The sequence below is a fragment of the Glycine soja genome, chromosome 1 (assembly GCF_004193775.1).
Source record: "Glycine soja cultivar W05 chromosome 1, ASM419377v2, whole genome shotgun sequence".
Lineage (NCBI taxonomy): Eukaryota > Viridiplantae > Streptophyta > Magnoliopsida > Fabales > Fabaceae > Glycine > Glycine soja.
The window spans coordinates 1,491,140-1,614,652 of NC_041002.1; the positions used below are offsets into that span (position 1 = coordinate 1,491,140).

The window sequence follows — 123,513 nt, forward strand, 5'->3', positions numbered from 1 at the left end:
AGTAGTATAGTCTTCGATGTTAAACTGGTCTTTAATATACCTGTCCAAATTACTTAACCAATAATTTAAAAGAAACACAGTGAGGATCAGTCACTGTGTGTTTTAGACTTTTATAGGGACCCTTTATTCCTTTATATTCAATAAATATAGCTGTAAGCTAGGTGCAAGACTTTCTTAAATTCTCGGTGTATAAAAGTCGCTTCAAATGCTAAATTATAAATTGAATTAAACAGACTTCTTAGCTAAAAAGGAAAAACTTTTTTTTTTCAGGTACAAGACTTTCAATACATTATTTAAAGAAAATTAAACTCTAAACCATTTAAACCAACAAGAAATGTTTCGATAAATTAATAAGTGTCAATTAATAACAACTTTCTTAATTTTTTTCATTCATTTAAGAATATTACTAACAAATTAAGAAAAATAATTATTTTCTCATTTATATTAAAATTATTTATAATATAATAAGTCCTTTATCTTTTTGATTTATTATTTTTATAATTATATTTGATAAAACTAACTGAAAACTTAATTGCTAGCTGAAAACTGAAAACTATTTTATTAATCACAAGTGTTTGATGAAATTATCTGTTGAAATAACTGAAAAATATAAAGTTACATATATAAACATAAAATTTTACCTTAAATAAAAAAGATTATAAAAAAAACTAATAAATGTTCAAGTACAAAAAGAAAATAAATATAAAAAACTAAAAGTTAGAAACTAGTGTTTGATAAAATGTCAAGTAATGTTCAAAAATCGTTAAAAAGCTACTAAAAAAACATTAAAAACTAATAAAAAAACTCATTTTTCAAATAGTCAAATAAGTTTTTTAGTTAATAAAAAAAATTAAAAACTAACTAGAATATCTTGCCAAACACAATCTTATATCTCATATTATTTTTCTCTTTTTTCTAATTAATAAGGATATATTTGAGAAAATATTCATCAATACTCCTATCTTGAAATTTAAAAATGAGAAATAAATGCAAGACTACATACATTTTTTGTCCCTTTTGTTTTAATTATGTGCAATTTTGTTTTTTCAAGGTTTTTTAATTATTAAATATTTCTGTTTTTAAAAATTTAGCCGGTTTGATCTCCTTGTTAATTTTTTCTACCTAGAATTGAATAAATAAATTATCATTTTCTACTCAAAACATTTATAAATTACATCAATGAATTTTCCTTCTCAAAATTCATCAATCAGAACAACAAATTCTACAAAATAAAAAATAAAAAATATCAAAACTTTCGTAATTCAAACTCAAACCCAACGTTCCCAAACTGAAATGTATATTATTGATATAGGATATCTTTCAATTTTTACATCATATAAAATATTTTAAATTAATTTTATTAAGTTTCTATTTAATTTTTTATTTCTGAACTTTTGAATTATTTCACATTCCAATTTCATCAAAAACCTCAAATTTTTGTATTACGAATTTAAGTAAAAAAATGGACGAAAGATCAAATTTGGAAAATTTTTAAAATAGAGACTTGATTAGTAATTTCTAGATAACTTGGAATATATAGTAGAAATTTGATGGATTGCCAAAATAAAGAATAATTAACAAAAAAAATTGACTTAAAGCGAAATTATGCAGATGCGTCAGCAGCTTCACGTGTGGAGAAGGAATTTTTTTTCTTTACTTTTTACCGTAACGTGTGTTAAAGTTGCACCTTACCGAAAACCTTGTTAGCCCTACAAATGTAGCCCATGTCCCGTTTGGGCTTGAACGGCACCGAAAGATGGTTTTGTTTTGACCGTAAACTATGCATTGAAAATGAGGCTACGAACCTAACCAAGAATAATAGCAACAATATTTATTACCATGATACTTGCACAGAAAAACATAGGAAAAAAAAAGTGTTACAGGATATATACAGATAACTTTCTAAGAATAATTTCGTCAATCGAGGGATATTAAAAAATCGCAATTTTTTTTAATAAAAATCTATCTTTTTGGACTGTTTAAGGACTAACAATACTCGTAAATAATAATTATTATTATTTTCTAAGTGCGCAATATATATAAATATACTTTTGCAATATAAATTCATGCTAATTGTTCACCTACAAGATCAATTTTTTTATAAAATAAATTTAGTTTTAGTTTTCTTTTAATAATTTGATTACCAAATTTAACAAAGAAAGTTAAGTTCGATCCTTATTTAATTTTAAAGGAAGAAAAACATATATTACATGTAAAAGGAACTAATATAAATAATACAAATAAGTATTATTGATTAAACTTAATCTTATTTAAATATAATCTCTATTATTGATTTATTTAGGCTAAAATGAAATTTTGGATCCTCAGTTTTAAAAGAAACCACATTTTCTATAATCCATAATTTTGATTCCTCAATTTTAAATTTGAGACATTTAACCCTTAATTTTTTTTAAAGAATCAGTATTTTTTATCCCTTAGTCCAGATTAAAAAGTTGATTGTCAAGAGTTAACATTATTCTCGTTGTTTGGGACGCAAATTGCTCTTCAATCCTTTTATGCTAATCTTCACACGAAAATCATCTCAAACCCCAACTACGCAGCAAGCACGACTGAACTTGTTTGAGAAAGTCATTGCCATCATAGTTGTTGTCTCCAATGAAGACGTTTTCACCATTCTCAAACTACCTTCTTCCATAAAAATAACATGTCCACTCTCGACAGATCCACAATCATCAACCTCATCCTCCTCCTTCATTGTCAAATATCAGCACTCTCCAACGATCAACAATCATCATTTTAGAACCTCGATTTCACACCTTGGAGGCAAATTGTCAATTCTTGGCAAGAAATTGCAAATGAGATATTAGGGGTTTCATTTTTTGAAGGGTTGAACATCAAAATCAAATTTGGGTTTTATTTGCATGGCTTTATGTAGGGGTAGTCGAGATGTGATTTGGTTTGATTTTTAGAGAAGTCAATTGAACCAAACATAAAATAAAAATACAATTTGGTTTGGTTTAATTTAAATATAACATCAAATTCAAATAAAATCAAATCAAACTTTTGCAATTTTGTTCGAATCATTTTGCTAGTTTTTTTATTTTTTATTCTATTATCATAATTTAAAATCTATCAACTAAACTTACATAATTATAATGTTATATTATTTTAAAAATGAATTTTATTTTTTATTACATTTTGTTTAACACATTTTGGTTAAAAATTATTATTTTCACTTCTATTTAACATTAATATAAAATGATATTACCAAAAAAAAAATTGTAGCATAATAATAATTTGTGTTTTCACTTGGTATTTAACACTATTTTTTAACAATATTCATACATCCTTTTTTAATATGTGAAAGTAAAATATGCATCTTGGTTATAATGCAAATAAAAAATAAAAAATTATTTATCACTTATTATTAATTATCACAATGAAAATCAATATAATTATTTAGTTTGATTTAGTTTTTTATAACAAGAAGCAAAAATTAAACCGTTTTAGATTTTTGATTTAAGTAGTTTTAATTTTAATTTTTTTGAATTGATTTAACAATTTATGAATGATTTAATTTGATTTTGAATACCTTATGTGGTGTGAGGTGTGGTTCTAATTGGGCTTATATTATGCACGTCGTTGGGGAGAGGGAGTCTGTAAGTTTTTATTTATTTATTTATTTAACTTTTGACATTCGATATCTCTTTCCTGTGTAATCTTTTATGTGGCTCCTTTTCACAATCTTGTGTAGTAGTTAGAGTTCTAATAATATCTTGTTTTTTGCCTTTAAAAAACCGAGGATGAGGATTTTGATGTAGATGATGATAAAAGTGTTCCTATTTCCTAATCATAGACTTGGTATTGAGAAAGAGATTGGTGTGCGCTAGTTAAAGCTTCAAAATAGGATAAACCATAGTGCTAAGGATACTTCGGTAGCGTTATAAATTATTACTCGTGGAAATTTTGCATTTGGAATGAATAAGGGTGTCAATAAGAATGTGAATAAGGGAAATGAGGCATTGGTGTACTCTGATGAGAAGTCCGATAGGTCTAGTTGTTAGAAAGTCAAAGAGACAAGTGTGTAGAAGATTAATGGGAAAGGGTTAAAGAGAAATTTTTTCCCATGTAACTAGAGTCAACATTAACTCTTGACAATTAACCTTTTGATTTGGATTGATGGACTAAAATTATTATTTTTTAAAATTAAAAGATTAAATACTTTAATTTTAAAATTAAAAAAAAATCAAAATTATGGATTAAAAAAATAGAATAATCAAAATTACATTTTAACCATTTATTTATGATGAATGGTCAAAATTGCATGCTCTTCTAAATACTCAAGTTAATATTTTATAGGTTTTGAACATTGATTTAGTTTATGAGTTAATACTTTTTTTGAAAGAGTTTATAAATTAATACTTACTATTACAATAATAAAAAATTTAAATCAATATTTGAAATATTAAAAATCAATTTACATTTCTATTCTGTGTATATATATTATGAAGCAATTTAGATTTTGAAATGGCATTATTTTAACAAATGTAAAAGGTGCAAAGTGGGGGACCTATCGAGGCTTTATCCAAAAAAGAAGGTCATGTATAGGTATTAGTTGGGTCTTGAGTAATGACTTAAGGAAGGGATGTCTAAAGCAAAGTTACGTAGCAAAGGATAACGCATACCAATGCTCGTCGTCGTAGGCAAGGCTTAAAGGCATCATTAAAGCTTTTGCATCATCTTTCTATTTGCCCAACACAGTCTTAGTGATTCTACTTTTTTCATGAAAAGGGGGGGAAATAAAAGAAGAAAAATTAACTTTGTTTTCTCACAAGAATAAATAAATCTACATCTTTGTCACCGTTTCGCCACTTTTGTCCAAGAATAGCTCTTTTTTATTTGTAGGATAAATTCTTTAGAATAAAAACCCCCTCTCATTACATTAAAAAAAATAAAAATAAAAAGAAGAAAACATTGCAGCTCTATCGTCTCTACCTCCTCATCATTATGTGGCCATGCTTACAAAATAGTAATCTATTTTTTTTTCTTTAAGTATGCTGTCTTTGAGTTTTATAGAGGATATCCTTTTACATACTGTGCTTTCGTTACCATGACAAATCTCAGTAGGATAGGTTGAAGTTGAATCTTACCTTTTACTCTCTAGCTAAATTTGGAGGCTCATTACTCATATGAAAATGATTTGCGAGACAGATTACCGATTAATTATATATTAAGTATTATTTGTATTAAATTTAGGGTCAAAAGGTGATTTTAGCTTTAACTTAATGGGGAAAGCATGTTGGTCATTCAAGTAGTTTAGGACAGAATGGTAGCAGACCAGAACATCATTTACCAATTATTTACCAACAAAAAAGTAGTCAAGCCTATATATAGGAACTGCTATAGGGTCGCCCCTCCATCAAAAATCGAATGATCAAACTGCCAAAGTTATTTCAATTATTTTTATTGAAATTATTTCGTTTTTGACCAATGATTGCATTGCTTACTCAATGAAAGATCCAACACCACCCTACCAGTTCTTTTTTCATTCCATGCTAATTCACTTCAAACAAATAAACGCTTAGGTATAGCAGAATCTACATGACTTAGAGTAAATTAATGATCTTCTTCAAAATGATAATAGGCTAACATTGGTTATGATTAAATGCCAAAATGAAGGGTTTTTCTTTCTTTTTTCTTAAATGGTCTAAGGATCCGGGCACCCTCTATCTAATATATTTTTGCCTTTGTTGATAAATAAATAAAAAAAAGCCTTAGGCCATATGCCAGGTAATCTAATCTTGGGCACCCTATACATAACATTAACAGACTTAGATATGCATCTAATATATATTGTCACTATGTCAAAAGCACTACTATCTTAGTGTTGAAATGTCTTGCATGTACTTAATTCATCTCCACTATAGCTCATTTGCATCGGAAGAAAGAGTTGCCACCCATACAATTCAGACCTCGGTCAATGAGAGCCAAATCTGGATAAAGAAACAGATCTAGAGCCTGGTTAGAGTCAACCTTAAGCATCGATCTTACGCACTATGTTATAATCAAAGGTATTGATTATCTACAAAATCAATGATATGACGAAATATTTAGCTAAAAGAAAGTCGTTGTACATTTTTGGTTGCAACCTATCCATTAATTCTATTTTCAATAGCTAACAAACTTATATATGTGATGGATGTCATAAAATACTTTCCCTTTTTATGTAAGAAAAAAGATTCTTATATAAATTTAAGTACAGGGGAACGGTAACTCAACAAAGTGAGTAAACTAACTTTGTTCATTAGCACTTTGCATATCAAAACCTCATCAATACCCCCCCGCTGATTGAAATATTTGCATCCCCGGCCTATTCCTAGCAGAAATAGAAAGCTATGTCATGTGTTACATTATTGGACCCAAAATGAGCCAACCCTAATACTTTCCTCTACGACACAACTATAAATTGATTACTAAACTTAATTCCAATTAAGAGCGATTGGTCACTTTGACTAGTTGATTTTGCTATTTATATGCTTGTAATTCATTGTAGTTTAATATGATCAAGATACAGGCACACATATGATGTTGTGTGAACTTGATAGTGACACACATTGATTGGTAGACAGAGATTATTCATACGTCGTTTATCTATATAGAGTGTATTATAGTACCATCCTTTTTTCTTATGGAATGTTATTAGGACCATCCATTTGGATTCTAAAACTCGTAACCATAAAATTTAATTTTGATAGAGTCTCATGACCCACCGGTTGTTTTTTCTTTTTCCGTCAATGTTTCCATGTATCTGTAATTTGCCATGTTTTAGAAATATGCTTTCGTGTGCAAAATTGAAGTCAACGAGGCTAACATTTCTTGGCCCAAATTTTCTGAAGGACCAGGAATATTTGATTATTCCAAGAATTTAATTAATTTCTTGGTTTTTTCCTGATATAAGTTCCATTATAATTTCATTTTTTTCTCTAGTAGAAAACATAGAACATATTTTTTTTAAAAGAAAGAATTGTATTGATTTGATTTCTTTTGTAGGTCTATGCGTATGTGTATCCGAGAAAGAGTGGAATATATATAATTCACTAGTACGTTCCGATGGCTATTTGATGACTTAAGGACCGTATTGTTTAAAGACAAATTTACCCACGTTAGAAAGCTCCTCTTCAATCCGTCACGCAAATAAAATAGGGTAAATCTGAGTTTCCAGTTTGTCCTCATTTTGGGTACAACCCACAAATATACCTTTGATTTTCTTGGTTGATTATAAAAAGAATATGACAAGTATAGGATGGATGGGTCCAAATTTATATATGCTAAGAAGAAGAATGCATGATGTGATTTGCGGAGAATTAGGGTTCATCATGACCTCAATGAGTGGTTTATAATTGGGCTGTTAACAAAACAAAACAAATCCCCAAGATGTTGAAATTTGCGTGCAATCATGATACTGTAAATTTCAGAATTTTAATTTTTTTTTAAGGATTAGATCATGAAAAGAACCTAGCCCTAGGTTTCAGTTCAGTGAAAGGGGGGCTTCTGTGTAGTACGTGTGTGTGCTTGTTAGAAAGTTTAATTTGTAGAGGAAAACAATGCACACACACGTTAAAGGTCTTTGAGAAATGTCCTTCTTTTCCATTTTTAATCCAAAGAAAACAGAAGAGAAAAAAAGAGTATATTTGTAAAAAGGAATAAAAGTTACAAGTTATTTACCTTTTTCTTTTCTTTTTTCCCCTCCTTATCTTAATTTTTTCATTATTTCCTTTTTCCATTCTTTTTTCTCCCTTTCTCACTCTACCCTACCCCCACGTCCACAAAAGAAACAACCTTCTCTCTCTCTCTCTCTCTCTCTTGCCCACCACCCCCTATAGTATAGTCCCTTAAGTGTCATTTTCTCACATATACTTTACACTAAAGAAAACAGCCATTCACTTCACATACCTTGTCATTTCTTCCTTCTCTCTCTCTCTCTCTCTTTCTCTTTGCCCTCTTCCCTCAATCTCAAATCTCTGCTCTGCAACTACTCCAAATTGATTGAATGCTCCAAACTCCATCCACACACACACCTTCAAAAATCTTATTGATTAATTACCCTTACCTAGCAACCTCGTAGCTCCCCCCTCCCCTCCACAAAAACTCACCACACGCTCTCTTCAATCCTTGAAATTTTTCATACTATATATACACACACACACACACACACAATTGCACAAGAAAAGGAAACTTAAACTGAACAAGAGGGGAAAGGAAATCTACACGACTAAGTACTGTACAAGAGAGAAGAAGAAGAAGAAGGCAAAGCAGCAGAAAGAGATAAAGGCTTGTTTGTATGGAGCTATTCCCAGCACAACCAGACTTGTCCTTACAAATCAGCCCTCCAAACGCCAATCCCACATCAAGTTGGAGGAGAAGCACAGAAGAAGACATGGATTTGGGGTTTTGGAAGAGAGCCTTGGACTCAAGAAACTCCATTCAATCAACAATGGCCAAACAAGACTCTTGCTTCGACCTCTCCCTCTCCAATCCAAAAGCCTCAGATAACAACAACTCCAACCTCATTCATCACCACCACTTCCAAACAAGTAATGCCACCACCATCATCAACCCTTTCCAACTACCCTTTCAGCAAAACCACTTCTTCCACCAGCAGCAGCAGCCACTGTTCCAACCTCAGCACCAAAGCCTAAGCCAAGACCTTGGCTTTCTAAGACCCATTAGAGGAATCCCAGTGTACCAAAACCCTCCTCCTATACCATTCACCCAGCACCATCATCTCCCTCTTGAAGCTTCCACCACCACCCCTTCGATTATTTCCAACACCAACACTGGCTCCACCCCTTTCCACTCTCAGGCCCTTATGAGATCAAGATTCTTGTCACGCTTCCCTGCTAAGCGTAGCATGAGGGCTCCGAGGATGCGTTGGACTTCTACCCTCCATGCTCGCTTTGTTCATGCTGTTGAACTCTTGGGTGGCCACGAAAGTATTGTTCATTTTTCTTTTTCTTCTCTTCTGTTTTCTTGATCAATTTTCTTCTTACACCCTTGCTTTCCCTTATGGAATAAGTTAATTCAATTAATCTTTCTTTTTTAATTGGTTTCATTAGGGGCTACACCCAAATCAGTTCTTGAACTAATGGATGTCAAGGATCTCACTTTAGCTCATGTTAAGTCTCATTTACAGGTAATCTATTAAGTTCTTAATTAATTGCACTTGTTTATAATAATCAATTAAATAATATTTGAGGTGAGTGTTTTAATTTTATTAATAGTTTATTCCTTATGAATTTCTTGAGTCAGCTTGAAGCTGGAGGGTACGGTTCTGATTGGAGTTTTAAATGGTGCTTTGTAAGACGTACTATGCATATGCATATATAAATATACGTTTAAAATTCACAGCCTGCATTTACATTACAGGAAGCAGTTAAGTCATCAATATATATTTCAAATTCCAATGGTTTCCTTACAAAGGGTCTCTCAAATTCTTAGCGCTTCTTTTTCTATTAGATCTGCTGCCTCTGCTTCTGCTTCTGCAACCTAATAAACAGCTTTTTGCTTTGGAAGAATGAACCAGCCGAGTTAAAGGGGAAAAAGAGAAAAATAAAATGAGAGAGAGAGAGTGAGGTACTTATCGATTTCTGAAAACAAATAGGACAAACAAAGCCCTATGAATCCAAAATGAGTCGCAGCCAAGCCGAGATCAGACAAGCTCATAGTTCAGTCCATGCCATTAAAGAAATAACATTTGTGTAAATAGCATTTTAAAAGAAACTAAATAAAAATAAATGATAAGGAAGTACGTATATGCCCAACACCATCATTTCTCAATGATCCGTTCCTCAGATATGGGTTTCTTTACCATGCCAGCTTTAACCCTGGTTAGTCACATGCTTCCATGCATATGCATATTGCCTTAACCATAAATGCTTCTGTGTTTGAACTTGTACTGTACTTCCTATCAATTTAATACTCACAAGTTGCAACTTCGTATGCTTTTCTTTTTCTTAGGACAAACTTCTTGGATTTCTGCTAATCTTCCTTTTTGTTTGATGTGTTACATACTAGTAAACAATAATTATAATAATAAGTATTTACTAATATTATACATGGTTTTTATCAGCAGGGTTTTTTTTCGTGTTTTTTTTTAATGTACTATATAAAGTACTACTATATATGTTTATCTAATTAATGTTTATGATGCACAAATTTACTTCCAGATGTACCGGACGGTGAAAACTACAGATAGGGCGGCGGCTTCATCAGGTTAGTGTCTATTTTAGTTTTATATATCTAACATTATTTGAAGATTAAGCCATTGAAATCTAATATTGTTCTATCTAACTTTTTTTTCCTTTGATAATGAATTAGGGCAATCAGATGTGTATGATAATGGTTCATCTGGTGATACTTCTGATGACTTAATGTTTGACATAAAATCTTCAAGAAGGTCTGATCTATCAGTTAAGCAAGGAAGATCAAGTGTTAATCAAGATAAGAAATATCATGGTCTTTGGGGTAACTCTTCAAGGTAATGCAATGTTTCTTACAGTGGTTAAAAATATGAAGACTTGTTCATATTTTATTTTTATTTATAGATAATTAGGGGACTTTTTCCTTTTAATTTTTTGGTCTGATTAATACATGTATCACGTAGAATTATCTTGTTTGAAAGCTATTGAAGCAAATTTTCAGTTTTACTGAAGTCTCCATTTACATCATTAATGTATCACGCAACATGTGCAACATATTTGTTTTCGTAGCAAGTGATATTTTTAAAGTTATGATCATGTTGTAAGCAATTTTTTTCATGTTTCACTTATATATATATATATATATATATATATATATATATATATATATGTATTCCATTCTATGTTTCTCCGGCAGTCATGCTGCAAAAATACTGATAAAAATCGGAGCAATTCATGTATGTCTCATTCACATGAGCATTTCTCTCTCTTTGTTCTTTTCAATCTCCTTTCTCTCTCTCTCAACCTCACATGCAAACATGGTTAGGCGCAAAAAATCACAAAAAGAATAAATCATTTCAGTTTGCTTTGTTCTGTCTGTCCACAAACCATGAGCATCCAATCTCCATGATGGGGTAATAATATACTCTCTTCTAGTGGGTGAAAAGGGAGTAAAAAAGGAACCCACACACACTCCTACATACCATTCAAAGAGACAGGAGTTTGATATTTGCCAAAATCCACCTTAAAAATAGAGATATCTCTTTCCTAAGGATTTTGTGGGGCTCAGGCATTAGCCTATTATATGGGCCCTACAATTGGGAAACTTAGTGTCAAAGCTAAGCCTTTGGTAGACCCATAATTAGAAATCTGGTGCTAAAGCGATTTATGCCCTTTGAAACATCCTTGAATGGTCCTATATATATAGATGTATGCATACATAAATCTAATATAGCCACGGGCAATGAGCTATGAATTGGCTGGCTCCAACTTATTTTCAATCAGCACAATAATTAAGTAAAAGGGGGTTATAATAAATAATTAAGGCAGTAAAAGATGGCTTTCTTTTTCTTACTTTATTTTTTTTATTACATGGCTGGCTTTTAGTAATGGAAAATATTCTTTCCATGTGTTTGGTTGTAACAGGGAAGCTTGGTTGCATGGGAAGACAAAGGCTGATTCTGTTGGAAACGTGCCTTCTTATCTTGAGGTATGTAAAAAATGCTACTAATTACTGATAAATTTCCCCTTTATTGCCTAAAGTTGGCATTTTGTTTCAAAAGTTGTATTTATACACAAATACCAAACTGTGTTTGGAATGCATGAAAGGGAGTTGAGAGAGGGAAAGGAAATATGTTTGATCCTTTTCATCTTGCCATGCACATTATAAAGATGAGAAAAGGAAAAGGCTTTCCATAAAGCTGCTTTGTCCTTCACAAATTCAAATGGGGTAGACCAGTCCTTTTCGCATTTACACTAATTACAACGCTTAAAAAAAACAAAATTTGTGCCGTAAAAGACGTCCCTCTCTAGTTAAGATTTATTAATGACCATATTGAAAAGGACAATATAACCCTAAACCTACCCCGTTTGACTCAATGATCAATGGTCTAGACTATGAAATTATAGGTGACATACACGCACATAAGAATAATAAATGGTTATGGTATACTCAAAAATTAATAATTGGAAAGCTAGCTCATGAACATGCAAATTCTAGCACATAGCAGGCTTTTAGGTGTGCCTATATGAAGTTTCTTTTTCCTCTATTGGTATAAATATTCTGTAATTATTCTCCAAGTCAAATGTTCTTTAAATTGATTCTCAAAACCTGTTCATACACTTCTCTTATGCTACCTAGTTACATGTATCTCTAACTTTTTCCCCTATATCATATTCTCATCATTATACTAGAACTATTATATATTATATTTATTAATTCTTTAGAGTAGGCTCAAGAGTTTAAATAATATTCATAAGATCTTAAATTTAAATTTTATTGTCGTTTTTGTACACAAAAAAGGATAATTATATTATGATATTTGCTTCTTCATTATTAATTAATTATTTTATATTTGATTTTTCAGAAGGAAATGGATCCAAAGTGCCTAAGCTATGAGAGAATATCAGATGGAAGTTCATCCTCAAATCTTTCAGGATCAAGCCCAAAGAAGCCTAATTTGGATTTGGAATTCAGCTTGGGCCAGCCACTTTAATTTGAGATCTCGATCCCCCTCTGAATATATATTATTCATTAGCTACTATGAAGCTGAAAGAGGGTAGAGCGCTGGAATGAGAATCCGGAACCCGCTGAGAAAATCAGAGAAAGAGAAAGCTAAAAAGAAAACAAAAGAGAAAAAAGAAAAGTAAAAGGAGCTAAAGAACACAAGGAGACAAGAAAGACAGAATGCAACAAAAAGGAAGGGGCGAGGGAAAAAAGCATGGCCTTCCTATCAGAGCTCTTGTGATGAGATCCAAATCAACATATTATATTTTCTTGGTAAATATATGAAATCTAATTGATTTGTATGTTTTTGCAATCTGAGAGAAAGAGAGAGTTATGTTAAAAGTATGAAGTGATCCTTGGTAATTGTAATGGAGCACTTTACACTTATGAAATATTTAGATATTTCCACCAAAGAAGTTGGGTTCCTAATCCTATATTCAATTCTATGCATAGGCACATGCTTTACACTTTAGGAACAAAAGAAAGAATTGAGAATATGGACTTAGGAAAAGACTGAAAATTTTGAATAAAGTGTCAAAAAGAATACGAACTTAGTCAAGATACATATAAAGTGGCAATGAACTCACCAAAAAATAAAAAAATAAAGTGGCAACGATAACATATGATATTTTTTTAAAAAAAAAGGAAAACTCAAAAAGAAAAGAATCTGTGTTCCTTTCTTACGCCTAAATAATTTGGTTTCCCGAGGAAATTGCAAACCCATGCGAAATGAAGTGGGCTTTCCTTCTTATATCTCTTGTTTAAAATAAAGTCCTCTCGATTTTCTTCTCTTTTTCTCCTTTAATAATAGACAAAATTTAAGTTTCATATATTTTTGTCATTAAATTTTTCCAAATGTTACACCCTCCCTCTCAAAATAATTATCATTTTAACTTATTTTATATAAATCAAGAAAAAATAATAAATAAATAATAATAATTTTACAAAATTAATTTTCCGTCATCATTAATATTTTAACTTTAGATTTTTTTAGTTCATAATTAATATATAAGGGATATAAATGAAAAAATAATTAATAATATTTTAAAAGTTAAAATAATAATTATTTTATAACAATTTTTTTCTTACACGACTATAATTATAATGGGATGAAAAGAGTAAATAAAAATGAGTAGATGATTTCTTTTAATTATGTAAAATGTAATTAAAATATATTATTTAATATAAAAAATCATTCACGTGTCATTTAATTAGAGAATCTTATATTAAAAAAAATATATTTATTTAAATTTTGTACTTGCTTCTTATTGCTATAAGTTGAGTAGGTACTACAAGACTGATTAATTTGTTATATCACATTGATCCATATATATGTATTTATAATAATTACATTTCCAAATTATTCTGCAATATTTTAATTCAAATAAGCTTTGAGCTATCACAAACGTTTAAGAAATACGCTCGCAATTCATAGTTTGAAAGGACATATTGATCCATTTGTCCCGGACAGGAAACTTCACTAGAATACGGTTAGGAACTATACAGTTGTGGTGTCAAAATCCCTTCGGGTATTTGTAATTAGAGTATGGATAAATTTTGTAAACAAGAATGTCACAGTTTAATTATTTGTTTATATTAAAAATATTGACAAAATTAATAAACGATGATCGAAGATACATATGTTGATTCAACGTTGGTTGTCCAAGCTTACCATTGTCACTCTTTGGTTCCTTGCTGGCTTCGTATTCATTGGTCTGATTGTTGTGTGCGGCAACTTGATCTCTACACATTTTCCTATCTCATATTTATTGAGAAGGAAATATCTGGGATAGAGTAGAACTTCCTAGTTACAGATTTAATTAAAATTTATCTGCATTTTTGTAATATAATGGATTATTGACGACAGGTTTTTATTTTTTTAAATAAATTATTGGGATAAAAAAGGATTGGAAGGAGAATCCTAATCTCATCAAGTTCTTTGGAAAAAATTTATTATTAACAAAAACAATGAGTATTTCACACAAATAATAATCACTCTAAAAAAAACTACATTCTCTAAACAAAAATATCTTTAAGAGTTGCCTAATTTATTAAATTTGAAATTATTATGTTGTTACAACTACATTACATTTTTTATATGTTCTAAACTCTAATATTAATCTTTTTAATTTTACATAGTCTCCCAAGAAAATAACCCGTTTTCCAAAATTTTCCCTGTGGAACATGTGACTTTAATATAACTGGTATAGACTATAGAGAACTCGCAGGTCACGGCTAATTTCCCTTAAGAAGGCAATTAAGAACCTATCACAAACAAAAGACATTAAATCGAGGCACAAAAGAAGGAGATATAAGAAAGAAGAATAATGGCTTTGGATTTGAAAGTACTGATTGCTGGGTTGTTAGCTGAGGCTTTGATTAGTATGTCGGTGTAAAAAGAAGGGTTGATGAAAACAAACAAAAGGAGATGGTGTAAAAATTTAGGAGGAGAGAAAAGCAAAGAGGGTGCTTTAATTTAGCTTTTGTTTTTATTTCAGCTTTGTGCTTTCCTTTTGGTTTTGCACGAATGCATGGAGTCATCAGTCTTCAGATAACCCTGTGGGGTAGTATAATTTTCCCAGCAATAGAAAACAAAAAGAGATCTAGATCACATAGTACCAATATAATCAAACCATAATTGATCCACATTGCTAACAAACAAATAGCTGAGTCATAAGTTTTTTAGTTTATATTTCTACTTGGTAGTTCTTTAATCCCATTGTTTGCGTAAAGATTTCCTCAACACACCGGCCCCCTCCCAAACCACTATTAAATGTATAATAGAATTGGGCTTTATATAAAGTACTATAAGACATATTTTAGTTTTAAAATCATACATGACGAATCATTATCAATGCGAAAACTAAAGAGTAAAGAATATAAAATATAAATGAAATGATAAAATATGAATTTATAAGAAAAAAAAAACACTTCAACTTTCTACTTGCTTAAAATAGAAACAGCACACACATTATGCAAAAGAAAAAAAAAATACTAATAACATATTCTCTGATATACTGCTATTTTTTAAGCACTTTTTATTAGACATGAAATTTATTAAAATTTGTAAAATTACTTGAGTCATACTTCTCAATTGATAAGTCATACATCTACCGGTAATTTTATGTTTTTTAGTAATAAATATTTGATAATGAATAGTGTTAGCACTTAGCAACATATATTCTCGTATGAATGAGGTTTTATATCTTCCTATAAATCTTTCTAAGCAATACATTATAAAGAATATGGTGCTAGTAACAAATTATCTCTCTCAACAAATATTCTTCCATACACACTAACTTAAGAATTTTTTTTTTTTTTGACTATATATGCTGAAGGGACACATGAGATTAACTAAACATACCACACCATGTTGATAACTTGATATCACATAAATCTTTCTAATACGTTATTAAATAAATTATCGAGTAAAAATAATACATATATAATGTTTTAAAAATATAAAAATCATTCAATACTTATCATATAAAGCAAATAAAAAGATTAGTAAAAAGATATTGTAGTAAAATTTAAAATATTATTCTCTAAAAATTTTTCAACGCAATCTCTTATTAATTGAAATTTATGTGGATTTTACTAGTTTAGAAATGAAACCCACATTGCTTCGAAAAAAGAAATGTAATCCACATGAAAAAAAAAATGCATACATGCAAATATCCACATTGACAAGACGAGGGCAGATAGCAAGGTACTCATACATGTAGGAACCACAAATTGAAATTACTAGTATTTCTAATTATATGCAAATCGAGTTACTTTAATTTATTTTTAGTATAAATATATATGTATATATAAATTATATATTTATATTTTGTCTTAATTTCTTTACTTTTTTAAAAAAAAAGATATTAATGTTACCCATAAACATCCTCCCAAATATTTATAAAGTTTATAAATACTCTTTGGCCCATAATAAATGTCATGTAAAAAAAATCAAGCCATAATTCAGTGTCTTTTTTTAATTTTATAATAATATTAATTATTTTTTCATCTTATATTTCTAATAAGTGTTATTTTAATTTTTAATACAATATTAATAATAAAATTAGTTTTATAAAATTGTATTATCTTTTATTTATTTATTAGTTTTTCGTATGAAAAAATTAGAACCACATTTATTATAGAACTGAAAGAGTGCCTTTTTAACATATAATTGTGTGAGTAAAGAACAAAGTTTTTCATCTAAAAAGTTGCCCAAATTTACCCCATTTAATAATGTATTAATAACACTCCTCTTAGTAAATGTGTTACCAAAACAATAGGACTGTCAATTGTTGTCAGATCTGTAAGTATTGATCACTTACGTAAATGCATAAATTCAAAGTTCTTAGATTTGACAATCCATCGTTCTAACAACATCTTTGCAATTTTATATTGCTTTAATAACTTTTGCAGTTGCAGCAACAATATCTGTAATAAATTATTCCTTTATAAGTATATACATGTAAGCACGTGATTTTGTCACTATAATGCTTCTTCCCAATATCATAAAGTTTACTGTATATACACATGCATGTGACGATATATAGTATTGTTGCTTAATTGCTGAATGTCAAGGATGTCTTTTCTTTTGGCAATCATCTCGCCAATTTTGAAAAGTGGGAACAAATCACAAAACTGATTTATTTTTTGGAATTGGAATAGTGGAAGTTCTAATGTGACATGCAAGTACGTACTTTAACTTTTGGACCTTTTGCATTATTTGACTCAGCTTATGAATTTCTCCAACACATTGATTAAATTGGTGCTCATATTAAAATAAATTAAAGGATTAATCGCCGTCTTGTATATGGATAGTAAAAGTCTGTCCCTGAAGCACATTCTTCTTGCTCCTACTCATTAATTTCTCCTAGTTATTGTTCAAATTGGTCTCTTCCCAGAATAAAGAATAACCCACTTAAAAAAAAACATAAAGAATTAATCGTACACCTATGTCTTATATAAGGACGGTAAAATTATGTCCTTATTAAAAGCGCATTTCTTCTTGCTTAGGAAACAAGGGTTAATTTTAAGGACGCTTGTCCTAAATAGCTTAGACAAAAGCTAAGCCAGCTAAAAGCTTCCACCTAATTAAGCTTTAGTACTTATATATATATATATATATATATATATATATATATATATATATATATATATATATATATATATATATATATATATTTGAAGTAGCAATGATGCAGTAATTAACATATGAAATCTTATCGATTTTGGTAACTTAATTATGAGATTCCAAACTTTAATTTCTGCACGCAAGTCCCACAGCTCATGATTAAGGCCTCTATTATTGGACATTCATTAAATTTCAACGAATTTTTAGGTGAAATTTGACACATTTATTTACTTTAAAAAGAAAGTAAATTTCTAAATGTTCATCGACAGAGATGGACTCACTTTCATAATCAAGATATACGCTCTTTTCTTGTTTCCCCACTTCTTTACGACAAAGCTATCTCATCATTTGATTTTGGTACATTAGTACTTTAATAATTAATTTGTTAACGAGTTATCCATTATGTTCAAGTTTCTATATATGGTCTACATCCATTTCATTCGGAATTAAAAGGTTGGCCTAAGTAATAATGAGCAAAAAATTATTGACAAATTGAGCTAATCATAAAGTGGTACATACGCATCAATATATAAAAATAAACCTAACAACAGTGCAAAAGCATTATACATACATTTCATCCTAAAACCGAAAGGAAAAGGGGGGGAAAAAAGAAAGAAAAAGTAAGCAAGTAGGAAAAAAAAAAGTTGGGAACATTTTGTTTCATCTCTTTTTGACGTTGTCTCATTTTCATCAGTGTTACTTTTTTACTTTTGAAAAACTTGCCATGCAAGTGTTACAATTGGCAGCGTCACTTCTGTACTAGGACCCTCCCCTTTGGATCTGTACCTTCACTTATATTAATTAATCAATTTATAAAAAGTTAAAACGCAGCTTGAAGCTGAAGCTGAAAACACATTCATTATTAATCAATAAATAAACAAGATTTGAAAAAATAGGTACAGAAAGCAGGAACCCGTACACGGTCAATAGCAATAGCATAGGTATAGTGAGAATACGTATTTTACAGCAGATCGCAGAGGAGCTAGCCAAAATAACAGTAGTAATAACTGAAGGAGCCAGAGAACAAACAACCCTCTAAAGCCTTGAGCTACTCAACAGTCAACCTTAGTAGTTACTAGTTCGTGCTATTGTTCTCTTTTTTAAATCTGCCAAATATTAATTCAACATGGAAGCACAATAAATATATTCTTCGTATTTAACTTCTATTTATACGGATTTAATTGAATCCTTGAAATGATATTTCTTTTTTAAATAGGTCTGTGCTTTTAATTGTAGGAACCTAATTAAAAAAGAAATAAAAATTTAAATACCCAATTAAAAAAATGATTAGGGGCCTAATTGAAAATTTTGAAATAATTCAAGGACTTACTCACTCAAATTTTTCTCACGCTTTCAATATTCTTCTCAATACTTTGTAGAATGCTTGTGAATTCATTAATTTTAGGTTAAATTACTCATTTGGTCTTTATAATTTCACGATTCGTACTTTTTAATTCTTATAGTTTGAAAGTGATTTTTTTTAGTTCTTATAATTTACATTTTAATTCTCTTTTAGTTCCTATAGTTTAAAAGTGGTTTTTATAGTCCTTATATTTTATATTTTAATTTTTTTTAGTCCTTATAATTTAAAAGTGATTTTTTAGTTCCTATAATTTATATTTTAATTATCTTTTAGTCTTTACTACAAAAAAATATATAAAAATAATTAGCTATAAATTATCAATTATTTTTTATTATAAATTATTTTGCGATAAATTAGTTACGAATTACTTGTTAATATTTTTGTAATTAATTGTAATTAATAATATTACTCATATTTTGATGATAAAGACTAAAAGAAAATTAAAATATAAAGTATAGAGATTAAAAAGACCATTTTCAAACTATAGAGACTAAAAGAAAATTAAAATGCAAATTATAAGAACTTAAAAAATCACTTTTAAATTAGAGAGACTAACAGAGAATTAAAATGTAAATTATAAAGATTAAAAAAATTACTTTAAAATTATAAAAACTAAAAGATACAAATAATAAAACTATAGGGATCAAATGAGTAATTAAACCTTATTTTTATATATGCATATGTCTACATTAGGTATTCTCATCTCTTGAGCTTAGTATTATTATTTTTGCAAAGTTCTAAAGTTAGTATTCTTAAACTCTAAGTATCAGTCTTCCTCACTACTTCTAGTTTCTCCTTATAGGTTCTGTTTCAACACGAAAAATGATAAAATATAAAATAAGATTAATACTAATGTTATTAGTAACAGATTTTTTTTAAAACATATTGAATTTTACTAATCAGTATCGTTAAGATACGTTAAAGAATTAAAAAAAGCATTTATTTTGTAAAACTCATAAGAAATGTTAAAAAAAATTATAATAATATAATTTTTTATCTTTTAATAAAAATAATTTTATTTTAAATTATGGCAATGAGATTTTTTTACAAATACTATTATGGGGACAAAAGTAACAAATTATGCAGAGAATTGGGTTTTTTGACAGGCATAGTGTAGGTGTGGTAGTGTAGTGTAGTGTAGTGTATACTACAACACACGCATACTGAATAGTGAGTGATTCACTTCACATGCTACTAGATAGTTCAAATAATTTATTCATCATTAGGGTATGATTCAATCCTCGGTAGACGATCTGCACCCACGTGTCACGTCAATGTCGTGAATGAAGCCTTTCTCTGTCAGCCGTCAGATCTGCATGCCGTATGGAGAACGTCGAAAACGACCACTGAGGTGAAGCCCGTTTTGGAGCCCTTGTTTTCACCCATGCGTCGTCGTTTTATTCATTTTCTGTGAGGGCCCATCTCTAGCTGACACCTTGTGCCATCGAATTTTCATGCAATCAATTTAATGTTCAGTATTCATGTCAGACATCGTGCACCAAAATACTAATCAATTCAATATTTATAAATAAAAAGAACATTTCTTATATAGTTTTTTCATTTTATTTATCTTTTTGCTTTTGAGCAGAATGAATCAGATAGAGTTGCAGTTGATTTCACTTGGAACGTGCTCTGTAGTCCTAGCTTGCTGTGCATGAGAAAAGGCGAAAGACTTAGCATATTAATGGAAAGAAGCTAATTGGAAAGGCGATTTTTTAGGTTTAGGTATATTCGAGTAATTCTATATATCCATTCTCATATGGGTTAATTGGTGTGTATCATATGTGAATTAAATATGACGTACTATGGTATGACATGGATCTTTTCATCCATGGTCCCAAATTAATGACATGAATATATGATGGAGCTTCAACTCATAATACATTTTCCCCTTTTGTTTAAAAATAAATAAATATGATCTTCCTGACCAGAGTTAACATCTCGGTTTGATGTGAGACGTTACTGAATTGGGTTATGTATTTTCATAGCTATGTAGATTATCCAAATTACGCAATTGGTTAATTTAATGAATTATTATTATTATTATTATTATTATTATTATTATTATTATTTTGTTGTTGTTGTTGGCTTGAGTTTGAACTGACCAGTTTGAATTTGGCCAAATTAAACACATGAGTAACAGTAAGTGGCATGGACGTCTGTGTCACATCCCCTTCATTAGAAGTAAGAAAGAGGGTTTAAGAGTATAATATTTTATTTTATTTTTTGAAGAGAAGAACGCTGCTCAAGTAACCTTAAAAGAAGAGAATAAAAAGTACACGAAATATATTACAAAAATTGTATATTTACAATGGATATCTCTTAACTATAATTAACTGGCTTAAAGAGACAACATTTGATTTTTATAAAAGATTTAAAGATTAATTACTTCATATTCTTTTTGTTCACTAAAATTAATATCTGTCAAGTTCTTACCTGCTCCCACCATATTAACTGGAGCAATATACATGATTTTTCTGTCCACTTATAATATTAGAGAAAATCCTATATGATATGAATAAATCATATGAAAATAAATGCTTCGAAACTACTGTAGTATAGTATGTAGCTTTGGTTAAGTAATTTTTTATACAGTTACGATTTTTTTGTACAAACATTTAAAGCTTTATTAATTATTGCAGGAACAATTGCAAATAATTTTTTTAAAGGCAAAATGGGAACGATTGCAAATCATGGTTTAGAACTTTAACTAAGAGTGAAAATTTTAAATTTCTGGAATAATTTTTCTTTTTTATTTATTAAAAAGATAAAAAATACCATAATAATTTAAACAAAGTAATCATACATAAACTTGTATAAATTAAACGATTGAATCTAAAATTCACATTAACTTCAATTATAATTTTCTTTTCATTCAATAATCGTGATCTACAAAGAGTTAGGCATATATATAGGGTTTTTTGACAGTGTAAGAGAATAAGGAAGTGGAACAGCGATGTGTTGGTGCGAGCGACAACTAGAAGCAAGTTGATGTGGGAGAAAAGACAAAAGAGAGAAATTAACAAAAATTGAGGCTAGCGACGTGTTAGAATACAAGACGACGCATAATAAGGCGAAATTCTCGCGGGAGCCAAAGGCATCATTCTGTTGTTGCGTTTCAAGAGAGAGAGAGAGAATGTGGAAACATAACAAATAGCAACATAGTCATAGGTAGAGAACAAAGGGGATAAATAATATTAGAGAGAGAGAGAGTATGCATTTATGTCTTGAAGAAATCCTTCGCACGTGACAACGGAAGTGACATGTCAAAGAGTGAAAAAAGGAGTGGAAGTGGAATAATAATAACTTGTACAAATAAAAACAAGACATAGTAGTAGCTATTATAACTAGGGCATGGTCAAAGGCATGCATAAGAGAGGGGTGGGGTGAGTAACAATGAAGTAATGAATAATAAATAACTATTCGTTGAGTCAAGGAATTTAATATTTGAATTTTTTAATTAAAATATGAGATTTGATTTTCAATTTAAACCTGAAGAAGTTGTAACTAAGAATATCATTTTATTTTAAAATAGGTAAATCCAGTGGGAAAAGTTTAATCGCGTATACATTTGATAAAATAATAATAATAATAATAAATAAGCAAAGTGAGTAATAAAAGGGGCTATTGAAATGGAAGGTAGGAAACAGAATTCACAACACAAGGAACGAGGCAAAATCATTTAGCAATCCATTGCTTTATGATTGACGCTTCTCTCTCTCTCTCTCTCTCTGTGACCACATTTTAGCATTGTGTTATTTCACATCTACGGGCAGTGCGGGCAAGAGAGAGAGAGAATCTCTCAAATGCGATGGTGACCATTCTTTCTTTCGGTAGTCCCCTCTCCCGTTCTATTCAACCCCAGTCCAGTCTTTTTCTGCCCAGCATTCAAGCCGGGCTACTTTATTTTTTTCATTTTTTTTCTTCTTCTTCTTCCTCTTCAAGTACATGGGACACATCTTCTAGTTCATGGACCTTAATTTTTTTTTGGACTTACTATGATCATGGGTTGGGTCTTGTTAGCTTCAAATAAAAATAAAAATTAAACTAAGCAATTTTATTTTGATCGAGTTTGGTTGAAATTTATTAATAAAAATAGAATAAGCTTGATATTATGTGTTTATATTACGGCTGAAAGAATGCATGGAATTTAGTTTATTTAAAAGTAATAAATTTAATGTAACTTGATTTTTGTGTTTGTAGTTTTTTTACGTACAACAAAAAAGCAATAGAAGAGTAAATTTGAAATAAAATGATTTGTTGAACAAGCAAGAAGTCTAACTTTTCATGAGAAGTGAATCTCAATTTGGTATCCAGACGTCAAATCAAACACAACTAATAGTTATGGAAATGTTACATTTTGTTTCTTTTTTATTCAAAAAAATTACTCCATTCAAATAAAAATAAGGTTTAATTACCTAGCTCTTGATGTGCTACTAATACGATGCATGCCATATATTGAAAAATAACTATCTTTGACAAAGAAAATATAACCCGAGTCGTCTCTATAAAAATTGAGCCGGACTACTTAGCTATTGGATTTTCTTAATTATTCAGCTATTCTCTTGTCAAAAGAAAAGACCTCAAATCAAGTTTAGCCATAAAGTTTTGACAGCTTATTTTAAAACCCAAACTAAAAGAGCAATCATATATACTTTGCTACGCCATTTTGTGGCCCATTTTATGTTCCGATCCATTTGGTTCTTTATTTTTTCTTCGGAGGTTCATTACCATTAATTTGATTATTCATATATCTTCCTCAAACAACCCTTAAATCACTTCACTAGGCTCAAAAAACGTCTCTAGAAATCAGAGACACTGAAACAGTGGAACATTTGGAAGATTAATTTCATTTCAAATTCAGTCTCACTTCTACTTTAAATAGTTCACTTCAAATTTGGGATATATTTATGTTTTAATTCATGTACTGATTTTATTTTTTTGTTTTGTTTTGCTGAGGATTGTTTCGGATTCGGCGCAGTTTCTTGATAATGTACAACTTCGTGAGTTTTGGCTTACTATTCTTGAATAAAAAATTTGACATAATTGAATCTATATGGAGTATACCATTAAAAGGGTATTGTTTCAAATATACTACTATCTCACAACGAATGTTTTATGTTAATTTTATACTAGAGAATTAATTATAATGTTCTGTAACACTAATATAATGTGAATTAATAATGGCTACCTTTGAATGATAATGGTGGCGAGTGTGGTATTCGTTAAAGTTGAGGGGTAGGTGGTGACGGAAGTTGTCAGGGGCCAGAGTCAGTATGACTTTATCTTTATCCCAAAGAGTCTGAACTGTGAATCATTCATTCATAATTACTTCCTTTTAATGCTTTTGGCCTTAGCAGGATGTGACGTTTGCTGAAACATTTTATCTCTGTTGTGCGACAACAATCACAACAATGCTTTGCCATGTAATATATAGCAATCCACTTTTCCTCTCTTTATAATTTTTTTTATATATATATACACCTACATCATGCATGTGGACCACTTATTCTTCTTCTTATATTATTATTGTTCTTAAGTAACAGACTGACTAAAGAGAAGAGAACCCTAAGTTCATGAGAGCAAGATTTCAAAAGGAATTCAGACATGCATGCCAGTGGCTTTGTGGAGTGTGGACCATTCAAAATTGAAAAGACAAAAAAAAAAAAAAAATGATCCATTTTATCAATATCTTTTATTAACTTTTACACAGTACAATATTTTCTTAATCTTCTTATTGTTATGTGTCACGCCTACGGTGACTTGCTGGCTTTTGTTTTTTAATGTACATGGTTATGCGTATTTAATTTTTTTCCCATCTTATAACATCTCCTTTGGATCCATCAATTTTTTTGCAGTCTCTGTTTGTTGTCTATTATGTGACTAATATAATTCAGTATGGTTGACTCGCATGCCAAAAACTTAATAAATTTTGGTCAGCATTGCAGTGACACCGTAGACGTAGAATGGGTCCAGTGTGTCAATAATGTAATGTGCCATTAATTAAAAACAGACGTATGTGTACGCGACAACCATTTATTTAAAACACATACAATTTATAATTGACCCATTCATTACCTACATGCATAATGGGAAATATCTCTACTGAAGATAATGTGTTGGCTTGTCTGCAAATATATACTGTATATATTACATGTGTTAATCAGATAGGTCTTCTCAATTTTGTTGGTTAAGGGCTTTCCAAATTCCAATTGTGGTAATCTATTATAATGTGACATTATTTCGAAATAAAATTTAAAAAATAATTGGACTGACATAACAAGCATGGAGTAAACAATTCAAAGACTAAATCAACAAAAGTAAGGTGACAACAAGTGTCAAGCAAAAAATTCAAAGGGGAGAATAACTATAAAATTATTTTTTATCACCTTTAATTTATTTTATATAATAGATTCCTGTACTTGTGTTCAAATTTACAAACTATCTTTGTATTTATAATTTTTATAAACTTCCCTTATGCAGTCACATTGCTTACAATAATAATGCGATTCATAAAATGGAATCTCAACCTCCAACACAAAATTGTGGTCTAGACAGAGAAATCCATTGAGCCCAACAATCACAGCCCAACCTCTTGTAGATATTTATAGGCAATTACTATTTCCACTTCCCCTCTTTATTAATACACTTCCCTTTTCTTTTTATTTCCTTAAAATACCCTTGTAAATATACACTCCTCCCTCACATTCTTCAGGAAAAGGTATGCCTTACCCATGCCACCCAACATTACAATGAGACACATAGCATAAAAGCCAACAATGGTCTTTACAAGTGTTGCACCCCCCTCTGTAATCAAAATATTTATTTTTTTGACAATGTTAATTCACTCCCCCCTCCCCCCACCCCCCAACCAGACGTTCCTATTCGGATATTCCTAAGAATTCTCAAAAACCAAATGAAATGTAAGTGTATTAAATTGGCACACATGAATTTTTCCGCTTGCCCTTGATAATGTGATATTGAAACGTGTTGGCCTAATCCTCCAAAATCTCACACAATATGCACAAGTATCCTACATATCTGACCAAAAATTTATAATTATTAAACCTATTATTACAACTACAACAAACATGGTATTGGTTCCAAGTGCCAAGCATACAAAGAAACATTGAAGGAGGAGACATGGGAATTTCTTTGATTGATTTGACATTTAGGGTTTCGTGAAATCAATTTAGAACAAGATTGACTATTGAAGCTTCACAGGATTGAGATTTTCTTCAACATAACTCTTGTAAATGTTGAGATGCTTGGTAGGGTTCTAGGCACACAAGGCAAAATTGGGAGTATGGTGTAATTGGTAAATTTGCAGATAAAGGGAGTGTGCTTTTCAAAAGAGCGTGACGGAGAAAGTGATGAAGGAGAAGTGTGCATTTACAATGGCAATTTGGAAAAATAAAAAGAAAAGGGGAGTGTATTAGTAAAGAGGAAAAGTGGAAACAACAATTACCTATTCATATAGGGCTCGTGTGAAACAAGGAAACCCCTGCAAAAAGGCACGTGTTTGGGCCCAAAGAAAAAGGCATGTATATGTTTTGGCGAAAAAACAAATGCCAGGAATGTTACAATTAAAAGCATGTATGGTTATAAGTTGAAGTAGTTTTGGAGAATAAACTCATTTTTGTATCATGTTTAGTTACCTCCAAAAGTGTGTTTGCAATGAAAATTTTGTCTTAAAATTCAGTTTTACAAAAGAAAGATTTGAGTTCTTTTTGCTAACTTAAGTTTAATTTAAACTTTAAGTTTGCAAATTTAAATCCAAACATGCACACAAGATATCATGATTATCATGATTATAGTATCCCAGGAAAAAAAAAGTAGATGATTATCACTAAAACAAAGTAAAAAGAATATTTTGGGCATGACAATCAAAAGAAAACGATATAATGAAAAAAGATTAGGGGAAATGGATTTGAAAAATCAAATAAAAATATTGGAAACTCAGTTAATATAATGGTTTAGGAGGTATATTTCTTATCTGAAATAATCAATTCCAAATCTGAACCAGAAAATAAATTTATCATAATTAATAATATTGAATAAACCAGCCCATTAAAAACATTAAATAAACTGTAGAATATTTTTATATTCTTGAGTCAAATTGTTAACACGTACTCAGCAAGACTTATGCTCCTGTTTTCAAAAACATGAGAAAAATCAATGTATTTAATTAAATTTTAGTCACCTTTTCCTCTTATGAATTGATTTAGAAGACAATCTTGATGAGCAAAATTTTGGTAAACCATTAATTTATCTATTATATAGTATACGATCCAAATAAAGGTTTAGAGATAAAGAAATATAAATAATGAAATAAAATGTTTTAGATATGTGAAGTGTCCAAATGAAGAAAGAAGCAAGAAATTGGGTTACTCGGAGCAGCCCAAGTCCAAGGAACCACATAAGCAAAAACGAAGGCATCATAGTATCATATTGTTATCTGAAATGGCAACTGTTCCTGCTCGTCTCTGTTATCTCTCCACAAACCCCACAACCAGAAACCTCAACTTCTCAGTTTTAAAACCAAATGTGTTGTCACTGCGTTCATTCTCTCTTCCTCAAAAACACTATCTTCGTCTCCGTCCCTGCAAGTGTTCCTCCACCGCCCCCGTGTCCACCACCACCTACGAGGTAACATCAATACCTTCCTTCTCTTTCTTCCAACACAAACAAAACCAAAATATCTAAATAATTAAATTGAAATTTTAAGAAAATGGGTAATTAGTTGACTAGGACCTAATGATGGATAAATATGTCTCACGAGTTGTTAATAGTGTCATGAAGTTATTGAAATGTCTAATGGTTGTTAGCTTTGCCTTACAAGTAGTTAAAGAATAAAATGAATATGATTGTATACAATTATCAGTCTTTACTTTTGGCGCTAATGCTTGAATATACTTCACAAATGGTTAAGGGCCTCTTTAAGAGAAGAAAAATGAAATGAACTTCTCAATAAGCTAAAATGAGTTCTCCATATGGAGAACTCATTTTAGCTTATTGAGAAGTTCATTTCATTTTTTTCTTCCCCTAGAAGTGCTTCTAGAGAAACTTACCCGAACAGGCCCTAATAGTGTCTAAGGTTGTTGAAATGTTTAATGATGATTAATTGTCCGAGTGGACACTTTTTTTTCTTGTGTGGAAATACACTTCTTTTTATATCTGATACTAGCTAGTTATCAAATTCGACATGCAGTTTTCTGATGGTTCTTCGGAGGTGGAGTTAAGATTAAACATAGGAGGTTTGGATGTCCGAAGCTCCAGAGATATATTGGTTGATACAAATGATACCTCTTTAGCTATCAGAGTGTTGCGGCCAGGATCTCCCATCACACTCATAGAAACTAATCCTCTTTTTGATAGGGTTAAATCCTCCGAAACAATATGGTTGGTTTCTGCACTTGAAAGTACTTGGAAAAAATCTGGCTCTAGTCTTTGGCTTCTTAGTGATTTGTCTGATTTGGACAGGTATATAGATGATGATCAACTTGTTGTGAACTTCAAGAAACAGGACCCAGATTTGAAATGGCCTGACATCATGGAGTCCTGGGAATCACTTACTGCAGGATCTCCACAACTTTTGCAAGGGACATCCATCTATCTTGTTGGTGATTCAACCGAAATCAATCAAAAAGTGGCTCAAGAGCTAGCAACTGGTCTTGGGTATCTTGAGTCCATTTGTGATTTTAATTATCAATATGAATCTTCTGCCCAATAACATATGAATCTTGTTTCCAGTTTCGCATATATTAGTTACCACTTTTGAGAAAGATCTTTTCCTGCTGCATGTCCAGCTCTAGATGTATTCAAAATTGCACAAACTTAAATCACATTTTACAGAGACATTATAATATCAAGGGATGATGCACTTTAATGTTAGATGATTGGTTTGTAACTTTCATCATGGCTTATAAAATTTAGTGCTTGGTATCCTTCTCAGGTACACTCCACTGAGCACGAAAGAGTTACTGGAATTATATACTAAGCAGACTGTGGATTCATGTGAGTGTGATTGCTTTTCCTTGCTTTTCATTAACAAAGCTTTTCTTTTTTTCGTCTGTGTTGCAGGTTTCTGACAAGTATGTAATTGAGACAGTTTCTGTATACTAATATTCTAATACTATGTATCGTCATTGGCATTAACATCTTAAATACTACTAATGGAGCTCTAGGATCAATCTAAGGATTGCCTCCATTGGTGTCTTGCAAAATAAGATTCCATTAATTTTAGGTACACCTCACTTCAATGGTCGAAACTGAAAGTTGAAACTAAAGGAATATGCCAATTCTTCTTAGCATATGAAGAGTCAGCATCTTATGGAAGCTGCTGAGATCTGATAGTGCCAGTTTGTAGCCATTTTGTTACTTTCATTGACACATCTGTTACAAAGGGAGAAAATGATGTCTTTTTTCCCCATAATTTTGTGATTGAAAATGCTGCATTTGTTTGAAGCTTCAGTTGTCTTCTATCACATTTCATATATAAATTCACCATATCCTTGCACACTGTCTTTCTCCCTTTTCCCTCCATTATTCTTGCTGCAATTTATGTTTTGTTGTCAACTGACAGTTTTCTTTAGTCAAACCCTCTCCCCTCCCTGAAAGATACTACGATTGTGGTGCATATTATTTTAATATCAGTGGAGATGGATGCAACAAATGCATGCATCAGAGTATTTGGAGTGACCTAAATGTTATATTTTGCTGTGTATTAACAAGTGTAATGAATTCCAGGGCTGCTCGCTGAAGGCTCTGACTCAGTAGCAGAAGCAGAAAGTGCTGTACTTGAAAGCATAAGTAGGTAAGTCAATGGTTTCATTTCATTTTCCGAATCATTTTGTTATGGGGAACTAACAGATTTTATCTGCTGCATCTGCGTGGTTTGCCAGTCATGCTAGGGCAGTAGTTGCAACATTAGGAGGGCAACACAGTGCTGCTGGAAGAGCTGGTAAATGGCAACATCTTTATGCAGGATTTACTGTCTGGTTGTCAAAGACTGAAGCACTAGGTAATTTCTGTTAATCAATCTGGGTTGCCTTTTACAGGATATTTGTCTTCATTCCAACCTTGCTTTGAACCTTCAAATTTATTCTTGACTAGGAATTAAAAAAGAGTTAGAGTTACCTGAGCCTTGACTTAAGTCATTCAGAAACTTTTACTGCTATGGGTGGGGAATTTAGGAGGGGAACTGGGGGAAGGAGAAGTTTCAAATAAATCTCACCTTGTTTGGGAATTTTTTATAATGAGGAAGGTAAGTGGGAGATTACAATATGTAACTTCCCTTACTAATTTTTATAAACATCTTATTCCACCAATTTGGAGAACTTTGGAGGATTTTTGTTATACAAAGGGAAGGAAACTTATTGATCCTCCCTCCCCCTTCTTTTTCTTCCCCACACTTACCCAACATACATATGTCCTTGCATGGTTGCTTCTGCATTCTGTTTTCAGTTTAAATGATTTGGAAAGCTTGAAATACAGATGAAGATTCTGCAAGGCTGGAGACCCATAAAAACGTCAAAGATGGCATAATTTCATACACAAATGCAGATGTAGTTGTTAAGCTACAGGGCTGGGATCCTGCTTATGCCAAAAGTGTGGCACAAGCATGTTTAAGTGCCCTAAAACAGTTAATCCAGTCAGACAAGAAACTTCCAGGTACTTTTCCTACTTGTATAGTGGGTTCAATGCTCTCAGGTTGATTAAATCCATTCATTAGTTGTTTCATTTCAGTGATAAAATTTTTTAGAGTAGGTCACTTCAATATTTCTGATTTGTGGACTGCTACCCCGGACAACTGCTTTTCATCGAGATTAGGATGTTATTTCATGGGGGGATAAAATGGAAAGACTGAAATAGGAAGGTTTAAGATGAGGAGTGCATCAGGTCAATGAGTATCATTCCTTAGAGGGAAGGAACAAAAATGGAGGTGAAATGACTAAGGGGGCATTTTACAAGTGGAAAGAGGAGGGGATTTTAGATTGAAAATGGGAAACTTGAACATTTTTTATTAGCCCATGATTGACTTCATCTCTATCATCTTTCAGGTAAAAAAAGCCTCTACATAAGATTGGGATGTCGGGGTGATTGGCCAAACATCAAACCCCCTGGTTGGGATCCATCAAGTGAAGGTAACACAACTCTTGGTACACAGTAATGATGCTTGAAATTAGTGAGTAACATGTAATTTGTTTATACAAGTTTTTCTGCCACAAATGTAATATAAGAGACAGCTTCATTGATGTTATTCTACTCAGCAAAACCAAAAGCTCCGTAGTTTGATAACTAAGTGATGGATGCTGTAACATAATTAAGGACTTGTTGGTCACAAAACTGGTCATACAACCTTTTGAACTGCTGTGGACTGTTTCGATTAAAGGAATGGCGGGAAAAGTAGCCAAATGATGATTGGCTGAAGGGTAGACAGATTTTCTGTCTTGTTGGAAGAGACAAGGAGTTTGCGGCTGATATAAAATGTGATTAGCCGTTCAATATGTAATGATGACAAAATTCAACCTCTCACTCCTTTAAATGGGATTTTACGGACCAGTATCCTTAAAATATTGGTTAAATAACTAAAAAAATGTATTTATTATGAAAATTATAAAAGAACATAAAAAAGTCACAAGCAGCTTAATTTTATGCATTTTAATAGAAAGTTTCTAATTTTTAGTTCTTTAACCATGCTCTAAGGCAATTGGTTAACATCTCTAACAAATGCAACCCAAATGTATGTATGATTGATTTTCTGGTCTATCATCTCGTCTAATGCAAAAGTCTAATAGAATCAAAGTGAAGGTAAAAGAATCACATTTTTCTTTTAAGTAAATTGTAATTTTGGTCACTTCACTAAAATGTCCAATTTTAGGCTTTTAATAAATTTTACTTGAATTTGCCATTCCTAATTGTTAAAGTTGTTATAATCAAGTCTTCCAAATTGTTTTGTTCTATGTAAAGTCGTCATTTTGTTATAATTGGGGGGATTTAGATGGAATGGTAGGAAATTATTTGAAAAATTCAAAAGACACAAATTGATAAATTCTAAAGAACTTTGTAGAATGTAAATTTAGGGTTTCAATTCAATCTGTCTTTAAGTAAAATATAATTTGTAACTTAAATAAAAAAGGATTTAAAATTATTTAGATAATTCAATTTATGAAAATTTTAAGAAAAAAAAGAATTTAAAAGGTTTTAATTGTAAGAATTTAAAAAATTAGAGACTAAATTTGAAAAAACAATATTAGATTAATTAATAAAAACTAACAAGTCGTTACTAACTGGTTTTGATCTTCTCAAGCAAGATCTAATATTCGAACTGAGTTTGATTTTCTCAAGCAAGATGTAGCATTTTTTTACTAAAGATGATTAATTAAGTTTTTCTAAAAAAAGATTAATTAATAAAAATGAGTAAATTTTGATTTCCATCTTTGTATTTTTTCGTCCTGCCAAAATCTAAAACCAATGCTTGTTATCGCTACTCTAGCAAATCTGATGATCATTATCTTTATAAAATAAAGGTAAGTTTCATTTTATCCACATAAAAATCATTATTTTCGTCTTGTTAAAATCCAAAATGAATGCTTATTTCGAGACCACAGTCCACATCCCCGCCAATCATAATAGATGCCCAGGCCTAAAAAGAGATCAAGATCAAGTTTCTTTAACTTATTTTACAAACACGGGGAAATCCAAGAAGAAACTTTTTTTGGTAGTCATTTTCCAACATTGGTTTTGTGAGTACACCTACTAGATTTCTTAAATTTTCTACAAGATTGGAGTAAAATTTCCCTATGCTTCAAAACACCATTACCACCACAAGAAGTTCAATACACCAAATCCACAATACAAAGTGACTTCATTTTGAAAATTAGAGTGGAAAAAAAAGGAATATCCAAATTCAGGTTTTTACTATAAAATCCAACATAAACAAGAGGATTGATTGACAGGTCACCTGATCACGAACAGTTCAAACTAAACTCTAATATAGTTCTAGTTGCATGTATGTCTCAAGTCCAAATAAAGATGGCAAAAGGAAATGAAAAAGATAGTTTGCCTAAGAGATAACAATATCACAACTTCATTTTGATTTATCCAGCAAAAAGTTGACATTAATTGACTCCAAGGAGAAAGATCTCCACCTCACAGAAATACAGCCTCAGACTTCCTTCTTGATTGAGCCTTTCAATTCACCACCGGAAGGTATCTGCAAGCAGCCAGTTAAACAGTTTTGAGGTACACCCACATAGCAAAAACAAGCACAACATTTCCACGTAGCCTAACCTAATATACTTAACAAGTGATTTCTTTGGAGGTATAACCACAGTTGAAGACCAATCACAAGATTTCAAAGCCAAATTAATTTTAAAAAAGATCCATACCTTGAACTGAAGATTTGTTATTGTAGTTCTCAACAGACCATCTCCAACTATTAACCTCAGCATCTTCACAAAATCATCCCGCGATATATGCTTTGACTGAATAAGAACAGAACAGCATGAAATATTAGTGGTATTTCATCAATCAAGGCCGGAAAGCATAGAGTGGAGCTATTGTACATACCCTGAATTGTTCATAATATATTTTGATTACATCCATACCCTTGGGAGGAACCTGATTTCTGATAGCATCAAGAAGCAAAGGAAAAGGCATCCAAGGGGATTTTGGAACTTTTGGGGTGCTAGCAACCATACTAGGAGCTTTTCCCTGAGGAGGTTAGCCCACAATCCAAAATTATATGGGTAATGCTCTATATATAAGAAATAAAGCTAAACAATACAGGATTTAACACCATAACAGTTTTCAAAAGTATGATAAAACCCTAAAAGTGGTATGTTTTTCCTTTAAAAACACTAAACTTAGCATTTGTCTTGCAGCCATAGAACAGACCTGAGCCTGAAAATAGTGTATGCGGGAACTAAAATTCACAGCAGTGAAAACAACAATCTTCCGGCCCTTAATCACCACCTTATAACTCTTAGACTACCTTATATGACCAAAGCCTCAAGAAACATTCAATTACTCTATAAGGAACATCAAGATGCCAACTGCTTTTGTTCTTTCAGAATAGATCAACCAGCCAGTTTTTACCATATCAAGAGAAAAATTAAAACAAGATTTTGGAAATATAAGGTCAAAAACCACAGTTAAAAAATAGTTATTAGCATTAAAAACCTGGGGAACCATGAGATGCAAAACTCAAATATCAAATAACTTACATTATCTACAGTAGAAGATTCTGAATGTAACAAGCCATGAGGACCCTGACAGGCTGAATTAACCCCAGAAACATTCTTACCCTCACTTCCACAAAAATGACCTGTAAAAATGCATCTTGAATAAATGATCAGAAAGAAAGAATCATATTTATACAGCTAAGCAGCAGAAACCACTGGCTGTTTCAATGAACCAGAGTGAAATGATTAATCTAATGAATGTAAGATAGACCCTCAAGGAGATATCAACAATCTGTGGATGAAACACTGTTTCCTAATACTAACATCTTATAAAACTTTTCCATCACAATGGAAAGAAAGAACCATGGATATAAATTAGTTTGTCTTTTGCTCAATCCATTGAAAAGTAATTACACGACATTAAGATGTACAACTTATTTTTGCCAGGAAAACACACAAGAATAGTAAAACAGGAAAAAAAGAAAAATATATCACCTTCAGCATCAGATGAGACTTTGAAGCTAACAACGAATTCCGGATAGATGTGGGTGTTCATGTTCATATTCCACACCACATAGTATCGTGGACATTCAATGGAATCTACCCCATTATCATATTCACAACTACTGGGATGAAACTGACCAGTGCCAGGCTGGAGAATCTCCATGTTCCCCATTATTACGCGACAAAGGGCCAAGTGTCGAACCCCGTTTTCGTCAACATCACAATAACGCACACTGTACATATGGCAAAATTAATCCTTCTCTAAGCACTCGAACAGAAAAATCTAAAGTAAGATAATAAATTTTTTTTAAAAATAATATTAGAACATAAGTTAAAACAGCAAAAAAAAACTGTACTTTGTAGTAAAAAGACAAAAACAACAATCACAGAAATAATAAGTAGAAAACAATTAAGAATAACAAGAAAAGATGTTCATCATTCCACCCTCTAAGTAAAAGTTATGCAGCATAAACTTATTAAAGAGTATTACAGCAGTTAAAACTTAAAAATGACACAAGTACAGGACAAGGATAAAACAAACGGCTAAAATCAGAACTACAGTAATATTGGATAGGAAAATGGTCAAATTTTTAAAGAAGAAAATCCTACCACATAAACACAATATATTAGTCTTTTATCAAAACTAACCTGGCGTCAGGGCAAGTAACAGCAGCAAGATGAACACCAATGCCATATGTGCACTTTGATCCAGATAATCCATAATGACTTAGTCCATAGTTCATCATTGTAGATAGTTCTCCTTTAGAAGAAGCAAGCCAAGCATACCGAATGTTAGCTTCCCCATGATTCTTTTTGGTAAGTTCAGCTTGCTTCTGGAACAGCTCCCATCGTGCTTGCATTGACGCACCTGAGCATTGGTAAATCTCAGCTATGTCAGAATCAGTACTGCCAAAACTACTCATTCCCTTAAGAAACATCTTTTGTACAGAATTCAGATCCAATATTCCATATACTGATTCAGTATAAGCATCTAAACCTATGTCTTGATGTTGCTGAATGTCTTCACCAACATTTCCACAGTCCTTTTTGTTAATGCTATCTTCAACTTCTACATCATATTGACAGCAGTTTTGTTTAGTATCAATTTGAATACCCTTAACTAGAGCATTGGACTCTCCACTGCACTCACTCAACCTGGATTGATCCACACCATTTATTTCAACTTCTAAATGTAATTTTATTTCATTAGATGCATATGAGTCCGGACTTTTTCCACATTCCTGTTTGCTCAAATTATAAGGTTCTTCATCAGAAGCAGCATAGATTTCGGGGAAAAAACAGCACCCTGCCTCATCAATCAAAGCTATAGGTTGTTGCAAGCCAGTTTTAAGGTCCACCTTATGCAGATGTAAAAAATCAAACAAAAGATGATACCCATTTGATTCTATCTCCACAGCTGCCTTCTTGACTTCAAGATCCTTCTTAACCAAGTCAACAACATCCTTTGGAAAGTCCAACCATTCCCCATTCTCATAGAACATCAAACGCTCCAGTCTCCCACTCTTTTTATAATTCAAAAAACGCCTAGCTAAGGACCGTCCAATATGAGGACCAGCATTTGTCAGCCTGTTTCTATATCCACCCAATCTCATGCGTTTGACAGCCTTGCTTGTTTGTGACGTAAGAGATGACCAATGCCCTAACATTGGCTGCGAAGCTCCACTTAAATGTGCAGCATATCGGGTCGCTCGCTTGCGCTTCAGATTGAGTGCAACCCTATCCAATGCCTTTGCGATTTTTGCTTCCATTTCTATCAACTAGCCCAATATCTATAAGCACTCTTAAATATAAAAGCTCAGGTGCAGAAGTTAAATAGAACCCTAAACCTTGAGCAGTTTCAAAGAAACTGTGGTGGCAATGGTGAAGACCATAACATCCAGAATATTTGGCAATCCCTGGATATTAAAACTTTTGAGAATATTGAATGAATACATAGGATAATGGACACATAATTATAAAGTTAACAAATAAAGAATAAGGGATTAATCAATAAAAGTATTCCCTGCATAACAAAATAAGTAATCTGAATTCTGAAACAGTTGCAAAAGTGACATGCTGCAAAAGTACCATCTCCAACAAGATTAAGAAAAATGGAGCATTGAACTTATAAAATATACTACAAGAGTGGTCAACATCCAAAACACAGTATATTAATTAAACTCAAAAGTTTTTAAATATCAACAAATTCAATTACAAGATAATGCTAATTCATTCTAAGCTAAATTTATCCAATTTTAAATCAAATATTTCTCCAGTATTTTTAATGTTGATGTCAATGGATCTTTAGGAGACCAAAAATTGCAAAACCCCAAGGAAAATGCAAGTTCGAAAGATGTATAAAACGTTATAATATAGCTCAAAAAGATTGATTAATACAAAACCCCAAAACTGTTTATATTTGGTTTACACAAATACAAAGATCAGCCAAATCTTTAACAAAGCATAAATAGCATTGAGGTCTAGACCTATTAAAAGGTCACATGCTAGTCATGTGACTACTTAAGGTAATACATAGAAGACATTCTAAACTCAACAGAAAAGAATGGAACAGATGACATAAATATTGACTGTTCTAGAAATTTACATATCTGCAGAAAGTCGTTTATCTTATTAGAGTTAGTTCTACCCAAAATGTAGATAGGCAATTCAAATTAATAGATTTTTAACATAGTACCCAGTTGAAGTTTACATCTCAATAGTCTAATGATGTCAAATAGGAACTGAAATATGAATAGACCCAAAAATGAATTCTTTGTAATTGCAAGTTTGCAACTCAGCAGTTTCTCCAGAAAAGTGGTTCATAAACCAATAAACCATGCATGCTTTTAACTAAATCACAAAATCCAATTAGAACAACAAGAAAACTAATATTAACCCTAATATATTGAATGTACAACAAACCATAAATAGATAATTGAGGAATAAAAAGCAATAATAACAATTCCAAGAGGATCCCAGTTTTATTATTTAAAATTCTCAACAACACAGTCCAAATAAACTCATAAAAATGACTGAACATGTTTTCTATGGCATCAGCAGTCTAACTAACCAAATCCCTGGCTTCAACTCTACCTATTCTCACTGAAAGGCCTTTGAAATAAACACCTAACAACTGAGCTGTCTTGCTTACAATTGCCACAGAAGCTTTAGTTCATTTATACTGCACACTCGTAGCAAAAGTTATGCAGGAGACGGCATGACAACGGGGCAGGGCAGGGCAGGGACGATTATGATATCCCCCGTCCCGCTCCCCAACATTATACCCGTCCCTGATCCCCGATTGGGCTATAATTTTATACCTATCTCTGTCCCAGTTCGGGGTCGGGTATTCCCACTCAGTCCCCATTCCAGCCACTATATGTAGTTTTATTGATGAAGTTTAGGAAAAATGAAGTGCCACCGAGTGGAAAATTAAGAAAGCAGTATGCAACGGGCAATTTCTTTATCATCCACAGTATAAATTGAGCAATCTCACACATTAACCTAGGTAACAGGTTGATACAGATAAACTTTTTTCTTTTACCAATTATAAACAGATAAACATCAAGAAATTCACAAATCAAACAAACTTCAGAAATACCATGAAATTGATCAAAGGCACGAATATAAATAAATTTATGCATACCCAGCACTGCATTTAGAGTTCATACTGTACATGCTTTTCCCTGGAAACAGCTCAGCTCCTGATGACAGAATTTAACTGAATAAAAATTCTTTTAAAAAAAAACACTGCATAATTATAACCACAACCAAAGACACCGTATCAAAAATCAACAAATAAAACACTCCCCACTCCAAAAAAAAATAGATAAATAAAACTCTATCAATATCACTTCTAAAAGCAAAGTCAGCTTAAAAAAAATACAAATAAACAGAAAATCGTTCCAAACAGCAAAAACAAGCAAACCCAATCCCGATCTACTAAATCCAAGCCCCAAATCGCAAAGTCAAACGGACACAAAAAGAGGAAAGTCCTAAACACTGGCAGATGTTAAAATTCTGAAACGAAAAGCACATGGAAAAATCGAGATAAGCTTTAGAAATTACCTGAGTCCAGAAACACGAAAAACAACAGAATTACCTATTTAACATACAACTTTTTCAACCTCTTTTTTTTTTGCCTTTTTCTTATTTCTATATTCAATTCCCCTGGTGCATAGGGGGAATAGGGTTTCTATATACACCGCTCTTCGCTGAAAGCGAAAAACCCCAACTGGAAGGATCGGCGAATTGTAGGGTTAGGTAAAAACCACGCCTGAAAAAGGACTGATAATGGAGGCGTTACCCCTAGATTCTGCCTGCAATTTCTCGCTACTCCTTTTCCAAGTAAACACACGCAAGATTCACACTAGGGATTTGATATGTTCACCCGCAGTCACCTATTACTTTTTGTCACAGGCTCCGTCTTATTGGACCGTGGTTGCGCGCTGACTTACCGTGTGTGCTGTCACGTTTTTTTTTTCTTTTTCTGATTTCTTGCTTCTCAATTTTCCCATCCCGTCCATATCTTCTCTTCCTTCTGGACTCTTTTTTCTTTTTTTTTATTTATAAATATAATAGTATAATTTTTTCCCTTCTTTTTAAAGAGATACATGTGTTTTCTTTGATGATGAGCAGTTTGACTAAATAAATGTATTTTTATGGAGTAATTATTTATCAAAAGATAAGACAGATAAGTGTTGTTAATATATATTCAATTGTTTTTCTTTTCCGAGCATTTTTTTTTCTTATTAGATGAAATTTATATGAATTTTAGTAATTTAATAATAAGATTGTAGCAAAAAAAATTTAATAGTAATACCTACTTATAGGAAAATGAAACTCAAATATTCATTAGAATTCAGGTGAATTTCATTAAACATAAGAGCTTAGAAATATAATGTTAAAAAAGCAATGAGTTTATAACACTCACTGTTTTATTTAATTAATTACGTTAAATTTCTTTGATAAAAAAAATGTGTTGAAAAGAAAGTAGATAATGTGTTTTTTTTAAAAATTATTATTTTTTTATACTGACTAAATAGAAAGAACAAAGGCCTAACTAAGGACGTCCTTATGCAAGAGTTGCAACAGACAAAAAGGTGGAATCTAAAATTCTAAGCCGAAGGCTTTGACGGGAGTCTCATGTAGCAAGAGCATGAGCTATAGAGTTGGCTTCTTTAGGGACATAATGGACAAAAACATACCAGACCCTATTTAACATATGAAACCTCTAAGAATAAGAGTTGCATGAAAATGATGGTTCGGACGTGCTAAAGATTTGGACAATGGGGTCATTATCCATTTCACACACAACTACCTATAAACCTTGTCCCAAGCCAAAATTAAACGATTAATAAGTCATGATTTCAGACTTCATAATGTTACTAGTGCCATCCACCGCATAAAAGCCAATGAGTCAAGTACCATGGTGATCCTTAATAACTCCACCAGCACTGATAGCAGATGACTCATGGAGGTAGCTATCGTTTACATTCAATTTATAGACACATGGTGTAATATGTTAGACGAATCACACCGAAATGAAAAAGATTCAAAAACCGTAAAGGATGAGACTGTATAATTGAGGATAACTTAAAGGAATTAATTAGTATTATATATATCAATTGTTGGTTCGAACAAACACACCAAAGAACAAAGTCAATAACTACAACAAGATTTTACGTGGTTCAGTAATGTGCCTAAATTCACGGAAAAGTGTAACTCATCATCATCACATTTATCATGGAGATTATAAGTTCAATATAACCAGAAGTTAGCTTTGATCTCTCTCCGTTTCTTTATGACAAAACTTCTCTCAATCTTTTAGCTCTCTATTACCTTTTGAATTCTCTTTCTCTCTATGAAAAACCCTTTCACTTATTTACATGATTAAGAATATATATACACAAGTTGCTACCTCTAGGGGAAAAAGATTTTCCTTTGACGCCAAATTACTAATTCAGTTAAAACAATTGAATTCAGTTATGATATCAACTAATACAAACCTTCACATTTGTGGTTTTGGTGATTTTTGAGTCACACACCACACCAATAAGAGGCATCTATCTTTTGGTAGTTGATCACTTAAGAATTTCATAATTAAATATGTTTGATTTGAAACAATTATGAGATAAGAATAAAACAAGTTGAAAATTTGTGTTGATTTGTGAGGAGATACTAAAAGCAGCCGAGCTGGTCGCCCATGTCTCATAAAGGCTAGAAAGTCCTGCTCTTTAACAGTACTAGTCAGATCCTCAAGAAGATGAAAAACGATCCTCAAAAGCTGTTGAATAGGCCAATGATCTTCATCAAACATTCTATTGTTTCTCCATTTCCAGACCCACCACCAGATGGCTACTGTAAAAAGGAAAACATGGCTGCTACACAGGTGGGTTTTAATCCATCTTTTAGGATTATCACCATGGAAATTTGGTTGGGATAGAAGTCCCAAACTGATCCACACTTCCCTAGCATGAGGGCAGTCCCCAAGGCAATGAAGCACATCCTCAGACTGGTTGGAACAGTGGGGGTACGAAGCTTAAGCAGCTAGGTGTCCAAGATTTTCAGCTTCCAAAGCCACTTAAAGGGAGCTAGCTGTTTGGCATGGAGAGTATAGTCATTGGAAGCAAGCCATTTATAGGCCAAATTCGCAGTATAAGAAGAAGGGGCCTAAACCCATTTATCAGTCAAACTTGGGTGGGTGAAAGGATCCACCTTATTGAGAAGATCATTGAAATTCAAAGGCAAAATGGTAGAAATACGAGCAGTACTCTACAAGTCATGTTGAATGAGATATTTCAAGCAAAGATCAGTTTCAGTGAAATGAATGAAAGGTACTTGGTTACAAATAAATCTCGAATGAGACCAATTATTGAACCAAATAGAGTTCTCACCCTGGTCTATCCTAAAGCGTAGCCCCTGCACGATTTCATCCCGAGCAACAATACTACCCTTCCAAACATAAGAATCCCCAACATTCCAATCAATACTCAAAAAGTGACCATCCTTAATATAGTTTCTTATTAAAACTATATAAAAAAAGTTTTGGATGAATTATGCTTTTTCCTTTAATTCAGAGATTTGTCTTTTTAGTCTTTCAAATAAAAATTTACATTTTTTTAGTTTCCAAATTCAAAACATGTCTTTTTAGTCATTTTCTTCAAATAAAACTTTATAATTTTTTAGTCTCATATTATTATTATTATTATTTACTTTAATTTATTTCTAAGCTTTTAACCATGAATACCTATGGGTTATGACCCAAACGTGGACGAACTTCTACAAGTTATGTTCTTTATTAACGATGTAAGGTATGATATTGAGACCCCAATTCACTATTAAAACCTCTCACTTTTTCATAAATGTGTTTTTGTAAAATATTTTGGACCTTTGACACTTCATAACATAATGGAAACTTGCTTTATTGTATATTTTGTTGAGATACATCATGAAAATATATTTTTTATTGTTTTTTAAATAACACGACGTAAAAAAATTATTACGTATTTCAATCAAAATACACAATAAAAAATTATTTTTGATGTGTAATTAATTATATATACATGATACTTTTTAAAAAAAAGTCGTTACTTTTAAAAGTTATGAATGAAACAAATTAATTAATCGAATTAATTGAAAAAAAATATTCTATTTGCATAATTAATTTAATTCATTAAAATAATTATGTTACTATTACAAAATAATTAATTTAATTATAAAATAACAAATTATTCTATTTGTTACCTTGATTGTAATCAAACAATTTTTAAATTCAAAATTACCTTGATTCATTTATAAATATTTTCCATTCAATTAATTGAGATGCTATTAAAAAGTTAATTTGATTACAATAAAAAAAAATGTATATCTGAATCATAACGCACAATGACCCTCACTCACAAACGCGATCCGATGAACAAAGTAACCACAACGGTGCAAGTCACACTGATTTGCTTGACTTTCTAGACATAACCATTTCCTTTATGTTTGCACAAGTGCAAGCTAATCTCATTTTCAAGTTTTTGTCGCACTTCACAATCACAAGCTTTCTTCTAGTTGTTGAGTGTTCTATGGAGATTTGGTGGGCCAATCTGCCAACCCAAGTGTAAACAGGGTAGGGTTAACTCATTTTTGGTTACTAAACTCCATTTAGTCTTTCCAAGTGCTTAGACAAATGCAACTAGCCATGGAAACTTGATAATATAGGACAAGATCAAATTAACCTAGTTTGTTCACATAATATATTAATCTTAATATTATATATAATTTGCTATAAAAATATTATATATAGTTAAATCATAAAATTAGAGAAGTATAAAGAGAATCTCAAGTTTAATCTAATGGAATTCCTAATATAATAGTTATGAAAAGTTCAACTCATAAAAATTAACAATAAATCATGTTAAGTTGTTGGAACAAGAGGAATCATGAATACCTTTGTTGCCATTCATCTCATTATTTGTGATGGTTGCTGGTGTTCGAAGAGAGCATAGAGACAATATCACAATGCATGTTCGGATTATGGAACATGATTCATACATTATCGTCGATGTAGGTTTCACATCGACCCACGAGTCTAAAGATCCAAGACGCAAAATTTATATAAAACCCCAATCTCGTTGATAATTTTATATTCATAATAATTTTTTAAATGATTATTTTCTAAACATAATTATTTCTTTTTTTTTTACAAATTACAAATATCTCTACACAAGACAATCATATTCAAAATGTTTAGGAAAGTTTTTTCTTTGATTGTTTAATGAAAAACTTACATAACAAAATATCCTAATTACATTAATTAAAGAATAATCATCGCAAATGAAAAAATTAAATGATTACAATTACTAATTGTTTTTATATTAAGTTAATTTTTATAACTTATTTTTGAAATATTTTTTTGCAATTCTTTCTTTCCTATATCCCATCAATATATTTTCCCGCATTTATAATTTTAAGTGACATTTTAAATTTTAAATATATAGTTATTTTGCTTTTTATAGAGATGTGTATTTTGAATTTGTATTTTTTTCCTTCAAAATATACCTATCTAGATGATAACAAAAGAAGGATGATTAAGTGGCTCAGAGAATATATATATATATATATATATATATATATATATATATATATATATATATATATATATATGATGTAGTTAGATATTTATAAATTATAGTTTTTATGATAAAAATAACATAACGTTGACACTTGAGTAAATATTATCCATCCGTTAATATCATTTAGGATTATATAAGGATTCATTAAGTTTTTACTGTAATAGGTAGACAATTATCAATAACAAAACTTTATCTTTAAATACTTATTAATTAGAATTTATTCATTGGAATTTGATAAATACTTTTCTTAAATTATTATTTATTGAAATTTGATATTAAATATATATTTTTATAACGATGAGTATTTTAAAGAAAATTTCATTAAATAATATAAATAATTAAAATTTATTTATATTTAAGAAAAAAATAATTTTTATTTATATTCGAGATATGAAATACTCCCGCTGCAATTACATGCTGATTGAATTTTGTTGGATCCATGGTTCATTTTCGTCACTTTAGTTATTTGTGGTTATAAAATATTGTGGTAGTAATACTAATAACCAGTGACTAAGCAAAAATGGTTCAGATATCAGTTTCGGTGGTTTCACTCTATCGCCACCCAGTTCCGATGGCTCTCCTCGCCGTCACTTCGCGCGCTCCCTTCCTCTTCTCCCCAAACCCTAAAACACTTTCTCTATCCTCTTTCTACTCCCACCTCTCTCTCTCTCCTCGCTCTCCCAGGTTCCCTTCTCTCCGCTTCCGCTCTGCCACCGGAGACGCCAGCGACGCCGGCAAGCCCGTCGGTAAGATCTCCGACGAGTGGGGCGAGGACTACGATCCCGAGGCCGAAGCATTGACCTCCAAGCTTCCCGACTCGGACCCTCCCAAGGACGAGGACGAGTGGCAGGAAGGAGGGGCGCCCGACGCCGGCGGCTACGTCGACGGCGGGAACGGAACTCCGGTCACCGGAGCTGAGGATCCGGCGGAGGAGGAGGTGGACGATAAGTTGGAGGCGCTGAAGCGTGCTTTGGTGGATACTTTGTATGGGACCGAGTTAGGGATTCGGGCCGGGTCGGAGGTTCGAGCTGAGGTATCCGAATTGGTGAGTCAGTTGGAAGCGGCGAACCCTACACTCGCCCCCGTGGAGGAACCTGCCCTTCTCAATGGGAATTGGGTGTTGCTGTAAGTCTGAACTCTGAATTCATCTAAGAATTGTGATTTTTAAATAAACTGCTGATCAAAATATATATATTTTTTGAATAAATTGTTTAGTGTCATGAATGTTTGACTGACCCGATAGATTATAGGATTTAGACATGTTTTAAGTCAATGAACATTTGAGACTATGTTCAAAAGTTAATTGCTTCCTCATAACTAGGTTAGATAAGTTTGGAAGGTGTTCTGAAGGAACTGGAACAGTGCTTCATGGTTGATATCTTCTCTGGAGCTTTGTCTGCAAAGACTCTGATGGTTAAGTCAGAATTTGACAAAGTATTGGTTAGGATTTGGCAGAGTAACAGCTAAGGTGTATGAAATATACTAACTGAGGTTGCCATGGGGTATTTATAGGTGAAATGCTGAGGGGTTTGATGGCTCTTTCATCACGAGCTTGTCACATCTCTCAGTGGGATCTTCTGTAAGATGCGGCAGATGTCTTTTTGTATGTGTTGTCTGTGCATATAGGGGCTGCTTGATTGACATCAAAGATTACATGATTGATGGTGATTAAGGGCCAGGCAATAGTTGTCCTTGAAAATGGGCCGAGCGCTTGGTCAATGTAGGGAAAGGTGAGCTGGTTGCCTTGGTGAGGATCCAAGCAGAGTGCTTGGCAGTCACGGCTGTTTTAACTCCAGAACAGAAGGTTTAATGTGAGCATCGGAGTATTCAGAACCAAATGTTAGCCAAAAATGATAACAACTGTCAGATTAACAACTAACAAGTAATATCTGTCAACAGACGATACTTACAAATACAAATCTTTGAAGTATCTGTCAACATACATTACTCCAATTCTTAATAATGGTTCTCTTTAAGTTAGAACTCTGCACTGAAAGTATAAGATGATTCTGAGTCAAATCAATATAGTGTGACTGATAAAAGTATTTGTTTCTGTTCTCATCATGGTCTCCTCTATCAGAAACAAAAGTATTGTTGGTACTGATGAAATAAACTCCGAATCTATCATATTAGTAGTTCTTAATTGAAGTTCTTACTGTTTCTTTGCTTGCCAAACTGATGTCAGGTACACTGCATCTTCTGAACTGTTGCCTCTTCTAGCCGCGGGAAGATTGCCTTTGTTGAAGGTGGACAAGATTACACAAACAATTGATACTAGTAGCTCCACTATTATAAACTCCACAACATTGTCTAGTCCTTTTGCATCCTTGTCTTTCAGTGCATCTGCCTCATTTGAAGTTCGAACCCCTACGAGAATTCAGGTACTCTGATGAAAACCTTCGTATTTTACAAAAACAATTTTTTAAAAAGACATAATATATTTGACCAAAGGCAGTAAAAAAGGCAAAAGGTTCTAGGGGTTAACACTTTGCAAACAGCCTTTTTCTATTAAAAAAAATAGCTGAAATCCCCAAAATTAATCTGTCCAAAACTTGTTCTTAATGTGAAAGGCACCAAAAAGTGCATTACTCTTGTATTGTGAAAAACTGTCAAATTATATATATATATATATTCTATGGGGCAATAATATGAGGATGTAAAAAGATAAATGCTTATTATTATATTTACCGTATCCTGTGCATTGTATTTTGCTGGTGCTTCAAGAGTTCATCTGAATGTTGAGTAGTTAAATAAATTGTTGCTTCAATTCTGTTATGCAAATATGATTTGTATGCTGCTTAATGTTAACGGTGTTGCAATTCTTATGCAACTGAATGTTGTATGTACTCATTAGTTTGCAGTGTGCATATGAACTTTTTAGATTGCAGATAACTAGAAAACTCTTGCTAACATTTCTAAATGCAAGCAGGTTACATTTAAAGAAGGTTCAATACAACCTCCAGAGATAAAGTCTAATGTTGAACTACCAGAAAATGTAGACATTTTTGGCCAAAAGCTTAGCCTACAGCCTCTGCAACAATCCCTTGGCCCACTTCAGGGTCTGGTGGAAAACATATCGCGTGTCATTTCTGGTCAGCCACCTCTTAAGATTCCCATCCCTGGCGAAAGGACAAGCTCCTGGCTTCTTACTACATATCTTGATAAGGACTTGCGAATATCAAGGGGGGATGGTGGTCTTTTCGTTCTTGCCAGAGAAGGGAGTCCACTTCTTGATCAGTAGGAAAGTAATCATACTCCTTTCTTCTTCCCCCATGTCATCCCCGTCCCCTGAGAATAATGTGAACGGCGTATTCAAAATCTCTCCATTCTTTTTGTTTATTTTCTTCTTCTCAAGCTAATGTATATTTAAAGGAGTGACGGGTTATGTTGTCAGGATGCAATTCTACAATCTATAAATAATCAGATAGATAATGTCAAGCCCTTGTTAGCTTTGGCGAAATATTGATTTGGGGAAGGAATATGAAATCGATTTTCTGAAGTTACTCTTGAGATTAATGATTATGAGACTGTTCTCAGCATGGAAACTAGATATAAATGAAATGCATAAGGGGTTCTGTTGTTTCTACATAACTTGTTCTACATGCTATGGAGTTGATTGTTATTGATTGCTCATCCTTCAAAAGATTTTTTGGGGTGCATATGAAGGGCATTCTCTAACTACCCTATTTGACAACGGAAGATTAATTCCTTTCAAAAGATAAAAGAAAATCACCACGGAAGTGAGGGTTTTCCCCAATTGTGTTGAGTTTGGTTACTTAAAAAAATAATTTGTGAATAAGAAAACAGTATCTTTTATTTAAATTGAAAGATTAAAATTTAAAGGGAATTATAAGGTGGCGATATCACCTTAATTATTTACCTTAAGACTTATATTTTATTTTAAAATGTTCATTTTAAAATTTGGTCTCTGCGTGTGCCGTGGTAAGCTACAATTGGTCTAGATAGCGACACTGAAATTTTAGGTCATTTGGGTATCCACGTAGCACTTTTGAGATAAACACTTGAAAATCTCACGTCAACTTTATGTTATTTTTTTTTTTAACTTTAAAGTGAAAGAATGTTATTCTTTTATTTAGATGGCTATTATTGATATGTATTTATCAAGTTTAAGAAAAAAAAATAATAAACGAAACAAAATAATTATATATAATATAAATTCGGTGTTGCTAGAGAACACAAAGATTGTGATTTTGAATACACATTTCATCTGTTCAGTCTGTCAGCCCCAGCAACAAATGTCATATTACAGCTAATTCTTGCGAGCAAAAGCTAAAGCTAGAAAACCACTTCCAAACAAGGATGTATATCACAATAACTTGTCGTAGTTAGAAATTATAACATATTATGGTACGCAGGTTTGCATAAACATGGTATAGCCAATCCAGTAGATGGATGGAAAAAAATCAGACTGCAAGTTGAATAAACCAAATTTTCGGGGAACAATAAAATTTTCTTAGATCTGGTTGATTTCGCTAAGTTGAAGAAAAATCAAATAGATACATGGAGATGGAAGCTAGAAGATTCAGGACAATATTCAGTAGCTATTCGTTGAACAGGCTTCGGTTCTAAAGAATTTTTCTTTGCCTACAAAAAAAAAAATCTCCACTATCATTATTCACTGAACAGGAAGATTATCCGTGATATATATTAACAAATAACAACTAGTTCTTTTAATTAAAACTGAGAACAAATGCATAACCACTGGACTATACAAAAACCAATGAGACAACAACAAAGGTAACAAATTTGCGAATTCTAACACCATCAGTTTCCAATATCAGCTGGCAGAGGGAAGGTTATCATGCAGCATCCACTGCATAATGTCCTTCCTAATAACACCACAAGAGCAATTCACTCTGTAATTTGATCCAACAATTTGAGGCGTAGAGGCACTGAATTGCCTGCCATGGATGGTAGTCCAAGCAGGAATGAATGGTCGCATAATCCTTGTCACGGAAGGAAAATGCTTTGTCCTTAATGAGGTGAACATTCCATAAGCCTTCTGGTTGGAGCTGCCACCTGCTGCAAAATGCATTCCCACTCTTTCTCTTGACCTACTACCATTTGAAGGTAAGGGACCTTCAAGTACAGGACAAGGATAAAACAAACTGTTAAAAACAGAACTACAGTAATATTGGATAGGAAAATGGTCAAATTTTTAAAGAAAATCCTACCACATAAACACAATATATTAATCTTTTATCCTAACCTGGCATCAGGGCAAGTAACAGCAGCAAGATGAACACCAATGTCATATGTGCACTTTGATCCAGATAGTCCATAATGACTTAGTCCATAGTTCATCATTGTAGATAGTTCTCCTTTAGAAGAAGCAAGCCAATCATACTGAATGTTAGCTTCCCCATGATTCTTTTTGCTAATTTCAGCTTGCTTCTGGAACAGCTCCCATCGTGCTTGCATTGACGCACCTGAGCATTGGTAAATCTCAAATATGTCAGAATCAGTACTGCCAAAACTACTCATTCCCTTAAGAAACATCTTTTGTACAGAATTCAGATCCAATATTCCATATACTGATTCAGTATAAGCATCTAAATCTATGTCTTGATGTTGCTGAATGTCTTCACCAACATTTCCACAGTCCTTTTTGTTAATGCTATCTTCAACTTCTACATCATATTGACAGCAGTTTTGTTTAGTATCAATTTGAATACCCTTAACTAGAGCATTGGACTCCCCACTGCACTCACTCAACCTGGATTGATCCACTCCATTTATGTCAACTTCTAAATGTAATTTTATTTCGTTAGATGCATATGAGTCCGGACTTCTTCCACATTCCTGTTTGCTCAAATTATAAGGTTCTTCATCAGAAGCAGCATAGATTTCGGGGGAAAAACACCACCCTGCCGCATCAATCAAAGCTATAGGTTGTTGCAAGCCAGTTTTAAGGTCCACCTTATGCAGATGTAAAAAATCAAACAAAAGATGATACCCATTTGACTCTATCTCCACAGCTGCCTTCTTGACTTCAAGATCCTTCTTAACCAAGTCAACAACATCCTTTGGAAAGTCCAACCATTCCCCATTCTCATAGAACATCAAACGCTCCAGTCTCCCACTCTTTTTATAATTCAAAAAACGCCTAGCTAAGGACCGTCCAATATGACGACCAGCATTTGTCAGCCTGTTTCTATATCCACCCAATCTCATGCGTTTGACAGCCCTGCTTGCTGGTGACGTAAGAGATGACCAATGCCCTAACATTGGTTGGGAAGCTCCACTTAAATGTGCAGCATATCGGGTCGCTTGCTTGCGCTTCAGATTGAGTGCAACCCTATTCAATTCCTTTGCGATTTTTGCTTCCATTTCTATCACCTAGCTCAATATCTATAAGCACTCTTAAATATAAAAGCTCAGGTGCAGAAGTTAAATAGAACCCTAGACCTTGAGCAGTTTCAAAGAAACTGCGGTGGCAATGGTGAAGACCATAACATCCAGAATATTTGGCAATCCCTGGATATTAAAACTTTTGAGAATATTGAATGAATACATAGGATAATGGACGCATAATTATAAAGTTAACAAATAAAGAATAAGGGATTAATCAATAAAAGCATTCCCTGCATAACAAAATAAGTAATCTGAATTCTGAAACAGTTGCAAAAGTGACATGCTGCAAAAGTACCATCTCCAACAAGATTAAGAAAAATGGAGCATTGAACTTATAAAATATACTACAAGAGTGGTCAACATCCAAAACACAGTATATTAATTAAACTCAAAAGTTTTTAAATATCAACAAATTCAATTACAAGATAATGCTAATTCATTCTAAGCTAAATTTATCCAATTTTAAATCAAATATTTCTCCAGTATTTTTAATGTTGATGTCAATGGATCTTTAGGAGACCAAAAATTGCAAAACCCCAAGGAAAATGCAAGTTCGAAAGATGTATAAAACGTTATAATATAGCTCAAAAAGATTGATTAATACAAAACCCCAAAACTATTTATATTTGGTTTACATACATACAAAGATCAGCCAAATCTTTAACAAAGCATAAATAGCATTGAGGTCTAGACCTATTAAAAGGTCACATGCTAGTCATGTGACTACTTAAGGTAATACATAGAAGACATTCTAAACTCAACAGAACAGAATGGAACAGATGACATAAATATTGACTGTTCTAGAAATTTACATATCTGCAGAAAGTCGTTTATCTTATTAGAGTTAGTTCTACCCAAAACGTAGATAGGCAATTCAAATTAATAGATTTTTAACATAGTAATTCCAATCCCAGTTGAAGTTTACATCTCAATAGTCTAATGATGTCCCTAGGAACTGAAATATGAATAGACCAAAAAATGAATTCTTTGAAATTGCAAGTTTGCAACTCAGCAGTTTCTCCAGAAAGGTGGTTCATAAACCAATAAACCATGCATGCTTTTAACTAAATCACTAAATTCAATTAGAACAACAAGAAAACTGATATTAACCCTAATATATTGAATGTACAACAAACCATAAATAGATAATTGAGGAATAAAAAGCAATAATAACAATTCCAAGAGGATCCCAGTTTTATTATTTAAAATTCTCAACAACACAGTCCAAATAAACTCATAAAAATGACCATACATGTTTTCTATGGCATCAGCACTCTAACTAACCAAATCCCTGGCTTCAACTCTACCTATTCTCACTGAAAGGCCTTTGAAATAAACACCTAACAACTGAGCTGTCTTGCTTACAACTTCGTAGCAAAAGTTAAGCAGGAGATGGCATGACAACCGGGTGGGGTGGGGCGGGGCAGGGATGAGTATGATATCCCCCGTCCTGCTCCCCAACATCTCCGTCCCAGTTCAGGGTCGCGTATTCCAATTCAGTCCCCATTCCAGCCACTACAGGTAGTTTCATTGATGAAGTTTAGGAAAAATGAAGCACCACCGAGTGGAAAATTAAGAAAGCAGTATGCAACGGACAATTTCTTTATCATCCACAGTATAAATTGAGCAATCTCACACATTAACCTAGGTAACAGGTTGATACAGATAAACTTTTTTCTTTTACCAATTATAAACAGATAAACTTAAACATCAAGAAATTCACAAATCAAAAACACTTCAGAAATACCATGAAATTGATCAAAGGAACGAATATAAATAAATTTTTGCATACCCAGCGCTGCATTTAGAGTTCATGCTGTACATGCTTTTCCCCGGAAACGGCTTAGCTCCTGATGATAGAATTTAACAGAATAAAAATTCTTTAAAAAAAACACTGCATAATCATAACAAAGTTGTGGCAGTCAAGACCACAACCAAAGACACGGTATCAATAATCAACAAATAAAACACTCCCCACTCCAAAAAAATAGATAAATAAAAACTCTATCAATATCACTTCTAAAAGCAAAATCAGCTTCAAAAAATTACAAATAAACAGAAAATCATTCCAAACAGCAAAAACAAGCAAACCCAATGCCGAGCTACTAAATCCAAGCCCCAAATCGCAAAGTCAAACGGACACAAAAAGAGGAAAGTCCTAAACACTGGCAGATATTAAAATTCTGAAACGAAAAGTGCATGGAAAAATCGAGATAAGCTTTAGAAATTACCTGAGTCCAGAAACACGAAAAACAACAGAATTACCAATTTAACAGACAATTTTTTCAACCTCTTTTTTTTTTGCCTTTTTCTTCTTATCTAGCAGGAATGAACGGTCGCATAATCCTTGTCATGGAAGGAAAATGCTTCGTCCTTAATGAGGTGAACATTCCATAAGCCTTCTGGTTGGAGCTGCCAACTGCTGAAAAATGCTTTCCCACTCTTTCTCTTGACCTACTACCATTTGAAGGTAAGGGACCACGTATCTGAGGCGACGGCTTCATTCGACCCAGCCATCGCAATATAAAGTCTGGTTCGTCTGTGAAGCACCATAGCAAGAGATGTATTGGAATCTACACTCACTGATCAGCCTCATGGTTCGTGATACGCACGAAAACTAACGCTAATAACAATTGATAGATTTTTTTCAATGTTGGATCTGGAGGTCACAAACTCACAATGCATCATTGGTTACAAGCTGGCAATCTTGTGTATACACACACAATTATTTTAATTTACAAACATCATAATGAAACAATCACTTTTGTTGCAATTCCTATTCTAGAAATGTTGGTGATGAATTGGAAACATTGAAATGACGAGAGAAGCACATGATTTCGAACCTGATTTCGCCTCACATTTCATTGTCAATACAATCAATACACGGAAAAGTATCATCATTGTTGCTAATAGATAAGAATAGCATTGGGAATTCAGAGAGTGAATTAAGAGAGGAACGAACCTGTTAAGAAATTGACGGATCAAAGGGTACTCAGCGCTTACGATTTCGCTGAATCCTGAAAGCGTGTGCCTGTAAGTTCGCTTCAGACCTAAGAAACACGCAATTCCGAGTGTTATCTCCCACAACACCATTGAACCTTCTCTCTCTACAATTTTCTCACGATCTTTCGATCTTCTGAATTGCTTTGTTCGTGTCGCGCAAGTTTCTACTCTACCTCTCATTGGCACGCCAGAATTTTCGTTCGCGTTGCGTTTCTCAATTCTCCCCATCTTTGCCGCCATTGTTGCCGACCGTTGGATTTTGCTTTTCCTCATCTCAAACCTATGGGCTTCTTCATCTGGGCCTTTCAACTTTCTGGCCCGGCCCAATGTCGAACCCGAGACAAGTTTTGATTGCATTACATTTTGGGATTTCATTTCCCTAAAGTGGATGCAGTGTTTTTTATGTAAAAAAAATGTACTTATAGTGATTGATTGAAAAATTAATTGATATTATAAAATAATTTTAAAATTTAAAATTTATTATACACATTTAACTTTTATCACAATTTCAGTTATTTATTTTATGATGTACTAAAGTGAGTGGTGAGTGTACTTTATGTAATAAAATGCATTTATAGTAATTGATTGTAAACTTAATAGTTGATATGTTCCTTTTAGTCTTTCAATTAGACAATTTTAATATTTTTTTTTCATTTGAATGTATATTTCACTTATTAGCTTGAGAACTTAGTTAAAATATTCTCTTGCAGATATTTCAAAGTCAAACTCTCATCCCATCCCATTGAATCATTCAGATGAATAATACCTAACTTCGATCCTTGATGAAAATAATATTTAATTAAACTTATCTTTTCATCGAATTCTAGATTTAATCAAAGTCTCTTCCCCTTGATGAATCAAAGAGTTAAGAAAGAAAAAACTATCACCCCATTATTTATATATATATATATATATATATATATATATATATATTCGATTATCTGTTGAGGCTTGGTGAGCTTCAACTTCAAAATATCATACTATTATAGAAAATTCTCGTGAGCAGAAAATATCCAGACAAGATAGAGTCAGAGACACCTAATTTAAATAAAATGACACTACAGATTAATATCAAGATGATCAATCACTTAGTCTAAATGTAAAATTTGTAAATACTTTTACCCTTTATAAAATCATAATAAGTATCCTATCTACAATTGATGATGACACTGGATTACTTGGTTCTACGTCTTTTGGACGAATTTGATGTGAAAAATTACCAGGACAGTCGTTCTTAAATCGAAACCAGACACACACTAGTCACAGTATCGTGATTTTGAATACACATTTTTTATCTGTTCAGGCTTTGTCAGCTTCAGCTTCAAATATCATATTACAGAAAATTCTCGCGAGCAGAAAATAAGCTAGAAAACCACTTCCATGATTCATGCCTTGGGAAAGTTAACAATACTTTGCAATGACACCATTCACATCTGTACTTGTGCTCAACATCAATGATGAATAAAAGTGTAAAGTGCACATTTGAATGTCACCTCCAAACATGGAGGTATTGGTGCATGTTTCGTAACACGGTAACTCACCTTGATTTTCTGAAGCAACAAACAATTGCGCTAGCGTTAATTTCACCATGATTTTACAGTGAGCTTAGATTCTTATTGCCAATCTAAACACACTGTTAGTATATCACAATATCGTATATAATTAGAACATATTATGGCATACATGTATGAATAAACATGGTATGGTCAATCCAGTGGAAGTATGGAAAAAATCAAGCTGCAAGTTGCATAAACCAAACTTGCTGAGAAGTATAAAATAGAGCAATGCAAAAACTCTACTGTCATTATTCATTCAACAGAAAGATTATCCTTGATATTAACAACTAGTTCTTTAAACCAAGACTGAAAGCAATTGCATAACCGCTGGTTATCCAAAAGGAAGCTTGACGAACTATACAAAATCCAAAGAGACAAAATCAGATACGACAGATTTGCTTACTCTATCACCATCAATTTCCAACATCTGCCAGCAGAGAGAGGATTAGTTATGCCTCAACCACTGCATAATATCCTTCCTAATAACACCCTCTGACCAATTTACCCTGTAAATTGATCCAACAGTTTGAGGCGTAGAGGTACTGAAGTGCCTGCCATGGATGGTAATCCCAGCAGGATTCGGCGGTCGCATCATCCTCGCTACTGTAGGAAAATGCATTATCCTTGATGAGGTAAACAAATGCCTATCAGAGTCCCTCCTTGACGTTCCAGAACCCTTCTGATTGGAACTTCTACCTGCTGATAAACGTTTTCCAACACTTTCTCTTGATGTAATACCATTAGAAGGTGGGGGACCGCGAATCTGAGCCGATGGCTTCATTCGATCCAGCCATCGCAATATAAAGTTCCCGAAATTCCGTCCCACTTCTATGTCCCTAACTTGAATGTTACGATGCACTCTGATAGCTACATCAAACACAGCACGGGTCCGTCTGTGAAGAACCATAGAAGAACACAAGTCACCAACAATTTGTGCATTCCAAAAAAAATTTCAAGTTAGAATCTACACTCAGTGATCAGCATCACCATTCACGGTACGCACTAAACCTAACGCTAACAACAATTGATTGATTGTCAATGTCGGATCTGGAGGTCAAAATGCATTCGTTACTAGCTATATACATAATTTTATCTTAATTTACAAGTATCATAATGAAAAAATCTCTTATTGCAATTCCTAATCTATGAATGTTGGTGAGGAATTGGAAACATTGAAATCGAGAGAAACACATGATTTCGAGCCTGATTTTTTCCATCATTGATCACATTTCATTGTGAACACAATCAAGACACTATTGTTTCAGCTAATGGATAAGAGTGAATTAAGAGAGGAACGAACCTGTGAAGAAATTGGAGGAGCTTAGGGTACTTAGGGCTTACGATCCTACGTTGAATCCTGAGAGCGAGCCTGTAAGTTCGCTTCAGACCCAAGAAATACGCAGTTCCGAGCGTTATCTCCCACAACACCATTGAACCTTCTCTCTATAACTTTTTCTCTCTCTCTCTCTTTCGATCTTCTAATATTCTCAAGTTGACGAATCTTTTTCCTGTTGCCCAAGTTTCTATTCCTCTTCTCATTGGCACTCCAGAATTTTCGTTCGCGGTGACCCTTTCCCTACGTATTGCTGCCACTCTGGCCGTTGGATTTTGCTTTTCCCCGTCTTTACCCTACGGGCTTCTTCTAATGGGCCTTTCAACCTTCCCGCTTAGCCCAATGTCGAAAAAAAAAATATGACTTTTTGACTAAGTTATCTATTATTATATTTGTTAGTATATTCTTTTACATTCCATTATATATATTGTGATAAGTTGGTCCAAAGATTTTGCAAACTTATCTAACCTAGTCTCTGTCATCCTCATCTTGGTCTTATAATTACAACACATTCAAAGGAGTGAATTATATACATCATTATAGGTACTAGTTTAAGTAATACTTAATAAAATATAAAATATGAAATAAGACATGTTATAATTTAAATTCTCCTTTACGTTAACAGCTCCATGTCCACGCTATTTCTAAGAAGATATACTATTTTTCATCTTAAATAAATATGCATCATATGACCAATGCAATTTCTATTAAGGTTTATGTGATAGGCGACTTCTTTATTTTACTATTACAAAAAAAGTAACGACTTCCAATTTAATTCCCGTGCCTTCTATGTCCTTGTTTACTCTATGTATTTTTTTTCTTATTGAAACTTGCACTAGTTTTGTAATTTTAGAAATATGTTACCGAATTAACAGAATAGAATTCATGAAAATTTTATTTCAATTGATTATGAATTTTTCATGAGATTTTTTTTGTCAAAGAATCGTTCTTGAGATTAACATCGATGTAATTCATGTTGGATTTGGTCAATTTGGTCTAGAGTGAAACTTCCTGTACTTCTAAAATTTGCTTCAGGCACCCATTACATTAGGGATTGAGCATTGTAATGTAATGGGTGTCAGGGAGGTGCAACAATCAATATCTACGGTGTAGGACAAATCTATTTGCGTCAAGTTCCCTAATCCGATAGCCTTGTGTCTTGGGCTTATGTGGGCTTGGTTCTCAAAACCCTAAATGTCTCTTGTTCAGTTGTTCGCTCCTCCAAATCGTGTCTTTTTCTATTTGCTTCTTGGTGTTATATCACCAAAGAGACAAACAGAGATGGAAAAAATCCACCAGCATTTAATACCAATAATTTCTTTAACATGCGCTCAAGACAGTAGTAATTAATAGTATTATTTTCGTTTTTTGCTAATACTAACGTTTCAAACCTGAAACAGGTTTCATCCTGCTAATATTTTATAATAACAAAATTTAAACGAAATTATTTATCAAAATCCAACAAACTCATAAAATTAACATAAGTTATTTTTTTATTTTAACATATAAGAGAAGTTTAAAAAATACATTTTGTAAGATAATACTTAAATCAAATAGTTAATAAAATCTCTTTACATTATACTAGTATTAATTAATTAATTAGATTTATCCTGGCGCAGAGACGTGGGAGAACCTTGAAGGAGCCCTAAATAAAAGCGAAAAGAGTGAACTGGCAAAAAGGGTTAAAAAGCATAAACGAAAGAGATGAGTGAAGGAAAAGGAACCGCCATAAAAAAGGACAAGCAACTCAGCATTAAAACAAAATAAATTAATAATTTAATATTTAATAATAAGAAAAAAGAAAATGCATAAAATAAAACTCATTCACAGTTGACAACAAAAGTCTCTCTCTCTCTCTCTCTCTCTCTCGGTGTGTCTCTATCTCATTCCCGTTGTAGCAACGGCTTGGCGACACGATGCATAGACAATCCTTGGGTTCTCCTTCTCCCAAAGTCCCCAAGCTCATCACCGACGAAGACGACGATGCTCCCAAACCTCACCGTCTCAGTCTCAGCCTCTCCTCGCCGCCGCCTCCGCCGCCGCACAAGTTCGTCCACCTCATTCCTCTCCTCACTCTCCTCTGCTTCTTCGTCCTCTACCTCTTCTCCCACTCTCCCTCTCCATCAGGTACCACTCACTACCTCTATATTATCACTTACACACTTTCAGAATTTCTTAAATACTATTCAAAAATCTAAATCTCTCGCCTCGTTCTTCGTTTCAGACTTGAATCATTTCACCGGATTCAACCGCTCGCCCTCGCACCGTCTAGGTACCGCAACCGCGCGCAATACATTTCCGAATTCTTTTATGTTTTCTTTTCTTTTTTAAATTATTTTTTGTTCAAGCGTGTTTTTCGATCTTTTTTTTTTATAGATTTGGCGGAGAAGATCGGCGGCGACATTGGACAATACATGGATGTAAAAAGAAGCGATGTTTTGGCGATCCGAAGTTTGCAACAGCTTCCGAAACCTCGCCCTCACCGGAAACTCGCCGATTTTTAAGCTCGCACGTGCTCTTCGCTTATTTTCCTTAATATTCTTGTTCCTGTTGTACATCATATTTGCTTTTATTTATCGCTCGAGAAAAAAATAAAATCATTTTCACCTTCTTACATCCTCCATTTTTTCTTTTGGCATTTGGTTTTGCTATCAATTTTATTTTTGTTATCTCTGTATGGAGGGAGTGAGTGTGAGTGTGAGTGTGAGTGTGAGTGTGAGTGCTTACTCACTGTTTACTGTTTCCGTGCTCCGGCGCAAGATAGCATCGGGTGCGCCGGGGGGGTGGTGCTGTTGGATACAGCTGGAGTTGGGGGCCGTTACTGCACCATCGGGTTGCGGTTAAGTGCCAGCTGGAAATAGCAGTGTTTTTAATGTCAGTTGTTGGCTCTGTTCGAAGCATAACGGGGATTTTTTTCCGTTACCGTTGGGTGCTTGGGAAGTCCGTGCAACCTTAGTTCACCGTGGAGGGATTGGGTACACGTGTCACTGTTTGGGGGAATGGAATGGAGAAAGCACAAACATAGGAAGTACTGTAGGGTGCAAAAGTGTCGGTGCTGCGTTTGGGGTGTGAGTCGGAATATTGATGAAACGGCGTCGTGGCACGAATAGTGGTGAATGAATACGATGGGGCATAATCGGGTGCAGGCGATGATGGCGTGTGTCTGGTACGTGGGACATGCCTGGGGGGTTTTTGATTGGCTGGTCTCAAATCATATTCAAAGATAGGATAGGGATCATCATATATCAAATCGAATTATCAAATTATGGATATATTGCACTTTCCTACTTTCATAATCGTTTGTATTACGTTGACCACGTCCATTGTGAGACACGTATCACGTTATGCACTCAAGGACCCGGAGATAATATAAATTTTATATAATTATTTAATTATAAATTATTATTTGAATTATGTTAATATAATTATGGTAAAAATTAATAAGTTTATTATATAGGATAGATTGAGATGGGATGAGTGTGTAATTTTTTTTAAAATTATTAATGTATAATTCTTTTCCTTTTTTTAATTTTAAAATAATGCTCAAAAGTATTTAAAAATTTCAACTAAGTTTTGTCTTATTTCTGTAATATTTTTTGTAGTATCATTTATTATTAAATGTAATGATTTAAGTTAGTCTTGATAAAGAAATTGCCAATTAGTAATACATTACAAATCCCGCAAAATATTACAGAAATATTTTCCATGCATTCATGATCCCAAGTGAATGTAACATTTTGTGATAACAATTTATACGTACTCAATACTTTCAAAGTTGGGTAGAGCCAACTAGCTAGTGTACGTACAAATGGTAAGATTCGAAGCAAATTTCGCCTTTCAGTGCGGGTTTGAACTTTGAATGTCTTAAAATCACTTGAAACTACATCCATTTTAAGTTTATCAGCAATCTTTTTTAGGCTGCTAGTGCTAGTAATATTGGGTGTCATTTTCTTACCATTTTTCTATAGAAAGATGGATTGATGAGTTGAATTGGCCAAATTATAAACAGATTTTTTTCTTCGAATGATAAAATGTTTAACCAAAACTCAAACTATTAAAACTACAGTTGAATAGGGCAACAGTAAACTGTGTATATTGCACCGGCGGATCTATACTGAGGATAGTGGGAATAATTATTCACACAAAGTAAATTTTTTTATCAGAATATATTGAATAAATATTTTTTTCTCCCATAAAAAATAAATCTTGTCCTACAAAATAATTTTTTTAATAAGATGAATGTAAATAGTTATAAAAGATAAAAAAAAAATTAATACTAATTTTACCTACTTTATTTTTTAAGATTTTGTTTTTTTATTTTTTTATTATCATTTTTAATAAAATTTATATAATTTTTTATTGAAGAAAATATTAGACTATTTTTTATTTTCACGGAAAAAAATTTCTCAATCCACCACTGTTATACCGTCAAACATGAATTGTTCTAACCATAATTTCAACTATTAATTTAACCAACGGTCTAAAGGTGTAAAAAAAGAGTAATATGAAGATAGTTGTACACTATCCAACGTGAACATGTACTGTGAGGATAGTTGTACATCATTTTTTTTGGGTTTCCTAAACCAATTCCAATATATCTTCAAAGCATGCTATTGAAGTCAAGTAGTCACTGTATCCACAAAGTCATGTGGCGAACATAACAATGATGCAAAGTGTTTCCCACTGGCCCCTATGTTCCATTTTCTTTTGTGAAACATATACATAGTTTCCTCACTTTTTAGTTGGTAGTGGGGCTAAAGTTGAACCTACTTGGTTAATTTGCGTAACGAGTAAGCTTAACAATCCAATTAGTTGACAATTAAAAATTTCCTCTCTTATGATAACTTTTCATCGTTGGCAAATTTTATATCTCCTTGGTTTTGTCTCTTCTAAACTCACTGGTTTCATCCCACCATGCCACCACAACTTTTAATTTTGAATTTATTGGAAATTAAAACTTGATGATGACGTAAAAGGATAATAAACAAAGAGCAAATGGTCCATACTCCAACTACAGTTATGACCAAACAACAATTTTTATTTAATAAAGAAAAGAAAGTAGGCCATGGCTTCACGAGGAGCACTTGCCCTAACTATGTAGCTCGTGAATATGGACATTGAAGAGGTTGTCTCAGCCGCTGGGGTTTGATTCATGTCATGCGTGTGTGTGGGCGCTGTTGCTTGCGCGCATTCTTCTTGGATGTTCACGTTTCATCCACTTTAATTAGGGTTTCTATTTAGAATAGTATTTTTCTCTATTTTAAAAAGGAAAAAAACTCGATTTTTTAAAAAGTTAAACCTCAATTTATTTTATTAACAATGAAATGATTTAACCTATGGAGTTGCCACAATAAAATAAGATGGCATTGTATTCACATATTAGAAATGATATGATTTATTTAGTAAAAATATTTTGTGTGTAAAATTTTATTAATATTTAATCCAATGGATTAAGAGACATTTCTATAACTCAGGATAAAAAATAAAATAATAAAATGATTTAAAAGAGAATTTCTATTTGACACCTGGTTTGATACAATTGGTTTTTTAGTCAATCAAATTATGTGTAATCTTTTTTCCTCAGTAATAACTTTCTTCTCTTCAAATTAGTCCTTGATTAATTAAAATATTTTTTAAAATTTAAAATTTAAAATTACTACTATTTTAAATTCAAAAATCTGATTAAACATAAATTAATAGAAATCTGAACCCTAATTTCCTTCACCGGTACACCACGCTCATTCTGAATCATAATCTTCACCTCCTTCATCAGTAAAAGGACAAGAATAACAAGTCATAGGCTTTGTAGGTTCGTGTGGCAATACAACAAATTTTAATGTCGAATTGCATGCAATATATGCGATGGTGTGTTACTGGCATGGACCTCTTAGATACATAAATGTAGTGTGAATCTGACTCGCTAGTGATGCTCCAACTTATACTTAAAGGTCCTAATAGGTTGCATTGCATCCCCGTGCTGGTCTTGTTAACCAAATTCAATCCTTTAAGGAAAGAAATTGGCAACTAAGCTTTAAACCTATCTACAAACAAGGGAATCAATGCGAACTGGTTGGCTTTTCTTGGTTCTCTTCTTCAACAGATTTTAGTTAACGAGAAAAAGGAGAAAATGAGAAAGAGGAAAAGAGGAAACTTATGTTAGTGACTTGTTATTCTTGTCCTGTACAACTTAAAAGAAAGATGAAAAAAGGTTCAGACTTCTAAATATATGTTTAATCAAATTTTCTAGTTTAAAATATTTGTAATTTTAATTGATCAAGGAATAATTTGAGAAAAAAAATATTTTAATTAATGGGCAGAAAAAAGACATATGATTTAATTAATTAAAAATTAACTGTATTAAAATTCCTAAAATTTTTGGAGATACCAAAGGTTTAATTATATTTCCACTTATGCATGTTTTATATTTCAAAGTAAAATTTCAATTTTAAGTTTCGTACATGAAAAAAAAAAAAGATAATAAGTCCCTATATAATGTGAATATTTTTCGTTCCAATAATATAAAAAAAAAATAGTATTTAGGAGGGTCGTTACTTCCTCTAAATGACATGTGTTGTTGACGAAAATGATTTAATTATATTTGAAGTTGTATAGTTCTATTTTCATTTCAGTTTTTATAATTAAATGTTAATTACTTCTGCGCTTACCTTAGCAATACGTTGACTTTTCTCACTGAGTTCTCTTATTCTTAAAAGACACACTATAACTATATTATTAGACATTTGGTTTCGCAGTATACTTTTGATCTTTAATCATCCTTAGCACTTAAGGCAGAGAGTGAATATATCATTATAAAGGGTTAGAAAAGTCAGATCACTTTCACTTTAATTTTTTAAGGTATGTTTTTCTTCACTTCAACATGCTATCGTATTTTTTTCTCTTTTTATTAGCAACCTGATATTCTATTATAAACATGTCGATGTCAGTTTCGTCTTATTAGGAGTTAACAGTATTTTATTGTAAACTATTATTACTTTATACTAACCACTTGAATTACAAATGTAATAAACCTCGAGTGAAAGAATACATAGAAATAATGACGCATTGTATCAACTACTATGGAAGGTTCTGGTTTATAATAACTTGTAGAAATTTTTTATATAATTTTTTTAAAAGATAAAAAGATTCTACAATTTTTTGTTTGGTGAATGTAAGTTTCTATAAAGTAATATGTTTATAAGTTAATTTGAGCTCATGAAAAAATTCGTTTTATTTATTTTTTCTTTTTCTAAAAATCCTTTTAGATAAACTTATCCAAAATATAGTTGTCAATGTTAAGGTGAGAAATGAACAAGGTGTTGGTTAGGGAGTGTCTTTGAGACCATGAAGATCAGATGCTTGTTACTGTTGCCAAGTTAAATCACTTGTTAAGGGCAGATGTTAAAATTATCAGAAGTTTTGGCTCTTCAATGGGCTATCGATCTTGCAAGTGCTTTGTGAAAACTGATTGCAATAAATGGTGGAAGGAACCGAAAACAGATTGGACATACTAATCTGATATTCCACATGAATGCCTCCAGTTATCAATGGCTATTCATCTTGCAAGTTGATTTTCAGTCCTTTGAGCTTTGTTATATAATTAACTGAAATGCTAAAGGTAACTGATTGTTTAGCTAAGAATGCTTTTGAAGTCATTGAACAACATTGGGTGGAGGTTGTTCCACCAGGTGTTGAGTATTTGCTTTTTCATTTTGTAAATTCAGCTATTGCTGCTCAGTTTTATTGGAAATTTATCTTTCCTAAGAAAAAAACATTAGAGCCCAGACATGAGAATGACTGAGCCAGTTCGAGCTTTTGATCCAAGGAGATGTATGGGTGCTTTTTACAAGATGATTCGTGTAAATTGTAAAAGCAATTTAAAAAACATTTGTCAATGGTTGTAAATGCAATAAACTAAAATGTCAAAACTCAATATACTAACCACAAAAATGTAGAGGACTTGAGGATAAAAACAAAGGTCGGTACAGTAATCATCTTGAAAAACTTTGGGAGTTTAAGAGGAAGTATATATATATCAATACAAGAAGCAAATCAAAGGATCAAACCCTGAGCAGGAGCAGGCTTGGAAGATTTCTGCTCACTTGCTTCTGCTGCTTTTGGGGACTCAGAAAGGACTTGTGCATATTGATCTTCCACTTTTCGTTTCTGATGTTCTTCTGCACCCTCTACTTTCTCTTTTGTCTTCTGTCCTACTTCCCCAGCCGCCTTAGAAACCTTACTAAACGCGCCAGTTACCCAGGATGCCCCAGTAAGCACATAGCGATTCTTCATTAGGGCAGAGCCAGCATTACTCACTGTCTGTTCTGCAGCTGCAAATGCTGATTTGGTCTTCTCTGAAACCTGGAACTTTTGGTCCACTTCTCGAACTCTATCACTCACTACTGTAGCACCAGCACTTATTTTCTCGCTAAGCCCAATTTTCTGATCGAAAGATGCAACTTTTGCTGAGGCTGTGGACGATAACTGGTGCTTCTCATCAAAGGTCTTTGCTTTGTTGACAGCATCTTTTCCTAAGATAAAGCCCTTGGCTAGCATGCCGGAGACCACATCCTCTGCCTTCCGTAAAGCAGAGTCAGCACCACCAGGAGTTTGAGTTTCTCTTACCTGCAAAAATATTAGTAGTTGTAACTTGTAAGGCAAAAACAGCCAAGTTACTCGTGTACAATATTAAATTGTAAAGGGTCTTAGCAGGACTCACAGATGACGCTAACGCAGCAGGTGGAAGCTGGTAATCTGGATCCTGAGTTATTGTAACTGGCATATCGACTATTGTTGCCCCCTGACATAAGTGAATCTAGGTTAAATTTGGTCATACATTGTGACTTAAATGAAGTTATCCACAAAAGAGAAATAGAACAAGTTGCGATGTCATTAGTATAATTACAAGAAAACACTATTAAATTTAATACCCAAATAAAATAATACAATCAGACACATTTCCCACATTCTGAATTACAACTAATAGACCATACTTCAAATGGCTATTCTTTTCGATCACCACAAAAATAACCCCGCCCAGAATGAAGACTGCTAGTGGCTAGTAAAGCATACAACACAAGTTCAGACTCTAATCTGTCAGATTATAGAATAAACTGTGTCAAATTCTCCATTTATATTCAATCTCATTCTGGAGGATGATTGAAAATTTTCAACAATTTCACTAGCAAAAGGTTATTTCAATCCAAAGCAGAAAAGAGACAGTTTCCAGCACTAGTAATCAATACAACATGCATATCCAATAAAACTTAACAAAAACAGACTAATGAAAGGCTTCTTAATAACAGCTTCAATCATGTGGGATTCCATGATTCTCAAATAGATTTTTTTTCTAGGTAACTTGTTAATACTGCATTAACTTTCCACAAAACTGAAAATTTCAGCACAATGTATGCCTTACTGATAATGACAAACAATTATGTAATTCTAAAGCTTGAAATCTGAACACTGATAATGAATGAGATTTTTTGTTAAAACAAATTTAATATATTAATATAATATAAATATAAATTTAATGAAGTGGATTACTGAAAGCAGTAGTGCAGTCTCAGCTCCCTGTGAATCCTTGAAGGTAATATAAGCAATTTGAGATCGTTCATCATGGCTGCATCAATATATATATACTTATGATTTGTATGGGAAAAATTATAAATGAAAGCAACCTAACATGGGGATTGTATGAAACCAAGCATAATAACTGACCTCCGTAGTTCAACATATTCAATATCACCAGAAAATGAAAAGAACTCCTTAATGTCTTGCTCAGTTGCTCCCAAGGAAACGTTACTGACTTTAACAGTTTTTATCTGAGAAAGAAAAAAGTGCAAATATTAAAACTGTGAAACCTGAAATGGCAGAATACCCACTTCTTCATATGCAATAAATTTCTGAAACCTCATAAATGATCAAGGACAAATTCAAATTTCAAAGCATACTATTCAACTATATTACTTACTATTTAAAGAACTCCTCTTAAGGTGTCTCATATGTATGTTATAAGCATGTCTACAATTGCTGCTTATAATATATGTCTTATGAAGTTTTATATAAACAGAGAGATTAAGAGAGGATGATAAAAAATTCATAAAATGATTTTGAAAATTGTAGTTTTTTTAACTCAGTATCCCCCCCAGCTATGAACATACATTTATATACCTCCTTTAAAAGGATAAGTCATAAGTATGTATGTCTCTCCTGCTAAACAATTTAATTTGAAAGATATTATTATCTATAGCATAAATATAACATTATTCCACAATCAAGCACCTGGTATAATGAAGTTGTAAGAACATCTAGAAAATATTTCATAACATCATTTGTTTTATTTCAGAAAATTTTCGAGTTCCTTTGATGATCTCTTAGGAGTGGTTTCCATATTAGGACTATGAGTCTTGTGACTAGTACTAGCATAAATGAGTTCAGTGACTTGTATCTTAAGTCTTAACACATCATAATACACACAACAATATTATTAAAAATCTCCTTTCACTCTTTTTCCCTATCCCTCTTCCTCCTTCTCTAACTAAACCCTATAATTTCAACAGATGTGATCTACCATTTCCAGTTTCTCACCATTCAATACTTTATGTCAGTTCCAATTAATTCCATTCCCCGAAACCCTCAACAACGACAACAACCACCTTATCCCACTAAGGACTGTAAGCTATAAATTATTACCATGTTTACATAGTTCTCACTTACTGATTCTATTCACTTGAATTGTTTAAGCAACAATACACCGAGTGTGTTTTGGTTTTAAGTTTGATATCGAACTTTGAGTATCAGTCATGAAACAATTAACTTCACTCACAGCATTAGCAAAACGTTCTCTAATTTCACTAATCGTGTAGCACAACAGTTACGAGTCCCTCAGGTTCACATGCCTAAAAAAGCAAACGCGAAAAATCGCTAGCAATCAAAATACAGAAATTAAACAATCAAATATGTTGTAAAGGATTCAGAAAATACACTCGCTGCTGTGTGAGATAAATTTATCGGTAGAAAAAGCCTAATAATAATTTCAGAAATTTTGACGGTTCGAAAAAATTCGTAGAATAGACGTGCGAAAGACAGAGGCGGTGTTACGAAAACTCACCGTCATCGGAAAACGATTTCGGATAGAATCTCCGGTGACCGGTAACAGCCGCGAAAATAAGCTCTGATCGGTGAACAAGTCGTGCTGTGAGGAGCAATGTGAGTGAAGAAAAAAATGGCAAGGGATTTAAGACGGATTGAAGGCACGTGCCTGGGTTGGACTCACACGTGTCTGGAATAGAGTCGCACGTGCCAGTATCGTGGATTTGAGGATTTCAAACTACAAAGCACGAATCCGCGTCATTGAACGACCTGTCCCGACACGACTCACGATTTACGAAGGTGGACAACCGGTAACGGGTCATAACATATAACATGAACGTTACGTAAATCATTTAATTTTTGCTATTGTACTAATATTTTATGACAAATACTCACCTGTGCTCTAACAGCTTTAATTAAAGAATTTAAAATATAAATATTTTTATTAAAAAATAAAAAATTATGATATTTATATTTTTTTTATATTCTCTTATGATTTATTTAATAAATATTTTGTTTTTTAATTCTTTAAATAATGTCTTAAGGTACTAAAGACTCATATTCTATTAGTGTTTGGTTAATTAGTTTGAATGAAATAATCTATAGTTTCCTTAATAAAAAACAATAACCTATATATTTATTGTTTTCCTAAATTTTTTTACCGTGTTAAATATTTTAGTCAGTTAAAATAATCCATTTCAATCATGGTATTATTTTGGTATAATTTACTCAATTTGTAATTATTTAGTATTTACATGGCTAACAATTATTTAGTTTTACAAATGAAGTTTTAGACCAAATATAATAAGCAGTGAGAGAAAAATGAAAGCAGAAGAAAATAAACTCTAGTCAAAGTAATTTGAGTTAAGACTTTGAACTTTAACTTCGATTTTGTCTTAAGTTTTAAGTAAATTCCATGCTAGCTACGACTTATTATTGAGATTTGCCAAAATAAAAATAAATTTTACTTGTAAAGGATATTGTTATTCTTTTTAAACTCTCTCTCTTGTTCAACGATCACTTCCTCCCCCTTATTTGAAGAATCATTTTTTTTCCTTTTGTCACAATTGAAAACAATAGTGCCTAGAAGGATATCATCAGAAAATAAAGGTTCGTGTCATTTGTGTATGGAAGCAATTAGACTTCAATAATGCAGATTAAAATTCTTGAACTCATGCTTCTTGATGAAAATTAAAGGTGACGTATTATTTCCTGATATATTGAAAATAGTTTGATTTCTTTTTCTCATCACATTATAATATGTAATATCAAGTGTCTTATTATAATTGTTTTTGTTTTGTATTTGCAAGCAGAGAATCTTTTGGTTTCAAATGACTATAATAAGCAAGCTACATGCAATATTCCACTATCTTATGTTTATGTTTTATTTGCGTTTGAAGGAAAAATTTCGTGGCTCAAATTTACCTTAATTTCAACATTTCATTATATAAAAGCCTCGCAAAAAGGTATAAAGAGAGAGAACATAGTATTTATTACTGACTGATATTCTTTGTTAATGCAAAAATCAATGAAGTCATAGTACATAAAAAGTGGTGTATCACTGTATCATGGGCATACATGTTCAGTTGCATGTTTAAGGTATTCTTGACGTTCCTCTAAAGTGTTATATATATATATATATATATAGCTTCTATGACTTCATTTAACGCGACACAATTTTACTCGATGATGTCTTAGTCTTAAATCCGAATCCTTCATAAACCAGGTACGTAAATAAAGTGTAAGGAAATTACATAGTCATTCATGTAGGAGTGCCACTAACCTTTGAAAAAGTAAATCTTAGACTCTCCGTGCACAAATAATAGTAATAGTATGATGGGTTCAATTGAGTCATAAAAGCAGAAACTAATTCATAAAAAATAGATATGTTCACTCTATTGTGGTTTTGCAAGATATTTTATGATGGGTTCAATTGAGTCATATAAGCAGAAACTATTTCATAAAAATTAGAGTGTGTTCGGTTTAGTTTATTTTTAGCTTAAATACTTCTTATAAGTAATCTGGGCCAAACATTTATAAATAAAAACACTTGGAAAAATAACTATTTTTCTGTAAAGAAGAAAAATGAAAAATAAGTAGCTTTTTTTAACTGAAAAATAAGTAATTTTTTGGGTTAATTATGTTTTTTATCCTTGAATTTTTATTTTTGGTCTCTGAAAAAAAAGTTGACCGATTTTGATTCAGTTTGGGGTTGCACAAACTTCCAATCATAATTCACGACCCACATGTTCATGTTAATGAATAGGTGTTTTTTAATTAAGAGTATCAAATCGTATAATATTCTGATTGTTTGCAATCTAATAAATCTAAATTTGAGTTTTCAAAATTTCATTTCTAAGTTGCGTGTATAAAAATAAATTTTTTTAACGTATGCTTATTTATTGTTGGGAAAGAAAAAAAATTCACAATAATACATTAATGTTTTATTAAAGTTTACCATCTTAAATTTGAATTAATTTTAAGTTTATAAATTAAATTAATCATACTATCTTAAAAAAATTCTTTAATAAATAAATATTAATTGTTAATAAAAAAGATTCAAACTCACAATTTTTTTTTTCTCATTCATCTTTCAACCATCAAGTACATATTTTTGAAAAGTAAATAAACATAACTAGAAAAACTGATTTTCCTCAAATATATTTTTGAAATCATCCCATAGAAATCCAAACGTGTCTTATATTTTTAAGATGACGTCTACTATCTAGGGTGGATCACCATGCACAATTTTTAAGAGTCATTAGATTAATCTAAGAGACATCATACACCCTCTACAACATAACTATCTTTAGTCTCTCACCCTCTTGTTGGCGGTCAGTCACCACCATCACTGCCACAATGTCATCGTTACTCACCAACCCTCATTCACTATGTTGAGGTTGGCATGACCCCTTGACGGTGTCGTTGTCGCCATTTATGTTGTTGCGGATGCACGGGTGTTCCTCTCTTGATGATTTGTTCCTCCGCGCAAAGGTTTGTTTCGTGCAGTGAACAAATGTATTGAAAAAAAAAAATCTAAGTTTCACATCGGCTAACAATAAAAGTCATATAAGGGTATATAAGTGAGGGACAACCTTTATTCCTTGAGCTAGTTTTTGGTATTGAGTTAGACCTAAACTTACATTCTAAGATTCTAAGGAAATGAATAAACTTTCACAAGACTCCCCTTTTTCTCTTCTTTTCCATATCTTGAGGTTGTGGTGACTGACCATCGACGACAACGATGAAGCCTCGAAGAAGGAGAAAGACTAAAAAATGTCAAGTTATGACATGGAAAATGTAAAATAAGAATATGTACCTTAAATTAATCTAACAGTTCTGAAAAATGATAAATGATGAACCACTTAAAATAATAATCCACCCTAAAAACCGTCACTTTTAAATTCTATACTATTTGGATATGGTATGATTACGACAATTCTGGGTTAATTTCTTTATGACTTGTAATGGGCCACTACTATTGCTAGATCGATACCTATCTAGCTGGTCTCCATGAACTCTGCATATTTGGGCCACTATATTATTATGCTAAAAGCTTACGGGATTTTCTTTTTGCACCTGGCACATTTTATTAAAGGAGATAAAAAACCAAAAATACCCCTATGTATAGGATTTTTAAAAATATGTAATAATCTGAAAACAATGGCCCATGCAGGTCTCGAACCTGCGACCTTCGCGTTATTAGCACGACACTCTAACCAACTGAGCTAATAGGCCAATGATGTTACAAAATAATTAATTTTCCTATATATAATATTAAAAGTTTTAATATATATTTAATACACCTATGAGTTTACATAATAAATTTTATAATAATTAATTTTAATCTAATAATATTATCTATATATATAATTTTTTTATTATTAAATTTATTATTTTTATTTAAAATTTATATATGTAAAAAAATACATAGATAATAAAGTAGGAGATACTATCTAGCTTCCTAGCCTGCATGAATTATACTTGCACATAATTGGGCCACTATATTATTATGCTGGAAATATAACAATTTAAATTTTTTTTATAAATATAGATATAATATATATATATATTTAAAAAAAAATTCTGTCAAATTTTTTTATATCTTTTTATTATAAATTTTAGTTATATATGTAAATATATTTATCAATTATGTTTTTAATAATATATAAATAAAATAATTTATCATACAATAAATAAGTTAAAATCTTAATTATAATACAATTTATATACTAATAATATTTGTTAATTATAAATTTTAATTATATAAACTTAAACATTTCTCTTATATAATTTTTTCCTTAAATTAGGTTTTTGACCACTAATTTATTATTTAGATTTGATTTAATCCTTTAATTTTTTTAAAATTTAATTTCATCTTCTAATTTTTAGAATGAATTTAATTTAGTCTTATCATCTAAGTTAAATGGATAATATTAGAAAAATATATTTTGTGTTGATTTAAAATCATTTAGTACTAATTTACAACTGTTATAAGATTTCTTAACATCATTAATCCAATTTAGGATGTAGAAATAAATTAAATCAATTTTAAAAATTAGAAAATTAAATTAGATTAAAAAAATTAAAAGATAAAAAACTAATTTAACCTTATTTTTTAAAACATTTTTTCTTATATAATTTAAAGACTATTATTAATTAATATAGTTATTAATGCATTGTTGGTGATTGATATGACGTGACCAAAAAAGCCTCATGTCTGCTCCGCTGGAACAAAAACGTGTGCCGCGGGTCCACGTGGACGTGCCGTTAGTGAATTACATACAAGGAAGAAACTCCCTCACTGCCTCATCATCACCAACAAACAAACAAACATTCATTCCATTCTCTCTCTAAATCGCACTCACATCATCTCTTCTATCTCCTCAGTACTCCGGCGATCGGAGCCTCTAATCCGCCACGTTCTCCCTATCTCCTCTTTCTCAACTCCAGAATCTCGTCCTCGTGAGAGAAAATAAAAGTTAGTTAGGGTTACGCACAGTTGATTAATTAATTAATAATAGAAAAAATGAGCTTTCAGGACATCGAGGCCGGCCGTTCCTTCGCTTCCCGGCGAAATCTAATCAACGGCAAACAAGACCCCACGCAGGCGGTGGCTTCCGGCATCTTTCAGATCAACACCGCCGTCTCCACGTTCCAGAGACTCGTCAACACCCTCGGAACCCCCAAGGACACCCCCGAACTCCGCGATAAGCTGTGAGATCATCATCATAATCATAATCACTCTCTCTCTATACATTTGCCTCGATTTTGTGGTTTGGATTGATCGGATTGCGTGTTGCTTCTGTTTTAAGATAACGATTCGACGATTGAATCGAGTTTTTGTTCGAAATTTGCAGGCACAAGACGAGACTGCACATTGGACAATTGGTGAAGGATACTTCGGCTAAGCTTAAGCAAGCTAGTGAGATTGATCACAACGTTGAAGTTAATGTAATGCGTTCTACTCTAATTGAACATGCAAATTGCAAAGCCTTCTTAGACTTGTTTTGTTTTGATCTCTTTCTGTAATGCATGAGCTTCTTTGGAAACTACTTAATTTTGTTGCCGAGCTGGCAATTTTGTGGAGGACGGTCTAGCTTTAAGTGGTTTTGGATTCTGTTTGACTAGTGAATGCTTGTGTTTTAAATGTTTGTTGTAGCTTTATGTACTGAATTATTGGTGGCGCGATCTTGAATTTATTTGTTTTTCCCTTGAGGAAAGAAAAAGTGACCTTCAATGTATTGGTTGTATTTGCAGGCAAGTAAGAAGATAGCAGATGCGAAGCTTGCAAAAGATTTTCAGGCGGTGTTGAAAGAATTTCAGAAGGCACAGCGTCTTTCAGCGGAGAGGGAAACTGCTTACACTCCTTTTGTTCCGCAAGCACTTCTTCCATCCAGGTGGCTAATAAACTGTTATTGGAGTGTTGGAATCTGTCAGTTAGTTATTATTGATTTGATTTGATTACAGCTAATATTTTTATTGATTAGATTAAGCTGTAAATATTTTGTAAATTAGAGAATCAGCCTTTATTGCGCCAATATTGTGATATGAACTGAATATCCTATTTCCTTTCTCGCCATAATATGCCATTTTTGCATATTATGTTCCCTTCTTTATAAGAGGGATTGTACGTAAGACTGAAAAAAGAGACAGTCACACATAAATGTTTTCCAAGTTGGACTTTAACTGTGGAAGTGGCAAGATACTCCCTGCGTGTGTGACTTATATTGAGATTCCAGGTTGAGTAGAGATAAGCCAAGCCAAAACCATCTTAGAATTTGGATTTATGACCTAACTCAATCTCAAAATTAGCCTTATAAGGACTATATTGGCCATATCTCTAGTCGACTTGGGATTTCAACATGCTCCCTCATTTGGAGTGTGGACAAATGCAGGTAACCCAATAACAACACCCCATCTCACCTAAGAATACACATCTAGAGCATAGACAAATACTAGTGGCCCATTAATGGAACTAAGATAGTTTCTTATATCATCTTAAAATTTGTGCTTAGTGCCTGACTCAATTTCACAAAACCAACTTGTGAGGTGAAGATTGTCCATATCTATACTTGATATGCAATCTCACCATCTTAAAATTTGGGTTTGTGCCTAATTCAAAAGCTAGCTCATGGGATTGTCCCCTTTTATACACTATTTTGGCCATATCATTACACCCCATCACATTGAGGACTTGACATTTAAAGTGTGAAGTTTGCAGGACTAGACATACAGTAGTGGTTCAATAATGAGTGACTTGACAAACCTAACAACAACTAGTAGGATAAAATCTACCATATCAGAATTTGAGTTTGGGCATAACTTGATCTTGAAAGTTAGCTCATGGGATAAATATACACTATTTTGGCCATATTACTAATTATTGTGCAATCTCCAATACACTTCCTCATTTCAGGGATTGGACATTTTGAGCTTGAAGTTTGCAGGATTGAACATTTGCTTGTGGTTTGATAATGGTCCAATAATGGGTGGCTTGATAGGTCCAATAACAACCGTTGAGATAAACTTTAATACCATCTTAGAGTTTGGGATCAAGGCCTAGCTCGACCTTACAAAACCAGTTTGTAAGATGTATGATCTCAACACACCCTCATTCCCTAGACTAGACATCTAGAATATGGACAAATACGGGTAGTCCAATAACAATACTTCTCACATCACACCTAGGATAAAATGAAGAAAATTATGGATGACTCAATAACAGACTTAGGATCCGATACTATCTTAGAATTTGGGTTTAAGGCTTAATGAACGTCACAAACCCAACTTGTATGGTGAGAATTTTCCGAATTTTATAAGAATTATATTGGCCATATCTCTAATCAATATGGAATTTCAATTCTCAACAACTTATGTAGAAGCAACTTTATCGATTTAACTAATTCTTAGCAATGAATACCATGCTTCTTTTGGTGAGCAGTTGTACTTCTTTAGTGACTACCTGTGTGTTTTTGTTTCTAATTTTTATTACTTATGCATACAATACTTAAGATATGGACTTCTCTTCTGGCTTGCAGCTATACAGCCAGTGAAGTAGACATTGGTTCTGATAAGACTCCAGAACAGCGTGCACTTCTTGTGGAATCCAGAAGGTGATTTCTCATATCTTATTGACAGTGAACGACTGATTTGCTGATTCATTTTCATGAGATTATTGTGTTTTCTTTTGTTAAAAAAATAAGAATCAAATATTAGGGTTAAACATTTGCAAGTTTATGAGGCCAGAATATAATTGATACTGAAGCACTTTCTTAATAAACCGTATAGTGTTTGTTTCTTTTTATAAGACTTAATTTATAATGTTTCTTGCATTAATTATTTTTAGACTAAAAATACTCCTTATTAAAAGAAGAGAGAGAATGTATTGACAACCAATTAGAAGAGAGAGCAGTATTAATGACAAGGATAGTTTTGGAAAAAGTTATAAATTTAAGACAATTTTATTGCTATCAGCTAAATTATTCGCTTTTTTTTAATCTTAATGAATTAGGTAATTGGGTGTTATATTTTGGAACAGAGGGAGTAATTTATTTGTTTGAAAGGCTACTCATCATTAAATTTGATGAAAAACTTCAACATAAATTTATTTATCTGAAGGTTGCTTCTCGAATTCAGCCAATTGCTTTTCTCATTTGTAATGGCATTGATACTAAAGAGGGTGAGCCCTAGTGCAGCGGTAAAGTTGTGCCTTGGTGACTTGTTGGTCATGGGTTCGAATCCGGAAACAGCCTCTTTGCATATGCAAGGGTAAGGCTGCGTACAACATCCCTCCCTCATACCTTCGCATAGCGAAGAGCCTCTGGGCAATGGGGTACGAAGTAAAAGTAATGGCATTGATATTAAAAAGTGTTGTCTTATTTCTTCTGTTTTTTTCAAGTGGGGCAAAGCTGCAAAGGAATTGGAATTGGTGATGTGATCAATGGAAGGATTCTGCCACATATTATTAAATTTGATAAAAAAACTGAACATGCATTTGTAATACCAGATATAGAAGACTACTTATCAAATTCGACCATTTGCATTATGTTATTTCCTAATCTCTTGCATTATTGATGCCACAGACAGGAGGTATTATTCTTAGATAATGAGATTTCCTTCAATGAGGCTATCATTGAGGAAAGAGAGCAAGGCATTCAAGAAATCCAGTCGCAGATTGGTGAAGTAAATGAGATTTTCAAAGATCTTGCTGTGCTTGTCCATGAGCAAGGAGCAATGATTGGTAACTTAGTTTTTCCCCTCCCAGTTTTGCTAATTACACACATTCTTGTACTATATTTTTAAATGTCTAGACTTTTTTTTTTAATTTTAAACTTTGATGTAAAATTTCCATTTTGTAGATGATATCGGGTCCAATATTGAGCATTCCCATGAAGCAACTGCGCAAGCAAAATCTCAACTTGCCAAAGCTTCAAAGACGCAAAGATCAAATTCATCTTTGGTAATGTATAATTTCTCTTATTTATTATTGGATTGTTGGTTTTATGTCCCCTTTTACTCCCATCACATAAGTTTAGACGTGGAATTTCTTGAAAGGATATGGATTCTATGGGCTAAATGAATCGAAGCCTTCACCCTTCATGACATATCAAATTGAACTTATGTAAGGCTACGGAGTACTGAGTCCATGATCCATATTCTATTTTTATAGGAATGACAGTCTTACATAGTTTAAGTCAATATTCTTGGGCTTTGGTTGTTTCTTGGATGGTTTTCTGTTTGCTTAGAGGATACTATTTTCGCTTTCTGTTGAGGGATTTGTTTTGGGGGCCAGGGGTGTGAGGTGGTGGGGGATGATACATAATATATCAATTACTTTCAGTTCAATTTTCTAATTATGGCTGATGGATAATATCATCTTGTTCTTTGATCCCATCATTTTCTTTTTTCCTTTTAAAGCTTCATGTATTTTTCTGTTAATCTCAAATGTTCTTGTTTGTTTTTATATCTAGACATGCTTGCTTCTGGTGATATTCGGGATCGTGCTTCTAATCGTCATCATTGTTCTTGCTGCTTAGTCATAGACTCTGGATTCTATTACAAATCAAATGCTCTTACATACTGAGCTGCAGATACGATCTCCCTTGCTGATGACTACACTGAATGGTGATTTACCAGATCTCACGAATGACCGGAATTTGTCTCATCAGGTTTCAGTACATGATGTGGGAATATTCACAACATTAGTGTATCGTTATTTTGGTGGGTATATGTTCTGGTTTCTTTGTTGGTGTTTGGGGCTTTAAGGATGTGTCACAACCTGCCGGCTGTGTATGTTATCTTTTTGGTTTCTTAATAAACGATATATTAATTCGTTCTTTACCTGTATATGCAACTTGAAAATTAGCATGACTGACTCTTCTTTAGTAATACCTTGATCCATTCACCCAAAAAAAAAGTAATACCTTGATCCAGGATTTTTTTTTCCTTTCCTCCTCGGATTTGTGGGGTTCTTCCCCCAAATTTGGAACTTTGGGATCGTTCTACAATACTCCCAACTACTTATTGGCGGATGCATACTCCATGTATAGATTCATGTAACTAAGATTAAGAGGATTTAGGAGTGTGAATGTAGTATTTTCTCTATCTGATTTTACTTTATTATGTATTGAAATGATGAGAATAAAAGACAATTTTATTTATAACAGATTGAAAACTGAAGCGCAAGTCACTTTTAAAAAAGTGGAGAAGACATGCAAAACACAAGTATATATAGGACTACGACTAATTTCTGTTTTACTCAAAAGGAGATGATGTCCTTACCTGGGAAAGCTAAATCAAGATAGGCGGTTTAATTACTGCTTGGATCTGTTTTTCATAATATATATAAATATACTCTTTTTTTTTTTTTAAGTTTACTTCCTAAAAATATTTTTATTTTATTTTATTACCTAATATTTTTAAACTTTTTCTTTTTAGTATTTGTCGTTGGTCTAATGTAAAATTTTGTTAGCTTGATCCATTATCACTTTAATGGATTAAGACTGAGATTAACGATACCAAAAGTAAAATTTTGAAAGTATCAAACCTTGACATTAGAAAAAGAGATATATTGTATATATGAAAATATATTTAAGTCTACTTATAAAATAAAATTAAGTTTAACGTGATTGCAAGAAAAATATTTTTTTTTTTTATATTTATAATTATTATAAGGTGAATTAGATGGTTAAAATAGAAGGAAAAGAGAAAAAAATTACCATTCTACTAATAAGAGAAAAGAGAAAAGAAAATTTATCAATTTCTCCTACTAATAAAACTATCGCCCCAAATAATAAAATTATCATTCTAACAAAATTAACATAATTTGTAATCCGATAAAAAAAAACATAATCATTTGTACGCAGTTTAGTGTTGTATTCAATAACATAATCAGTTGTGGACACTCATTTAAACTAAAGAATAAAAGAAAAATTCAAAGGATCGTATACTTACAATATTCAATTTGTATCTTACTTGATAATAATACACATCTTTCTCAGTTTCTCAATTAATAAAATAAAGCGAGATATATACGTTGCACTAACAATGTGTTTGGTTTTACATTGTCAAATTAATTTCGAGTTTAGAATTGATTTTAAAAACATTTATTTTTGCATATTTGATTTTTAAGCTGTAGAATCATTTGAATTTTTAGAGCCTAATAAATCAACAGGATAAAGAGGGAGGGAGAGTGAGATTTACTTTTTTAAGAAAATTGTTTTTATAATGTATTTAAAATTAGTGAGTGTAAGTTTACTTTAATTTAATTTTAAAGAAATAATTGTTTTAAAAAGTACATAATAAAAATATTTTTATTAATTTATCATTCTTAATATTGAGCTAAATGTTTTAGTTTCATTTTAAAAATAACTACTCTTTAAAATTTGAATGCTTTTTTTTTCTTAGAACATTGTTTGGATGTGGTTCAAAATGAAAATGCACCTTAAAAATAACTACTCTTTGATATTTTACTTTCATTGTTTGAATGCTTTTTTTTTCTTTTTTCTTAGAGCATTTTAAAAATATCCTCTTTTTTTTTCTTTTGCGTGGGATGAACTGGTGAGTGCTGAATCTGCTGATTCAAATTTCAAAGTTGGCACGATCACCAAATTAAACAAAAACCTGAGAAGTTCGTGTCATGTTACGCAGCACACTTAAAGCTTGATTCTACAGAGTTCCGAATCCCGGCGTAAGCTGAAAAACACACGAATTGGTTCTTATTCATATTCAGAAAAACCAATTTTTGAGGAACGATGAATAGTTCATCGCCGGCCCACTCTTCACTATCGACGACGGCGGTTGTAGGCGGCGGTGGTGGTGGCGGCGCCAGCAGCAACGCCACTGTTTCCATTGACGATTTTCATCTCCCGTGTGATCCCATCTCGTCGCAAGAGCGTAAAGACGAGGCCATGCTAGGTGCACTTCATTCAATTTACTTCCTTTGTTGTGATTTTCATTCAAAATTGAAACTTTGCGGTCATTTCACAATTGGCATGAATATGATGATACCCTATTAGTTATTAGGGTGAAGTTCATCTAAGGGTCATTTTAATATTATTTGATTTAAGTCTCCTTAATCTTAAGTTTACTTCCTTCTGTTGCACTTTTTTAGCATTGCAATTACTGAGATTCATGAGCTACTCTGAATTATTGTTCATGGCTAATTGATTTAATCGTTCAATATTGATTATTTGTTTTTTGTTTTTGTATGTTCTCATTTGGGGTTTCTCGGGTTTGAACTAATATGTAGTCTTAAATTGCATTCGGGTTAGGATTTATATCAGCGAGGGCTTTTTTTTTTTAAAATTGGCAAATGTCAGTTTATTAGTTTTGTTAGAAATGTCAGTGTGAGATTCGAGCCCACAATCTCTTCTTTCCTTCTCCCTTCACCCTTAAGCCCCCCTTCCCAACCATCAAGCTAAACTAATATCTCCTCAGCGAGGGCTTTCTCGCCTGGTTTCTTGTGTTGATTCACTATGTCTTGCTTTTGAAAAGGAAAAAAAGGGTAAGAAAAAAACTTTGGTTTACTCAGAGTGCATCATCTTTATATGTAGCTTTGGATTTATAATTATAATGAATTCTGTTGTCTGTTCTTGCTGAACTTACACATGAAGCATTCATTTTGATATTCTGCTATCTATTTTGCAGTTTTAAAATCAGATCTCATGGCTGCACTCAACAAGGAGGTTAAATCATTGGTTGAAGATAACTGGAAGTTTGAAGGGCCACGTTCGCGGATCCACCTCGTATCACATCGAGGTGGTTTGTATATTAATCACTTAATGATCTCTCTTTTTATGATATCTTCTGAGTTTCTTAGAATATTTTAGAAAACTATTTTGGTACTTTTTGGTTTCAGTTGATTAAAACATGTGACCCTAAATCTTATTTGATCCTTGCATTAAGTTAATTGATGCTACCTACTTCAGTTGATGGCTTGATGCTCAGATCCTTGATTTCATCATGGTGTGAAATATCAGTATTTGTGTGTGTTTTCCCATGATATGTATGCAATTATACATTTGGCATCATAAGGGAAGCTCACTCAAGGTTCCCCACCCTGTTAGATTAGGGAGGATACATGTGCACAGCCTTAATTCAAGGTGGAGAGGCTGTTTCCATGAACCTGTGACTTCTGACTCACAAGGTAGCAACCTTACTGTTGTGCCTAGGCTTGCCCTTGGCCTTGATATTAAAAAAATGTATACTCTCTGAATCCTAAATCACATTTATAATCATCAACTCAGGGATTTTTCACAACCCCCTGGTTTTTAGCTTATTTTTGTATGCTTTTGCCTATTCCTTCACTTTATTTGATGAACATATGAACAAACAGAACTCAACTGAGTGCCTTTGGCTCTACCAACTAATATATTTATTATATGATCTAGTAATGAATTCTTGAAAGCAGTTACTTTCTTGGTACATGGTTGAAATCTGGTTTGGATTATAGATGGTTGTCTACATGTGCTGTGATATTTACTTAAAACTCATCTGTTCATATCAAAATTCTGTGCAATAAAAACTTTTGATGGGAATCTGATAATAACTGTCATGACTCATGAGTACTCACTAGTTGTTAGAACTGAGTCCAAACAAAAATCTGTAGCAGGAAAGAGTTTGGGTTTGCAGGTTTATTATAGGAAGAGGAAAGGGTCAAAAAGTTGTAACAAACACTTAGAGGGATAGGAGAGTTAGTTAGTTCTGTTATTTGGAGAGAGTTAGTTAGTTCTGTTATTTGGAGAATTATAACTCCTATAAATAAGAGTCCTCTCTTCAGTAAGAGGGGGATTGGAAATATACAGTTACTGGGCTATTGCCAGTGTAAACGGAGAAAGCTCCTTTGGAGGTATACTCGTATACCTTGGCTCTTGGTTTGTTCTCTCTATTTCAGCAATAAGAAAGCTATTCCAGTTTTTCCCCGTTGTGTGTGATTTTCTCTTGTGGGTTCTATTTTTCCTACTTTAGAAAGAAGTTCCTAATACTAGTCATGTATTATTAGATTTAAGTGTAATAATAACGGCCAGTTAAGGATAGAAGTTGGGACTTGGGAGCAGTAAAGGATTATTAGAATATGTGATAGAAAATAGCTTGTCTTGCATTAGTTGTTCAGTATTAGTTCTGTATTAGAATTTGAAGCTCCCTTTAGAAAGTTTTTCATAGAAAATAACCCCGATGACAGTTATGTATTAGGGTATAGTTGCTAGTCCGGGTGTGTAATTAAGAAAAGGTTAATGTTATTTGTAGTTTGTGGACAGAGAACATTCTCTACAAGAATCTTTTATCTATGGAACAACAATTGTATTGCAATATCGTGTGTGATTTCTGTTTTGAATTATATTTTATTAGTTTATGTTTATCAATTGGTGTTCTATCAGCTTTCAAGTTTGGTTTGCATGTTTACGATAACATTGCATTTTCACTATGCCCTGCCTTTTCCTTATTTGCTGATTTCTTTGACATAAGTAGAATGGTATGTAGTAAGTATAGCTCTTTTTATGGTCCTCACATCATGGTTTGCCTGGTTGAGCATTAGTTTCCTTTGTTTCTGTCGAACATTCTGCTGCAGGTGGTCATCTCTATAGGCCCACAGAAATTTCAAAGAATTGGAATTTGACTCCACCAAAATAGTTTGCACACTCACCTCGTAGCACTGTGCTTCTATTGTGACATGATTATGGTTGTTATCTGCAGATAAGAACTGTTATGCCTATTTTTTTTTTTCCCATGGTAGAAAACATAGCTGTTACTCTACATCTTCTGGTGACATGTAGGTCTGAAAGGGCATGAAGATTGCAAATGAAGGTTCTTTCCATGCAAGATTGTTAGTCACATTTTCTGTTAGTCTTTCTAGTCTGGATTGAGAAGCTGGTGTTTTTTAATATTTATGTGATATTATTGCTCTAATTTTGAGGGATCAATGATTAATTGCAATTGATTGTTACAAAACTGAAGGTATTTTAATGTTCAAGTTGGGGATATTGGATTCAGAAAGAAAAGATTAATATTACAAGTGGCTCACGAAGTCACTCGAGTTATTGGTGGGTGAACTTGAGTTACTATTTGCTGATAAGATCTCTTTTTTCCTTTTTTTGATTGAAAATAATTAGCAATATTATATTAACTTTTCTTTTTTTGTGGTGGGGTCTGTTTTTAGAGCATGTCATAAGGAACAAAATAAACATTTAGTACTCGTTTATTTGCTTAAATAAGAAAGTATTAATCTATTTTAAATTTTAAGATATATATTTATCAGTTTTGCTAATAAGATCTCTTTTTTCAATCATGTTTTTTTTTATCCATAAGATTCAAATTTGAGATCGAATCTAGTATTATTTGGAGCAATTGTTAGTAAATATCGTATTTTATAAAATGGTTCTTTTTTATATCTTGTTAATTTTTTATTATAAATTGTTGAATGATTGTTGTGTCTTTAATACGTCAGTTAACACATTTGACACTCAAAATAAAGATCTTAAATTTAGTGTCTAGTTTTTTAACCATTAAGTGAAGTAATCCTGAACTTTGGTTGCCTTTATTTCTTCAAATTCATTACTTATAAAGAACATGGAGCAGATATTTTAGGGGGAGCACATCTCTTCCATACAGCAACGAGGCCAACGGAAATTTGGAATGTCCGATTAAAATTTGTTAGATGGGGTTCTTTTGCCTGCATCAGCACGTAGGAAGTTTTCAAATGTACTGATGTTCTTATTTCTAACTTTAAGCCAAAAGATTATTCCTGCCTGCTTCAAAAATCCAACTCTATTCACGATGGTCTGAAAATTATGGCCGAAGACTAAGATAAAAGCTCAAAACAAAGGTTGAGAATCAGATAGAAAGAAAAATCAAAATCTAGTGAACTTGACCCCGAAGAACATAATCTCCAAGCCCTGTACTGGAACAGCAACAGTTTCTACCCACAAAAGGGTGGTGAAGAAGCTCTAAAACTGTTGCTCTCTTTCTCCAATTCTTCTCAAGACACCTCCTCACAAAATTTTGAAACTCTGGCGATGCTTTTTCTGGCATCTCCAGCTTCTCACCAAAGCAAATTGCACACATCAAAGTTGCCCAATCTGGTCTCTGCCCTGGACCGATCAACGGAAAATAACCCAAAAAGCATTCCAACATCACCACTCCCGTTGCCCACACATCTCCTGCAAACTCGTCTGCATTTTCACCACCCCATCTATCCGGATCAATCCTTTCCGGGCTCATATAGGCACATGTTCCTGCATTGGAGTCGCTTACCTCAAACTTTCCTTCCACTACATGACTTACTCCAAAATCAGCAATCTTCACCTCACCCTTGTCATTCACAAGTAAGTTTGAGGGTTTAATATCTCTATGGACGATGTGCATGCCATGCAGATAGTTAAGTCCTTCCAAAACACGCTTAGCCAACACCGAGATCACCTCCTCTGGCAGCCTGTGGTGTTCTTGCAACACATCGTGCAACGATCCTCCTTCCATGTATTCCATGACAAAGCCAATGTCACCCTCACTGCAGTTGTCATTGTCAAAAACTGCATGACACCTTACTATATACGGCGAATTCACTCGTTTTAGAATCTCGGCCTCGAGGATGCCGATGCCATTCTCATTCAAGCGTAAGACCTTCAATGCATAAAAGGAACGGTTCTTCGTGTGATAAACTTTGTAGACTATGCCGCCATTGCCATGGCCAAGAACTGCTAGTTTCTCAAGGTCTGAAAGGTCCTTGATGATGCCTGGAGAAGAATCTACATGGGAAAATGGGGATGGCAGCACTGCTGGTATGTGTGTTTGAAATGGAAAATCTGAATGTGGTTTTGGTAAGGAAAGCATTAGAGCTTGTTTGTGTCTCCTCTCTCTGATAACCAATGTCATTTACCTTGTTCGCACTTGAAAACACTCTCAGCCTAAACAGAAATGTAATATATAGATATGGGGTTCAAAGAGAGAACAAAATTAATTAAAGAAAGCCACGTGCTTGACTATGAACTTTGGCTAATAAGAGTGATGACAAGTGTTTAGTGATGAACCCGAAATTGATGGACAGGTGAGATTTTGGTGGTGATATCAGAGCGTATCTTATCGCTTCATGGTTGTGATAATTGTTGTTTTTTTTATTTATCTTTTGTTTTTAACAATGTACTTGAATTCAGTTAGTATCCAAATTTAGGTAAGTAAAATCTCAAATTCCATGGTTCTCGTTAAATCTACAACCCTGGGGTGTTTGTTAGAGACATTATTATTAAAAGTGAATGATGCTGCGATAGTGGAGAATGCCTATAATCAAGTGGTAAGCATCCAAAGCAGTGACACAACCCGAAATTATATAACAAGTCAGATCCATCAATCAGATTTTTCGGATCACAATCCTTACATTAAGGCAAAACCATGAGTTTTCACTCAACATTAACACATTTTATTTGCATATATATAACAGTAACACCAAGAAGTGCAAAGGTTAGTATGCTAGGTAAAAAAGAAAACGAAAACAATAGTTGTACATAATTTTTTGATGAAGGTAATTAAATTTTCACTCACTAAATGATATTGTCTTTGTAAGTTTTTTTTAGAAGGTATTGTCTTTGTAAGTTGAGGAGTACTAGTAATACTCTCTCAACTGTTAATTAAGATTTATTAAAAATTAAAAAAAATCAGGATTGAAATAAAAAGTGAGACCATTCTTGATTAGCTATAAAATAAGAAGATTCTATGAGAATAAGAAAAAAAATAGAATTGTGAATGTCATATTACATGCGGGAATAAGAAGAATTGAATATTTATAAATAATATTTTTAATACACTGAATCAAATCAACAGTTATTTATACATTATTCAAGTTTTTGAGAAATTATTAGATCAGCTAACAAAAAACTTGTTGAAATATTGTGTACCATTCTAGAAAAAACAAACTTGTCTCAATCATAATATAGAACTCATTTGATAGCGAGGATAAACAATATAAGAGTTACGTTATTCTATCTTATTTCAATTACATTATAAATTTAATTTAAATATACTATTAATGTACAAAAAATTATACAAGCTTCTAATAGAAATTCACTCTATTCCTCCATCATCCTATTCATTAAGAGGTAGATGATTTCTATTGGGCATTTGTGTAAAAAAGCTTTACCCTAACTTTGCATTTAAATTTAAATCTTGCATTATTTGATGAATCAGTATATAGAAATAGAAATAATAGTGCGTTGATTATGTAATTTTTTACTATCATCGAATCAGATCACAAATAGTGTGTATGATAAACTTGTTAAATTTTATAATATTTACCTTAAAATTTAAGATAATTATTTTAAAAAATAATAAAATTATTATAAGAGTTAATTTGTGATTAAATGAGATTATAAACTTCTTAACACGTTAGAATAAGGACTACTTACTCAAGTTATACCAATAACAATTCTGGATTAGTTGATAATATAAAAACTTTTACCGCATATACCGGTTAAACTCTATATAGAATAGGACAATTTTTCTTAATATTATCAATCTTAACAGTCCAACTAGTCCTTGTGAAAAATGTGCTTAGAATTCTTCATACACTAGATGTCTTCTTTCTTGAAAAGAATCTTTTGCCTAATTCACCGAAAACCTCGTAACGGAGACTGATTTTAAAAGAGACTGAAAGATTCTAATAGGAAAAAAAGTGAGAAATATATTAAAAATTAGTGTTAAAATTATATTTAATGTTTTTTTACTCAAAAAATTATATTAATGTTAAAAAATAAACATTTTTAATTCATTTTAAACAATTAACTCATTTTTCTAAATAGTCTTCTATAGTTTTCCTTAATTATCGTCATTCAAATCTTATTTAGTCTTACAAATAAATTCTTTATTATTTTTCCCTACCTATATTGAAAATCATATTTGCCTCTAACACTAAATATCTCATGAAATATCTTAGCGTTTACATACTTTTATGTAATCTCAATTAGTTCTTTATCATTTTTGCTTCGATCCTTTAATTTTTTCTGTTCAATTTAATTCACTAACTTTGCACCGTTTAACAAGTTTATCTTTTCTTTTAGCACAGAGTAATGGAGTTACATAAACTTGTTGAATAATGTAAAGTCAAGAACACTACATTGAAAAATAAATTAGAAAATCAAAACAAAAAATAATAAGAGGCAGCAGCATGTCAGCAACCATTCCCATCTCAATACACTGTTTATTTCATTCTTCCCCTCATTCTATGTGATGAACCTCTCGGCATTGTTTAAATATCTTATGGATGGAATAAAATGAAAATGATGGAACTAAATTACTATACTACTGTTTGAATATTTTATTGCGTAATAGAACTTTTCATTTCATTAAAGCAAACAGAATGGTAAGGAGATTGCTTGACAAACAATAAAATAGTTCTACCATATACCCAAATTAGGGGGTAAGAGCATTGGATAAAAAGAAATGGAATAAATTCCATCAAGTTCAATTCCATCATGTTATGAACAATTTCAACAATGGTGACTAATATCATTCAATTTCATTTCCTTCTATTTTCCATCAGTTGAAACATAACCTCGGAAAGGACAAAATAAAATTGACGAAGAAGCAAACAGCCTGCAGCTTAACATCGTACCACTGCTGTCCATTGTTGCCGCCCTTGTTCAGAAAGCAAATCTTCCAATGTGCATTTTTCAGACGCCTTGAGCAGTCAATCATCACCCAACATGTTCTCTTTTTCCCCTCATCAAGGAAACTTGAAAATTGGGAAAGAACCGAATCGTTCACATATAACTCAACTTGACAGATTGCCTATAACATTGGAAAAACTGATCTTGTGATCACAAACACTTCCTGAGGATGCCATGACAAGGCCATAAGTTCATAACTTGTTTTCAACACGAAGTCGAATGAAAAATCAATGTAAATGCACGTGTGAGAAAGTTGGATTTAGCCTTGGTATGCACAACAAACTAAAAAAAGCCATTGAAGACCAAATGAAAAACATTGTCTTTTTCAGTGACCAAGTGGGAGTGTAATTACTAATTATATATTATAGACATCACTTCAGTCATGTATTGTTTGGGTCAGGGACTACCTCAGACAATATGAAGATTAATCATATATCATAGATATCAAACTCTTTTTGCATCGGAAGAAAGAAGACCCATCTGCTCTGTAAGGTGATCCATATGTTGAGTTTTGCCCCATCCATTTTCCATTGGTTGGACCTCATTCCCTTTGGATGCTTCAGCCACATTGGTATCGATATCCTCTGGAACTGAAGTTTGCAAAATTTCATCCCAAATAGGATTGGCTAACAAATCATCAATGTCTGCATCAGGTGAAATACCTTCGAAATCAATGGGAAATGACCCACCAGCCCCCAATGAAGAATCCATGTATCCCTCATCTGTCTCAGTTGCCATATAATTTTCTTCAGGAATATCAAGAATATTTCCTGTCACCATCTCTGTTATTGGAGGAAGATCAGGGATCATTACATCTGCTTGAGACACAGGGATAGAAGGTGGATCATGTGCTCCATCTTTCATAACTTTTTCAGAAGCTACTGCTTGTGGTACAGATAAAATTTCAGGTTTAACGGTTGAGGGGACATGCCCTTGAGTCCCAGTTGCAGCTGGAACATGTGAAGACTGCACCGAAGCTGGAGAGACCTCTTTAAGAGTTACTCCAGAAGTCCAGCCTGAAGAGCTGCTACTGTCCATTCCACTGGAAGATGATGAAGCATCACCAATCACGTAGTTATCAGAATTTTTATTCAAAGATTCTACACAAGAAGTATCCCATTTCATGATCTGCCTAAGCATTGCTTTTGCTGCTTCATTCACCATAGGTTGATATTTAATAATTTGTCCATCTGGAGTAGCAGCATGCTCTGTTTCAGCCATACCTTCCTGTTTAAGCCGACGCTTTTTGTTGACTTCAGTTATGCGCCTATTGCTGTCATTTTGCTGTTGTACAAACTGAGCAAAGAAGCCAGGGCTCTGGACAGCTTTGGCAAGGAATGACATCATTTGCTGCTGTCGTTGCTCCATTCCCTGAAGGCGCTGAACCATTGTTTGCAGCTGGTTATCAGTGGTCTGTTGCTGCTGCCTCAACCTCACAAGCTCTTGCATGAGCACATTCTTATCTCTTTTAAGCCTCTCAACCTCTTCCTCAAGCCCAAACTTCCCAACTTCTACACATGCCCCTACCGATGAACTCTGTCCATGCGGTTGCTGAGGCTGTTGATGATTTTGACCATGGGCAGGTTTTCGTCGTGTAATACTCCTAAGCAAGTGCTTTTGACCCTTCAAAAAACCCTCATTTGCAAATTCCCAGCGATCTGGATCAACCTTCCTGAAACCCTGTATAATGATAATGAATTGATGACGTTAGAAAAGGAAAAAAGAAAAGACAGGACAGAGGTCAACACACTCTGAAAAGGCACACAACTTGAGTTGTTATATAAAACACTAAAGTATGCAATAATATAGCACATGAGGGTTGTGCAACAACATAGCACAAGATCGCAAGAAAGTCTAGCTATGGATAAAAATCTAACTTTGATCATGGTCAAGCGGATTTTCTCTACAAGAGCAACTGGAACCAACCTTGCAATGAAAGCTGTAATGTTATGCACTCAAGTCTCAACCCAGGTTCAGTTAGGGGATAATCTATGATGCAGATGTTTTACCAATCCCACAGAGGATATTCATCGGTTTTACAATCAAGGAGTGTACTGCTTATTTACTCTGACAGACTAGTCAATAAATAAAAAAAATCCCATATCCACCAATTAGGCTGGGGACAGTCTCAGGCACACATTTGTGCTTTGTGGGAAACTAGGAATACAACAGGTCTACCACCATGACAATTGATCAATTCCACAACATAGTTGCAAAGTTTGGACAATCTTCCTAAATGCAATCAATTATCAAGCAGTGCTGCCTCGTCGTTTACAAACCCTAATCCTTATGCCATCTTTACCGGTCTTCCTATAAAAATTGAAAAACACATATAACACTCATTGTATTGACAACAACACTATTTATCAAGTATCAAAAAGATTCCGTTTCACAAAATTTAAGTGTCTATGCAGAACACACAAACGGATTCTCTCACAGCAAAGAGCATGTAACTGTATAAAAAAAATAACAGCAAACCAGTGTACGAAATCATAACATCTTCACCCGCAAGAATCTTCTTGTAGATCCCCAAATCCTTTTTACAACAATTTGTTAGGTATAGACTTCATAATCCAACACAAAATATGACATCCGATATACAATACATCAATAAACTAGTAATCAAACAACTGATTAACCTGAGAGATGCTTTGTTTGTCAAATTTTTCCCTCTTCTGCTTCACCTAGTTACTGAGACACAACGCAGGATGATAAGATATCAAAACTAAAAATTCACAAGCTGCCACTATTTTCATACACGGCAACAAATCCACAAATCTCATCCCACAATACCACTCCTCCATATATCATATCAAAACACATAGTTAGAAAGATCATGCTTTTGAATCATACTTACACTGACACACAACACATAATAAAAATCAAACACCTATCATTAACATAGTGAAGAGGGAAACATACGTAAGTGTTTAACTGTCTAACGAAGCTGGAGAAGTTGTTGTGTTTGAAGTATTTGGGCAAAAGGTCTCTGGCAAACTGCGGAGGGTCCCACACGATGAAGCTGTTGTTCGTTGCGCTCCACGACACGATCGCGTCGGTGGAAGGGTCCTCCACCATGTCGTAGGTCTTGCTCAGAAAAGGCGGCGGCGCGTTCGCGTTCGGAATCGGCGCCGCCGGAGTGGACCCGCCGCCGTCCATGTCGGGGAAATGAATTTAATAGGAAAAGAAAAAGCGTAATTACTAATTAGGGAATGGGTGGCATTGTTGTTGGGAAAAGGGAAACCCTAAGTTGTTGGAGAAGAATGGGAAATTAATTAGATTGTGGCTTTGAACAGAGAGAGAGGGGAAATGGATTGAATTAAAGGTTGTGGTCACCCTCTTTGGGTTGCGCCTTGCTCGAATTACCTACACTTTTAGCATCCTCCCAAACAAATAAAACAATGGACGGTTGTCACGTCAAGTAGAAATACATAAATTAATTAATAATTAAGTAGACTGAGGTCTCAATGATTTAAAGAATAATTTAAGAAAAATGCTACTTTCACATTCTCTAACACATTTTTTTATTTGTTGAAATTTATTAAATATCATCAAAATTAATATGTTTCATATTTTATTTAATGATTTTTTTTATTTAATAGTTTTTAATAAATTTTACGGATAGAAGAGAATTTATGTATAAGAAATAATGTGTTGTTAATATTTCTTATAATTATAAAAATATTATGTGGTATTTCAATTCGTTCTTTTTTTTATTAGATGAAAAATTTGTTTAACTATTTAATAAATCAATTTTTTTTAATAACTCTTAGTATTTTTTTAAATGCTAGCTTTCAGTATCTAGTTTTTTATATTTTTTTTATTTTTATTCTCAATATATTTATTTATTTTCTTAATTATTCTTTTTAAATAAATCATAATTTATTATTTTCCTGTCATTTTATACATTTCAACTACTCCAATGACAGATTTTATTGAACATCTATAATTTAATAAGTTAATTTTTTAGTACTAACTAGCTTTCTAACTTCTAGTTAATTTTGTAGCTAATTTTATTGAATACCATCAATTTATACATATAGTTGATAAAAAAATTATTACTATATTATTGATACGAAATATTAACCATATGATTGTTACATTTGGTGGAGTTATCTCCTCTGAATCACATGTTCTTCTTCTCATCTACATGGCTTGAGCTCTCAGACCTTGCTTAAGAGGATGAGTGAAGTGTCACTTAGATCAACAATTTGTTGATAAATTTAATATTATTGACTAAAGTTCTTAATTTTTAACTTGTAGGATATATATAATGGTGTAACAACCCATTGTATTTACATGCACGAAGAACAAACATGTTTAGTGGAAATTGATAATTTTATGTTTGATTCTCTCATGTATAATTTTTTCTTAGACCAACAACAATCACATATTGCAAGTGTGATTAATATCTAATTCAGTAAGTTAAAAGATACTCGTGATTACTAACTTTGAACAAACATAAAGTTCCTATTTTTTGTGAAATGATTAAAAGATCTTATATCTGAAGTTAAATTTTCATCAAAACTAATTAATGTTTAATATTAATATAATACTTCCTCTAAACTCTTATATAATTAAAAAAAAGTCTTTATATGTTGTACTTAAATATAAACAAATCTAAATAATTTTGTCCTATTTAATGTTATCATTTCTAAAACACTTTTTATTTAATTCTAATTTTATATTCAATGACTTTTTTTATTCATGATAATAAATTCCAATCAATAACATTTTAGAAATAATTTTATTTTTTACTTAAGATTAATAAAATTAAATAATATGAACTAAACTTCTTAATTAGTATAAAATTAATTATTTTTGCTAATATATGATGACTCCAGAGGAAATATAAACTAAGAGTATTTGATTCTTACGGATAAAAAAATATAAAAATAAGAAGTATTTAGTAAATATAAAATATTAATTTATTTGATCCAAACACCCTTATTTAATTTAAGATTTAACGCAATTTGTTATTTATTGAAGTCTTTTCAATAAGTTGTAACTGATTTATTTTTCATAAAGATCAAATCTACTTATTTTAAATAAGAGTATATATGAAAAGAATAATTAACTAGATTTGAAATTTATAAAACATATTTTGAAATAAAAAAAAAGTTCAAAACATGAATAATTTTGAAAGTTGAAACCAAATTAGTACTAAATAAACAAACTATTGATTTTCTTTAAAATATTAAGTGCATCTACTATTTCATTTAAGAATAATTTAAAATTTTCATATAGTAAATTCTTATCCATTTTTCTATTTACTAAAGTTCATCCGAGTGATTGTTACTTTTGGTGTTTGGTTTTCAAATGGGATTTCGAAATAAAATGAGTTTGGCAAAAATGAAGTTGAGATAGTTTTAAATTTAATTTCAAAACACTTTTGCATTCATTTTTAATATTAAGATTTTTGTGTGTGAATTTGATTTTTAGCTAAAAAAAAACACATACTCTTCCTATATCGACAATGATCTTTCCTGTCACCACCACCACGGACACCAATACTATCGACATTACACACTCTCAACATTACCATCACCCCCACCATTGGCACTAGCATCATTATCAGTGATATTGCACTATCATCACCACTATAGACACTATTGTTATCATCACCAACTATCATCACTAACCCCAACAATGATGATACCATTATCACCACCACGTACATCAGTACTATTGTTATTTTTGTTGTTCTCACCATAAAATATACCCTTAAACTAATATTTATAGGATTAAAAACTTCTAAAACTGAGTTAGGGTTTTAAAAATTTTGAAACTAAAACTAAAAATTGTTTGTTTTTTTAAATTTTTTATACTTAATAATTGAAAACCAGCCCGAATGGACCCTAAACGTGTAGTGTTGCATTTCCCTGCATTATCTTATGGTTTCCGAGTTGTATTGCTTGCTTAGAGTATGAAGGCCAAGCAACAAATTGTGGGTTTTAAAAATATCTCCCTACAATATCTTCCTATATCATAAAGATTAAATAAAAAAATAAATTTAATATTTTAACACACAAGCACGCACACACAAATAACACATTATTGTAATATTTCTATTTTTCTTGTGTTTGATCAAATAAGTTATTTTATCATAATTGTAATTTCCTTAATCCATTAAGGATCTCACTCTATACAATGGGCGATAACTATGACACACTCTAATATCTCTCTTTCTCACACTTATATTCTTATTGCTAGCATAAACATTCTTTATAAGTATACCTTTCATTTACTTCATTGTCAACATATTGGAATTAGGGATGATGAGACAAACACAGATAGTAAAGAATTTAATTATGTTCTTTTTACAAAAAAATAAAAATAAATTAGAAAATCAACAAAAAAAAATCATAAAAATATATATAACTCTTTCTTCTAATAGTAGGAGAAAAAAGACAAAACAGTCAATTTGGTCATTGAAAATATACCCGGTTTCAAGTTAATCTCTAAATGTTATTAAACTAAAAAAAAAATTCTTCAAAGCAGCTTTCGTCTTTCACATTTCTTCTTAATTTTAGATGACATACAAGGATAGAATGCATTTTAATGATAATATGCAGGGAGTTATATGAAACGAAGAACGGATGTGAAAAACGGACTACTTTCAAGGATTTTTTTTTAATTCATTTGAATTTAAGAATTAACTTGAAATCATCATACACTTTGAGGGACCAAATCGACAACTCAACTGAGAATGAATAAGATCATATTATAAGAAAACATAACAAATTAACAATGACATTTTTGAAAAATTGAGGATGTTTATACGAGGACAATGGTAATTCTGCCACCTCCCATCTATAGTGAACATTCTGACTTCCTAATCACACTTAAGGGACAACAAGATCAAAGCAAAGTCTCCTTTCTTTCCCCCTCCTCCCCCTCCTTAATTTGACATGGTAGCGTTGTTCTTGCATTATCTTTGTCAAGTTGTTTTTGTTTGCAAGATTGGTTAATTCAATTCTCATTATATAGCTTAGGAACTAAACCGGTCACGATATTAAGGTAAAAAGCTTCCTTAACAACTGAAAGACTGAAGTTTATATACTAAGCTACTCCTAATGGCATTTAAGGTAAAAAAAAGGAAACAGTGAACGACTAAATTGAAAGGGAAAGCAATAAATAAATGCTTTAAAAGAAAGATTTAAACTGCAAATAAGTAAACGAAGAATAAGAGAAATGTTATTCATCTGGTCAGGAACCCTGTTTACATTGTGAGTTCCAATACTTAAAGGGATGCAACGGCTAGCCGTTCCCTAGAGGATAACTACCCACATCACACATTTTTAAGGGAGTGGTTTAAATGTGTTAATCCCTCTTCTAACCGCTCAGAGATTGTCCCCCACAATTTCAACCTCCTGCCTGATGACTCAAGGCTCTTCCCTTAGGCCCTCACATATTTGAATTGAATTGGCCAGACCCAATTGGTTGTTATTGGCTAAATCAGCCGTAAGCTGATGCGAACAGACAACTCCTACAGCTAAATATTTTTAGCGCTAACACGAAGAAAAGGAAAAAAAAATATATAAATACTAGTTTTGTAGAACAATGACATTGGATTCAGCAAATATCTCCTTCCTCCGACCACATCAGCCTTAGCTCTTTCCCAAGAATCCATCTGCACCTATGATGTTGCCAAAGGAATGTTGGACAAGTGGCCTCAGAAATCTTAAGAAGGGGGGTTGAATTAAGATTTTACAAACTATTCTCCAATTAAAATTTCTATACAAATTTTAACCCAAGTCCCAAGATTTCTTTTAAAATGAATTTCTAAATAATAATTCAAATTAAACTTGAGAGAAGAGAGAATGCAAACACAGTTTTATACTGGTTCGGCAAAGTCCGTTGCCTACGTCCAGTCCCCAAGAAATCATCTTGGGAGTTCCACTATCCCGCAAATCCTTTACAACTTCTAAAACACACAAGGACAATCCTTCCTTTGTGTTCAGATGCTTTACAACAAGAGACTCTTAGTCTCTTAGCCCTTGTTCAGAACTAAGAAGAAGAAGAATAAATGATCTCTCTTGAAAGAGAGAGATGTTACAATGAAACACTCAATTCCTTATTGAATGTCACAAGTATTTGGCCAAGGAATTTTTCAGAAGATATGAAGATTAGTATTTGAGAAAATAAAAACGTTTTTATTCAGTGAAAACTCTCTTTAAAATTCGTGCTCAAGTCACTAATTTATAGTCATTTGATGGCCCTTCAAAGTTCAAATAAAAAGTTGTGACTATTGACAGATTTTCTCGAAACTACTCACTGGTAATCGATTACAATCTTGGTGTAATCGATTACACGGTTATTTTTTTTTTTTGAACAGTTGTGACTCTTAATTTAAAATTTGAATTTCCAACGTTCAGAGTCTCTGGTAATCGATTACAAGATTTGTGTAATCGATTACATATTTTAAAAATTCTTTTAAAATCAACTGAAAGCAATCTGTAACTGTTTTAAACCTCTGGTAATCGATTACAATGATTTGGTAATCGATTAAATGTTTTAAAAACCTTTGAAAAATACTTAAAATATTTTTCAGAAAGCTTTTGTACCACTGGTAATCGATTACAGCCTATGGTAATTAATTACCAGAGAGAAATCTTTAAAACAAAAAGTTTTGAAAGAAAATCCTCTTGGCCAAACCTTTGTGCTTTCAAATCTAACTTGTAAATCTAACTTGAGAATCTAACTTGTAGATGTAACTTGTATTTCTTGGATTGCTTAAAAGTCACTTGACTTATCCATGAAGAACACTTGACTGTTGGCATCATCAAAATCTCTTGTAGTCTTGCTTCTACAAGAAAAGATGGTAAGTAGGTGATACATTTAGCAGAATTCAGAATAAAAGTAATCATATTCTGGCTTTCATTTTTGCATTATAATGTACGAGGGTGCCTTCTTGTTCTTGTCCGGTACTAAAGTATGTCAAAATATATAATACACTATGAAAAATGGAAGGTCACTTCTATTTCTGTAGTAGATATTAAAATAGAGTTCACCAGAGCTGTATCACAGGCTAACCAAATACATAGCCTCAATCAAAGCCATATATACTCTATCAATTCAGTAACTTAACAATGATCAAATCCATTCAACAGATACTTTCATGCCATATTTTTGTAAGAAACAGACAGAAAGCTTTACTCACCTTTGCATTAAATTGACGACAATTAAGACATGCCAAGCCATGTTGAGGAAAGAGCTCGGCCTGTAATTGTCCTACTGCCTGGTGATTATTTATTTGCTCTTCCCAGGACTCAACCATTTCTCGTGGGAACAATTCACATGAACCATCCCTTGAATGAATTAAAAAAAAAAAAAAGAAACAAAGATAAGTTCCAGAAGAATTCTGTAAATTGAATCTTGGCAGATGCAAATCATGCAAAGAATTTTTACAGTGCTTTTAAAAAAGCCAAATACCTGAAATGTCCATTTGGATCTGATGCATCAATTGCTTTGTTGCAGTGGTAGCAGAGTATTGTTCACAATTACCACATTTCTTTTTGTTACAGCCTTCAGTTTAGAGAAATTGCCATGTCACAAGAAGGGTACAGCTTAGAATCACGATGAATTTCTTTCATACTGAGCATTTCATTAATCTTTTGGTGTCCCTTTGCTTTTGATCTTCCTATAATAAGGATAAAAAAAAAAAAAACTGGAAGCATTTTTTAGGATAAATAATTATGCCAAACAACAAGAAAAAGGATAATAGAATAGAAAGACATGTGTCAAAGTACATGACTTTTGAACGTCAAGAGCAATAGTAACTAGCAACAGACTAGAGTCACATCAAGACAATGAAACGACCAAGAAACTACAACACAAAGTGCTAGGGATTCCCAACTATCAACAGTTAGTTACAATGGAGCATTAATACATAGTTAGAAAAATTAATTAATTAGAGGTTGGAAGGATCACATCTTTGCTTAAGTAAGAGGAGGTACATGTACGTTGAGGGAAGTGGCATTTTGCTGGTCAAACATAATGCTATAGAGGGGGGAAAAAAGAAGTAAAAGTTATCTGGCAGGCTGGTCCATAGGATATAAATTTTCTTAACAAAATGAAGAAAGTGAAGTTGGTTATAGAATCTAACCAGAGAAATAGCTCCGACATTCTTGTCCTTGGGATGAAGTCAATGCAAACAGGAAAATGAGACCCAATTAGCCCAATGACATCTTTAAGTAGAGAATGGAAATCTCCAGCTTTTTGTCTAGTGTTTATCATCTTCTTTCCTGCTGTATTATCTCCGGTATCATCTTTAAGCAGACAAAAGCCAAATCAATTGGTCACTAACTTTTGAAATACACCAATGAACAGTTTTTCATAGTGTAGCAGCATTACGTTGCAGTGACTATTAAGCATTGGGTACAGCTTTAGAAAAAAGATACCAAGTATTCTGGTCCCAAGGTCATGGTGATGCATGCTGAAAGATGATCTCCCAATGTGAGAGATGAAGCTTGCTTTCCAATAGAATAATATAATTATTAATTGAATACCCATCTTTAAATGCTGAACATATACATCTTCAAGAATATTTTATGAACATCAAGGCACAGCCTTCTCCTCAAGCACCAGGCTAAGAACCCAAATGCAGATAATGGCTGCAATCATGCTTGTGTTAAGTGTTCCATATAGGTCTACAACTACTCAACCGTATCTAGCACTGCAACCAAAGTATTAATATCTATTAAGAATCATGTCTAAAGTTGCTCAGCAAAAGTTGAGGCTTCACAGCACAAAGAAAATACAAACTTTTTTGCGCCCTTCAAGGAAGTGTGAATTGTTTCTTGTAACAACCACTAAATGTGAAGTGCTTCTTTATATTAAGTACATAAGGCAAATCAACAAGAAAAACACTGCAAAATAGAATAGTTTTTCTCCAATAGTGCAAGAAAAAGAGTTTAAGAAATCAAAAGCATACAACCCACAAGTCATTTCAACCTAAACCTTAACATCTTTTTTTAGAGTATCCCTAATTAATAATTATGCACCACATTGACTTTATAAAATTATTTGATTTATTTCACATCCACCTTCTTAATATGCCTACAACATCTAAATTTTACAAGTCATTGGTCAAGTATATCGATGGATATTAATCTTGATGTTTATAAATATGAATAGAGAACTACCTCCATTTTTTCAGTGATAATGATTTATTAACTCCCATTCATCCACTTCTGCATGATGATTCAGCATTTACCTAAAGGGTGGATTCATCTTCCTGACCTATCATAAACAATATGACAGGGAACATATGAATAAGAATCAAATGGGAAATATGATAGAAAAATAACACTATAAAAAAAGGTGATGCTATACTTAGCAGGACATATGATTTTTGCAATTATCAATCACATGGGCATCCAATTTAACTCACCAAATTTGACTCTCTTTACCACTCAATATGCCTCCTTTGGATCACAGCACCGAAAATGAAATATTCAATCTTCTGATTCTGTCACACACATCAGAAGCAAAAATGATGACAATTATAATAATAGATTAATATAACTATTTTTTTAATACTTTCAATACTAAAATCATCATTACTATTAATTCTATAACAAAAAAAAAATCATCATTTCATCACAGCCAGCATCTACCCAATATTTCAACTTGATATATAAAGTGGGTCTGTTTAGAATTGAAACAGGTAAAGATATTTGGTAATTCACAAAAATTAAAACAAGCACAGGAACCAGTAATGGACAAAAAAAATTGCTTAGCAGGGGAACTTTTACACTAAATGAAAACTCACACACATATGAATGCTAAATGAGTCACACATGTAATTATTATTGAAATTTTCATTCAACGAAGTTGAAGGATGAGTAGGATTCAAGTGCATTTTTAAACTGGGCACACCTGCTCTGTTTTGAAAATGTTATACACTATTTTTCCATAAACAAAAATCTAATGGTGTGGCTATATATGTAAATTTTCATATGCATAAAATAATCGTGTGTAGCATTACTCATCTCATTTTATTGACTTAAGAAATGTCTGTTCAAATATTAGTCACAAAATAACTAGCTAGCGGGGGAAATTGTGTATAAACTAGTATGTTAATAACAAATACCTATATTATTACACTCCCCCTCCCCCCCGCCCCCCCCCCCCCCCAAACACCAAAGAAAAACTATACAATAAGTGGATGTCAATGAGTGATACTGCTTAGAGCAACACAGATTTTATAATGAATATACTATTTCGAGTGGATTATCAAATAACAAGCAAGCTTAATAACATGACATATAATTATAGGAATGCCAAATACATTAAATTATGTCAACACATACCAGCGGGATATCATGGAAGCCTGATGCAGCTGCCTAACCTTCTTGAACTGTGCCAGCTTTCAGACCTAGAACATTATGAATTATATCATCTGGCAAAACACCCTTATCCTTCATTACATCATATAACTTATGTGCCTGATCGAAATACCCATGCTTGTGATACCAATCAATGAGGACGGTGTAAGTCACAACATCAGGAATAACTGAATCTCTGTTCATTTTATCAAACACCCAAGTGGCCAAATCTATCCGGTTTGACTTGCAAAATCCATCAATTATACAAGTATAAGTAATTACATTTGGCGAACAGCCTTCCCTCGACATTTCTTCAAATAATGCCCAGGCCTTTTTCATTTCTCTGTTATTACAAAAACCAACTATTAAAGTTGTATATGAAATCTGATCTAGACATAAACCCCTTTCTTTCATTTCCTTAAAAATTCCATATGCTTCATGCATTTTGTGACTATGGCTAAATATGCTCATAAGAATTGTATACGTGGCAATGTTGAAAGTGATCCCCACTTTTACCATTCTCGTGAATAAGTTCACGGCCCTTTTAAAATTTGACTGTTTGGCAAAGCCAGATATAAGAGTACTATAATTAACAACTGAGGGAAGTACATTCCTTTTAAGCATTCTTGGCAGGAGCTCCAATGCTCTTTCTGGATAACCTTCTTTATAAAGTTTGTAGATGATTGCATTATATGAATGTGGGTTGAGGTTAAATCCATGTTCTTGGAAGTCCTCCAACAGTGTCAAGGCTTCTTTGAAGTACCCTGCCCTGCAAGATCCATCAAGAATATAATTGCAAGCGATGGTATCTGGCCAAATACCATCTCGTAGCATGGCATTAAAAACTTCCAATGCCTGATCGAATAGTCCCAGTTTGTAGTATCCCCTAATTAGACTGCGGCAACTAAAAGCAGTAGGAACCAATTCGTTGCAGATCATCTCCTCCAAAAGCTTGATGGCTGAATCCATATCACCTTGCATGCAAAATCCATCAATTAAAGTTTCATAAACAGTCGAATCATATTTGCAACTAGAAGCACCAATACTATGGAATATATCCACTGCATTTTGTAACATATTCTTCTTGCACAGACCATGGATGAGGGAGGTGTAGCTAACAATGGATGGTTTTATCTGGGAGTGTTCCATTTCCTCCATCAAGTCAAGACATTTCATTACATCACCTTTCCCGCAGAAGGCATTAATTAAGATGCTGTAGCTATAAACATCTGGTAATATCCCAGAGCTCTTCATTTCTTCCAAAACTTGCAAAGCCTCAAACACTTCACCTCTTTTACAAAATCCATAAATTACATCATTAAAAGAATGGCTATTGAGGGGCTGGTTTGTATAGTGCAAGTTGCGAATTAACATCAGAGCAGCCTCAACATTACCAACTTTACAAAGTCCATGAATATAAGTACTATATGTGACAACAGTTGGCTTTTCCCCACTCCGATATATTTTTCCCAGAATCACAGCAGCCTGTCTCATACCTGCATCACACCCAACATCACTACAATAAAAATTCATCATGATTGTATAAGTGTAGATATTTGGCGATGGACCACGGTCCTTCAATTCCTCAAAAACCCGTCTAACAAACTCCACTCTATTCGCCTCAACCAAGCATTTCAGCAAGAAATTGCAAGTCCTAATATCAGGCTCAAGCCCAACATGCTTAGTATTCGAAAACACATCAAGAGCATTTTCCAGCATAGAGTTGGATGCAAACACGCTTATGAGCACATCAAACACAACACCGGATCTTTCCACGTGCTGGGGTGAATCCAGAAAAGCTGAAAACAATTCAAAGGTATCATACTTGGCCTCATTACAGAAGCCAACAATATCTCTAAGCAAAGCCCACACTTCCAAACGCATCCCCGCCAAAGCAAACGCATGAACGATTATCCTAAAGCAACTGATTGAATGAGAAAACCCATGACACTCAACCCAATTCCCAAACTTTTTTTTTCTTGCCACACTCCAACTCAGTGATTTGAACACCCTAGACACTAAAGGAAACAACTCGCTCCTCGTTGCGGGAACATGAGGTGCAGGCCTATTAATAACAAAATGAGATTTTGGACTTTCATCAAACACGTGGTCTTCTAACATCAATGCAGAAGAAGCAGAGGAATAGAACCTGAACAAGCATTGGCGTTGGAAGTGCACTTGGCGGCGGATCAAACCACACCCAAGAAAGCATATTAACGACATGAAGAAACACTCATCAATACCCAATTGGAACAACTAAACAAACACAAAGCAATGAAGAAAGTGCATAACCAAGCATTGGAAAAAGAGAGAAAAACGAAGACCCACGAAGGCTTAGGGATAGAGTTGAACAAAAAAAAAAAACCGGGTTTTCTTACTCAATTGTTCTGTTTGAATTTTGTACGACGAATATTATTGGTTTAAACCTAGGGCAGTTTATACTAAGAGGTTTTTTTTTGGCTGAATTATATTAAGAAGATATTAACAAGCTTTTAAAATGCTCCGAGTCTTTTATTTTTATTTTTTTAATGAATGGAAGTTTTAATTTTAGAATGAAGTTTTTGAGAGTATGAGTCATTTAGTTCATATATTGAAAAAAAAAAGACTTTGGAATATTATCAGATTACATTTTGTCTAAGAGCATTTTATTGAAAAAAATAATCAATTTTTGAGTCAAAATTTATCCATGTTATTGTATATATGGGAATTATTTTCTTTAAGAATTGACCTTCTCTTTTCATTACACTCATAAAGCTTTTAAGAGTATGAGGTCTTTAGTTTCACTCCATATATTGAAAAAAAAAAAGAGCTTAAATATCCGTGAGTGCTTTATGAAAAAAAAATGAGCTAGTTTTTATGCATGCTATTATGTAGTACATACTAATTGTTCTGTTTTCTTTATGAATTAACATCCTTTTATTTTCACAAGTGTAGTAAAAAATAAGAAAACTTTCATAAAATAATAACAAAATGTGATATTAAAAGAAAATTATTTTATTTCTAATATTTTGATAGATATATTAGAATAAGATAAAATATATTAAATTTATATTATGTTTGATGTGTTTTTAAAATATAATAAAGTTGCTCATAAAATTAACAACAGTATATTTAATTGATTAAAATTTTGAATAAAATAAGCATAAAAATAAAATAATTTTAGAGTTAAGACATGTACATTCTCAAGATAAAATTTTACACCACCAACTAATTAAAATTATTTTTTCGTACAAGTTTTAAAAAGAGGTAATAATTATAAAAATTATTAAGTGTAAAAAGTTGATAGATTTACACAGTCTATCTACCATATAATTACCATATAATGTAAAAAGTTTTACACGATTAACCAAATAAAAATTACTTTAGATATCACTCATGCAAATCTATTTGATTATCATATTAAAAAAAAGACTTTCAGATTATCAATAAGATTACATTATATTTTCATATGGTATATAATTGTTGAATGCAACTCTACAAGCGTGAAGTACATGTAGCACAGTCATGCAGGACGATCATGGTCCTTTTTTTTCATCCACGGGAGGCTCAATTCAAAATCTCTCTAGGTGATATTAGCTTTGACAATAACTTTTGAACTAGAACCAAGCGGCGAATGTTGATTCTCCAATCAATTTATGTAGCTATAAATTACCAAGACTTCTTTAATTACTTTTGTGCTTTTGGATTGGAAAATCAATAATGTTATAGACGTATTGGAGAAACAATAAAAATGAGAGAAAATATGTGTCTCTAACTTACGCATGATGAAGCGTTACTAGCTTCCTCTGTATTTGCAGAGGGACCAAGGACGTCTATTAAATGAAAAGACGAGTTTGTGATTATTTTTTTTTCCGGGAAGAGTACATTAACAGTTTACAGTAGGTAAAAATTAAGCTTTCTGTTCTAAATACTGTTAATTACTACTATAGAGTTGGCTAGATAGATGTAAGATACGAGTGCCTTTCTTTGTACATGGGTCCCAGCAATATTCTAAGAATCGAACCAAAGATGGAATCAACAAATTCTTAATTCATAACCAATTAAATTGGAAATTGAATTATGAGTGAACCAGATAAGGTAATAAAAATCAATCAGATAAAACATGATAACTTACAATAGAGGAAGAGTGGGTGCGCTTGTGATAAGTCAGATATTGAGCATTTCCAAACAACCACAGTAAAGTAGTAATATTTTTTCGCAAAAAAAAATATTGTTGTAACATTTGAGGAAGAGAATATTTTTTTTAAAAAAAGATTGACTCAGACTTACTCCGATTACAGCCGTAAAATTAAACCCTTTTACACTCTTCCTCTTCCAAAATCCAAATGTCAATACGAATAGGATGTGTTTCAATTACATAGGCATATGTATTCATAGGCACTTTTACATCCTATTCGTATTGACCCTTTTACACTCTTCCTCTTCCCTTAGGCCCTCACAATCCAAATGTTATTTTTTTTTTTTGGTGAATAAGAACACATGCCTATGTATTCACCAAAAAAAAAAAAAACATTTCATACCTATGATCTATGACAAGTTGACAACTAAACCATTTGTCTAATTATGGATCCAAATACCATACCTGCAAAATCTGAAGCTTCATATCTAGACTCATGCATGCTATGCCAACATGGCATCATTCCCTGCAAAGGGTACAAAAGCTAAAATAGCATTTTGGGCATTGAGCATGCTGGTCTTCACCGTCTATACAGGGTGTTTCACACCTTGGACAATAAACAGCATCAGACATTGATGCAAGTGTTTTTTCCAATATCATGGATTCCCAGCGCTCATAATCTGTGTCATCCAGAAAGGGTTTTAAAAGGCCAGTAGGAATCATACATGCACATTTTGCTTCAGGACATTGAAGATTACTAACAGTGCCTTCCTTTACATGTATCTGGGCAAAGGTCTGCAAGCATTTGAGGCAAAAAAAAAGCTTACATGGTAACCAGATAAACTCAGAGACTGGTAAAGTGGCAGACATGAGAACCATGTTTAATATTAACTCTATTGTGGTATAGCATTAGCTTTTCCACATATAGAATATTAGAATTATAAAGTCCATAAGATGGGGCAAAAAAATATAGAATAGGCAAGGAGTAAGATCCATTTTACAACAAGGGCAAAGACTGTAAAGGGATTTAATATATGGTCAAAAGCAATATCAGGATTGAAATGGCATGAAGCAATGAATTAGATTTAGAGCAAAACAAGCCAAACACGTGGTTTCATTTAACAAAATGAAAATTTTCACATTAGTCTACTACAACATAAGCTAGCATAGGTTAGTCAGATATGTACATGCTTGGATAATTAGTTTAGAACAAAATAAAACTTGTATATTGATAGCCTACCAAATAATAAAGCACCAATTGTTACGATAAGTCGAACTGTTAATGATTCACCACAATGAAGTTTAAAGAAACTATTTATAAACAGTGATGAACAGACATAAAGTCCCAAGTCCAAACAAGAGAAGGTAACTCTGTTGTGAATTGTGATGGTAATGGTATAAGCTGAAATTCAAAATTAGTTGCAAATTTGTGTAAGACCAAGTCAGGCTTTCCTTTGAAGACTAACAATGTGTATAAATTATCAGGCATAAATAGGAAACTACCTGCATATTCACTAAAGCAAATGTTACAATCATGCTATTCTTTGAGGAAGTTCTCGTTGCGTCTCTCATCATTGTAACTTCGTAAAAAAGGAATATCAACATCAATGCATTTAGCTCCTGAAATAACATGCTCATCCTGGACATGATTCATGCCATAAGGCCCAAGGCATGATTTCCTCATCAAATCCCGGATGAGAAAGACAAGAACCATGTAACCATTCTACCAAAGGGTAAATCACTTCCTGCCCCTGTTGTACTTCCCATATTGAATCCAAGTTGCAGCACAGATTCAGAATCTTCACAAGTTCTAACAGAGTGTAAAAATAGGTGGTTGGTCGCTTGGGTACGACTTAGGTAATAAACACGTCATAACAATTGGTGGTATATATTGGACTTTGAAAGTGTATAAGAACTCATCTAAATTGCTGCTTACAGTCTCAAGTTGATTGAGAAAGTTCAAGTTAGCAGTGATGGCAATTTCACCCAAAACATCAACGTGTATATGTATCTGGGGAAGGGCAAAAAAAAAAAAAAGAGTCAGTATTAGGTTTCAGAGACTCTGCATTGTATCAAAACTTAAGTCAAAACTGTATCATTAGGTTACAGCAGCAACACCTGTAAACAACGCAGGCCTTTCCACCTCTCAAGGCTGACAATGTTTTCTCCATAAATTGACTCCACCACAAGTGCCATAATACTTCTGCTTCAAATCAATACGACAAAACTTAAATCAAGTTCTCAAGTGTTCTTTTTTTTCCTTCCTGATTTTCAATGAGAATCGAGTTCTAGCTATTAATCTACAAAACTTAGAACGCAGTTCCTTAAGTGTTGTTAGTGTTGTTCTCCAATCAAAATTAGAGTTTGACCTCAGCAAATTGCATAATACTAGTAAAAGTTAACATAGATTACCGAAATGAAGCTACTAAACGTTATTAAAAGCACCTAAGAAATTATATCTACATAGATTACCAAAGTAAAACTAAAATGTATAGGAGAACATGAACAAAAACACCTAAGCAATTATATCTAAGCTTGGTCCTAACTTTAATACAAAACACTAGCTGAAACTCTAATTCTGATTTTTTTGTTCAAATCAATCATGTCACAAATCCACGGAAAACCAAGTGATATAAGATTTCGATTTTACAGCGTTATTTCTACCTCATCTTGCAATCACATCCTCCTCTACCACGGAGTGAGATTTGGAAGAAGGACCCGGTTCGGGCTTGTTGGCGACACAGTATTGCAAGTTCGGGTGGTTTGGTGGGCCCAAATTGTTGTGGTGAGGAGAAGAAGGGTTGGAGTGAAGGAGGAGTCTTCCGCGTGTGAACTATGGCGTTGCATTGGCACCTTAATTTGTTCTTAGTGGTAAAATATCTTAATCTTAATTTTAATTCCATCACGGCATCGCCGTTCTTCTTAAGATAGAATATGATGAAACATGAATGAACGGTAAGAATATGATAAACTTTAATTCTATTTAATATTTGATATGCATTACATAACAATTGGATATATTTAAATTTAAAAATATTATTTTATTAAATTACCTTTAATTTTTAAAAATTTATTTTCAATTTATTTTTTATAAATTATAAAAATTACTTTTAATTTATTTTTATAAATTACAAAAATTATAAAAAATATTTTAACTAAATTATGAAAAATTATAATTTATTTATGCAACTAATTTTCTTATAATTATAAAAAAGTATATACGTTTTTAAATTGGTCAAATATTTTTTTGGAAAATATTTTTCTTTAAAAAAATATTTGAATAATGATTATTTAATTTTTAAATTTTTTAATTAATAATTTAATTGCATTTATGTGTCAAAATTATTATTACTATATAAATGATACTGATTATATATATATATATATATATATATATATATATATAAATTAATATGTTATTGCATATTATATTTAATATATTTAGTTTGTTATTTTATATATGTATATATGTTATATTTATTATATATATTTGATATATTTTTCATACAAATATAATATATATATATATTATTTATGGAATAGGTTGAATAATATGATAAGAGCAAATTACACTCATATCTCTTGAGGTTAGTGCTTATTACATTCAATTTCACTTTTTTTTTATCATATACAAGACTTTCTTGATTTTTTGTCCTCCATTATACTTTGACCTCCTAACCTACTAACACTATTAAAAATAACTAACGAGAAAAGGGAGAAAGAAGTGAGGATCTAGTGGCGTCATCGTCACGTCCTCGACCACAATGAAGGTGGCATTGTCGTACTTAACAAAATAGTTATCGACCTGCAACGTGTTGTCGTAAGAGGTGAAGCAGAATTTGCAGAGATGGGTGACTGCATGCGACACACAGCGAGAGTATTGATCATTGGTGAGGTCTCTGCAACACTAAAAGAGGTCATAGATGATATCGAAGGAGGCAATGTTAGCAAAGTTATTGTGGTTGACAAAGGCGATGGAGTTGACGGGGAGATGAAGAGTGAGTTGATGGTGTTTTCACAAGGGAAATCCGATGTTAACTCGAGCTAGGAACACACTTGCACAAGAGTGATAAGGGTTCTTAGGACATTTCAAAAAATTAACATCATTAGTAACGATGATTATTCAAGGAAGACAAAAGAAATATGATTTTAGAGGAAGGATGAAAATATAATAAAGTTTAACTTTAGGAGAAAAAAATGAGTATAATTTGCTTTTATAATAATTATATATATAAAGAGAAAATAAAAAAAGAAGAGATAGAATTTTTATCATATCTTGTCGGTTGTAACCTATCTTTTTCCTTAAGATAACAAATACATTATAGCAATGTGATTTAATAACGTTATCATATTTTATTAGGACAATAAATAATGAATTATAATGTGATAAGATAATTATCCTTTGTTATCCTAACCATTAAACGGACCATTTAAAGATTCAAATTGTTTTTTATGTGAGATGAGGTTGTTCTGACACATCTTAAATTGTGTTTTTTGACGTGTAATTACAAGGCTGCACTAATGTTTTACTGTTGCTTTAGTTGAGCCTGATCCTTGTGTTAATTTGCGACGAGGGCTTCCATTTCTTTTTTCATGTTGATTGATTAGTTATTTTTGTTAACTTTCTTGTGGATCTAAATACTGTTTTAGCATCACAACTGACTGATTGTATCAAAAAAATATTGCTGAAACACGAAATTCACTTACTTTCAAAGAAAATATTGATTTAGAGACATCTTTAATAAATAAAAAAGTGATGTTCTCATAACAATTCTTACAATAAATTATACAACATTTTATATCTTTATCTCCTTGAATCACATATTTTATTACTTTATTTAGGAGTCAATTTAGTAGGGTCTAATGAATTTAGGAGGGATTTTTTTTTTGGATTTTATTGCCCTGCCTACTTCAACAGTAGATATGACTAGTAAGAAAAAAATGGCTACTTTCCTCAAACTCAAGGGGTCTCATATGCTTGTTATCCTATGATTTCTAATGACTTTGGACAATTTTCATCTTTCTTTAATCCTCTATATCTTTTTCTATCGTTTATTGTACTAACTTAGGTCCAAACATCACTTTTCACCATCTTGTTACTAATACCGAATGTCTTGCAACTCCTACCATACAAGGCTTTAAACAATGTCATCCCAATACTCCCATGAAAGTTATTATTGTAGGCACTAGCAAATCTACATGGTGGGAGCGATTGTTCCCATAAAGTTTTTACTTGAATATATTGAATAAATATTTTTTTCTCTCATAAGAAAAATAGATTTTGTTGCCACAAGATAATTTTTTAATAAGATAAATATAAATAGTTGTAAAAGATATAAAAGAGAAAAATTAATCTTAATTTTACCCACTTTATCCTTTTAAATTTTATTATCATTTTTAATAAAACTTAAGTAATTTTGTTTAAAAAATATTAGACTATTTTTTGCTCTTATTAAAAAAAATTATGGATCCGTCATTGATTGTAGATGAACTTTATCAAAGGTAGAACTTCATCCTAACTATCAAGGTTATTCAAACACACATTCTTAAGTGACTAAAATATCCTCTTGGAATGATCATCAATGGGTTGTAAGTAAAACTGAGTCATAACTTTGTGTCTAATATCTTAGGTAAGTTCTATTAAATGTGAACCTTAAATCCCAATGAGATGTTATACTCAGAGATACCTAGTGTAAAAGCACAACCTTCTTAATGTATAATTGGATCAATCTCTAAAGAAAATACCTAATGTTAATATTAATATGTCAAAAGTAAGCACACTTTGTCAGCCTATCAATAATGACCTGTATAACATCAAACTCCTTTATTGTCATAGGAAAACACAACAAAATCTATGGTGATACTATCTCATAGGTTTGCAACAAACCACTAGACCTTTGATGTTGTTAGCTTTTTAACAAGTCATACAAGTCACCACATATTCTATTTCATCCCTCTTCATACCAAACCCCAACAAACCATGATATAACTTCTTCATGGTACTTGGATGCAAATCAAACTTTCTCTTTTGACCTTGATCTAAGATGAGTTGTCTTATTTTTGAGTCCCGAGATATACAAACTCTAATCATGAACCTTAAGATACCATCATCTTCCAAACTAAAGTCTATGCATTTATTAGTCTCCAACAATTCATTCATTTTGCACATAGTTGGGTCTAACAATTATTTCTCCCTTATGATCTCATGAAAGCTGCTATCAAATGTAAAAATATTACAACTAAAGTGCTCATGATCCATCTTTACATATAAATTTAGATATTTAAACTTTTTCACAAGCTTTAACTCTTGTTCCATCAAAGCAAACACATGAATTATCTTCCTATTAAGAGCATACACTTCTATATTTGTCTTGCCTAGGTGATACATCAATTGAAAATTATAGTCTTTCAAAAACTCCATGTAACATATTTGTCTTATGTCCAAACAAATACTTCCAACTCATGAGATCAGTGAACACATCAACCTTTGCTTCAGAAGGATAATGTCTTCATATTTTCAAAACAAATATCATCACAACAATTCTAGATCATGTGTAGGTTAGTGTCTCTCACACATCTTCAACTATCAAGATGCATATGCTATAACCTTCCTATGTTACACACCAATATGCAACTCAAACCTTGATAAGAGACATCATAGTAAACCTCAAAAGGTTCAACAAAGTTAGATAGAACCAATATTGTCGTTGAAGTATTCGGCTTCTATTTTAACTTCTAGAGACTTGCTCATAGTCTTCAATCATGTAAAAGGTTAGCCCTTGTGGGTAAAATGTGTCAATGGTGGATTCAAAAGTTTTTAAATTTTAAAATTTCAAAATATACATGTTAAGTAGTAAATACTATTTATAGTTTTTTGTATTTTCTTAATTAATTTTTAATTTATTTATTCAAAAGAAAAAACTACCAGAGCCGCAAATACTAAATCTTGAGGTAGAACAAACATTTCATCCTTTTTGGTATACTAAATCCAAAAAGAAAAAAAAGTTTATTTAGGAAAATGGAAACAAAAATAATAAAAGATAATTTAATTTTTAAAAAGAAAATATATTTTATGTTAAATATCTCTTATGTTTTTTAATGTAACAACTAACGAGGAGTATATGGTTAACGTTATCAATTCAAATTAATACTTTTTTTTATTGTTAAACGTTAATTTTTTTATTTTTACGTTGATAAACGTTAATTGTTACGCTAGTTTATTAAAAAAAGGTTTTTTCTTTCCTTTTCATTTTCTTTGCAAGGAAGGATATCCTCCTTTTAAATATACTTTTTGATACCTTTTGACTAGTTCGCTAAAATTTCTGAAACATGTACCAGTGTTATAAATTTCGAAGGAAATTACACCGATTTGGTAAATTATCGTCATCTGAGTATAGAACAGAGGCGTCCCACGCCGTCTTACGTCGCTTTCACCGATTCCGAGCCTTTGATCGGTGATGTCGCCATGAATCCCACTAACATCGTCTTCGGTAAGATCCGCATCTTTATAATGTATTTTATTTTTGTATTGGAATAGTTTGGGTAAAACGTTCATAGATTTCTAGCTCTGTTATTTGTTACTGGAATTTAATTTTTTGTAAATTATTATTCGTAATTTTTTTATTACCTTCTTCTTGTTATATGTTTTAAATACCGAGATTGTGAATCGTTGCTTGATTTGAATTGAGGATTGTGTTGTTGGTCTTATTCACTGGAATCACTTTGCCTGGACACGCACTCGCATTGTTCGTTGTAATCTCTTTTTGAATTGAATAGTGTTATGCTAAAATTCAGTGCAATGAGAGTTATTTGATCTCTTAATTACGATGGAATACAGAGTTAGGAGTTATTAACACACTCGCGTTGTTGGTTGAAATTTGTTTTCTATTTTAATGGTATAACATTTTTAGTTTGTTAAAAATAAATTTCTCGTGACAATTTTAAATTTTGTTATGAAGGTTAGGAATTAGGATATTCCACTTTATCCTTCCTTGTATTGAATGTATTCCTATTCGTTTTACCTCTTGTCCTTTTTCACTTGTTTCTCGGCCTTTACCGATCCCAAATGCGTTTTAGTTTGAAAGGATGGTATGATACTAATGATTAAGCCTCCACCTTCTGTAACTTTTCCTTCCTTAATCTCTGAATTGCTTCTTTGATACTTTTGCAGTGAGGAAATTCCAGCTCCAATCTCTTCCAATCCCTTCCACGCGTAATCACTTGCGTGCAAACTGAATTTGTTGATATTGGACAGTTCCCTCACGTAGCAATTTGTAATACTGTGACCTCTGAACCTAATAAATGTGATTTGAAGTTTGAAGAGATAGTATTTTTCATCTCGGCTGAAAAAATGCAGGAAATTTCATTTTTGTTTTTCTCTTATTTTTGTACCATGGCTTGTATAAAGTGTATGTATGCTTGTTTCATATTGAATTTTTCTGCTTCTGTATTTTTCTGGTATTGAACAGATGGTTGTCTGCTACTGTATTTATCTGGTATTGTTGTCCCGGTAAATAGTAGTCAGTGAATTTGATACATGAAACATATAGGCCATGCCAGGTGAATTTGGTACTATATATTTCAGTGACTGATTTAGTTCTTTTATTTTGTAAGATACCATGTTAGGCCAGTTTCTATCACACCACCTGTTAGTCCTTCTGTATTCTTAATCTGTTAAAACTCAAAAAAATCAATCACATGACATGTTCACTAAAAAAAGCCGGCACAGCAATTAACGGGGCCATTGGAGGAGTAGTGTTCCATTTGCTGCAACTTTGTGTAGGTTTGCCTTTAATATTAAATGATCAATTAGTAGTGCACTTAAAACATTGAAGCATTGAATTTGTCCCTATATTATATGTCTTGTTTATGAACCAAGTTGTTTGTTTACTCTAAATTTTGACTGAATGAATATTAGTGAATCTATAGGAGAAAGACTAGAAATTAAATGGTTCAATGGAGCCTCAGTGCCACTGTTGGAGTCATAGATTATGCATACCAACTTCCTATGTGGATTTCAAATGGCTTGGTTGCCCATTTTTGGTAAAAGAAAACCCAGTTGCAAAGATTCTAATCTACAGGGGATTGTGTTGTCCATAGTTAAAGATCTCACGCTTGGTAGGGGTGTGGTGGCTGAGATTTGTGAAGAGGATGAGTAATCTGATATGGCAAGATCATGCATCAAGTTTTAACTTCATGTGTGTGTTTGTGTATGTACACTTAATTGTATTTCTGTTTCTGCCCTTTGTCTAGTCTAGTACACTTGTATGAAAATCTAGTCTTGTATGCAGTGTCTGTTCTAGCAATGCGTCTCTCTTTTCCATATATGTAGTTATGTACTTGTAAGTATAAATAGATGCTTATGAAACTAATATTATCTACAACATTTATTTTCTCCTGAATTCTGCAGTGAAGATGTAAGTGTAGCTCTGACTGATATCTTGAAGCTACCTCTGATGGATAAAAGCAATGGCTGCAGCTTCTCTAGCATATCTTCAATTGCTGTCTTTTCAAGTGCTGTTTTTGTTGTCTCCTTGATTTTGGTTCGTCTCCTTTATGTCTTATACTGTAGCAGCAAGCCCTTGAGCAAAAGGGCTTCAAAACCTTTTAGTACCCTTATTATTTTAGGATCAGGTTTGCACTTTCTTTTCCTTCTTTTCCATCCATATCAAAACATTTCATGAGAATTCCACAAATTTATAGTTTTATCTGCTGTAGGTGGTCATACTGCTGAGATGCTTAATCTACTGGCAGTGTTACAGAAAGGTAGGTTTAATCCAAGATTCTACATTGCTGCTGCTACTGATAATATGAGTCTTCAAAAAGCTCAGTTGTTGGAGAATTCCCTGGCTGCTGAGGTTCTATTTTTTGCTATGTCTCTCGAAGTACCTTTTATTCAATGAACTATATTTTTCTTTTTTTTTTCTTTGGTGTGTGTGTGGGTGTTTTGGTGGGGGTGAGGGGGAGTTCTAAAATATAAATTGGGTAGTTTTTAACTTGGTGCTCCTTTATTGCAACATATGGATCAATATGTTAATGGCTATAGAAATAGGTGTTCAACACTTTGTCTATGCTTTCATTTGATAATTATAGGAAAATTATGGAACTCTTTGTTTGGAGATAGTATATGGGCTGAAGTCCTGTATATTTAGATGTCACAATAATTGGCTTTGACTGATGATTATAAACATGACTACTGCTAATGATTCAACCTGTTGCTTGAATAGGTAGATCCAAAGCAATGCTGTCTGGTGCTTTATAGTTTTGTTACATGACTGTATCTAGGAATCTAATAATAGCTTATTGCCACAAGAACTTTGTAGTCTTTAATCATCTGCCATTATCCTTGATGGAAATTATTTTTAAATACTAAATTAAAATATCTGTATTTTTTGAATGGTATCGATAGTTTGTTTTGCTGATTTCTGCCATTCTTTCTGGTTTGCTAATCTCAAACTTTTGCCAGTTGCAGATTTGGGGACAGGAAATAGACAATATATATCTATCTAACTTGTCCTTTTCTGTTTTCTATTTCTTCTATTGACATACTTGCAATTTGTTAATTTTTATTGAAGCTTGATGAGTTTTGAATTTCACTTCTGCTTGTTGCTGGTTTACAGATGCTGATCAGAAATAGATTTTACTGCAGAATGCAACAAGGGTCACTGATACTGCACAGTTCATGAAGATATATCGGAGTAGAGAAGTTGGTCAATCATATATAACCTCCGTTTGGACTACTTTTGTTGCAATGGTGCATGCGCTATGGCTAATGATTAAAATTAGACCTGAAGTGGTACCATGTATATCATTCTTTGCTTCTATTATTAATTTTACTATGTTACAATTTGAGGTAATTCTGTATTGCTACTGTCCAGATACTTTGCAATGGACCTGGAACTTGCATTCCCCTCTGTGCTATTGCATTTATATTTAAGGTTCGTATTCCCTTCCTTATTCTTCTATCATTTCCATAATTTCATTTATCCACTTCATTTGATAAATTATGGTTCTACTGAAATTGTTCAAGCTTCTGTGCAGGTACTGGGAATCAGATGGTCATTAATTTTCTACGTTGAGAGTATCGCAAGAGTGAGAAGGCTCTCCTTGAGAGGCCTGCTCCTGTACAAGTTGCGGATGGCTGATAAACTTTTTGTTCAGTGGCCACAGCTGCAACGACAGTATCCCCGAGCTACCTATGCTGGTCGACTCATGTAACCAATTGGTTCCTTTAATATCATTAAGCAAAAGCTGCATTCCATGGTTCATGGTTGTATTGATTATTATATTTAAGTTCTCCCTGCATTTGTTAAAGTGTTTTTATAGGTTAATTGATTGCTATTCTTTGTTTTTTCAAAAGGACAAAGGAAGATAAGAAGATTAAGATATTCGATTACATACAAATTTGTTGGATGTGAAACCGTTTCTTGATAACTACTAATTACTAAACTTTAAAAATTTTCTTTGTAGTAGTATCACGTACTTTCTATGCTTTTCTTGTTAAGTAGCACCTAGCTATCTTAATTTGATGGCGGGAATATTCGTTAGACCAAATTGGTATTACTCTTTATTTCAGATATATTATTGATTTCTGTCAGTCTTTCATCCAACAAGCATCTTTACAATTTTTTAAAAAATTGGTTGGATTTTGCCAATTTTTTTAGGCTGCAGATTACTCTTCTCTCTTTCATATTAGGCAGTTGCTTCAAATAAAGAAACTAAGTGTTACATCAACTTCCATTTAAAGCTGACGTACCTTTTTCTTTAACGAGAAATGGAAAAAAGGGCAAAGTGCATTAGTGGCTAGTGCAGAAACAGTTTATTTCTAGTTGTCTTAGCTTATACATCTATATCAATGTGGTTTTGGAGTAATGGATCCACTTTGGTAAATCATGGCCTACTAGAATCAATAGAATGATTATATACATTATGTTGTAATTAGTTGAGATGATAAAGACAGAGAAGATGAAAATAAAAAAGAAATATTTGAATTAAAGTAGATCATTAGATATGTAAGAGTGAGACTTGTATAGAACTCATTTTATTTCTTTATTTCTCTTCTTCTTCCCTCAACCAAATACAACATAAGTGAGATTAATCAAACAAGTTTTGTACAGTTTACTTAGCTGAAGTTTTTATGGTTTATTGCTGTTTTCTATTTGATTTTGTTTCTCTTGATGGTTACAACCTTATTTAAATTTTATTTATAAATATTCGTGTGGTTTCCCTTTCCCAACGCGTTTTTTTATATCTTTTGAGCAGGGTTAAGGTTTTAAATTATTTTTTTGGATAAAGCTAACGTTTGTGTTATGGTTACTGAAGTTACAGAAAAATTGTGGACAAATGTCAAGGTCATGGACTGCATTTCGAAATTATGGTAGCAGTCTTCTGCAAGTGACATTTTCAAAACATTTATGGAAACAGTTGGCTAATTTATGTCCTTGTTAATTGAAAACAAGTGCGGTATGTAATTGTAATCAAACTCCCCTCATTTTTTTTTCATAAGGAATCTTGTAAACGAATGTCTAAAGATACTAATTAGGAAATCGATAAATAAATTAAGGCAAATGTTAACGGATATTTAATGGCATTGGTTAATAATTAATAGAATTTTTTTATTAGGAAGTATTTCTAATATATTCTTATCATGACTTTCAATGTATTTTCAACAAAATTTTCATAAATATTTTATTTATTAATTTCTTAACTTAGGACATTTTATAATTCATAAATAAAAATATTTATTGAAAATCAGATGAAAATGTTACACTAAATGTTACCCTTTCAATATACCGAAAACAAAATGTTACACTCTCTTAATTGTTTTACTCTTTATTGCTTAACTAGTATTCTCAAGTAATTGTTAACATATTCTTTTTAAAATATAACAACTTATAAATAATTCTTTTATTTTCTGCTTATTAAGCACGACCTTACAAAATACTAGAAATTTTCTCCTTTGTCTCTAGCAATGATTAACAATATCTTATTTTGATTGAAAATATTTGATTTTGAATCTTTTCTTCTTATTTATATCACATCCACAATTAGTCATAGGCCCATACATCCCCATCAGTTACTCCAATTTCAACAATTTCCCTTTCTACGAGAAAAGTTAATCTGAAAATGAACAAGCCAAACTTGCCGCCTTAAAAAGCCAGTTTTACTATAAGGGGAAAAATAATACTGTGGTTGATCCCTAAACTGAAGGCTATAGCAGCCAGAAAATTTTAACTTGAATGGGAACATCTTCACACGCCTTCTGATATTCTGATATTCAATGAATAGTTTATACTAAATGATTAAAAACATATTCAAATTCAGTTATAAATGCATAGTCTTGAAATAAACGGCAAGACTATACTTGTCCACATTTGCCCACATCGCAATGGTTCTATAGGTCTCTCTGCTCTCTAGTCTCTTGTTGATTGAAGGCCTATACAGACTACCCCTTTCTCTGGTTTCTTTTTACTTTAAAAATTCAGCAATTTTACCTACTATTGAAAGAAGAAAAAAAAAAAACTGTATGCTCTCCCACACAATTTATGCTACAAGCTGCCGATTTTAAGAAAATCTTCATACAAACAGAATGGAACTTTAAGAAGACAGCTCTTTATACATACTTCTGTTTTGGACATGATGAATGGAACCTAAATATGTGACCCACTTTACATAATCATAAATTCGCAGTGCTGGACTCTACTAACCTAGTTAGCTATTTGGGCATGACTTGTATTATATATACAGTTAAATAATATGACAAATATTAATTACTAGCCACTTTTGTTCTCAAGTTTGTAAATGCAGTAGAATTAAAATACAAATGCTGTTTATATACGATCAATAGATGTGATGATGATATGACATACATATGCCCTATAACTATTGAGCAATTGAGCATAGTGGATCAACTCAGGGAATATCATTAGAGTTTCTTTATTACATTTTTAATAATATTTTATATTTTTTTTATAATGTCATATCACATTTTTTATTTTAAGGAACAATGTCATATCATATTTTTATTTTAAGCAATTTAGTGTGTTTGGATGAACATTAAAATTTATTTTGAAGTAATGTGATTAATGTTTGAATATTTTTATTATAAAATTAAGTTAAGAATAAAATTTAATACACAAATTTTGATCTAACCCAGAAGCTATTAAAGCTGCTTAACTCATAATCAATTTTAAATATAAAATTAATTTTGAACTCTCCTCAAATATGAAACCAAACATATGAAAATGTATTCAAAATTAATATTAAAATTAGAATTAATTTTACAACCAGAAACCAAAGACATACTGGTTTATTTTTTTCCTCCAACCAGAAATCTCATTAAACCTTTCCAAATTGATCCTACAATATACAAATACTATTATATTTCTAAGGAGAAAAAAATATTATATTTTAATAAATAAAAGGTGACCCACATTTCCTAAAAAAAAAAAAAAACGGATTGCTTATTAGCAACCCAAACAATAAGTAAGTTTTACGCAATTGCTTTCCAATGACATAAAACTCACTTATAAGTTTCTATTTACTATTACTGTTATATAAGAAACTCTGATTTGAGTTGCCATGACATATGAATATTTCAAGTTAACTAGAGATCTAAGTTCAAATCTTACATGCATATCTATCTTAAATATTTCTAAGAAAATTTTTATCGTTGATAATAATTCTATCCAATTTTAATATAATTATCATCGAGGATGCATGTGTTTTTTTTTTTTTTTTTTTTTAAGTACATATGCTCTACAATGTGCTAGGTATCTTTCAAGAGTGATCTCTTGGACTGATCTGGGGACTTCATCAGGTGCAAAGTGATTTTAAATTACAACATCATTATAATCATCATCTTCACCACATGATTGAAAGGACCATGTAAATAAATGACGGCGATACCAAAGCAAGATGTTGCACATTCTCTGCGAGAAAATTGCACATGGCAATTAATGTTGATTGGCATACTGTTTCACCAAGGAATTTTATTCTTATCTCCCCTTAGCTTGAGAAAAGAGTCATGGTTTCTTCTCTGTTTAACAAGGATTGTTCTAAGACTTTGAGATCTAGTGAGGCCTTGAGGAGTGACAAAAATGGTTAGTTAAGCAAAACTTAATTAAGTACGAATATTGATAAAATGTTGCTATCATTATATTATAAGATTATTATTGTTTTCATAAATCTATAGAAATATATTGGCATCCGCATTGAAGAATCTAACTATCAAAAACTATAAGCTTATCGGCTCCACATACACATTTCATTGTGTTTATTATTGATTGAAGAATTAAATTTGAGCAATGATTTAAAAGAGATTAAGAAAATAAAAAACGTCCTTTGATAAAAAAAACTAGTTAAAAATTATTAATTTGATTTGATACAAATGTTTATAAAACTTATATGAAACAAATAAATATGTGACTTAATTAGTTAAAAAATAAAAGTAGATACAGAGAGGTTATTTTTTTTAGAAAAATACAAAGGTTATTATTAAGTTATTATTCAAGGTTTATTTATTCTACATCTTTAAAAATCTCTTAAATTATAAATACTTTAAAATGATATATTTTTATTATTAAGTTGTTGATATTTTAAAAAAATATTATAAAAATCTTGCATTATCACAAAATATAATCAATTTTTAAGTGAAATGCCTAACATCATAAATATTTTTCTTAATGTTGAACCTAGGATCCTCAAGGGAAATGAAAGGAAAGAGGAAAAATAAAAGTAAAAATATAAGTTTTGTAATTAACAAAAACTTCCTTAATAGTGTTAAACCTAAGGAATACATTTTTTTATGATGAATGGTATGAAACTTCTTTTATATCACATTTACTTAAATTAAAAGGAAACAAATCCGGAATAATTAACTAACCCGAGGGTTTAAACTATTTTTTGGGCATTTTTAATTATTTTTTAGCTTGACTGAAAATAAAGTACGAATTGTCTGTCTTTACTCTGTACATATGCCACGTATTTCTCGTGAGACATTTTTAAATGAACAATGATTTCACGCACTGTGAAGATTAAATGATTGATGACAATCAGGATGCAAGAACTATTATTGTTTTGATTAGTTTTTGTCTCAACCAATATGTAACATCTGGCAATTTTCTTCTCGAATGTATTTAGATGAATGGAAAACGTATTTTTCTTTCCATTTTTAAGGACATAGAAATACAGAATATAGAGAATTTTTAAAAATAAAGGAATGCAAAAATTTTCTCCTTCTCAGAAAGTGGAATTATAACATATATTTTGTGCTCAATAACAAATCAATCTTTAACATATTTGGTTTCATGTTTTGGGTGTGATTTTTCATATTTTGAATGTGATTCTCATAAGCTATAATTATTAGCTTCAACGTCCTAACTGTGATTCTCATACTATTGTCTTCTCAATTTTTAGATTTTTTTAGTCTGAGTGGGCGTGTGTATATCTTCTACTTCTTCTTTTTTCAAAGACAACTGATGTATTATTAAACACTCAATTGTAGCAGAAGGTGTACCAAACTAAATCCAAAATGTCTTACAAAAGATTTGACAAAATAGAAACAAGGCATATTGCCACCTTTTGACCAATATGCCTCCAAGACTAATACTCTATTCTACCAACAAATACAATACACCTCGTGACCTTACTACCACAGGAGTATATGCTTTTAAAACCCTAAAAAAAATCTCCAAAAAGAATACTGTAAAATATTCAACTAAATATATTCATCTTCTGCATGCGTATGTGGCGTAATTAAACTCCATAAAAGCAACATACTAGTGTATATACGTAGCAGAATCACGATGATGAATCCCCACCAACAGCATTACACGACTCTGTTGAAGGAACCAAAGATGTCTAAGTTACCAATTGAATTTAATTATTTAGGTAAATATAGAGGATAATATAGATGAGTTTCTTTTGAAAGCGTGACAGCTAGTCCCAATCAGTTTCCACAACTGCATTAATTAGCATCAATTTTTCGGTTGCCTATCAGTTATTAAAGTTTTCCAACAACTATTGCTAGCCCAACTTGAATCGCTCAACTATTTGTGCATGTTCATTATTACTACTATAATTATCATCACTTTATGTTTGTTCAAGATCAAGATCAAGATCAAGATCCATCATGCACTTAGTTAATTTCTTTCTACACTCCTAATAAGAGCACCAAGGACATCAATATTCTTCTTCCTAACGTGTCATGTCAGTATTCCAATTTACATACATTAAATTCCATTTCACGATTTTTGCCCCACTTCTATCGTGTACCCGCTAGGATACAATTTGCTTTTAACGTTCCCAAATTCAATATTACTCCATGATATTTTAGTAGTTAAAAGACAATTGGTTAAGTTATACATGATGCATGCGTTTTTCTTTTCTTCTTTCTCCCCACGACTTTTGAGGATGGAGTGTCATTTTTTTTTTCTATTGAGTTTAATTAATGTTTCAAAGGATAAGCTATACTGATTGAGTTTAATTTATTATTGATTTTGTTTTCAAGTATATATATCTCAGGATTTCAACAAAATCTATTTTATATAAATAAAAAGATGCGTGTATGGTTTGGAGGTCAATCAGGTCATGTGTATGCATATTGGTAAGAGTAGAATATGTCACAAGGATTGGATGGAAATATGGAAAAGAAGGACAAAGTAAACCAATTATTATCATGGCATTTAAAATATAGGTAAACGGTTGGGTAGAGGCAATTAAAGTTGCATTTAGACCATTCAAGCCGGACCCAAATGAAGTTTTCATAATTTGTGGAAATTTCCCATTAATTTCGAATAGCCAACAAAACAAAATGAGATAGATCATTGATTTTTGAGCATATTGACACTGGTAGTAAAAAAAATAAAGAAATAAATAAATAACTAGTAATTTCAAAGTACATGTAAAAGATGTTAGAACATCCAAATATTCGGTGACTTTACATGTTTATGGTATGGCGTGACAGTTTCTGCTGTATACGCCCATATAACCTGTTAAGATAAAAGGATATGTCTTTGGGATGTTTGTTGCTCTGCCCCACGTGTTAGCGCTTGTCTAAATAAGGCCCTCTTTTTATTTTTCATAATTTCATTTTGTCATTGAATAAGTAACTTTATATATATAAATGTGAATTAATTTGAGTTAGGCTTGTGATTAAGTAAAGTTCTTCTTATAGTGACATCCCAATTTAAAACTGTTTAAATCGTTTTCTTCTATTTATTAAGCTTGACAACGTATATGAAATTTGATTCGTGACACCCCCACCCCCAACTAAGTAGTGTTTCTATTACTTTTTAATATGGAATTAATTGCCGTTTGAGGGGGTGGGCTTAATTAATTGATTTACTAAGCACACCTCAGTTAAATAGAATTTAACTAATTGATTAACTGTCTTAAACAAAATTGATTGATTAACTAAGCACACTTTAGAGTTAAATAGAATTTAACTAAATCCTTTTAAAAGTGAAGCCTTTTATTGTATTTGGCTTAAAAAATTTAAACTAAGTTATTCAAATTCCTGTTAAAATATATTTTAAGTCCTTATAAAATTGGCAAATTTTAGATTTTGTTTATGTAAAATTTTTCATTCTCGTAATGTGTTATATTTTGATCCGGAGTAAAATTCGTGTAAATCTAAACACACGTGAGAATTTTTGGATTTTAAAAAACATCACAAAAGTATAGAAAAAAAATGCAATTTGTGATAATTTTACTTCAATTTGTGACAATTTTTAAATTCTAAATTTATAATTGCCACAAATTATTACGTTGGGCTTAGATATATTTAAAATTTACTTCAAGTTAAAATATAACACATTTATATTTTATGAGAAAAAAACATAATTTTTAACATAGACAAAATCTAAACATTACCAATTTATAAAGACGAAAAAATATTTTAACCTTATACAAATTCTGTGACTTGTTCAAACCTGATGAAACAAAGGAGAGAAATGTGCAGAAGCTGATATATATTGCTTCTACGTCTAGTGTTTTTCAATGGAAATTCAAACTTTCTATTGGAGAATTTTGAAGGGGCTTTGATTTGATCGGATCCATATTTCGTACGAAAAATGCTCATAGATGGTGATGCACAACAACGGTATAGGAAACATGTTAGTTTTAGCTCATTACATAAAATTTCACTTTCTCAACCAATTGGTATTAACATATTTTCCAAATTCCAATAATAATTGAAAAAAATTGTGCTTTAATATTTTTCTTTTTCAAATATATCTTTTAATCCCCCAACCCCCACATGGATATCACGGTATGCCTATGATATGTGAACGTATTATATCAGCTATCAGGGATATACTATCTTTTATATTTATTTTTATTTTCTGTTTTTTTTTCTTTCTTTTCAACTATTATGTTTTATTATTTCAAAATAAATTATTCTTATGGTTTTCTTTTTAGAAAATTCTTACGACTAAATAACTTCATTTAATACTAATCATTGTATTACATTATTATTATTTAGTTTTTTTGCATGATTAGAAATCATTGTATATTATTATTTTATTTTTATGCATTGTTACTATATTATCAAATTTTTAAAGTAATTATTATAAAAAAATAGCAAATTTTCATATATGCATATATGATTGAAGCATCTAGAACTCGTAGTGTAATACATGATTGTTGATTATGATCAAACTCTAACAAACATTAACTAGGGTGAGTTTTTACAAGAATTAAAGTGATGCATACCTACAAAAGACACATAAACACTCAAACCAATTAATATTTTAAATGATAGGATGAAATACATACTCATCTATACTATAACCACGTTGATTATATTGAGGCTAAAGAAATTTTAATAACTATAACACCCTATTTAGGCATTTAGCAGTAGATACATATTATTGTTTATTAATAAATAAATAAAATTGTTGTTTTCGGATGTATCTTAGGAAGCATGTGTTCGGGCGTTTGATCTTTTCTACGCTTTTGTTTTTGAGTTGATGCAGTAGTATTCCGAGGCAAGTTGACCTGCTATGCACATTGGACATCAAACTTAGTCGAAAACACTAACAATTTGTTATTAGATGAAAAGTGTTATTATTATTAT

At 32.2% G+C, this 123,513-nt stretch overlaps 13 protein-coding genes, 1 non-coding gene and 1 pseudogene across 32 annotated transcripts; 7 read left to right on the forward strand and 8 right to left on the reverse strand.

Moving 5' to 3' along the window:
• Positions 1-7,881: 7,881 nt before the first annotated feature.
• On the forward strand, positions 7,882-13,100 carry LOC114408493 (probable transcription factor KAN2). The gene is made up of 6 exons (XM_028371560.1): positions 7,882-8,954; positions 9,078-9,154; positions 10,188-10,233; positions 10,339-10,498; positions 11,586-11,649; positions 12,527-13,100. The coding sequence occupies exons 1-6, from the start codon at positions 8,303-8,305 to the stop codon at positions 12,653-12,655; spliced, it is 1,128 nt and encodes a 375-aa protein (XP_028227361.1). The 5' UTR covers positions 7,882-8,302; the 3' UTR covers positions 12,656-13,100.
• A 14,453-nt stretch (positions 13,101-27,553) lies between these two features.
• On the forward strand, positions 27,554-31,712 carry LOC114408503 (probable inactive shikimate kinase like 2, chloroplastic). Its single transcript, XM_028371571.1, has 8 exons — positions 27,554-27,809; positions 28,372-28,562; positions 28,644-28,838; positions 29,116-29,177; positions 29,910-29,976; positions 30,065-30,183; positions 30,657-30,833; positions 31,223-31,712. The coding sequence occupies exons 1-8, from the start codon at positions 27,624-27,626 to the stop codon at positions 31,330-31,332; spliced, it is 1,107 nt and encodes a 368-aa protein (XP_028227372.1). The 5' UTR covers positions 27,554-27,623; the 3' UTR covers positions 31,333-31,712.
• A 1,297-nt stretch (positions 31,713-33,009) lies between these two features.
• Positions 33,010-39,207, reverse strand: LOC114408509 (inactive poly [ADP-ribose] polymerase RCD1-like). 3 transcript variants are annotated; one of them, XM_028371592.1, is made up of 8 exons: positions 38,955-39,207; positions 38,499-38,556; positions 35,501-36,768; positions 34,844-35,085; positions 34,391-34,491; positions 33,735-33,878; positions 33,554-33,649; positions 33,010-33,378 (listed from the first exon to the last, which is right to left on the reverse strand). In XM_028371592.1, exons 3-8 carry the CDS (start codon positions 36,619-36,621, stop codon positions 33,331-33,333), a joined length of 1,752 nt encoding a protein of 583 aa, XP_028227393.1. In that variant the 5' UTR covers positions 36,622-36,768; positions 38,499-38,556; positions 38,955-39,207; the 3' UTR covers positions 33,010-33,330. The 3 variants fall into 3 exon arrangements, with proteins under 3 accessions (XP_028227393.1, XP_028227386.1, XP_028227402.1); XM_028371585.1 differs by having other exon boundaries at positions 38,921-39,207; XM_028371601.1 differs by lacking the exon at positions 38,499-38,556 and having other exon boundaries at positions 38,921-39,207.
• A 5,234-nt stretch (positions 39,208-44,441) lies between these two features.
• LOC114408535 (plastoglobulin-1, chloroplastic) lies at positions 44,442-47,560 on the forward strand. Its single transcript, XM_028371623.1, has 3 exons — positions 44,442-45,099; positions 46,160-46,355; positions 46,904-47,560. The coding sequence occupies exons 1-3, from the start codon at positions 44,495-44,497 to the stop codon at positions 47,213-47,215; spliced, it is 1,113 nt and encodes a 370-aa protein (XP_028227424.1). The 5' UTR covers positions 44,442-44,494; the 3' UTR covers positions 47,216-47,560.
• Positions 47,561-48,460: 900 nt separating this feature from the next.
• LOC114408528 (inactive poly [ADP-ribose] polymerase RCD1-like) lies at positions 48,461-53,607 on the reverse strand. Its single transcript, XM_028371613.1, has 5 exons — positions 53,312-53,607; positions 52,581-52,888; positions 52,142-52,199; positions 49,205-50,472; positions 48,461-49,074 (listed from the first exon to the last, which is right to left on the reverse strand). Exons 4-5 carry the CDS (start codon positions 50,323-50,325, stop codon positions 49,053-49,055), a joined length of 1,143 nt encoding a protein of 380 aa, XP_028227414.1. The 5' UTR covers positions 50,326-50,472; positions 52,142-52,199; positions 52,581-52,888; positions 53,312-53,607; the 3' UTR covers positions 48,461-49,052.
• A 1,472-nt stretch (positions 53,608-55,079) lies between these two features.
• Positions 55,080-56,506, reverse strand: LOC114408544. Its single transcript, XM_028371635.1, has 2 exons — positions 56,209-56,506; positions 55,080-55,801 (listed from the first exon to the last, which is right to left on the reverse strand). Exons 1-2 carry the CDS (start codon positions 56,337-56,339, stop codon positions 55,354-55,356), a joined length of 579 nt encoding a protein of 192 aa, XP_028227436.1. The 5' UTR covers positions 56,340-56,506; the 3' UTR covers positions 55,080-55,353.
• Positions 56,507-58,067: 1,561 nt separating this feature from the next.
• On the forward strand, positions 58,068-58,857 carry LOC114408551. Its single transcript, XM_028371647.1, has 3 exons — positions 58,068-58,368; positions 58,466-58,513; positions 58,618-58,857. Exons 1-3 carry the CDS (start codon positions 58,158-58,160, stop codon positions 58,743-58,745), a joined length of 387 nt encoding a protein of 128 aa, XP_028227448.1. The 5' UTR covers positions 58,068-58,157; the 3' UTR covers positions 58,746-58,857.
• Positions 58,858-64,148: 5,291 nt separating this feature from the next.
• LOC114408564 (binding partner of ACD11 1-like) lies at positions 64,149-67,484 on the reverse strand. Its single transcript, XM_028371656.1, has 5 exons — positions 67,352-67,484; positions 65,959-66,062; positions 65,785-65,860; positions 64,958-65,038; positions 64,149-64,863 (listed from the first exon to the last, which is right to left on the reverse strand). The coding sequence occupies exons 1-5, from the start codon at positions 67,355-67,357 to the stop codon at positions 64,291-64,293; spliced, it is 840 nt and encodes a 279-aa protein (XP_028227457.1). The 5' UTR covers positions 67,358-67,484; the 3' UTR covers positions 64,149-64,290.
• Positions 67,485-70,996: 3,512 nt separating this feature from the next.
• Positions 70,997-71,070, reverse strand: TRNAI-AAU. Its single transcript has one exon. It is a non-coding gene; the product is annotated as a tRNA-Ile (tRNA).
• A 1,064-nt stretch (positions 71,071-72,134) lies between these two features.
• LOC114408573 (syntaxin-22-like) lies at positions 72,135-77,251 on the forward strand. Of its 2 annotated transcripts, none has more exons than XM_028371675.1 (7): positions 72,135-72,549; positions 72,693-72,786; positions 73,093-73,232; positions 74,874-74,948; positions 75,918-76,075; positions 76,194-76,299; positions 76,806-77,251. In XM_028371675.1, the coding sequence occupies exons 1-7, from the start codon at positions 72,362-72,364 to the stop codon at positions 76,822-76,824; spliced, it is 780 nt and encodes a 259-aa protein (XP_028227476.1). In that variant the 5' UTR covers positions 72,135-72,361; the 3' UTR covers positions 76,825-77,251. The 2 variants fall into 2 exon arrangements, with proteins under 2 accessions (XP_028227476.1, XP_028227468.1); XM_028371667.1 differs by having other exon boundaries at positions 76,194-76,294.
• Positions 77,252-78,824: 1,573 nt separating this feature from the next.
• Positions 78,825-82,408, forward strand: LOC114408587 (protein SAMBA-like). Of its 6 annotated transcripts, none has more exons than XM_028371708.1 (4): positions 78,826-79,251; positions 79,984-80,097; positions 81,905-82,015; positions 82,110-82,408. In XM_028371708.1, exons 1-3 carry the CDS (start codon positions 79,089-79,091, stop codon positions 81,964-81,966), a joined length of 339 nt encoding a protein of 112 aa, XP_028227509.1. In that variant the 5' UTR covers positions 78,826-79,088; the 3' UTR covers positions 81,967-82,015; positions 82,110-82,408. The 6 variants fall into 6 exon arrangements, 5 of the variants coding, with proteins under 5 accessions (XP_028227490.1, XP_028227509.1, XP_028227502.1 ...); XM_028371722.1 differs by having other exon boundaries at positions 78,827-79,251; positions 79,984-80,094; XR_003665910.1 differs by having other exon boundaries at positions 78,825-79,251; positions 79,984-82,015.
• A 782-nt stretch (positions 82,409-83,190) lies between these two features.
• On the reverse strand, positions 83,191-84,204 carry LOC114406258 (mitogen-activated protein kinase kinase 10). Its single transcript, XM_028368914.1, has one exon. The coding sequence runs from the start codon at positions 84,202-84,204 to the stop codon at positions 83,191-83,193; it is 1,014 nt and encodes a 337-aa protein (XP_028224715.1).
• Positions 84,205-86,693: 2,489 nt separating this feature from the next.
• On the reverse strand, positions 86,694-101,854 carry LOC114408621 (heat shock factor protein HSF8-like). Of its 9 annotated transcripts, none has more exons than XM_028371777.1 (6): positions 98,383-98,461; positions 98,135-98,231; positions 97,096-97,665; positions 96,423-96,630; positions 96,151-96,298; positions 86,700-88,667 (listed from the first exon to the last, which is right to left on the reverse strand). In XM_028371777.1, the coding sequence occupies exons 5-6, from the start codon at positions 96,265-96,267 to the stop codon at positions 87,432-87,434; spliced, it is 1,353 nt and encodes a 450-aa protein (XP_028227578.1). In that variant the 5' UTR covers positions 96,268-96,298; positions 96,423-96,630; positions 97,096-97,665; positions 98,135-98,231; positions 98,383-98,461; the 3' UTR covers positions 86,700-87,431. The 9 variants fall into 9 exon arrangements, 4 of the variants coding, with proteins under 4 accessions (XP_028227570.1, XP_028227562.1, XP_028227578.1 ...); XR_003665917.1 differs by lacking the exons at positions 86,700-88,667; positions 96,151-96,298 and adding an exon at positions 99,305-101,854 and having other exon boundaries at positions 96,425-96,630; positions 97,096-97,258; positions 97,391-97,665; positions 98,383-98,460; XR_003665918.1 differs by lacking the exons at positions 86,700-88,667; positions 96,151-96,298 and adding an exon at positions 99,305-101,854 and having other exon boundaries at positions 96,423-96,515; positions 98,383-98,460.
• A 2,878-nt stretch (positions 101,855-104,732) lies between these two features.
• LOC114408656 lies at positions 104,733-106,369 on the reverse strand (annotated as a pseudogene).
• A 4,329-nt stretch (positions 106,370-110,698) lies between these two features.
• Positions 110,699-114,902, forward strand: LOC114408666 (UDP-N-acetylglucosamine transferase subunit ALG14 homolog). 3 transcript variants are annotated; one of them, XM_028371810.1, is made up of 7 exons: positions 110,699-110,926; positions 111,607-111,709; positions 112,846-113,069; positions 113,154-113,293; positions 114,085-114,231; positions 114,314-114,373; positions 114,466-114,646. In XM_028371810.1, the coding sequence occupies exons 3-7, from the start codon at positions 112,892-112,894 to the stop codon at positions 114,499-114,501; spliced, it is 561 nt and encodes a 186-aa protein (XP_028227611.1). In that variant the 5' UTR covers positions 110,699-110,926; positions 111,607-111,709; positions 112,846-112,891; the 3' UTR covers positions 114,502-114,646. The 3 variants fall into 3 exon arrangements, with proteins under 3 accessions (XP_028227611.1, XP_028227606.1, XP_028227599.1); XM_028371798.1 differs by having other exon boundaries at positions 110,705-110,926; positions 114,477-114,902; XM_028371805.1 differs by lacking the exon at positions 111,607-111,709 and having other exon boundaries at positions 110,704-110,926; positions 114,477-114,902.
• The last annotated feature ends 8,611 nt before the right edge of the window (positions 114,903-123,513 follow it).

Bases quoted from the DNA above. Each gene is read 5' to 3' on its own strand.
- LOC114408509 (XM_028371592.1), bottom strand. From the start codon at position 36,621: ATGGAAGCAAAAATCGCAAAGGCATTGGATAGGGTTGCACTCAATCTG. The intron at 33,879-34,390 runs GTAAGTTATTTG...TAACCTCCTCAG, and splicing joins AATCTTCTACTGTAGATAAT to GGAAAAGCTCCTAGTATGGT. The intron at 33,650-33,734 runs GTATGTACAATA...GTTCTTATTCAG, and splicing joins TATATTATGAACAATTCAGG to TCAAAGCATATATCGCGGGA.
- LOC114406258 (XM_028368914.1), bottom strand. From the start codon at position 84,204: ATGACATTGGTTATCAGAGAGAGGAGACACAAACAAGCTCTAATGCTT.
- LOC114408551 (XM_028371647.1), top strand. From the start codon at position 58,158: ATGCATAGACAATCCTTGGGTTCTCCTTCTCCCAAAGTCCCCAAGCTC. The intron at 58,369-58,465 runs GTACCACTCACT...TCTTCGTTTCAG, and splicing joins CCACTCTCCCTCTCCATCAG to ACTTGAATCATTTCACCGGA. The intron at 58,514-58,617 runs GTACCGCAACCG...TTTTTTTTATAG, and splicing joins CTCGCCCTCGCACCGTCTAG to ATTTGGCGGAGAAGATCGGC.
- LOC114408573 (XM_028371667.1), top strand. From the start codon at position 72,362: ATGAGCTTTCAGGACATCGAGGCCGGCCGTTCCTTCGCTTCCCGGCGA. The intron at 72,550-72,692 runs GTGAGATCATCA...CGAAATTTGCAG, and splicing joins CCCGAACTCCGCGATAAGCT to GCACAAGACGAGACTGCACA. The intron at 72,787-73,092 runs GTAATGCGTTCT...TTGTATTTGCAG, and splicing joins ATCACAACGTTGAAGTTAAT to GCAAGTAAGAAGATAGCAGA.
- LOC114408587 (XM_028371689.1), top strand. From the start codon at position 79,089: ATGAATAGTTCATCGCCGGCCCACTCTTCACTATCGACGACGGCGGTT. The intron at 79,252-79,983 runs GTGCACTTCATT...TCTATTTTGCAG, and splicing joins TAAAGACGAGGCCATGCTAG to TTTTAAAATCAGATCTCATG.
- LOC114408666 (XM_028371805.1), top strand. From the start codon at position 112,892: ATGGATAAAAGCAATGGCTGCAGCTTCTCTAGCATATCTTCAATTGCT. The intron at 113,070-113,153 runs GTTTGCACTTTC...TATCTGCTGTAG, and splicing joins CCTTATTATTTTAGGATCAG to GTGGTCATACTGCTGAGATG. The intron at 114,374-114,476 runs GTTCGTATTCCC...GCTTCTGTGCAG, and splicing joins CTATTGCATTTATATTTAAG to GTACTGGGAATCAGATGGTC.
- LOC114408535 (XM_028371623.1), top strand. From the start codon at position 44,495: ATGGTTCAGATATCAGTTTCGGTGGTTTCACTCTATCGCCACCCAGTT. The intron at 45,100-46,159 runs GTAAGTCTGAAC...AACTGATGTCAG, and splicing joins AATGGGAATTGGGTGTTGCT to GTACACTGCATCTTCTGAAC. The intron at 46,356-46,903 runs GTACTCTGATGA...AAATGCAAGCAG, and splicing joins GAACCCCTACGAGAATTCAG to GTTACATTTAAAGAAGGTTC.
- LOC114408564 (XM_028371656.1), bottom strand. The intron at 65,861-65,958 runs GTCAGTTATTAT...ATATTGATGCAG, and splicing joins GAATATGTTGAACTACGGAG to CCATGATGAACGATCTCAAA. The intron at 65,039-65,784 runs GTAATCCACTTC...CACTTATGTCAG, and splicing joins AGACTGCACTACTGCTTTCA to GGGGCAACAATAGTCGATAT.
- LOC114408528 (XM_028371613.1), bottom strand. From the start codon at position 50,325: ATGGAAGCAAAAATCGCAAAGGAATTGAATAGGGTTGCACTCAATCTG. The intron at 49,075-49,204 runs GTTAGGATAAAA...CTGTACTTGAAG, and splicing joins GTTACTTGCCCTGATGCCAG to GTCCCTTACCTTCAAATGGT.
- LOC114408493 (XM_028371560.1), top strand. From the start codon at position 8,303: ATGGAGCTATTCCCAGCACAACCAGACTTGTCCTTACAAATCAGCCCT. The intron at 10,499-11,585 runs GTAATGCAATGT...TGGTTGTAACAG, and splicing joins CTTTGGGGTAACTCTTCAAG to GGAAGCTTGGTTGCATGGGA. The intron at 11,650-12,526 runs GTATGTAAAAAA...TTGATTTTTCAG, and splicing joins ACGTGCCTTCTTATCTTGAG to AAGGAAATGGATCCAAAGTG.
- LOC114408621 (XM_028371769.1), bottom strand. From the start codon at position 90,146: ATGGACGGCGGCGGGTCCACTCCGGCGGCGCCGATTCCGAACGCGAAC. The intron at 88,668-89,909 runs GTATGTTTCCCT...ATCATTATACAG, and splicing joins TTAGACAGTTAAACACTTAC to GGTTTCAGGAAGGTTGATCC.
- LOC114408503 (XM_028371571.1), top strand. From the start codon at position 27,624: ATGGCAACTGTTCCTGCTCGTCTCTGTTATCTCTCCACAAACCCCACA. The intron at 28,839-29,115 runs GTATCTTGAGTC...TATCCTTCTCAG, and splicing joins GAGCTAGCAACTGGTCTTGG to GTACACTCCACTGAGCACGA. The intron at 29,977-30,064 runs GTAAGTCAATGG...GTGGTTTGCCAG, and splicing joins GTACTTGAAAGCATAAGTAG to TCATGCTAGGGCAGTAGTTG.
- LOC114408544 (XM_028371635.1), bottom strand. From the start codon at position 56,339: ATGGTGTTGTGGGAGATAACGCTCGGAACTGCGTATTTCTTGGGTCTG. The intron at 55,802-56,208 runs GTTCGTTCCTCT...GGTTCTTCACAG, and splicing joins CTCCTCCAATTTCTTCACAG to ACGGACCCGTGCTGTGTTTG.